A 144,179-nucleotide genomic window follows, 5' to 3' on the forward strand; every position below is an offset into this window, starting at 1 on the left:
CAAGTGCAAAGATAGTATAGTCTCTTAATTTTAAATTCTCATCTTGAGCATATAGGAGGACAACATCTTAGAACATTAGCCCAGTTTGATTTAATAAGGACTATAAGAGACAACTGTTAGAAACCTTGCCAACATCCCAGTTGGATTTATTTATTATCACTTAACAAACTGGAGAGTTCAGCTTGTGCTAAACTGACACTGCTGCATCTTTATGGATGAAGCCAAAAAAGAGCTATTTCCAGAACCTGGCTCTTGAACCCTATGCCAACTTGCCCCTCTTTTCTGATGTTATTGAAATCTGATCTGGACATCGTAAGAGGCACAACCAACAAGTGGTTAATGGATCATTTCTGAATTCCCAATACTTTATTTTCTTTCCAATGTCTTTCGCTTTCAGAGCCAGAGGTTTTAAGTCAACGGTCTTCACGTGGGATAGTGGAGGTGCAGGCCTCTGACGATCTGAATTCTAGCAACTCTCACTACCTGATCCTTCACCCAAACCCTTCACTGTGGGCCACTTCCGGGTCCACGCTGCCACTCTGCAAACTTTGGACAATGACATCCTGGCCCACAATGATTGCACCCAGCAGGCCCCACGGATTCAAAGAGCAGTCACCTGAGTACTGCTCACCAGCACTCTGAGATAGGCTCAGGCCACCACTAGCTCCGCGTAGATCCAGTAGCTCAAGATCACCAGAGTTTCATTTAGTGCCAATATAAGTGCCGCGCATTCCCCATTCCCTGGGGTTGCCAGCCTGTGGACCCGTGACCTAGCGCGCCATTAAGCCCCAGACGGCAGACTCCCTGCCGCCGTTCCCCCGTATTCCCACTAGCGTTTTCCCAACACTTCCCACTAGATGTTTACAAAGTGTTGACACCTACTCGGCCGCCGGCTTTCGCGCCCTCCCTAATTCCTCCGCACGCCGGAGGCTGCCGAACCAACATCTGGGCACCCCGCCCATCTGGAACTCCGCGGCCACCTCTCCCCGCGCACCCTTTGCTGCCCTGAGCCTGGCGTCCCGCCCACTCCTGCCGTCACGTGAGTCGCCCGCGCTTCACAGCGCCAACGCCCCGCCCCATGCCACGTGACCAGCGCCACCACGCCCATCGACACCAGCCACCACGCCCCCTTCCATCACGTGCAGCCTCCGCCCCGCCCCTCAGGGAACTCGCCACGCCCTCCATCATCACGTGATCCACTCTCCCCGCCCACACCGGAGACCGCCCCCGCCTCTTTCATCACGTGGCACGACGCCCCGCCCGCCCCTTAGCACCGCCCCGCCCCGCCCCCGCGCCGGCGCGCTCCGACGTGCCCTGGAACTTACCCTCCCTCGGAGACCAGCCTGCGGGGACGCCCGGCGGTGGCGGCCGCCGAGTGAGCGCTTCAGGCGGGCTCTCCGTCGCTCGGCCACGGCGCCGGCGGAGGAGGGAGCTGCCCGTCGCTAGGTCTCCGACCCTTGGTAAGAAGGCCGGGCGCGGGTTCCCGCGGAACGCACAAAGGCGCTCGGGGGCGCGGGCTATGCCTGCTGAGGGCTGCGCCGGGGAGGGCGGCGGCCGCCTGGCCCACGGGGCGAGCAGGTTTACATGACCCGGGTCTCAGCCTGGGCTCCCGGGCTTCCTGCCTGCGGGCAGCGGGCCCTCGGGAGGGCGGGAGAGCCGGCCCGCCCCCCGCGGGTACTGCCGGCGGACACACCTGCCACCTGGGCCGCGGCCGGGACCGTGGACGCGAACGGCGCGCTCTCCCCGGCCCGGAGGAGCGCGTCTGCTGCCCCCGGTTCTGCTCCGAGAAATCTCTCCCGAGCCCTCGATTCAGAGAGAAACAACAGACTTCGCTGCCAGCGCGCTGCCTGCCTCCCGTCCCGGGCGCTTGTTTTGTCTTTCCGGAAAGGCTGCCCTTGACACGTTGGTGTCTTAAGTTACTGCAGACCCTCGCAGACAGAATGGCCACAAGGTGGTCATTAGGGAGAAAGGCACGCCCTTCAGTTTCAGAGGCGGGTGATGTTTTCTTTCTTTCTTTCTTTTTTTTTTAATCTTTTTGCCTGCAGCAGCAATTTAAAATGCCTTGCAAAGGCAAAAGCCAAATGTTTCTAGTATACCATTTTTTAAAAGTTGGAATGCCATTCCAAGTGTAGAGCCACGGGTAAGGGTTTTTAACACTGGTTACAAGGTTGGCCGTGTATGGTTCATGTTGACACGCGGAAGTAGATTTTATTGACCATTTAGGCACACATTCCTAAAGGGAGGTACATTGGAGGAAGGAGTCACCCGGCTTCTGGTTCAGATTCTGCTGTCCGACTTTAAAGAGGTGAGACCTTCGAAGACTCCGAATGTTGCAGTGAGAAATCGTTCAAAGTGTCTAGCCTGTAGCCCTGCTTCTTTTGTACTTAAAGCTGAGAAATGGTGGCCTGGAGGTGTTTATTTGCTCACGTCCGGTTGTGCCTACCTGATCTCTAAGAGGGTGTAAGGTAGAATGGATCATCTTTCCGTTTCTCCACTGCTCTGAGTCTGGCTACAGGTGCACTGTTTTCTATTTGAAAATTGCGTTGTAAGCCTGTCAGAACAGTTTTTGGAACCTAAAACCAGACTAGTTCGTGAAGGTATGATTTAGCCATGCCATCGAAGAGTTAGGCCAGTAGGGTGCACATAACTTTCCACCTTTCTGAGGTGATTTTTGTCCAGGAAATAAAGTGTGTGTGTGTGTGTGTAGTTCTTAGTATTTATTGACAATCTCCTGTTCTTTATCAACCATGGGGTTGGAGATTGCATTGAGTCATGATATGACGCCACTTGTGTATATTAGTTGTGCTTATATAATTATCAGTCTTTTAGTTTTTGAATATTCTACTCCAGTTTTGAGACACAAATGAAATATGTAAATACCACAGAACAGCTTATTCATTGTATCATTTGACTTTTGTTTTGTTTTTTTTTTTTTTTTTTGAGACAGGGTTTCTCATCATTTGACTTTTTTAAATAGGAAAATGTCCAGTGCTTTTAAAAAATGGACTGATATGAAACATAAGCTTTGCTAATTTAGTCCTAAAAGTGCAAATGACATTATTGGGATTAAGGGCAATAATTTTATTATTTGTTTGTTTTGTTTTGAGATAGGGCCTCACTTTGTAGCCCTGGCTGGCTTAAAACTCATTTTGTAGACCAGGCTGGCCTTGAGTTGACAGAGATCTCCCTCCCCCAGGAACTGGGATTAAAGGTGTGCCCCCACCATGCCCATCTAAGAATAATAATTTTAAATTGGCTAAAGTGAGATAGTGATCTAGAAAGTCACTAGATAGTAGCAGTATTATTTATCTGAGAAAATGGACATTGTAGTTTTTAATAAACAATGAGAGAGAAAAGTGAAAATAAGCTTTTAACACACTTTGAATTTAACAGTTGTAATTTTACTTAGGGGTATGTGCTGCTGGAAATCAAACCCAGGGCTTTGGCATGTTAGGTGAGCGCTTTCTTATAAAACCAATAACCTAATAAATATGTTACAAATATGTTCTATTCTGTAGAAGAAGTCAGATGTGGAAATGAATCTTTGTAACACAGGAATTCATTGTACTTCAAGTCACCTTCAGTTGAAAACCCAAATACCTAGGTCCTCTGGCTACCATTTTTGTAATTTTACTTCTTTTTTGTTAGCTGGTCTACTTGTGCCAGAGCCATGTGATTGAGCCATTGCCTTGTTGCTTTCATAGACCCAGTGAAAGTCCTTTGGTTCCAGTTTGTAGGTGATTTGACCTGGGCCCCAAAATGCTGATGCTTCATCTTGGAGCTCCTCACCTCTGTTGACAACCTAGGGCCTCTCGTACCCTAAAGTACAGGGGAATCATTCTTCTAATAAGTCCCCAGGTCATATGTGTGCTGTTGTGTGTAGATAGAAATGCACTGCCAGCTACCCTGTGATTTTAACTTCTAGTGCTCATGTTACAAAAAAAACCAAGTGAGCAAACTACATAGCATAAATCTATTTAATCTAGTATATTAAAATATATAATTAATATGAAAATTATTCTCATTTTTTTATTAAAATTTTGATAGATTGTGTAGCTTATACTTAGAGCATACAGTTTTTCCTTCCTGTGTTTCAAATTTTCAGTAGTCACATATTAATAGTGGCTATCGTGTTATCCTATATATTGTTAGTTAGTCTGAAATCTTTATTTATTTTAAAATTTTATTTATTTTTATTTTACGCACATTGGTGTTTTGCCTGCATGTATGTCTGTGCAAAGCTGTTGGATCCACTGGAACTGGATGTGAACACCATGTGGGTGCCGGGAATTGAACCTAGGTCCTCTGGAGGAGCAGCCAGTGCTCAGAGCCATCTTTCCAGTCCCTAGTCTGAATCCTTGATATGCTGTTCTAAGTATGTTTGCAGATTATTGCAACAGCAGCCCTTGGCAGTGTGTTGATTTTGAAGTGTAGATTTTGGGGCATTAGTCTCACTCCAGGATCTGATTATGGAATGTCTGTTTAGATGGGATCCTAGATGAGAAAACTTGAATGAAGTATGGACATTGTTATGCATAAGGTGATTTTGATTTATAGACTAAGAAAAGTGTGCCAGGTGTAACATTTAATGAGACAAATTGGATCTCAGGCACATGGGAACCTTTCTGAACTATTTTTGTAGAATTCTTTTTTCCTTTTTGTTGAAATAAGGTCTTATGTAGCCCAGACTTACCTTGAACTTAATATGTAATTGAATGTGACCTTGAATTTAAAATACTCTTGCCTCGCCTCCTAATTGCTGGGTTTATAGGTATTTGCCACCACATACAGTTTAATGCTGTGCTGGGAGTGGAACTCAGGGTCTCTTGTATGCTGTGCAGCTACTCTATCTAAGCTGTATACTAGCCCTAAATATTATAAATCTTGGGTGTGGTTTTTTTTTTTTTTTTTTGAGACAGAGTTTCTCTATGTAACCCTAGCTGTCCTGGAACTCAATTTGTAGACCAGGCTTGTCTCAAACTCACAGAGATCTGCCTGCTTCTGCTTCCTAAGTGTTGGGGTTAAAGGCCTGTGTCACGGCAGCCACCATTACCCTGCTGCTGCTGCTGCTGCTGCTGCTTCTACTATAAATTTGTTGTTGGTGGTGGGTTTTTCCCCCCTTTTTCTAGACAGGGTTTCTCTGTAGCTTTGGAGCCTGTCCTGGAACTAGCTCCAGGCCAGCCTCGAACTCACGGAGATTTGCTTGCCACTACCTCTTGAGTGCTGGAATTAAAGGCGTACACCACCATCACCTGACTGAGTTCTATAAATCTTAAAATCTTCTAAAATAAGAAATACATTTTGTAACTGGAGATTACCACCCCTCAGCCCCCCACCAGTTCCTGAATTGTAACACACATTCAGATTGGTCTGATAACACGTAGAATCAGCTATCAGGGACCAAGCTGAAAGATCAGAGAAGCAAGCAGAGCAGCCAACCACTGGAGAGTTCTTACCGCTACCAATACTCATACTGAAGGCACAATCCTGTCTACAAATCCTCAGACTGCGTGCTCATACTGAATCTTCATACTGCATCTGAGCTCCTGTCTCCCCACACCTTATATTCCTCCTCTCTCTGCCTAGGCATATCACTCCTGTCTCCACCTCTTTAGTTTCCTTCTTTAGTGCTGGGATTAAAGGCGAGTGATTGGGATCACCTTTGTGTGAGCTCTGTTTCTCTTTGAGATAGATTCAATCTTGTGTAGCCCAGGGTGGCCTTGAACTCACAGAGATCTGCGTGCCTCTCGTCTCTCAAGTGCCTGAATTAAAGGTGTGTGCCACCATTGCCTGTCCTGGGTTTACTAGTGGCTTAGCTTTGAACTCTGATCTTCAGGCAAGCTTTCTTAGATTACAAACAAAATGTCATTACATTTCCCTTATTTTCTGTCTAAAGTTAAAAAGGCTATAACTAATATAAGAAAAATATACAATAAGTACAATAGCTATATACAGGCAATAAATGCATCAACAAGGTCTAGTCTATTTGCATTTGACGAATTCAGAGAAAATACTCCGTTATTCTATCTTGGTGAGTCCAAAGTCTTGTACCTAATTTACTTTCTATCATAACTTGCATTACTATCCAAAACTATCTCCTGATGTCTCTCAACCTTATACACTTTACACTTCTTTAGTGAGTTTCTTTTCTGAGTCTAGTAAACAAGGGAAGCTATTAACTATCTAGTCTTCAGCTCCCTCAGAGACCTGAGAAGGAAATAATATTAACTGAGTAATCAGGAAGTGCAAGCAAGCAACTTCCAAAAAAATGTGAGAAATGACTAACAGCGGGCTGCCTGGGCAGTCACCCAAGGTCCCTTTGCAACGTTGGGGCTTCTGTCTTTGGCTTACAGGCCTAGAATATTGGACAGACTTCTGTGAAGCAGGATTTTTGAAGGACGGTCCCGCCTTGTCTTGGCAATGTTTGTTAGTCACTTTCTTTTGTGTCCTGCTTGTCTAATTTGGACAGCATACCATCAGCAATCGAGGCAAGAGCACTTCCTTGCTCAGTGTTTCTTCAATGCCCATCATTGTCTCCGATGTAGATTTGTGCTGCCAAGAGCAAATATGTCTCAGTGTAATATATAAAAGGAACCTATGGCTGGGTGGTAGTGGCATTCACCTTTAATCCCAGCACTCGGGAAGCAGAGGCAGGCGGATCTCTGTGAGTTTGAGGCCAGTGTGGTCTACAAGAGCTAGTTCCATGACAGGTTCCAAAGCTACAGAGAAACCCTGTCTCGAAAAACCAAAATAAATAAATAAATGAACATATGTTACTAAAACATCTCAAATGCCATATTCTTCCAATCTCTGAAGTGTTTGACGTTGACCTGTCTATCTAAAGTATATCTGTTTGATTTTGAAAACATGCCTAATATGACTATAAGTTTAATTGTAATAGATGACTAATTACTAACCTGCATTTTTAATTATCCTAAACAATTGATAATAACTTTCAAGAACTAGAAACTTGCATTACATTGTTATATGAACTGTATATTGAACAAGATTTGAAACATATGTACAGTATGTTTTAACAAAATCTCAAACTTGTATCAGTATACAAAATTTGTATACAATATACAAAACTGCAATCCAATATAAAATATTTAAAACTAGTAGTTGCTTTATAAAAGTAGAATCAATGGTATACCTTTTTATCTTATCTCTATATCCCCCCTTTTTCTGTTCAGAACAAGAACCCTGAATATAATCTCCTTTTTTAGGTTTTTCCTGACCATTACCAATAACAGCTTGTAACCAGTCCCCAAACAATGACAAATACCCGTAATCCCTTGAATGATCCAAAGCTACCCACCCCACCTTTTGGGAATGTGGGCGTTGTATTCTGGCTCTGAATGTACAGAGATCTGTCTGCCTCTGCCTCCTGAATGCTGGGATTATGTTGAATTGTTTTCTCATTGTTTTTTACAAGTTAGTAAACTGTATTTTCTACAAGAAGAGTTCTTTGTTGAAGTATGTTTTCAGACATCTCTAGTTTGCCTATTCAATTTTTCAGTGGTATCTTTCTTTTTTTTTTAATGTCCAGTTGGAAATCTCTCCAGCCACTATAGTCAAACCAGCTGTTTCTTGGTGGAGGCATTTTGCCATTAGGAATTCTGACTTCTTAAGTTGGTAAAATAGAAGCCAAACACAGGTGAGTTTTAAGGTAAAATAAGGAGAGGGGAGTCTTCATTTCTGTTTTTGTGAAGTCTGGCTATGGGAGCAATAGTCAGTCCGTGGAGCATCCTGTAGCTTAGCAGCCTGATGCTACAAGGGATGACACGATAAGCCTAGTACTTCATATGAGACAATGGACATGGCTAGTTTTGAGGGCAGTTAGCATCCCTCCAACTCCTGCCTTTGTTGCCACATGCTGAGAAAACTTTAGAGGAGCTCTAGAAAAAGATTTTTAATTTTGATAAAATCTAGTTTGAATTTTTGCTCTTTTTTTTTTTTTTTTTTGGTGTCAAGCTGACTGTGATTGTGCATGACTATAATTCAGTAATTAAGAGGCCAAGGATGTTGAGTTTGAGGCCAGCTGGGCTATGTGGTGAGAACCAGTGTGAAAAAAATAAATAAACATTTGCCAAACCAATATTCACTTATGTCTTCCTAGTTATAAGCTTTTAAAAAATCTGTGATCCATTATGTTTTCCATGAAATATATGGTATATGAGAGCTATATGAATGTTGAAATTTATTGTTTGTTGAAAATGCCAAACTATGGATATATAGGTAAAAATCTAGGAGTTAGCAGGGCAGTGGTGACTCACTCCTTTAATCCCAGCACTCCGGGAGGCAGAGGCAGGTGGATCTCCAAATTTGAGGCCACCCTGGTCTACAAAGTAAGTTCTAGGACAGCCAAGGCTACACAGAGAAACCTTGTCTCTGAAAACGAAAACACCAACAAAATAATCAACAAAACAAAAACCTAGGGGCACAATTGCTACAACATGTGCTAAAAGTATATATGTTTAATTTTGAAAGAAACTCCAGTGTGTTTTCAGTAGTAGCTGTACCATTTCACATTCCCACCAACAATGAAGGAATACTTGGAACTCCATTCTGGCTGGTACTTGGTGTTGTCAATATTCTGGACATTGCCCTTCTAATAAGTATGCGGTAACATCTCATTATTATTTTAACGTGCATTTCCTTGATGCCATATGTATGGATATTTTGATGACCACCCCCCAAGGTTTCTTTCTGTAGTGCTTGCTGTCTTGGAACCCGCTCTGTAGACCAGGGTGGCCTTGAACTCGGAGATTGTCTGCTTTTGCCTCTCAAGTGCTGGGATAAAATATGTCACCAGGTCTCAACCACCAATCTCTTTTCTTATGTTTTTATGGTATCTTTATATCATCTTTGGTGAAGTACCTGTTAAGGTCTTTGTCTCTTTTTTTTTTAAAGATTAATTTTTAATTTTGTGTCTCTGTATGTGCACGCTGAGTGTAGGCACCTGTGGAGGCCTGTGCGTTGGGTTTAATTTTGTGGCGCTGAGTGTAGGCACTTGTGAAGGCCTGTGCATTGGATTTCGAGGAACTGAAGTGTTGTGAGCTGTCTGGCATGGGTGGTGGGTACTGAACTTGTGACCTCTTTCAGAGCAGTAAGTACTCTTAACTGCTGAACTATCTCCAGTCCTGGCTTATTTTTTAATTGAATTTTTAATTAAATAAATGGATTTTAAATTTTTAAATTATTTTATTAAATGTGTATGGGTGTTTGCTTGCTGGATACATTTGTGTGCCAAGTGAGGAGACCACGAGAAGGCTTTGGGATCCCCTAAAAATGGAGTTAAATTGTTAGCCACCAATTAAGTGCTGGGAGTTAGCTAAACCTGGGTTCTCTGAAAGAATAGCTGGTGCAGAGCTGTCAACTTCTTTCTCCAGCCCGAATTGATTGGTTTTTAAATGATTAACTTTGGACTTGATACATTATAGTTTGAAAATATTGTTGGAAGGTAAGCGTGATGGTGCATGCCTGAATCCCAGAACTTGGGAGTTGGAGTCAGGAAGATTAAGACTTGGGGTCAATAGGCATAGGCAGTTCACAGCTAGTTTGGGCTACATGAGATGGTGGAGGGTTAGAGGGATCCATTTTGTTACAATTGGATTAGCAATTTTTTTGTATTTATAATCTTAAATGATACTGGTTAGTAGCATTTTTTCCTCTGTCAGCATTTTGTTTATGTTGCTATAACTGTAATGCCAACTTTATAGAATGAGTTGGATTCTTTTCACATTGATCTTTTATGGAGGTTTTTGTAGAAATGTGAGTTTTCCCTTAATTTTGAGTAAAATTGACTAGCAGAACCATTTCAGCCAGGAGTTTTTTGGTTTTTTTTTTTTTTTTTTTTTTTGTTTTTTTTTTTTTTTTGAGGCCGGGTTTCTCTGCTTTTGGAGCCTGTCCTGGAACTAGCTCTTGTAGACCACGCTGGCCTCAAATTCACAAAGATCTGCCTACCTTTGCCACCCGAGTGCTGGGATTAAAGGCGTGCGCCACTACTGCCCGGCCCAGCCAGGAGTTCTTTTTGTGAATAATTTTTAATATTTACTTTGTATATGTTGTGTGTGTGCATGTGTATGTATGTATGTGGAGGCCAGAGATCCCACTTTTTTGTTTGTTTTGAGGCTAAATTCTCTGGACTGGAGCTCATAGATCAATAGGCTGACTGGTCTGCTGTCTCGGTTTCTACATAGGTTCTGGGAATTTAACTCAGGTCACATTGTATGCTTGTGGGGCAAGCACTTTACCAACTGAATCTTGACAGCCTGTGGCTAGTTTTTAAATAATTACTCAATTTGTTGCATAAACTATTTAAGTATCTCTTTTTGAGCAAATTCTGGTAATTTTTGTCTTTTAAAATTTTTGTTTTATTCATTTATCAAATTGGTAAATTTTCCTCTCTGTCTTAGGACCTGTAAATATTCCTAAAAAAATTTTTTTTGGCACTGTGTCTTCTGCTCTTGAAGAGTGTGATCACAAGATACCAGTTTATTGGTCTACAAGAACCAGATCTGGTTCTACTGATTTCTTCTAACATTTTCCTGTTTCCTATTAACTGAATTTTGCTCTGCTTTTTATCATATACTTCTGTTAATTTTGTATTTTATTAGATTTTTGTTAGTTTCTCAGAGCGCCATTTAGTAGAGATTTAAAAATTGTTTTCTTTGAAATAATAGTAAATACTGTAAATGTTGGTACTATTTCCCTTCCTGTATCCTTGAGTTCAGTTCAGGTTTCTGTCTGATTTCTTCCCTATCTGAGTTACTTCAAAGTGTATTATCTAAATAGCAACAATTTTACTTTTTCAGTGGTGTTGAGGATCTAACCAAGAGTCTGTTACTCATGTACTCTGCCTCCAAATTACATTCCAGCCCTCATTTAGGGTTCTTTGGTTTTGTAACTTTATAACTTTATTCTGAGCATGATTCTGTCGTTCATATTTTGGGACTTGCCTTATGACCCAGAGAGTGGGCTCTAGGAAGCATGCCTTCCCAGAAGCTGCTCTTCAGTTGTGTTTACTGCTCTTCCTTTGCCAGAGTGTTTTATTGTGAACATGTGGTGCTTGGTTTTGGTTGTTGCTGTTTGTTTTTCTTTTGTTTCCTTTTAAAAAATAATATTTTGGACAGTGGTGGCACTGACCTTTAATCCCAGCACTTGGAAGCCTACTCTACAGAGTGAGTTCCAGGACAGGCTTCAAAGCTACAGAGAAACCCTGACTCAAAAGAAAGAAAAGAAAAAAACTAAAAATAATCTCTTTAAAAAGTGTGGAATGCTTCACGAATGTTACCCTGGCTGGTTGGTATTGACCTGGTTCCAGTGTTGGATATCTGTGAACTAGAGGCCAGCCTGCTCTACAGAGTGAGTTCCAGGACAGGCTCCAAAGCTACAGAGAAACCCTGTCTCAAAAGAAAAGAAAAGAAAAGAAAAGAAAAGAAAAGAAAAGAAAAGACACTAAAAATAATCTCTTTAAAAAGTATGGAATGCTTCACGAATGTTACCCTGGCTGGTTGGTATTGACCTGGTTCCAGTGTGTACAGGCACTTTGCTGGTCACCCCTGTGCTTAGTTTTGTTTTGATAGCTTGATCTCTGATAGTTGGTGAATGGTGATACTTTTCTTTTAACTTTTTATTGATTCTTTGTGAATTTTATATGATGCATCCCCAATGCCTCTCATCTCCCCGTCCCTCTGTATTCAGCCTCTGCTCTTTCAGTCTCTCCTGAAAAGAAAACAAAAAACAAACACTAAAAATGAAAATAAAATAAAAAAAAAAAACAAAAAGAGTATCTTGCCATGGAAGTTGTGATGTGTCACCCTGTCTACCAAACTTTTGCCCAGTTTTACTTGCAGGTGCTCATTGCAGTGAATTATTGGTCTGGTTTGAGGCCTCAGGCTTCTACAGCATCAATTCTGAACTCAGGGGGCTCCTCTCAGACATCCTGCTGCTGTCCTCTGTCATGGGGACCCTGCAGCTTTGGGGTGGGCCAACTCAAAGCCCTGGATCTGGGATTGGGTGGTAACTAAATTGGTCAGCCTGCCTGTGCTCCTGCGACAGGGCCCTACTCTCCCACTTTGCCCAGGTGAAGGGCGGGGCCATCTCTCTGGTCTGTGATAGCTGTCAAGGGGCAGGACCGGCTCACCTGAGCTCATGCTGTCAGGACCAGCTCTCCCTCACTGCTATGGAGAGGGGCAGGGCCAGCTCTCTCTCACTGCTATGGAGAGGGGCAGGGCCAGCTCTCCCATGCTCATTCTACCAGAGCCCCCTCTCCTGAGTGCTGCAGCTGGTGAGGAGTGGGGCTGTAACACAAATTCTAATTGGTCTTAATAACAAAACCTGGAGTCCGATATAAAAGGTCAGAGAAGCAGAGCAGCTAGCCACTAGAGAGTTCTTACCTCCACCAGTGCTCAGACTGAAGGGGCAATCCTGTCTCTAAGAATCCTCAGAGTGAATGCTGTGGACAGAGACTGTGCTTTCCTTTCCCGGCTTCCCAGACCCCAATAATTACACAGAATATATATCAATAACAGCATTGTTTGGATGATGGCTCAGGCGTATTTCTAGCTAGCTCTTACATCTTAAATGTCTTTGTACTGCCACACGGCTGTTTCTCTTTTAGATGATTCAATCTTATGTAGCCCTGGGTGGCCTTGAACTCAGAGTTCCATTGCCTCTGTCTCCCTAATGCTGGAATTAGAGGTGTTCCAAGCAAAATATCAGTACATGGGGCCTGTTCTCTTGCACCACCAGCAAAGAGTGGGGCCATCTCTCCTGTCTTTACACCTCCAGGGCTAGCTGAATGGTGGTACCTTGTTTAGGTTTTAATGTACTTTTTAAAAAATTAAGTTTGAGTAAAAATTAAGATCTTTGGAGTAATTCTTTTTGTTTTTTTGTGAACATGTATGTTGCCCATACACGTGGAGGCAAGAGGTTGACTCAAATGTCTTCATAGTTCTTTACCTTACTTTTGTGACAAAGAGTTTGTGTGTGACTCCCAGGGATCCTTCTGCATGTACCTCCTCAGTGCTACAGGTTTGTGCCATTGTGTGTGGTTTTTTTTATATGGTTTCTGTAGGACCAACTCAGGTTCACATGCTAGCATGGAACAGCAGCTGAGCTATCTCTCCAGTCCAGGATTTTCTTAAAATTTTTTTTTAATTAAAATTTTAGGGGCTGGAGAAATGGCTCAGCAGTTAAGAGCACTGGCTGTTCTTCCAGAAGACCCAGGTTCAAATCCCAGCACCCACATGGCAGCTCACAACTGTCTGTAACTCCAGTTCCAAGGGATCTGATACCTTCATACCAATGCACATAAAATAAAGTTAAATAAATTATTTTTTTAAAAAAATTTTATTTGTGTGTGTGTTGTGCCTGCATGTGTTTATGTGTCTATAGAGGCCAAAAGGTGATTGTAACATGAGGGCTGGTTGTGGGGATTTCTGTCCTGCCCGGTTCCCACAGCCGGCAAATCCCAATGAAAATCACACAGAGATCTCCATAAGTTATAAAACTGATTGGTCCATTAGCTCAAGCTACTTATTAGCTCTTGTAACTTATATTAACCCATTGTTCTTATCTGTGTTAGCCACATGGCTCTGTACCTTTCTCAGCCGGTCAGCTCACATCTTGCTTGTTCGGTGGTTTGTGCAGGGAGAAATGGGCTTTCTCCTTCCCCAATTCTCCTGTTCTCATCGCCCTGACTCTACTTCCTGTCTGGTTGACCCGCCTATACTTCCTGCCTGGCCAATCAGCGTTTATTTAAAATATGATTGATAGAATACAGACAATTCTCCTGTACCAGGTGATGTCTGATTCCCTGGAACTGGAGTTGCAGCTGGTTGTGAGTCACAGTGTAGGTGCTGAGAATCAAACCCAGGTCCTCTGCAAGAGCAGCCAGTGCTCTTGCCAGCTGAGCCATCCCTCCAGCCCTGTATTTCCTCACTCTCTTTAAATTTTTTTTTTTTTTTTTTTGGTTTTTCGAGACAGGGTTTCTCTGTGGTTTTGGAGCCTGTCCTGGAGCTAGCTCTTGTAGACCAGGCTGGTCTCGAACTCACAGAGATCCACCTGCCTCTGCCTCCCAAGTGCTGGGATTAATAAATTTTATTTATGTTTTTCCCCCAGAGACAGTGTTTCTCTGTAGACCAGGCTGGCCTGGAACTCAGAGATCTGCCTGCTTCTGCCTCCTGAGTGCTGGGATTAGAGGGTGTGCCACCACCGCCTGGCTTGTGGTTCTTCTTTAGAGAGGTAGAGGACAGAAAGCCCTAGGATTTGGGGAACAATAGTTGATTGCTGGTGTGCTTCTGAAGTGCTGCTTTTCAGTGTTCTGAACGTTTGTATGCCTGCTTTTTAAATATTTTACTTTGAAAATAACTATGTGATTAGTACTTATATGCTGTTTGAGTAGGTGGGTGATTTAAATTGTACTCTGTAACCACCCTTATTTTCTATCACCAAGCTATATCTTAACTTTATAATCACTTTTCTTAAGTTAAAATATTGCTTAAAATTTCCCATTTCAATGTGTGTGTGTGTGCGTGTATGTGTTCCTGGAAACTGAACTGTGGACCTCATGCATGCTAGGCAGGCACTAAACTGCTGAACTACAGCTCCAACCCCTTTTAACCATGTTTAAGTATACCAGTCAGTGGCATTGAGTAAATTTGCATTGCTGTGCATTCATTACTATTATCTATTTCCAAATGTGTTCCTCATCCCAAATCGAAATTCCATACCTATTCAAAGTAATTCTTTATGGTCTCTCTGTCTCGATGACCGCCATTCTCCTTCCTGTTTCTATGCATTTGACTATTGAGGTACCTCATGTAAGTGTAATAATGCCACCTTTTGAGATTGGCTCTTCACTAGAAATGGCATTTTCAAAGTGCATTCTCATTGTATTTTGTCAAACTCTTTTTTTTAAAAATAAGACTGAGTACTCGGGCCTGGAGAGATGACTCCACTGTTAGGGGGACTGGCTGTTTCTCCAGAGGTCCTGAGTTCAGTTCCCAGCAACCATATGGTGACTCACAACCATCTATAATGAGATCTGGTGCCATCTTCTGGTGTGCAGGCATACATGCAGGCAGAGCATAATAAAGAAATAATTGTTAAAAAAAAGACTGAGAATTCATTGTGAGTGTATACTACGTCTTATTTTCTCCCGTGGTTGTGGGCATTTGGTTTATGTGCACTCTGGCTACTGTCAGTCATGCTGCTGTGAGCATGTGTATACAGGTGACCTGAGTCACTGCTTTCAGTTCTTTTGGACATATTTCCAGAGTGGGATTTTTGGAGGAGCTGTGACACCGTATGCCCCACTGTTCAGTTCACATTTTGCCCAACAGTGTACAGCACTACTGATCATACTGCTGATCATACTGCTTCACTACCCTACTGTTTATATATTAAAAACATTTATTGCTCTCTCTCTCTCTCGTTCTCTCTCTCTCGCTCTCTGTCTGTCTGTCTGTCTGTCTCTGTTTATATATTAAAAACATTTATTGCTATCTCTCTGTCTGTCTGTCTATCTGTCTCTGTTTATATATTAAAAACATTTATTGCTATCTCTCTGTCTGTCTGTCTGTCTCGTGTGTGTGGTGGTGGTGTGGGGACATATGCATGGAGTACATGTCAAAATCAGGTGGGTTTTTCTTTCACCATGTGCATTCTAGAACAGCAGTTCTCAACTTTTGGGTCTCAACTCCTTTGAGGGTTGCTTATAATCCTGCATATCAGATATTTACATTATGATTCATAACAATAGAAAAATTAGTTATGAAATAGAAACAAAATTTTATGGTTGGGGGTAACCACAACATGAAGAACAGTATTAAAGGGGTCATAGCATTAGGAACCTCTGGTCTAGAAGTTTTCCCTCTCCTGCTCTCTCCTGGCTTTCCCAAGCTCTGGTAGCTCTCATCTGTTTGTGAGATCACACTGGATTCAATTTCTGACTTATTTAACATATGTCCTGTGGGTTCTTTTCATGTGTCACAAATGATAGGGTTCCATCCTTTTTTATGGCCAGCTACTTTATTGTGTCTACACAACATTTTTGTCATTCGTTGGTGGAAACGGTTGATTCCATTTCCTGACTGTTGTAAATAGAGCTGTGATAAAAGTAGAACTGCAGCTGCTTCTTCGGCATGCTGATTTGAAGAAGTTTTTAATTTAGTAAAGTCCAGTTTTGTCTCCTACATGGATTACGAATTTGTTATATTAAAATTCATTGCCAAATCCAAACTTGTATTTCTGATTTCTGTTTTGTATTGAAGCACCCTACATCCCCATGTGTACACTAAACCTTGCACATACTGGGTACCACTGATTTTAACTCCAGCCTGTGAGCTACAATCATTCCCAGAGAAAGTCGTTGAGATGCCCATTTCTGTCATTTGCGGCATGTGGGTCTGCAGATACCCTGTGCAGATTTTCTTTTTAAAAAGAGACAGAGTCTTACTATACCCTGGCTAACCTGGAAATTTACTGTGTAGTTGTCCTTCAAACTCAGAGATACTCCTGCCTCTGCCTTTTGAGTGCTGGGATTAAAGCTTGGGTACAGATTTCCCTCATTAACATATGCTTGCTTCTCCACCTGCTGCTGCTGTCTCCTCATTTCTGTGTCAGACTTGAGCCTTGCTTTGCCTCCCTTCGCTGGTCTTCCCCGTCACCTCCTTCACTGCTTCTTTCCTGTGCTCTAGTTTTGCTGTTTCTTTTCTTTTTTTTCTAAATATTTATTTATTATTTATTATGTATACAATAGTCTTTCTGTGTGTATGCCTGCAGGCCAGAAGAGGGCACCAGACCTCATTACAGATGGTTGTGAGCCACCATGTGGTTGCTGGGAATTGAACTCAGGACCTTTGTAAGAGCAGGCAATGCTCTTAACCACTGAGCCATCTCTCCAGCCTGTTTTGCTGTTTCTTTACAGCCAAACTGATTGATGATATTTCCCTTTCCTTCTTTACATTACCTGTTTTAGTTCAGAGAAGTGTTTAATTTTGTGTATCTGTTCATTCTTAGAAAGCAGAGATTATTCATTAAGAAAAAACTTGAAGTACTTACTGCTGGCTAATGATTATAAATGTACAACTTAGAAAACTAGTTGGTCACTTCTGTTGGTACCTCTGGATTTTTGTTGTACTCATTAAATTTTATTTTATTTATTAGCTGCCTGTTCAGGAACTTTTGTTCTTATGTTTTTCCTCTTGTGGTTCTGGGGTACATACTAGGCAAGCAAGCATGCTACCAATTAAGCTGTATCTTCAGTCTTCAGTATTTTGCTTTTTTTTTTTTTTTAAATTTTGATTTACTCTTTGACAGCTTTGTACGTGCATATATATTCTATCACATGTATCTTCCATTTCTCATCCCTACCCTCCTCGGCTAACTCTCCATCTCCAGTTACTTCATTCTTCTTTTGTTTTCAGGCCTCACGCATGTTAGAGACTGCTCTACCACTGGGCTATGGCATATTTTTGTTTACTAATTTTAAGCAATATATTTTAAAAACTATGTGGAGAACATAGTGCCAAGAATTAGTGCTTTAGCTGTAATATTTTAGATTGCTTAATATTTACAAATTTGAGTCATATTTTCATTTTATTATTCGAAGTACTAGAGTATTAGAATTACTGCATGTGATGTGCATATCTGAATTAGTCTTCAGATATGTATTTGGATGTATTTACTTAAGTTTTTGTTTTTCTTTAATATATTATTTTCTTGTTTATTTTATTTTGTATGTATCTGGTAAGATGTGGTTGGTTAGAACAGATGTCCTGGGGGAGGAAGATAACATTTGCTGAACTGTATAATTTGTGGTAGGCTTCTTAGTAATTTACATGAGAAAGACAGTTTAAAAAATAACAGATGGGAAAAAGATTATCAGATGATAAAGTACCATGATAGAAAATTCTGAGTTTGAGTTGAGAATAGAGCAGTGGTAGATGTGACAGTGCTTCTCAGATGGCTCGGTTGGGAAAACCTGAGTTTGGTCCACAAAACTCACATAAAAAGCCAGGCATAGTGGTATGTGATTGTAATCCCACCCCTGGGGAGATGGAAACCCGGTGTATACTTGGGGTGTATCTTTGGGGCTTGCTGATCAGCCAGCCTGGGCTAAGTGGTGCATTCCAAACCAGTAAGAGACCCTGTCTCAAAAAAGAAAAAAGAACCCCAAGAAAGCAGAGCAAAATAAAGCCTGGTGGGGTGGCTCACATATTTAATCCTACACAGACGAAGGAAGATCTCCATGAGTTCGAGGCCAACCTGGTCTACATAGTGAGTTTCAAGACAGTCAGAGCTACTTAGTAAGATTCCTGTCTCAAAACAAGCAAAACTCAAATTAAAACAAAAAATAAAAAGTAGTAAGGTGCGTGGCACACACGCCCCTTCTCAATTCCCCGCTCCTGTCACACATACAAAAGATGTAAGTAGGTGTGTGTTAGCTGAGACAAAAGGGAAGATGTGATTGCAGCAAGGAAGGAAGAAGACTGGCAAGCGGCCTGAAAGTCTCGTGGACGTTTGAAAAATTGCTAAGAAAAGCAAGGGCGATGTTCAAAGCCATAGATATGCAAAAACTGAATGTTCTGGTGGTTGTGTGCTTAGCAATTTGTGTTTGGGATGAACACGGATGGAGGCATGTGGTGATAAATACAGAATAGATTTCATTTCAGGAAAGTTCTGCTGAGAGAGTTCTCTAGTTAAAAAGCAAAATCCCATCTAAAGTTATCAGAGTGAACAGCTTTTGTCTTAATCTAAGTAGAAGAGGAAGAACTAAATCCAAATCAGAAGTAAGCTTTTATTTTAATATAGCTTGTTCTTAAACAAAATGGAATCAATGATTCACATAATTGTATATGATTTTCACATAAGCCTATTTTTGTAGCTATCCCATGAATATCTTAATCTTTCAATTGTTTATAATAAGACTTTTCTTTCATTTTATTTGATTTTTTCCCCTAGGGTTGTGTGTAGTGCATAATCTGCTATGTAGCTTTTTAGATGTTTATGATGTTAACAATTAGAACTTTCCAGTTTTATTCTCTACCTCTTACCTCCCTCGTGAGACTACCTTTCTATATAGATTATAATTTGCCTTTTCTTCTCACATTTCAGTGCCTTTATCTAAAGCTATAGATTGGATGTCTGATGTTGAATTAGTGAAGTTGACTCCTTGTATAATCCTTCTCTTTCTCACTGTTCGTGCATACTTGTCTTTGTAGTCACCAGGGTGGGTGCAATCTATCGTAAGGCCTGGCAGTAAAGAGAGAACATGGACTGCTGTTCTTCAGCGCCACCACCTCTACTAGATGAAGTCAAACACCTTCTGACCAGTCTTGATGTTTCTAAGCTGCAGTAACCTTGTGAAAAGTAGCTGCATGTTTCCTTATTCATGTCTGTGTCTTCAAAGGTACTTTCTATTTTCTATTTCCCTGGAAAAAAAGAAAACCCAAGTCACCCCAGGATAAAGTACAGTATGTTTTCATTTAACAATAGAATTGTGAGAATCTGCATTGGCTGATTGCCTCATTGTTGGACCATCAGTGTGTTTACCAGATCTGGACTGTCACTGCTTTCTGCATGCAATGGATGATGTCAGCACATGATGTTTAATGTTCTGCCAGCATTATTGTTACAGGAACTTCTTCTCTCTCTTTTTTTTTTTTAATTTTTTATTGTTTTGGTTTTCAAGACAGGGTTACTCTGTAGCTTTGGAGCCTATCCTGAAACTAGCTCTAGTAGTTCGAGGCTGACCTTGAACTCACAGAGATCCACCTGCCTCTGCCTCCCAAGTGCTGGGATTAAAGGTGTGCACCACCACTGCCTGGCCAGGAACTTCTTAAAAAACATAAATTTATGTCTTAGGTGATAATTTCTAAAATATCAATGAAATGCAGTATAAAAACACAACTATACAGTCATTTATTATCATCAAGTACTATGCTCTGCATATAATTGTTTATATTATACCTTTTATACTGTTGCAACATGGTAGGTGTGTGTATGTCATTATTACCAAAAACATGACTAATGTGTCACATTAGGATGTTAGGATACCATTATAGCAATTTTCAGTTTTATTGACATCTTAGGGACCACCGTCGTATTTATTGTCTGCCTCCAGTTTTTGTATTACACATGACTATGATTCAATATGAGCTTTCTGGGCTTTTTATTTAGTTTTTTTTCCAGACAGAGTTTCTCTGGCTGTCCTGGAACTCACTCTGTAGACCATGCTCATAGAGATCTGCCTGCCTCTGCCTCCCAGGTATTGGTGTTAAAGGCGTGTGCTACCATTGCTCAGCTGTTTTTTTTTAAAAAATATTTGTTTATTTATTGTGTATACAATATTCTGTTTGTGTGTATGCCTGCAGGCCAGAAGAGGGCACCAGACCCCTTTACAGATGGTTGTGAGCTACCATGTGGTTGCTGGGAATTGAACTCAGGATATTTGTAAGAGCAGGCAATGCTCTTAACCTCTGAGCCATCTCTCCAGCCCCTTTTTTGGATTTTCGAGACAGGGTTTCTCCGTAGCTTTTGTTTCCTGTCCTGGAACTAGCTCTTGTAGACCAGGCTGGCCTCGAACTCACAGAAATCCACCTGCCTCTGCTTCCCGAGTGCTGGGATTAAAGGCGTGAGCCACCACTGCCTGGCTTCAGCTGTTTTTTTTAAAATGATTTTTGTGTGTGTATGTGTCTGTATCTTTATCAGTATCTGTGTCAGTGCGTGTTAACATCTGTGTGTGTGGTCATGGAAGAAGCCAGAAGAGGTCATTGGAACCCTTGGAGTTGGAGTACCATCTATCTGCGGCCACCAATATTGGTGCTAGGATCTGAACTCAGGAAGAGCAGCAGGTGTTCTTAATTATTGAGTCATCTCTGCTGCCCTTATAATGCACTTCTGCAAAGTTGTGAAAAACTGTGGAGGCACAGAGTGACTTCTGCATGAAATCAGAGACGAACAGTGCAAAGGTTGGAAATTCTCTTTCCTGTTATGTGCAGATGTGACAGGAGAGGGGTGTGGAGAGACAGGAAGTAGGTTTAGAATGTGGTAAATTCAGGACTTCTAACCAAACAGTTTTGCTTATAAAAATGTCTAATATTGAGGAATATTTCCCCCTTTTTGTAGTTTTCATGACATTGACTCTTTGAAGAGTTTAGTTCTGTTGTGTCATGTCTTGCCTTCTGGATTTGTGTGTAACAATTTCTTGAGGTGAAAAGTACTTTTGATAAGAACACAGTACAGGTGACAGTCTGCACTTCAGTGTGTCTTATTTAGGTATCCACTGTTGATTGGTAGGTTTGATCATTTGGTTTAGAACGCTTGGTAGAAAAGAAGCATTATGATGTCTGTTTCTATTTTTGTAAAGAGCTAAGTAATCTATGGTGAAAAAAATGTGTTATCTTTAAATACACTGAATACCATGAACTTGGAGAAACAATTAGCTTAGCAGTTTTACCAAATTTGCTTATCATAAATAAAAAAATTAAAAATTTGCTGTTTGTCAGAATAAAGGCAAGGAATGTTGAGGCAGTGATGGCAGCAAGCGAAGGCTGTGGCCACCGTGACCTCAGTATCCTTTGTGACTTTGTTGGAGTGGGCGCTGAGAAGTCATATAGCCCCTTGTATTCCTTATTGCTATCGTCAAAATAGCTTCAGAATTGTACACAACATTACGTGCTTAGCCTCCTTTAAGGAATCTTGGTTAGAGATAATAAAATTTTTTATTTAATTTTATAGGTTTAAATGAAACACCAGATGTTTACAGCCTTCTAAGGTAAGTTTAATCTTTTTGAAACGGTGTTACTGTATTTACCCACTCAATAATTGCAGTTGCTGAAATTTTGTTGATAATTAATTTACTTACCACCTCAGCTTACTGGCTCTATCTTAGAGATGATAGTCCTTAGGAGAATGATTGTTTATCTTAGAGATGATAGTCCTTAGGAGAATGATTGTTCCCACACACAGGGTACAGTAACACCTGCATCTGTGTTAAACTGTGACCATCACTTGGGAACAGGCACGAAATTTCCCACCTGTGCCATGTTAGTGTGCAAAAAGTTTCACACATTTTCAGTTTTGGGTCAGTGATACTGCGGGTGGTTTTTAACAGTGATGCTAATCTCTGCAGTCGGGGAGACTGAGACAGGTAGATCTTGATGAGGCCAGCCTGGGCTACACAATGAGAACCTTTATCCAAAAGTATCAAGTGTTAGTGTTGGCAGTGTGTTTGTCCTCTGTGGGCTTTAGAGAAAATCCTGCCTTACTTCATCATCGCTTCTTGTTGCTGGGAATCCTTGATGTTCTGCCCGTTTCTGCTTTTGTCTTTTGACGCTTCTGTTTTTGTTTCCCTCTTGGCTTTCTTTGCTTCTCTCTGTCTCTGTCTCTGTCTCTGTCTCTGTCTCTGTCTCTCTCTCTCTCTCTCTCTCTCTCTCTCTCTCCTTGAGACAGGTCTTCATAAATCCTGGCTAACCATTAAGTTGCTGTGTAGCCTAGGATGTGAAAGAAAATGAGGACATGACTACTCCTCGGTATTTTTGAGGAGAAGGATTTTATTGTAGATATGAGGGAGAGAGTTCGGCTAGAGACATCTGGAAGGGTCCAAACTGAACTGGGCCATGAGAGGAGAGAGGGGGGCAAGAGAGTGAGAGAGGAAGAGTAGAGAAGGCAAGCAGACCAAGAGAAAAGAACCAAGAGATCCAGTGGCCAAAATGGCAGATTTATATAGGAATGAGAAGCTGGAGGAAGGAAAATGAAGCCTAGTCCCTGGACTGGAAGGTTTAGGATTAGGGACAGGTTGAGAAGTGCTGAGAAGAGCCACAGGTACTGGGTGGAATCCAGGCCTTCATGCATGTTCTTCAATCACACTTCTAACTGACTTACCTCCTCCCTACCCTCCCTTCTCTGTTTCTGGATGTCTTCTTCCTTTTTAAAGACATGGGAGGGGGCACAGCTGGAGGATTGGGCTTATCTGGTAAAGTGCTTGCTATACAACCTGAGGACTAAAGTTCAGATCCTTAGCTCATAGGCGGTACTGGATGGGTGTGGCAGCCTGGCCATAATTCTGTCTCATGGGAGGTGTAGACAGAATCCTTAGAGCTAGCTGGCCAGCCAGACTAGCCAAACCTTTGGCTTTATTTAGCAAGGTACCCTGGAGAGTGATAGAGGGAAATACCTTGAGCCTGCACATGGACCTGCATCTACGTGTGCTCAAACACAAGCATACATATAGAAGACACACACACCATACAGTAATATAATGAAGAGATACAGATATGGGGACTTTAGGGTCACTCTAATCAAATATGACTATCTTAGAGTTTTTATTGCTGTGAAGAGACACTGTGGTCACAGCAACTCTTATAAAGGAAAGCGTTTTATTGGGACAGGCTAACAATTCAGGGGTTTATCACTATCATCATGGAGGGAAGCATGGTGGCACATAGGTAGACATGGTGCTGGAAAAGTGACCGAGAGTTCTACACCTGGATGGGCAGGCAGCAGGAAGACTGAGGAGTTGGGCCGGGCTTGAGCATCTGAAAAGTCAGTGACACAATTCCTCCATTAAGGCCACACCTAATCCAAAAGGCCGCACTTCCTAATCCTTTCAGATGATGCCACTCCCTGTTGCCTATAGAGGGACCATTTTCATTCAAACCACCACAATGACTTGTCTTAACTTTACCCCTGCAAAGACCTTTATTTCCAGATAAGATCAGCTTTTTAAGTCTTGAGGTGAGGACTTGACTGTACCATCTGTGGGACACAATTTATACCAGTATCGCAGTGTTTACTATTCCCTCTTGGATCATAAATAACATGAAGAGTTAGAATGAAAATATCTTAAATGTAGGATGATACGTGTGTTATTAGACATGTTTGCTTTATAGGACTTGAAGTGTAAATGGTGTTTATGTTTGTGAATATCAAATCTAGATTACGTTGATTTTTTTTTCTTCTCTTTCTCCATTTAAAGTGTTATATTAACACAGCAAAGCACAAGGCATAATGTGGCATACCGTCTGTCTTGAGAGTGAGTTTTACTGAGTAAAAATGGCTGAAAGAAGTGGGAAGATTGCTGCAGGACAAGTGTATATTGAAGTGGAATATGATTATGAGTATGAAGCAAAGGACAGGAAGATTGTCATTCGGCAAGGGGAGCGGTACATCTTAGTGAAGAAGACCAATGACGATTGGTGGCAAGTCAGACCAGATGAGAATTCCAAAGCTTTCTATGTGCCCGCACAGTATGTCAAGGAGGTCACCCGCAAAGCCCTGATGCCACCTGTGAAGCAGGCAGCTGGACTGCCCAATAATTCTGTGAAGACGATACAGAGTATGCATCTCCAGAGATCGACAGAGAATGTGAACAAAATGCCCGAGCTCTCAAGTTTTGGAAAGCCATCATCATCTGTTCAAGGAACAGGTCTTCTTCGTGATGCCAACCAGAATTTTGGATCCAGTTATAATTCAGGCCAAACTCTTAACCTAAGCCTGGACCTGACCCATAATAATGGAAAATTTAACAGTGACTCACATTCTCCCAAAGTTCCCACCCAGAATAGGACACGCTTATTTGGTCACTTTCCCGGGCCAGAGTTCTTGGACGTTGAGAAGACTAACTTCTCTCAGGAGCAGTCTTGTGACTCAGCTGGAGAAGGCTCCGAAAGAACACATCAGGATTCCGAGTCTGGGGATGAGCTTAGCAGCAGCTCCACTGAACAGATGAGGGTAAGAGAGAATAAAAGTGGCGTTTTAATTAAAGCCACAGTGTTATGAATTGGCTGTTGTGGTTTATATGTTCAGAAAACATGGATTCTGTCCTGATTTAAATAGAGAAAAAAAATGTGAAATAGCTCATGACACTCAGAGGACCCCTCCCTCTATGGTATTCTTAGTTCTTCTGTCTTTGGGGGCTGTTTTTCTCCCTGCTGATGTGCACTAGGCAGAAAACTTTCCTTTAGTGGTGTTGTATGTTCTGCTTTCTGGTGGTATTCACTTTGACTTGTTTCTAGCAGGTGGTCAGGTGTAATACATGGCTACATGTGTGAGGAAAGATGTCACTGGCATATTTGTGACTAACCTGCTTATTGAAACTTGATACCCTGGAACACCAAGCATTATTTCATGAATACTTCCAGTCATGCTTGTGCCTTAAGTGTTTCCCCTTGATTACAGCAGAGGCAGAGGATCTCTGTAAGTTCAAGGCCAGCCTGGTCTACAAGAGCTAGTTCCAGGCCAGGCTCTAAAACTACAGTGAAACCCTGTCTCGAAAAACCAAAAGAAAAAAAAAATGTGTTCCTGGTTTGATTTTTACTTTTTTCCCTACCTGACTGACTTTTCAGACTGTGTATGCTGGTTTATTATTCAAATGAAGTCATTTTAAAAGTTCATGTATGAAATTGAAATCTCACACATGTGGGAAATTCTGATTTTTTTTTAAAGATTTATTTATTATGTATACAGTGTTCTGTCTGAAGAGGGCACCAGATCTCACTACAGATGGCTGTGAGCCACCATGTGGTTGCTGGGAATTGAACTCAGGACCTCTGGAAGAGCAGTCAGTGCTCTTAACCTCTGAGCCATTTCTCCAGCCCCCGGAAATTCTGATTTTTAAGTACATTTTTTAAAATTTCCAGTTTAAAATAAATTTAAACATAATATTTTGGTTTGAACGTCTCTCTCCTTCCTTTTTGTTTTTTTTGTTTTTGGTGCTGGAAACTTTACTCTAGGTCTTGGGCTTAATAGGTCAGTACTCTGCTGTTGAACTACTCTCCTAGCCCTTGTAATAAAATCACTCAGGTTCAAGTTAGTTAGTAGTTAGGTTGCTCTTAGGTATGGTCTAGTTCTGTAAGTTATAACCGTTTATAGCATTTTTGATTGAATGTAAGAAACAGGAAGATTCTATGGAGAAACTTCCAGTGTTTGAGGTCAAGGCAGGAAGTAGCACGATCACTGTCTTCTATGGACTCTTGAGTTTTAGTGTGATACTCTGATATAGAATATGTGTGTTTGCTGGAGCTGAATGTGAAGGCGCACGCCTTTAATTCGTCAGGCAGAGGTATGCGGATCTCTGAGTTGATGGTCTATACAGCAAGCTCCATACCAGCCAGAGCTACATAGTGAGACCCTGTCTTTAGAATATGTGTATATGTTAACATATATACAGAGAGAGATTTCTGAAATTTTTGTATGTGTAGTTCTTTATGGAACCTGGAGGCCTTCGGAAAGATATTTTCTATTCAATCCAGTCATAATCACTGTTTCACAGCTAAGACTGTATTTTATATTTATGCTCACAAATAATCCTATGTTCTTTTGGTTATGATAGTCTTAAGTTCCTGCACTGGAAGTTGATGGCTCCTGATCTCTTTTGTGCTTTAGCACTGTTTGAAAGTCTTAGGAGGAGTTCTTTGGCAGGCTCTTAACTCTCCATGGCAATGGTCTCAAATCTTTTGCATTTCCTTTTTTTCGCTGAATCACTTATACTTTACTCTGCTCTTATTAGATCACTTTTCCGTATATTCACAGCAAAAAAATCCCCAAACAATGCACAAAAAAGCCATGGTATAGAAATAGGAGCATATTGCACAGTAGTCAGTAATGCTGGCTTTCATTTTCATATGATTTTAGCATTTGCCAGCTGTGTGATAATTGGGGGAAATTTACTCATTTTGTAATGCTCTTGGTGAGCCTTTGTGCATGCTATGCAAACACTACCACTGTGCTACACCCCAAATCTAAGGAGATTTCATTTATTTTATGTGTGAGTGTTTTTTCTGCATGGATCTGCACCGTGTGCATGCCTGGTGCCTGCAGAGTCAGAAGTAAAGGTGGCAGACTTCCTGGGACTGGAGAGGGTGATTGTGAGTCACACGTGTGGACTGGGAACCAGACCCTGGGTCCTCTGCAAGAGCTCACAACCCTGACGGGAAACTCCTTATTGTGTTAAGGAATAGTCACAGGGATGTTGAGGCACATAGTAAGGGTGTCTGTTACTGCTTAATTAACTACCGAGTTTATCAGCTTAAAACAGAGAACACATCCTTTCTCTATTTTTGTGGGTCAGTACATCAGTGGAAGCTTCAGGTCTCTTGAGGCTGTGATCTTCTTGACAAGCCAAGCTGAGATGGTATCTTCCTCACAATTTTGCTAGTTAAGCCTCCTCACAGCTGTTTGAATATAGCAAGTAGACGTTCCCAAAATGAGCAGTCAAGGAGTGAGAGCATAGTAGAAGTGGTGCTGTCTTCAGTTCCTGATCCTGGAGATCCCACTGTTGTGTCCTGCTGATGATGTAGCTCGTTCCTCTTTTCTGTTGGAGAATGAGCAGGAGTGTGAGTAACAGGTTTTGAGGATTAGTGAGGGGGTATCTTGGTGTTTGTCTGCTAACAGATACTCAGTAAAACACACTTGCCACTGTGGTTGTCATTTCTGTTATTCCCACCATCAATCTATAAGTACATCTGTGTTGGCAATTGCCTTTCTCCTGGTACAGTGCAAACATTTCTTGTTCTGTTAAAGTGTATTTTCTTCATAGTTGCTCTGTGTGATTTTCTCTGGGACTAAACGGCTGGGAGACCCGGCGGGACAGAAACCCTAACAAGCAGCAGGCCCTAATGTTACATGTGTGTGTTTGTGTGTGTGGTAATTTTAATGTGTGTATGTGGCACCCACATGCAAGTCAGAGGACAACCTCAGGTGCTTTGCCTTCCACCTTGCTTTTGAGGCATGGCCTCTTGTTTGCCACTGCACTGTGTATTCTAGACTAGCTGGCCTGTGAACTTCTTGTCTCTGCCTCCCATTTTGCTATAGGATTGTGCTGGACTAATAGATAATTGTTAGAGCATCCAGCTTTTTGTTTGTTTCTTCTTTTCTGGACAGGGTTTCTCTATCTAGCCCTGACTGTCCTGGAACTCACTCTGTAGACCAGGCTGGCCTCGAACTCAAGAGATTGGCTTGCCCCTACCTTCCGAATGCTGGGATTAAAAGCGTGTGCCACCACTGTGGTTGCATCCAGCTTTTTACATGTGCTCAGAGGAGTCCAACTTCTGTCATTAGGTACTCTGATAGTCAGCATTTTTACCTGCTGAGCCATCCGTAGAATTTAGATTGCTTGTATTTCCCCTGTTTAGTGAAGGTCTGTAACTCTGCTTGTATTTCCCCTGTTTTGTGAAGGTCTGTAACTCTGCTTGTCCTGTGTTGCATCATTTTTCCTTCCTTTACTGACTGAGCTATTGCCCCAGCCCCCTCAACACCTCCCATTTAAATGGGAATTTGAGAGTTCTTAATAATCTGGAATATTAGTCATCTGTCAATAATAGATGACTTGCAAATATTTTATTCCATTGTGTAGCTTTCTTTTTATCCTTTTGGTTGGGTCTTTCCCAGAGCCGGTGTTTCATTTTGATGAACTCCAGTTTATAGTTCTTTATGGGAATCATGCTTTGTTCCAAGCCTAGGAGCTTTGGCATAACAATTTTAGGTATACTTGAAGAAACAGAATCACCAGGGTGCATGTGTGGTGCATGTGTGTCTTCGTAAGTACACACATACACAAGGTGGAGGTGTATTTTAAGCACTTGGTTGCACAAGCATACAGGCTTGCATGTTCAGAATCTGGATTTCCTGGCAGGCTGGCACTCCAGGAAAACTGTTATTGCTGGTGCTTTTGTTGTATCCAAGAATCCATCGCCAAGTCTGAGGTCATGAAGATTTACTGTGTGCCTTCTCCTGACAGTTTTATAGTTTAGATTTTTAATTGTTTTCAGTTATTTTTTAAGTAAAGTGTGAAATAAGCACCCCCCTCACCTCCACCCCCAACAGGGTTTCTCTGTGTAGCCCTCTGGCTGTCCTGGAACTCATTTTTTAGACCATGCTAGGAAAACTGCCTGCCTCTGCCTCCTGAGAACTGGGGTTAAAGGTGTGCATCACCATGTTTGGCCTTCAGTTTTCTTTTATAAGTGACTGTCTAGTCCTTGCAGTGCAGTTTGTTTAAAGACATCTGCTTCATCAGGTGGCTTAGCACTCCTTCTAGAAAGATCAGTTAACCATAGACACAGTGCCTTGTTTCAGGACATTTAGTACCTGCCTGGTAATTTATACACTCCCTTACACCAGTAGGGATAATCTTGAGTGCTCTTATTTTATAGCATTTTAAAATTGTGAAGTGTTAGCCTTCTTCCTTTGTGTTTTTTTCTGAGAGTTGCATATTTTCTGGTTCCTTTAACTTCTGTGTCAGTATTAGAATTAACTTACCAATTCCTACAAATAAACTAACTGGGATCTTGGTAGGAAATGTCTGTAAGGCTGTGCAACAATTTGAGTGGTAGTATCCATTTATGCTCCTCTTACTCCCCTCAGGCTGAAATTTATTGGCTCAAGGAAAGGTTATAGCTGGAGGTCGGTTGAATAGGTAAAAATGCATATTGTTCTTGCAGAGGGTCTGAGTTCAGTTCCCAGGATATTAGGTGGCTCACCATCATTTGTAACTCCAGTTTCAGAGGATATGGCAACTCTGGCCTCCATGGGCACCTGTACACACACACACACCTACACATGGGTACATACATACATAATTAGGGTGAAATTTAAAGTGTGCTTCATGTTGACATATAATTGCTCTACGTACAGAAATCTGGATTTTTGTTTTATTGTTTTTCTTTCAAATTTCTCTCTCTTTTTTAAAGCATGGTTTCTGGGACAGAAGTGTGATTCTTGTCTTTGTTCCTCTATAATTTTTTTTTCTCTGCTGTCTTTCAAGATTTCCTTTCATTTTTGGTTTTTGTAGCTTGAATATGATACACATATGCGTAGATGTTTTGGTTCTTATCCTGTTTTCAGTTTGGAAAACTTGTATTGGCTTATCTTCAAGGAGCTTCTACTCAGCCATGTTCAGTCTGCTGTTCTTACCATCAAAGTCATCTTCTATCTATGTTACAATTTTTTTAACTTCTTGTTTGCATTTTGATTCTTTGGTAAGATTTTTAAAAATCTGTTTATATTACTCATTTGTCTTTGTGTATTTTCCATTTTTTCATAATAACATATTAATAATATCTTAAGTTCCCTGTCTGGTAAATCTAGGATCTGTACTGTATCCAAGTTTGATTGTGTTACTTGATTTTGTTATTGTGTTTTGTTACTTTTCAGCATGCCTTGCAATTTTTGGTTGAGATGTATCAGATAAGTATCAAGTAATAGTAACTGAATTAAATAGGCCTATAGTGTGAGGTGTTAGACTAATTTGACCAGAAATTGGTCTGTGTTTAATGTTTGTTCTAGTTGTACATACTAGACACTTGAAATTCAAGTATCTGTGGGTTTGGCTCAGTTTCTTTGTTTTTTGGGGGGGCGGGGTATCCCCCCCCCAGTGTAGCCTACACTGGCCTGAGACTTACAAGACTGACATTTAACTTCCTCCTACTTCCCTCTTCCAAGTGCTAGGGTCACAAGTGTGTGCACTGTGCCAAGCCTCTTCTGACAGCTCCCCTCCTTAGGTACTTGCTTCTTGAAGTTCTTCTTCTGTGGTCCACTGAAGGAAGCCCACAGTGGGTAGGTGTCATAGTATTCTGTAATCCTGTGATTCTCAGTTTTACACTGTGTGCTATTGGGCTGTGACTTTCCCATGTCTCTCAGTTTTGCCCTTTCCCTCAGGGAAGACCAGAGCCTCTTCTGAGGGCTTTGGAGTGTAGTGATCAGTTTCTCCAGGCTGGATAAACTCTGCTGAAGTTTTTTGTTTTTTGTTTTTTGTTTTTTTTCCTTAGACAGCTGGTCGTTATTAGCAGAACTGGCTGGACTTAGAGCACTGGGTTACCTTTTTTCCTCTTAGCAGCCATAGACATGTTTTTGTTGAAGCTTTACTGAAGGAACTTGGTGGACTTGGAAATAATCCCCACCAAAGTCCAGGTCTCTCACAGACAGTAGTCCCTGTAATGTGTCCATTAATTCATCATGATTCTATTAGGTGTTCCAACCAGTTTGTAACTCTAGTAGTTTCTGTTCTGCAACTCTGGATTTACCCTTCCAAATGTTGGGGCAGTAGTTTGACATGAAACCTTGGTTGTCTAATGGGTGCAAGAAATCATGAATTGTTTGATTTTTGGTTTTGTCTTGATGTTAAGAGAGTGATGATTTTGGCATTTTCTGCAAGTTAGAACTAAAATTGGAAGTCAATAAGATTGTGAGTAATATAAATTAAAATTAATGTTTGTTGAGTGTGAACTGTGCATATGGAAGTCAACTGGATTTCTCCTACCATTGTTCTAGGGATCAAATTCAGGTAGTCTCTTGTGACAAAAACTTACCCACTGAGCCATCTTGCATTTATCTGCTGTTTAGCTTATTAATATATAATATATTGATTACTTTTTGAACACTCAACATCCTTCCTAGCTGATAATATTTTTGGTCATGGTCACATGAATGGTCTTATTGGTCAATGATCCTATGTATTGCTGAAATCTATTAAATTTTCTTTTACATTTGTATTTAGAAGATGTTGGCTTGCTTTTTTTGTGCTTGACCTGTTGCTCATTAGTCAGGATATCAGTGAATGATTGGGGAAGTATTCCTCTTTTGTGCTTAGTGAGAGGATGCTTAGTTTTGATAGTGTTTTTCTACAAATCCTCTTGGTTATCATCTCATTTGCTTTCTTTAATAATGTTAGAAACAAAGAACACAGGAAAAAGTAAATGTACCTTGGCAAGGCTACATTTACAAGTCTTTGTAAAAAGAGTGCACCAGAACCCATTAGAGCTAGCAAGTGCACTTGCAAAGATAATTTCTATCTTTTTATCCTGATTTTAAGTGGTGACTGCAACTCATCCCATTGGTGGAACTTGACTTCACAACCTGATTCAACTGGCTAATCAGTGTGAAGGGGAAGTTTAAGAAATGTGAGCCCTTGTTGGGTTAGTTACTTTTCATAGTTAAAAAAAAAGGTTTCTTATAATAGTTATTGGGATATTAAAAATTATCAGTTTCATTTTGAGGAGATTAAGACCCTTTAAGGAATTGGTTGGTTTCATTGAAGTTTGTCCTGGCAGTGTTACTGCCATTTCCCTATGTATAGTGCCTTCACTGATACTTTGTATTTCATTCGCCATGTTGTATTTCTTTCCCCTCAGTTTTCTTTGTTAGTGTTGCAAGGGTTTGTCAGTTTTATCCATCTTTTCAAGTAGCACAGTACTTGTTTCATTGATTTTCTTTGTTTCCCTGTGATAAATCTCATCGATTTCTCTTCATTGTTTTGTTTTATTTTTGAGGCAGGGTTTCTTGAGGCCCAACTTAGCTTTGAATTGTGAAGTAAGATGACCCTGAACTCCCAATCTTTCTAGGAAAATTAAGACATTTCTCACCGTGCCTAGCTAGCTATGGTTGTTGTCATTGTCCCCCCTCCCCCCTTCTTTATGTTTTATTTTTTACTTTTTGAGACAGGGTTTCTCTGTTTAACAGCTTGAACTTGCTTTATAGATCAGCAGACTGGCCTCGAATTGACAGAAATCCAGTTAAAGGTGTGTGCCACCACGCCCAAGCACTAGCTCTGATTCTTTTTCATTGGTATATTCCTATTCCACCCCAGCTTTTTGAAGTGGAAGCTTAGCTAACTGGTTTGAAACTTCCCCGTTTCCTAATATGAGCATTTGTTGCTGTAAGTCCAGCACTGCTTTAGCTTTCCCCAGTAAATGTGCTGTATTTTGTCTTCATACTGTTGAATTCAGTGCATTTAAAAATTCTCAAGATATGCTTTTATGTTCTTGGGATGCTTGGGGAAGTATCTTGTTTAGAGATTTGGATTTTTTTTTCACTTTTGTATTACTGGTTTGTGGTTTGGTTCCTTAGTACTTGAGTGACAATCTGTGATTTAATTTTTTTTTAAAAAAGTATTGAGAGTTGTTAAATGTCCAGGATAGGATCTTGGAATATATTCTATAGATATTGAAATAGTGTATTATGTTGTTAGTCTATAATTTTGATGAGACCCTTTAGTTTCATGGTGTTGAGCCTTTTGTAGTCTTGCTGATTTTATACCTGCTTGCTGAAGGTTGGTAAGTGGGTCTGTCTTCTCAAGTCTTTCTACTTGGGTCCATATATTTCAGCATCATTTTCTGTGGCAACTTTGGCACATACACTTTTCCAGATTGTTATGCTTTCCTGTACATTTGATGCCTTTATAAATATTCATAATCAGTTTCTGGCAGCTTTCTTTGCGATCTACTTAATCTGCTCTTATAGAAACATATAGAGAGGCCTTTTAAATTCTTCCTCTTCAGTCTGTTCTGCCAATCTTTGTCTTTGAGGGGCCTCAGAATGTTGAATTTAAGTAATTATTGATTGCTAAACCTTAAGTCTTCCATTTTACATTTTGTTTTCTGTTTAAGAAGAAACAGACTAGTGTAAGAAGACACGAGCTTTCTTGTGGCAAAATTTAGAGTTCCTGACATTTGTGTAGGTGTTTTTTTGTTTGTTTGTTTTTTGTTGTTGTTGTTGCCTTTGAGACAGGGTTTCTCTGTGTAACAGCCCTAGCTGTCCTGGAACTAGTTCTTGTAGATTGGGCTGGCCTCGAACTCACAGAGATCCACCTGTCTCTGTCTCCCGAGTACTGGAATTAAAGGTGTGTGCCACCACCTCCCGGCTCTTGTGTAGTTTTCAGTGCTTGCTCCAGGCATTGTGTATACCGGCATGGCTTGTTGCTCCGCTAGTGCCGTATTGCCAGTCTGAGTAAGCCGTGAGTTCATCCTCCCTGGACTTTTCTATTCTGCCATTTCTAACTGACCTGTCCCAAGCACAAGAGACACCCTCACACTGTTGTTTTCATTGCAGCTGCCAAATGCAGTCTAGAAACTCTACAGAGGTGAATTCAGAATCTTCTCTTCTCCCTTTACAGTCCAGGTTTCTTTTCATCATTTCTGTTTTGCCTAGAGAACCAGCAGCCTTAATTACTCATTTAGGGCAAGTTCTTAGTTTTCTGTCATCTGAGGATATTTTGGTTTCTCGTTATTCTTAAAGCTTTTGATAACTACACAATTCTGGGCAGTTCTTCTTTTTTGCCAACTCTTCAAAAACACTCATACCTTCTGGCTTCTATGGTTTTTGAGAAGCCTTTTTTTTTTTTTTAAACTTTCTTTTTCAAGTCAGCCCTGTTTCTCTTGTAACTGCTTTCATATTTTTCTTGTCTTTAATTTGGCTGTGATGATTTTTAGAGTGGATCTTTGTGCATTTATCCTGTTTGTAGTTTGCTCTATACTCCCCCACTGCAAGTTTGATAAGTTTCTGACATTCTACAATTTTTTTTTCAGCCCTGTGTGTTCTCTTCACTCTTTCTCTCTACCCCCCTCTCTCTTTTTGGGACTTTGACAATTGAATGAATGCTAGATCATTTATTATGGTTTCATGGGTACCTAAGGCTCTGTTTATTTTTATCTTCTGCTTTCTTTTTGTTGATGGGATTGGCTAACTATTAATAGGATGATCTGGAATTTGAGCTTGGCCTGGGCTGCATAGCCAGGTTCTGTCAAAGATCAAGTACTTCAAGTGGAGTCTTCATCTTTTCATTGCTCCATTCTGATGCTGAGCATACTGTATAGTATCTTCTTAATTGCCCCATGATTAAAGTTCTAAAGTATGTGTTTCTATTTCTCTCCATACACATATTGCTCTGGTTAGCTTTTTATTCTATGATAAAACACCATGATCAAAAGTAACTTGGGAGGGAAAGGATTTATTTGGCCTATAAGTTACAGCCCATCACCAGAGGAAGCCAAGACAGGTGCTTAAGGCAGAAACCATGGAAGAGTGAGGTTTGCTCGCTTGTTTCCTGGCTTGTGTCTGCCTAAAGATGGCACTGCTCTTCCTTGTTTTGTTTTTCGAGACAAGGTTTCTCTCAAACAGTCCTGACTGTTCTGGATTTCACTCTGTAGACCAGGTTGGCTTCAGACTCACAGATATCTGCCTGCCTCAGCCTCTGCCTCCAGAGTGCTGGGATCACGGGTATTAAAGACGCGCTCCGTCACTGCCTGGCAATACTCCTCCAGAGTGCTGGGATCACGGGTATTAAAGACGCGCTCCGTCACTGCCTGGCAATACTCCTCCAGAGTGCTGGGATCACGGGTATTAAAGACGCGCTCCGTCACTGCCTGGCAATACTTTTACTTTCATACATGCAGGCATCATTAAAGGAAACTACACATATCTTCAGTTTCATATACTTTGATTCTTATTCTCAGTATTTTACCTTTTTAGTTATTTAAAGTTAATATTATGATTGGGGAGATGGCCCAGTGGGTAAGGGCACTTCCACCAAATCTCATGACCTGAGTTTGCTTCCGAGGACCCACATGGTTGAAGTTTCAGACCCTAAGTTAACCTGTAAGCCCCATCTGCCCAAGGACCAGGTAACTTCTTGGGATGCTGGGAGTTGGTAGCTCTTGGAAAATAGCAACAAAGCCTCATGGGAAAGTACAGTGACCTATGAGTTTTCTCCATATAAGCCCCACCAACCTATGTCTGGAGGCTACTTTTCCAGGTGATGATCCTGACCAAATTCCATCTTGGTCAATATTCTTTTTTTTTTTTTTTTTTTTTGGTTTTTCGAGACAGGGTTTCTCTGTGGTTTTGGAGTCTGTCCTGGAACTAGCTCTTGTAGACCAGGCTGGTCTCGAACTCGCAGAGATCCGCCTGCCTCTGCCTCCCGAGTGCTGGGATTAAAGGCGTGCGCCACCACCGCCCGGCCTCTTGGTCAATATTCAACACTTTAATGCTTGCTTTAATTTGGCCAAAATGGTGGAACTTTTTTTTTCTGGCAAATTTCAGGATTAACAGAAGGAGAGAACTAACTCCTGCAAGTTGTCTTCTAGCCCTCAGTATGTGCCATGGCACGTGGGTATGCTTCCCAGACTCATACACAAACAAATATGTTATTTTTTTTAATAAATAAAAGTAACGGGACAGTGGTGGCACAAGTCTTTAATCCCAACACTTGGGAGGCAGAAGCATGCGGATCTCTGAGAGTTTGAGGCCAGCCTGGTCTATAGAGCTAGTTCTAGGACAGCTAGGGCTGTTACACAGAGAAACCCTATCTTGAAAAACAGAACAAAATAAAACCCCAAACTAAATTTAAGGCCAGTTTTAGTTTCCAGCTTTTCTAGTTTTACTTTCTAAAAATACAAGTGACAAGCTAAACCATTCATGACTGTCTCAAATTAATTATTTCTACCTTTTAAAGAGCTAAGCACAGCTATAATTTAGTACACTCTAAGCAAGGGGGCAACAGTACAGCTCCCCAGCGAGCCACAGAAGATTATGCACAGCGTCAGCTAACTTGGACACTGCCAGCCAAACATCTCCTTTTTTTTTTTTTTTTTTTTTTTTGGTTTTTCGAGACAGGGTTTCTCTGTGGTTTTGGAGCCTGTCCTGGAACTAGCTCTGTAGACCAGGCTGGCCTCGAACTCCCAGAGATCCGCCTGCCTCTGCCTCCCGAGTGCTGGGATTAAAGGCGTGCGCCACCACCACCTGGCCAAACATCTCCTTTTTTGAGTGATTTTACCTCAGTTTCTCTACAAAAAGCACATCATACAACTGAATCTATCAATCATAATTAGGGGTGTAATGTGAAGCTCACTCTGACACTCAGGTTTTACCTCCTACTTCCTAAAACATTCTGAGTAATTCGGGAGTGTTCCCCCCCACCCAGTCCCTTAAAATGATAGAAAAACAGTGCAGTGGTGTAACATGAAGGCCGGCTTTTTGGGGTTTCTGTCCTGCCTGGTACCCCACAGCCGGCAAGTCCCAAAGAAAATCACACAGAGATCTCCATAAGTTGTTATAAAACTATAAAACTGATGGGCCCATTAGCTCAGGCTACTTATTAGCTCTTGTAGTTTATATTAACTCATTGTTCTTATCTATGTTAGCCACATGGCTTGGTACCTTTCTCAGCTGGGTAGATTACATCCTGCTTCTTTGGTGGTCTGCACAGTAGTGAGAGGAATGGTCTTCCTCCTTTCTAGCATTCTCCTGTTCTCATTGCCCCGCCTCTACTTCCTGTCTGGTTGACCTGCCTATACTTCCTGCCTGGCCAATCAGCATTTTATTAAAATACATGATTGACAGACTACAGATAATCCTCCTGCACTACAGTGGGAACTTTACACTCATCTGTGCTTGGTCATTGTGATCTCTGACACCACAATGCATGTACGTTGATAAGTAGTAAATACAACTAACATTATGCCACTTTTGCTCCTCCTGTGCCAGACTCAAAAGTAATTTTGTACACACACCAGATCCCATTTAAACCTAGCAACAAATGAAAAACTTGAGGCTCTGAGATTAAATGGCTTGTCCGAGGTCATACATCAAAGCAGTATGATAGTCAAAACCTACGTTTGTCCGAACTCAAATTCAAACATCATTCTGTCTTATATTTAAAAGAAAGAAAATTAAACAGCATTTACACTTGTGCTCAAGAGACAGTTGCAGTTTACAAACAGATTTCTTCCTAAGTATGACAATTAGAACTTAAACTCCATAAGATTCCAACAAGAACTACAGAAAATCACTTTATCTATGCCAGGTTTGGGTCTTAAGAAACTCATCAGAAAGGCAGAGATCTGCTCCAGGAGTACCAGAGAGTAGTACTCTAGTAGCCCTCTCCCCAAATGAAGACTCTTGACTTTGGACCCATTCCAAGCAATAAAGCTTCATAAAGTAGAAGACCAGGCAGGTGTCAAGGCACATCTCTCTAAGCTTTGGGAAGCTGAGAGCCTCCACTGACCTCACTCGCCTGGTGGGGAAGATCTAAGAAAAAAGTCAGCAGAGAACGAGGATTGGGATGTGTGGTGGTTTGAAAGAAAATGGCCTCCAAAAGGAGTGACATTATAAGGATCTAGATGTGGCCTTGTTGGAGGAAATGTGTCACGGTGGGGATGGGCTTTGAGGTCTCTCTTGCTCAAGCTTCCCTCAATGGGACTGTTCAGTCGATTTCCTGTTGCCTGCAGGGACTCTCAGCTATTTATGCAGCATTACATCTGCCTGCATGTGACCATGCTCCCTATCATGTTCAAATTGTGGAGTCTCTATATTCAATTACAACTTCTTTCAAGGGTGAATTACATTCTTCTTTAAAGGGTGTGTTCTGTCGGGTAGACAAGATGGCTTAGTGACTAAAGGTACTTGGACCAGACCTAACAACTGGGGTTCCATTCCTAGGATCCTAGGATCCACACTGTAGGAGTAAAAAACCAATTTCTACAAGTTGTCCTGTGATCTCCACATGTGTACTGTGGCACATACATACAATAAGTAACAAAAGGAAATAACAGTGTTTTTACAGGTAGTACTGTTTTCCAAGCAGAAGCAAGCAACATTCATCTAGGTCTCTTAACTCAATCTCTGAATTGATGACTGGACAGTGGTGGCACACGCCTTTAATCCCAGAGGTCAGGAGACAGAGGCAGGCCGATCTCTGTGAGTTCAAGGCCAGACTGAGTTCCTGGACAGCCAGGGCATTTACACAGAGAAACCCTGTCTTAAAAAAACAAAAACAAATTTATATTTTAAATAGCCAACCATTTTCAATTTCAGGAAGAATAAATGTACTTTTTCCTATTTCCCATTAAACACATCTATAAATTCTGAGATTAACAGATGATACAAACCCACAAATTCTGTGATAGGAAGAAGACAAACTAAACAGTGATGTGGGAAAAGTTGTTATTAGCTTGATCAGTTTTGGTTTATAAACCAACCTAAGTGAGATTAAGCAAACCACATTTAGACAAAACTGTGCCTTCCTTTCTAAATAACATCCTGGAGGTGCTGTTTTCTATTTTGGCTTCCTACTGTGGTCGTTCATCTGCTTTCAAATCTTGTTACTTAATTTTTATTTTAAAAAGCAGGAAAGAATAATAATTCTTATATTTTTATTTGGTTGTGTACTCAGAAAACCAGAAGACTTGAAACTTCATGGAAACTGTGAACTCCTTTTAGGAAATTCATATTTATATCACATTTTACTGTAGTTTCATAGTGTCCAAAGACCCAAATTAGAGTGATCTGGACCAAGTAATTACAGAGTAAAAAAACAGCAAAACTTCAAGAAATTTGAGCCGAAGATGAATAGGTGGAAGAAAGTTTGGGAGTGGAGTAAGATAGGCTTTAAATTACTTTTGTATCAACCTGGAAGAAGAAGCTGACTCAGTTGGGAGGACTGATCTTGTTACTTTGGCAACCCCCACCCCACAGGAGATAACAACTGGGGTCTTTCTCTAAGAACCTGCTGATACTAGAACACAAATACTTTAGCCAGCTCCCCTGGAGCAAAAAGCTTCCTTTATTTGGAGATAGCTCTGTTCCTAAGGCTCCTTCTTCACTTGGTAGTGACCTTTTTTAGCTTCTAGCACAAAGCTATGGATGGTCTTCTAAGAGAGAGTGCTTGTGTGTTCATACATACGGTTTTATTAGCTCACAGGCCACATGACAGCCCTCTGTGTCTCCTCACATCGTGTCAGTGGTCCCTGCTTGTATTTTTCCTCAACATTTCCCCTCCATCCCTTCTTTACCTTTTTTGGAGACAGGATTTCACAGAATAGTATTGCTTGGCCCTGAACCTGTGATCCTTCTGCCTTCATCTCCCAAATGCTGGGATTACAGGCTTGCACCATGCCCAGTTCATTATCTCTTTGCTGAGACAAACTGGTCTGTTTTATCTTCCTTCTAAATTGTACTTGCCCCTTTTTCTCCTTGGTTTTATTTTTATATTTGTTTGTTTCCCCACACCCTGCGTTCATATTTGTGTGTTAGTCAGAATGCTTACTAAGTACTAGAAACTTGGTCATGAGTAGTTTAGTTAAAAGTGCTTCCTGGTTTCTGAAAGTGAACTACAGAATGCGTGTTTTCACCTGGCATTAGGTTTGGAAGAGGGACCTTACCCTGTGAGGATTTTCTTAGCCGTGGTTGTCTGACCATGGTGTTGTTTCATCCCCATAAGTAGAGGCAAGTTACCAGCTTCTGCCAGGTATACTCCTAACTTTTTTTTCCATCCTTCCTTCCTTTCCTTTCTTCCTTTCTTTTTTTCTGAGACAGGGTTTCTTTTGGTGTAGACAAAGTGTAGCCTTGTTGGCTTTCCTGGAACTCACTCTGTAGACCAGGCTGGTCTTGAGCTCACAGAGATCTGCCTGCCTCTGCCTCCTGAGTGCTGGGATTAAAGGCGTGTGCCACCACCACCCGGCCTACTCTTAATTTTTCTGTTCAGCAATCTGTTTTTTCCCCCTTAGTTCTAATGGAGCAAATCTTGGAGGAGTCTAGCTTGACTTAAGGCAGTGCTTGTACTGTTTTTAGTGACCAAGGGTTGGACTTACATCCAGGGACATGATTGAAGCTGATCTAAAATGTATAGCTAGAATTTGAAAAAGAGTTCCCCCAAAGAAGCTGTAGACAGGCAGTTTGCAGAATACGGGAGAGTTACCAGGCAGACAAAGTATACTGCCTACATATCCTAGGTCTTTCCACATTATACTTTGTGCCAGAATGGCAGTTGACACCAGCTACTATAAAGGCAGGGAAGTGTATGCAAAAAGTAAAGTTGTGGGTCACATAGAAAATTTTGATGATAAAAGAGTTCTAAGTGATATAAAGAAAGAAGAATAAAATATCTTTGAATATGTTCATGTCTGACTCTCCATGTTATAAATTTCTTGATGCCAAAGATTTTGTCCTTTTGATAATCACTATTACAGAAAATTATACAGTGAAAACAATACTCAATTAAAAATAACAGCAACAACAAACAACCCATAGGGCTGAGGAAGGGGCCCAGTTGTGAAAACTTGTGTTGTAAGCAGAAGCACTTGAGTGTGATCCCCAGAACACATGAAAGAGAGCCAAGTGTGGTACTACGTTTGTAATCTTCTATTTGGGGAACTGAAGAGAGGTAGATTGCTGGGGCCAGTTGACCAGTACTGGGCTAATGAAAGACTGTTTCCAAGAAAACAAAACAAAAAATAAGAGTTGAATGGTGCCTGAGTAGTGACACCTGAATTGTTCCCTGTGTACACATACATACCTAACAAATACAAAACACCTTGGTATGGTTTGTGTACAGTTGACAGCAAATAAAGTTGTGATAGTTTTATGTGCTAACTCAGCTGGTCTACACCGCCCAGATATTTTGATTCATTATTATTCTAGATGTTTCTGTGAAGATGTCTCTTGTATGAGAGTAACCTGTAAGTTTAGATTTTGAGCAAAGCACATTAACTTCCATGTTTGGGCACCATCCACCTTGTGGAATGGTTGGATAGAACAAAGACTGATCTGAGCAAGAAAGAATTCTCTGAACTGTGACTGCCCTTAAACTTTCTGGATCTCATCCTGCTATCAATCCTGCAGATTTTCGATCTGCTAAGCTTTTGGTCATGTAAGTCAAATCTTTAAAAGAAATTCTCTTCCCGAATAACATTTATACACATACACACTCCCTGTTTGGTATGTTTCTCTGGAAACTCAACCTAATAAACAGTATAGCTGCTCCACGCCCTTAAGTTTTTTACCACTACAGTTAGGTGCTCAAGAAAGGACTGAAGTTCACATGAAGACTCTTGCAGAGACTTCCTATCCTGGTTGATTATGTGTTTTGTTACTCTGGTAGACTAGATGCGTACTTGGGAGAGTGTGAGATATGCAGGGCAGTTCATTAGCAGTGCCACCAGAACTGCATCTGTTTGGGGAGAGAGCAGATAACCAGAGGAAGGAGTATGGGAATGGTACCTGTGCAAAAATGCTATGTTCATTATAGCACAGCAGCGGGCCATGAGACCGTGCTGCAGGTCTCCAAAGTGGAGGCAGGCATCAGGTTCTGAGCAGCCAGTCCCATGAGGAGAAACAGACAGATGGGCACACCACGGGACCACGCTGCTGGTCCTGGGCAGGTAGGCGAGAAACAGAGACATGGATAGGCACGCCATGCAGAGTAAGGTTGGATATTTATTTAGTGGGTTATGGAGGGGAAAGGAGAGAAGAGGAAAAGAGCAGAGAGAGAGAAGGGGGAGAGACAGAAGCTGCCTCTTCAAGAGGGAGATGGAAAAGGGAAGAGACTCAGGTTGGAAGCTGAAGATCAACTTGCCTCAGCAGATGGGGGAGGGAGTAGGCGTGGCTTGTCTCTTAAAGGGACAGAGCATACCATTACACATGTAGAAATTATATGTCTGTGGAGTATATACTATGATGTTTTGTTTGATACATGTGTTAATTTTACGATGTTTGAATTAGGTACACCTACTAAAATATCTATCATTTTTTTGTGATGAAAGCATCATCAGTCCTTTGCTCTGGCACTCTTCCCCCAATTTATTTTTGTATGCATGGGTGTGCATTTGTGTGGAGGTCAGAGGATAACATTAGGAAGTCAGTCTTTTCTTTCCTTGCACCATGTGATCCAGAGATTGAACTCAGGTTGTCAGGTTTGGCAACGAGTGCTTTTACCTACTAGGTATAGCACCCACATCTTCCTTCCTCCTTCCTTGTTTGAAGTATACAATGTGTTGTTATGTACAGTTCCTCCACAGTGGGACACAAATTCTTTCTGATTTAATACTCAATGTAAACTTTCCTTCTTATTTCTGCTTGGCCCCAGCCTTTGGTAAACACTATTCCATTCTCAGCTTTTATCAAGTAAATTTTGTATTGCATTATTTATTTACTTTTTTACATGCCAGTACTTAACACATATGTATGTGTATTGTGTGTGCAGCGACATAGCTTGTGTGTGGAGGCTAAAGGACAACTTGCAGGAAAGAGTCAGTTTTCTCCTTCCAGCATGTATGGGGTTCCAGGGATTGAAGTCGGGTTGTCAGGCTTGACACCATGTCTCTTTACATGTTGATCCATCTTACTGGCCTGAAAAAAACTTCAAAAAACAAAAAACTGAGATATGAGTGAGATCAAGTAGTGTTTATTCTTCTGGGTGATTTATTTCACTGAATATAATGTCTTCCAGTCTCATGCATGTTGCTATACAGATGATGGGATTTCCTTTTTATGACTGAATAAAATTAATGCATATTCACATTTTTCATGGATGAATTGTATTTCATCACACATATTTATCTTACTTTCTTTATCCATTTTATCTGTTACTGGACACTGGTTAATTATATTGATTATTATGACTGATATTAAACATGAGAGTGAAGATGTTTCTTCTACTTTCTCATTTTTAATAAGTACCGAGGTGTGATGGCTGAATCATATGGTTAAGGAGTTTCCATGCAGGATTGCTACAGCATTCCTCCTGACAGTGTGTGAGCGTTGTTTCTTCCCTGTCCTCTCACCAGCGGTTCCTCCTGTTTGATGTGTCTCACTGTAGCTTTAATTTGCATTTGTCTTGTAATTAGTGTCATTTAGCATTCTTTGGTAAACCTATCCATTTTAAAAAAATTTAATTTTTATCCTTTGAGAATTTCATATAATGTATCTTGAACATATTTATCTCCAACTCCCAGATTTCCTTTTCATTCATGTTTGTTTTACTGTGCAGTTTTTTAGTTTTATGTAGTCCATACTGTAAGCCTACACATTCCCATATTTTGATATCCATGGTTGCCAGTACTTTTATTTGAAGGCTGTTCTTTTTTTCATTCTGTGTTCTTACTACTTCTGACAAAGACCTGTTTGCTGTGATGGCTAGTTTACTTCCGGGTCCTCTCTTGTCCTGTTTCAGGCTAATGCTATGCTGTTTGACTTCTGCTTTGAGACATGTTGTAGAGTCCTTTAGTGTAAAGCTTCCTGCCCGCCTCTCCCCAAATTCCTTTGGTTATTGGGGTCTGTTATATGATTCTTTATAGATTTTAAGAATTTTTTTTCTCCTGGTATTGAGAAAAAATGTTACTATTTTGCTAGAGAATCTGGTCACTTTGATAGTTTGGACTCTAACATACTGATTTAGTCTGCCAGCCTCTGCACATTGGAGTCTTTTTCTGTTTTCTGTGTCCTCAAGTACTGGGCAGTTCTTGCTTTAGAAGGGGCAAACATAACAGGTCTGTCAGTTTGGGGGGAGGGACAGAGCTTTTTGTGTAATTGAATTTCCTTTTAATTAAACAGGGATATTCAATATCTGATTTCTTTTTAAGTTTTTTGTTTTTTGAGACAGAGTCTCATGTACGCCAGGCTAGCTGTGGTCTTCTGATCCTCCTCTAACTCTCCAGTGCCAGGATTGCTGTGTATCCGCTTTCCTCAGCTCTCAATGACAGCATGTTAGGCTGTTTCCTAGCAGAACACAGTTCTGTAGTGCTAATCATCCTGCCGTTACTTTCCATAGCAAAGTCATCTGGAGAGTTAAACATGGTAGATAAAATTCTGTCTTGTCTAGAGTTTCTGCCCCAAAGAACTCAGAGTTTCATGAGTTTTAGTCCATTCTTTCCAACAGTAGCAAAAGTAATGTACATGGAAACTTATTTTTTTTCTTTTCTTTTTTTTTTTTTGGTTTTTCGAGACAGGGTTTCTCTGTAGCTTTGGTGCCTGTCCCAGAATTAGCTTTTGTAAACCAGGCTGGCCTCGAACTCCCAGAGATCCGCCTGCCTCTGCCTCCCGAGTGCTGGGATTAAAGGCGTGCGCCACCACCGCCCGGCATGGAAACTTATTTTTAAGAATTATTTATGTTATTTTTGTCTGCCTGCATTTATGTCTGTGTGCTGTATGCACACAGTGCCCTTGGAGTCCAGAGGGGCATTAGACCCCCTGACTGGAGTTAACAGTTGTGAACTGCCATGTGGGCGCTGGGAATTGCCAGTGCTCTTAACTTGAAGCATCTCTCTCTCTCTCCCTCCCACACAGAGAGAGAGACACACACACACAGGTATATATTAGTATATTTAGTTAGATTGTAATATGTTCACCACATATTTAATGTTACTTTGGAGAAAAACAATACACTATAAGAAGTATCACTTGCCTGATGGAGTCCTGACTTTTGGGTAGGTGGGCTCTGCCTGACATTTTGGGTGTAGGTGTAACTGCAGAGCTTAGTCTGGTCTTATTTCCAGGCTGTGGTCTTTGCACATTTTAGAAACTCTTAATCTCCAGACATGCTGCCAGGTACCTCCCCATCTTGCAGAATGATTGAGCTGCTGGTGCTGGAAGGGGTTCCTGTGTCCATCTGTGCGAGAGAGGGTCAGATTGCATGTTGTCAGAAATGTGTTTGAAGCTCATTTTAAAAAGAAATTGGTGAGTCTATCTTGGTAGTTAATTTTATAATTTCTCAGTGATTCTTTCCAGTGTTCTTTGTGATACTGAGGAACCATGAAAATTAATCTTGAGGATTATTTCTCTCCTTTTACTAAGAACTAATTAGTGCCTCAACTTTGTTGGATGACTCCATGTTAAGGTGCCAGCAGTCAAAGAGGACCCTAAGAAAAATATTCATGGATCTAAGCTACATGGGAAGTGGGAAAGGACAAGATCTCCTGAGTAAATTGGGAACATGGGGACCATGGAAAAGGGTAGAAGAGGAGGGGAGCGGTGAAAAATATATAGCTCAATAAAAACAAGAAAAAAGAGAAATACAGCCGGGCGGTGGTGGCGCACGCCTTTAATCCCAGCACTTGGGAGGCAGAGGCAGGCGGATCTCTGTGAGTTCGAGACCAGCCTGGTCTACAAGAGCTAGTTCCAGGACAGGCTCTAAAACCACAGAAAAACCCTGTCTCGAAAAACCAAAAAAAAAAAAAAAAAAAAAAAAGAGAGAAATACATCAAACTGAAAAAAAAAGGTGCCAGCAGAACACACTTGTGTAGTGATAATCTTTTAGTTTTGCTTACCAAAGCTAGCTAGAGACTAGAAACAAGTTGAATGGGAAGTCATGGCACTGACACAGGCATATCAGTCATATTTTCCAGACTAAAATAAAAGTGTATTTTGATGAATATGGGAAGTGAGAATGTGCTTCTGGTCACAGGAGAAAATATTTGAGATATGAACTGGCCTGTTTCATTGCCATGCTTAGGGAGAGATCATTGGTTAATTATTTAGTATATTTATCACCAAACTGTGTCAGACATGTTTAACAGAGAAAAATTAAAATATTCTCAAGTCTTTACTAAAGACAGACGTAGCTAATGTGAAACGATATGGTACTAAGGTTTCTGGAGTATCTCTCTGTGACCACAGGGAGAGAAAAGTACTGCGGTGACAACATATTCTTAGTACGGTGTTAGAAGTGACTTGTGATAGTTCTGTTTGGTGGGGCAGTGCAGGTTGTGACTAAGAGTCTGGACTTTGGAATGCTTCTGTAACTTCCTCATAAAGAGGAATACATGCCTGGATTTTTGAGCCAGTTGACAAAGTAAGTCAGATTAGCCTCAGAGTAAATGTTTGGTAACATTAACTGTTATTTATTGGTTTTGATTTATTGAAAGGAAAAATTCAAGACTTTATACATTTCTCTTTGAGATCTTCAAAAGAGACTACTAAGTAAAAACTTTTTTAAATGTGTAGTTTCTAAGTTAGAATTAATTCATTTTTATAGTTCCAAGAACATGTCAGACAAGTGTAGTTCCCAGAAGCTACGCCACTTGCTCTCCTTTTTATTTTGCTAAGTTGCCCAGGCTGTCCTAGAACTTGTGATAATCCTCCTGCTCCAGCTTTTTTTTTTTTTTTTTTGAGTAGCTTAGATTACAGGCATTTGCCTCTATGCCAGGCTCTGCTTGTTATTTTTTAACATATTATTGTCACATTGTGTTTGTCAGGCTTTATATTTTATAAGAATGGTAAACACATTTGGAAACTTACTATGTAAAGTATGGGAAGATCTCTGTTGTTTGCAAATTTTCTCAAGGGCAGACCTTGGGTCTGTTACTTCATTCTTAAATTCAAGCAATGAAGTAGTGGACATTTTTCAAATGAGAGAGTGAATGAATGAACGAACATTAAAAAAAAACCTAGTGGGGGCTGGAGAGATGGCTCAGTGGTTAAGATCACTACCTGTTCTTCCAAATGTCCTGAGTTCAATTCCCAGCAACCACATGGTGGCTCACAACCATCTGTAATGGGGTCTGGTGCCCTCTTCTGGCCTGCAGGCATACATGCAGACAGAATACTGAGAATACTGTATACATAATAAATAAATAAATTTAAAAAAATCTAGTAAATAAAATAATGCTGCTTGTTTTTCTTTTCTCAATAAGACATACTCTATCAGGATGGTTGTTTTATTTCTTAGCTGAAATATTTCTGCTTTTTATGTATAATCTATATGATTTTCTGAAGAATTTTTAATGTGATATTGTTTACTTCTTATAACTTATAACACTTAACTTTTTCTAATCACTGGTTGTTAATTTTTATATTAAATTCATAGCTTTATAAACTGTTCATCGTTCAGTAAGGTGTTACAGGTAGTATAGAGTGTGGAAGATGGGAGATACAGAATCTGAAGTCATGTGGCTGAAGTTTCAAGTCTGGATGGGTCATTTTCCAGTTTTCTGTCCTTGGGCAAGTAGCTGAACTTTTCTCAGCCACATTTTCCAATCTGTATAATGGGGTTAAATAGTGACATCCATACAGTGTCCTAGACACTTTCCTGTGATAAACACTGTGACCAAAAGGAATGTGTGGAGGGAAGGGTTATTTCATCTCACAGCTCCAGGGAACAGTCCATCATCACCGAGGGGGTCAGGGCAGGAGCTTGAGGCAGAGAATTTAAACAAAGGCCGCGGGCCATGGAGGAATACTGCTTACTGGCTTGGCTTGCTCCCCATGGCTTGCTGGCGCGCGCTCTCCCTCCCTCCCTCCCTCCCTCCCTTCCTCCCTCCCTCCCTCCCTCCCTCCCTCCCTTCTTTCTTTTCCTTTTTGTTTTTTTCCCCCATTTGTTTGTTTTGTTGTTTGTTTGTTTCTGGACAGGATTTCCTGGAATTCACTTTGTAGGCCAGGCTGGCCTTGAAATCACAGAGGTGGTTTGCCTGCTGCTGGGACTAAAGCCACCACATCTGGTTCATCCTGCTTTCTTATACACCCCAGAACTTCATGCCCTGGGGTGGTACCACACACACTGAGCTGGGCCCACCCACATCAATTATTAATTCAGAAAATGCCCTATAGACTTGCCTACAGGCCAGTCTGATAGAGGGCCGTTCTCAGTTCTTCTTCCCTGATGACTTTAGTTTGTATTCAGTTGACAAAAACTAACTAGCACATACAGTTTTGATGAACACTAAGTAATATCAACTTTTAAAATAATGGGCAATTGACAAAATATACTATGTAAAGGCTTTCTGTATTCTTGTTTTATATGTATATATACCTTTTTTTTTTTTTTTTTTGGTTTTCGAGACAGGGTTTCTCTGTGGTTTTGGAGCCTGTCCTGGAACTAGCTCTTGTAGACCAGGCTGGTCTCGAACTCACAGAGATCCGCCTTCCTCTGCTGGGATTAAAGGTGTGCGCCACCACCGCCCGGCTTTGTATATATACTTTTTGTAATGGAATCCAAGTCATGCAGACAGCACTAAGATATTTTTGTGATATTTTTTGTTTTATTTTTGACTTTTTTATTAAAAAAAGGAAAAATAGCTAAACTGTGTTTTAGTATTTACTGAGAATGTAAAATTAAAGCATGTTAGGCTTCAAACCCAGGTCAAAAGACTAACTGAGGTGCCAGCACCCCTTAGTCCTTACCTATTACAGAGTATAGCTGGCACACCTGCCCTACCCTAAACTTCTCCACCCCAGAGGCTGGGCCACCCTCACCCCAACTGTCCTTTCCTATATCATCTAGCTCTTTTGGTTACCTGGCGCTTGACCAGTCTCTTGGCCCAGGCTGCCCCTCTTCTCTCTCCTTTACCTTACCCCCTTTCCTCAAATGGCCTGCCTCAAGGTACTGTTCACTCTGGGATTCTTCCAGATGTCCCTGCCTCTGGCTATGCGCTCCCTTTTATCTACAGTAAACTTTCTCCTGCTTCTTCTCCTCTCCTCCCCTCCCCTCTCCTCCCCTCCCCTCCTCTCTTTTCTCCTTCCCTCCCCTTCCCTCCTCTCTCTCTCCTTCTCTCCCCTCCCCTCCCCCCTCTTTCTTTCAAAGTAAGCATATGAATGTAAAGGCTATAGGATGGTGGTTTGTATCTGATTGATGGTGCTAGCCTGTACATTGAGGATTTGGTGGTTTTACATTAAGAACTGTGAGGTTGTCTTAAGGATCTTTCTGGTGATGTATATAATGAGACAATGTTGAAATAGAATCTGAACTCTCTTCCTAGTATTTCAGAAAAGTTTGAGTCTATCATAGAAACAGTTTTTTGTTTGTTTTTGGAATTTACAATCTATTGAGTTCTGGGATTATCAGTATGCTCCACCATGCCTACCAGGAAGCAAAAGTTTAAACACATTATATGAACCAAAGGCTTTAAAAGAACTGTTAGATTTTTTTTTTCATGCATTTGTTAAATATTTTAATGATTTTTATATTTGGAAAGGAAGAGGAAAATAATCACCATAAGCTGGTTTCAGATTTATTTAATAATTCATTCATAAACTAATTACATAAATATTTGTTGAACACCAGCTGTGTATTTTGTGGGTTTTTGTATTATTTTTATCTTTTGTGAGACTAGGTTTTCACTGTGTAGCTCCAGATGGTCTCCTCCTAATTGTGATCTTCCTATCCCTACTTCCTAATGCTGGGCTTAGTTGTGGACCATCAAGCTTAGGAATAGTATTACATTTTGTTTAGATATGTTTTATTTTATGTGTATGGGTGTTTTACCTGCATGTGTGTATGACACATGCCTGCCTACAGATCTGTATGGGTGCCAGGAAACCAACCCAGGTCCTCTTCAAGGTTAGTAAATACTCTAACCACTGAGCTATATCTCTAGATCCAAGACTAGCATTTTTTTTTTAAGAGACACCGTGTTGTGAGTAAATGGTGTTCTTAGTAAAGCAGACAGCGGGTGCCTCATTGGTGCACAGTCAGCTGTTAGGAAATCCCATAGAAGCAAGTGTTGTGATGATTTTTTTTTTTTGGTTGGGGTGCCCTAATTTTAAATCTTAGAAAGTGTAAAACAAAATAAAATACTCCAAGAGCAGACCTGTCAAATTGCTGTCTCACAGATAGATAGCATCTTGATGTCTGCCCTAGAAGTCCTGCTGCTGTTGCCGATGTATTATGGGAGGAACTTTAGGGGCTTTGCTATGAAATTCTAAAAGGCAAACTGAAAGTCATCTGTTCTATGTAAAAGGTCACCTGAATCAACTGTGATTATTTTGTCATTTAAGATATCAACAGAAGTTACACTTGAGTGATGGATTTCTGCGTTTCTTGCCTTTAATCTTTTGTATTGTCTTGAGTTTATTTTTGCCCATTGTATTTGTATTTTATAATTTAAAAAGGGGAATGTTCTAGGTAGCTAATGTATCATTTTTCTAGTCATGCAATTGTGATTTTAAGTTTTGTTAATTATATTTATTTAGATATCGTCTTTAAGTATTCCAGATTTTCTTTCTTTCTTTCTTTCTTTTTTTTTTTTGGTTTTTCGAGACAGGGTTTCTCTGTGGCTTTGGAGCCTGTCCTGGAACTAGCTCTGTAGACCAGGCTGGTCTCGAACTCACAGAGATCTGCCTGCCTCTGCCTCTCGAGTGCTGGGATTAAAGGCGTGCGCCACCATCGCCCGGCTCTTTTTTTTTTTTAAATATTTATTTATTATGTATACAATATTCTGTCTGTACGTTTGCAGGCCAGAAGAGGGCACCAGACCTCATTACAGGTGGTTGTGAGCCACTATGTGGTTGCCGGGGATTGAACTCAGGATCTTTGGAAGAGCAGGCAATGCTCTTAACCAGTGAGCCATCTCTCCAGCCCCAGATTTTCTTTTATTTATTTTTAATACTAATGGGGCCGTGGAAACAGCTCAGTGGTTAAGAATGACTGTTCCTTTTCCAGAAGACTGGACTTTGATTCCTAGCATCCCCATGGGACAGCTCTCAACCATCTGTAACTTCAGCTCGAGAGGATGCTGTGCCCTCCTTTGTCCTCTGCAGGCACTTGCACACACACGAGCACACACACAGACACACAGATAAAGTAATTTATTTTGAATGCTTGTTTTCAGGACCTTGTTAGATGCCGGTGTCATGGCTGGTGTTGATGAGGATATACTCAGAATATGCAGAGTGTTCGGGAGGAAGACTGGTGCTTCATTTGTCGGCTAACTTTTCTTTTGTAAAGCTTTGTTAATAGATTTTTAACGAAAAATCTTTTAAGTAAGATGTGTTGACTTGCTAGCAATTTTAAGAATAAAATCAAACAGGAAGGAATATGATCTTGTTATAATTTTCTGTTGCTGTGAGTTTAAAGACAAAAGGGATTGGTAGATGTTGTTGTCAGCCTAGTGACTGGCAGTCACATGAGCCTGGTGCCTGCAGTATTCTGCTGTGCACATCATTTCCATGTTGGTGCCATCACTGCAAATGGAGAAGCAGACTGTGCTTTCCTGTGAGTGGTGTTTTTATGCCTTACATTATTCTTCATTCCAAAGGGCAATGGCAAACTAAAGGGAAATGCTGGGCAAGAAGTACATCTTAGCTGAATTTAAATCTCTGTGCAGCAGGCCATTCATTGTGTCTGTGTGTTCAAGTACCATGTGTGCATATGGACATGTACCTCGGGGGGCCTTGGAAAAGGATAATCTTTAATTTTTAGACTTATGAGATGGGAGGCAGAGACAGGCTGATCTTTGTGAGTTCAAGGCCAGCCTGGGCTACAAAGCAGATTCCAGGACAGCTAGGATTGTTACACAGAGAAACTCTGTCTTGAAAAACCACAAAACAAAACAAAAACAAGCAAACCTGAGTTGAGCCAATTTTTGATTGGAATCTTGCAATCACCTTAAAAAGTTAGTGAAGGTTTTGGAAATGAAGTTGCAGTTTTGACCAGACGTGACTTCTTATAGACTGGAGCATATTTTTTAAGTGTGTCTGTGTTTCCTACACTGTTTAATTTGATTAGAGTATGGTATGTGAAGAAGTAGAGAGAAACAAGTTACTATGTGTGTGTTGGCACGGGTGATGCGTATGTGGAGGTATGCTCATCCATATGTGTTAACCAGAAGTTAACACACCAGGTTTTTGCCTCTATTACTGTCCTTATGGTTTTTTTTTTTTTGAATGTTTTTAAGACAGCTCTAGGAAATCTCATTTTAAGACTAATAACTACACATTCAGTGTAGAATTAATAGATTATTTAAGCAGCTCTGGTCTAGAGTTCTCAAGCAAACTTGCTAATGAATTGTTACATGTGGTATTCTAGAAAGCTTGAAGTGACAGTTTATAAATCTTTTCCTTAAGCAGTATGAACTTGTTGTTGTTGTGTCAAAATATTCTCATAAAACAAAAGAGATACTCTGTGGACAGAAAAGAAAACAAATTATGGCAGGGAGGGCAGAGAGGGTGTTGGATCTCCTGGAGCAAGAGTTTACAGATTGTTGTGAGTCACCTGAAATGGGTTCTGGGAACCAGGCTCTAGAAGGAGCAGTAAGTATCTTAACCACTGAGCCATCCTCAACCCCCACTGTTAGCTTTTAATCTCTAGAAATGTTAGAACAAAGTATCTTTAGTTATTCTCTGAATGCTGATGATAGAGTTACCATTCAAGTCCCTTGGAAAGGAGATTTGTAATTGTGAATGGCAGGGGACCAGGTCATTGTCTGCTGCTTCATCAACATTAAATAGCAGCTAAGTCTGCTACCTCAGCACAATGTCCTGTTGGAGAATTGTGTGCTTTGCGGCCAACAAAGACAAACTTGTTTGGATGGCTGTTTTGTTTAGCATATCAATAAGAAATGTCATCAATATATATTTGCTTCTTATTGTCATCTCCTTTGTTTTTGTTTTGTTTTTAAATACTTCACGAATTTGGAAAACAGTAAAGGAGAAAATAAGATTCACTGAAGTCTGTTACTTATTTTCTGTATATGTCCAGATGATTGTGGGGTGTGCACATCACAGCACACATGTGGAAGTCAGAGGATAATCTCATTCAGCATGGATCTGAACTCAGGTGATCAGGCTCTCTCAGTGGGTGCTTTTACCAACTGAGCTATCTTTTGGCCCCCAACTTAAATTTTAAAATTTACTTAAGTTTATTTGTTGGAAAGTTAAGAATTGTGATTAAGTCAAGTATGCTGTATTTTCACCTGTAAGTTTATGAAGCATAAATATGTCATAATGAATTTTTAAGAACTAATTGAAATATGGTATAAGATGTACACTAAGTTTTAAAAACTTAAGTTTAAAACAAACTGGTTATATTTTGTGTTAAATATATAAGGAAATGATAATATTTTGGATATACTAGATAAAGTATATTATTAATATCTATTTCATTTTACCTTTTTAATATGGCTACTGAAAAATTAAAAATTTCATACCTGGCTGTAACATTAGGGCCTCCTTGTTGGGGTTTCTGTCCCGCCCGATACCCCACAGCCAGTAAGCCCCAAAGAAAACCACACGGAGATCTGCATAAGTTATAAAACTGATTGGCCCATTAGCTCAGTCTTCTTATTAGCTCTTGTAGCTTATATTAACCCATTATTCTTATCTATGTTAGCCACGTGGCTTGGTACCTTTCAGCTGGGCAGGTTACATCTTGCTTCTTGGTGGTCTGGGCTGGAATGGGAGCAGGAGCTTCCTGCTTCCCAGAATACTCCTGTTCTCTTTTTTCCACTTCTACTTCCTGTCTGGTTTTCCCACCTATACTTCCTTCCTGGCTAATCAGCGTTTTATTAAAATACATGATTGACAGAATACAGATAATTCTCCCACACCACCTGGCTCTTGGTATATTTCTATTTGTGCTGTGTGAATTCTGCTTCTGGAAACAGAGAGTGGCTCTGAGAATTGGAGCCATCTTTTTACATGATTGTATCCAACCCCAGGGATTTTACACTGCCATAGAAACCAAAGCACCTGACAGTTAATGTGAAAAGCCCCGGTGACAGGACACACTGCAGCTGTATCCAGTTAGGTGAACAGAGGTATCGGTCACATCCCTAGCTTTGTAGTTTTAAACATGGTTTGCTGAGAATGAGACCTCAGAGGTTAAGATTTCAAGATCTGGGAGAAAAGTAGCTTGGGCTTGCTAGTAGGATCGGGTAGCAAGGGGCAGAGAGCGAAGAACACAGAGCACAACAGTGAGCGGAGGCAGCAAGGGAGCACTTCAGAGCTTTAACTTCTGTTGTGGGATTCGGACTTAGAGTTAAGCGTGTGAGTAATAAGGAGTGTGTTTCTAGAGATTAGCTAGTGCTACTAAGGAGACTGGACAAGACAAAGAAATGGGGTCGGTGGACATCTCATTGCACTCAATGGTAGTCATTCCAGCAAAAGGAAGAGGCCTAGATTAGGTAGTTACTTGGGTAGGGCGGAAAGAATTGAAGTAGTATTACAGTGGGAAACCAGTAAAACTGTTAAAGAGTCACAAAATGACTTCAGATAGAAGAGGATACTGTCAGGTGAATTGGTGAGTGCAGGGAGGTGGTATTTGTGGGAACAGTGTTTGAGGTATATGTGGAGTGTCAGCGTGTCTTCAGTTAGTTGGTCAGGAAGACAGATGTGTGGGAGGGAAAGATAGTCTTGCTGAAGAAATGATAATAGGTAAGAAATTTCCCATGAAGACTGTAAAGATGAGAAGATGGAATTGATTTTAAACTCTGATTTCCACTGGGGCTTCCTGGTTTACAGGTCCTTAATTGTGTAAAAGTAGCTTTTACCTAGGAACTTGCTGAGTGCTTCTCTGCACAAATGCTAGGCTTTGAAGATGAGGGGATAAGGCAGGCAAATGCTTCTGCCTTAGAGGAAATTGAGTTCTGGAAGGAAAAGTACACTAAACTACAGAGCAGTGAAGCCAGAGGAAAGGGTGCTTGTGCGAGCGTAAGTAGGAGTGCCTGGTGTGGCCTTGATCCGAAGGGCAAGTTTTCTATCATTCCTTTCAGTTCAGTTAATCTGACTGGATGAGCTTCCCAAGTAGGAGCTAACATGACAGTGATGTGTTGTCCCTGACATCTAGGGCTTGTACAGCAGCTTCCAGTGATTTTAGTTTCTGTTGTTGACATGTTTACATGGCGTGTTGATAGTGTTACTAGTTTGCACCTGTTGCTGATGGTTAATAACACATGAATGGCTTCATTAGTGTGTTGTAGGATTTCTAGAAATGAGCATTTGTTGGGCTTCAGAATTTCTCATTGAGACCTGTTAGTGGTGTGTAAGTGTTAAATAAGTAGACCATCAAAAATAGCAGTGTGCTGTGCAGAGCTGGAGCCTCAGAGAGGCTGTACTTCAAGGTAGTGTTTGGATTTTTGTTTATATTTCAGAATTGTTAAGTGGGTACTATGCTGTTTTTTTCTAATAGTTGCCTGAGGTGAAAAACTTTGCTTTGAATTAAAGTTGATTGGTGATTTTTAGTTTTAAAACTAAAACAGATTTAGCTGGTTTTTACTGCTGACTACTTAGTACGTTTGCTTGTTTTGTTCCCTAGTGTCCTGTGAACTGGCCAGGTGTCACAGTAGGTGTTATAGCAAAACAAAAAACAAAACAAACAAAAACAAAGACAAAATACAAAACTTGTTTAAGTAAATAAATTATAAAAAACATACATACACACTTTTGTTTCCTTTGTTTTTGTTTCGATAGGGTCTCACTATATAATCCTTGCTAATTCTGAAGCTTGCTATGAGGATTACGCTGGCCTTGAGTTTGGGGTATTTCTCTTGTCCTTGTGCTGGGATTATAGGTCTGTGCTACCTTGCTTGGTTGGATGCATGTGCACACACAACACACACACATGTTCTTGTTGCATTAAGAGTTAAAAATAATGTAAATTCAGTTTTGGAACCTGGTCCTAGTCTTCCCCCATCCTAAATCAGTATGATGATTGGCTAGAGGAATTTATTCTACTCGGTGGTATACTTCTACATTTCTAAGGTAAAGATTTAAGGATTATGCTGAGTACCATACATTGTTTAATAAATGAGGTGTTTCTCCTTAGCTGACTTGGATTTTGCCATTCTTTGAAGTTTATTGTTCTTAACTTCTTAAATTGACGTCAAAGGTAAAAGACAAGTAGTACTTCCTGCATTGAGATAAAACTTCAGATGTGGTTTAAGTTTAAAGCTGCCCTTAGATGTACTTCCCAAAGTTTCTTCCTGGAGATCCTTTGAGGATAAAGTGGAATAGGCCAAGTCTTTTTTAAAGTATAAAATTGGGTCATAAGCAGAGGTACTAGTCCCAATTTGGTTGTTAATTAATGACAGATATAGCATGTACAATTAACTTTGGGGTTTTTTGTTGTTGTTGTTCTCCTTTTAAAGGTTGATTTTTTTCATTGCATGAAAAATTCACCTTTGTTTGTTAGCAGCAATATACAAACAAGGTTTTTTATATTAGAAAACTAATCTTACTTTGATTCATATATTCTAAGTGTCTGTTAATTTTTGCTTTGATTCTTGTATAGGAAAAGGCAGCCGGATTATAAACTGAAGATTTGTGCTTAATGAAGGGGACTAAGTCCTCTGATCAAATTTTATCAGTCTTCTGTACAGCATCATGTATGATAATTTATACATGTAGGCTCTTGATCCTCCCATTTATAATTAATTCTGTGATCCTGCCCAAGCATTTTAACATAAGTGACTGATACAGATACTGCATTGAAACTCTAGTTGTTACCAGGTTAATCCTGAACATGCAGGTGCTTGTGTCCCCAGACTCTGGTTCCTAAGCAAGCTCTAGGGGTAACCATCCTCGTGCTGATAAAGTTAGATGAAATATAGAGAAGGTCTGCCTGTTCTCATTCTGAGAAAACTGATGTTTTGTTTTTCTTTATGCTTTCCAACTTTTGGATGGGACTTACTGTTTAGTTTGTATTCTGTTTTTCTTATCCTCATAATTGTTTTTGCGGCTTCAAATCGATTACACATGACCTTTTCAAAGCTTATGTAATATTACTACACAGTACTAACCCTGCCTTTGTTCTTACACATTCAGTTTGATTCTGTTAAGTAACAGTACAGTGAACATTTTTGTTAGGAAAGTATTTTTCTGTAAGTAGAATTCTTATTTTTATTTTTGTAAAGAATTCTAAAAATATTTCTAGAAGTCTTCTTAAAGGAATTTTTTAAAAATTAAAAAAAAAATCAAGTACTAGAGAGATGACCCAGTGGTTTAGAGCACTGACTGCTTTTCTATAGGACCCAGGTTCGATTCCTGAGCTTACATGGCAGCTCCAGTTCTGGAGAATCTGATGCCCTCTTCTGGCCTTCGTGGGCACTGCACACATGTGACATAGATATACAAACATGCAAATCACTCATACATATAAAATAAATAATAATTTTAGCTGGCTGTGGTGGCACACAACTTTAATCCCTGCATTTAGGAGGCAGAAGCAGATGGATCTCTGAGTTCAAGGCAAGCCTGGTCTACAGAGCAAGTTTCAGGACAACCAGTACCACGTGGAGAAACCTGTTTTGAATTAACTACCACCCCCATCATTATTTTGTATGTGTCATCATTCACATGCTGTGTGGGCACCTGAGCCACTGTGCACACATGGAGGACAGAGCACAATTTTGTGCAATCAGTTCTTTCCTTCTACCTTTACATGCATTTCAAGAATTAAACCTAGGTTTTATTAGGTTTACAAGAAAATACTTCTACCCTCTGAGCCATCTCACCAGCTCTCTGGAAGTTCTTAAAGCCTGCTGCCCAACTGCTTCCAAAGTGTTTCTGTATCCATATGGTAATAGATGAGAACCAATTCCTGCAAGTTGTCCTCTGACCTCCACACTCCACCTCCACAGCACAAGCACACCTAAACACACAAATAAAATTAAATGTTTATGTGTGTATATGTATGTTCTCTAGACAAAACAGTATGTTATTAATCATTGTTGTAACTAATACTTGTTTTGTATTCATACAAGAATTAATTTGATATTTTATAGTGAGTATACCAAGAATTTATTTCTTTAGGAGTTTTCAAAATAGTTTGGATGGTTTAAAGGATGACAATTCCTTTAAACTTTCCCATTGATTTAGGAAGTGTATATTATATTTCTTTTATGTTTAAACTCAGAATTGCACAAATTCTGAGTTCTGTTCTTTTCCCCTACACTCTGAAGACTTAAACCTATTGTGGTGGCAATGCCTCTTATCTCAGTACTCTGGGAGACTGAGACAGGAGGATTTCTGGGAGTTCAAGACTGTCCTGGGCTACATAGTTCAGTTCAAGACTTTTGTGGATAGTCCAGCTGAGAATTGGAAAGAGGCTCAGCAGTTAAAGTGCTTGCTGTGGAATCACGAGCACCCAGGTTCTGATCTTAACATCTACACAAGCTGAATATGCATCTCAAACCCCAGTTTTGTGCATACACAACCCCAGTTCTGTGCATCTAAAACCCCAGTTCTGTGCATCCGTAACCCCGGTTCTGTGAACTCCAGGCTCAGGAAGAGATTGCCTGATTCAGTAAGAGACTGTCTCAAAGGACAAGACAAGTGAATCGTGAGGACACTCAGTACTCTCATATATCCTTTATACCTAAGTACAGATGTATGTATTCTTCTTCTACCCATGATGTGCATATAGGCTCACCTCCACAATAAATGAATAAATAAATAATCTTTCTTTAAAAAAGAGCAAAACATTGAAGATTTAAGTAGATTATGAATATTGAGTAAACTGATTAAACAGGGATAATTCTTCTCCTAGAAACTCGGTGTGAGGTGTGCATATGTGTTATATGCATGTGCATTGCCTATGTGGGTCCATGTGAAGACCAGAGGATGGAACTGGAATATCTCTGAATTATCTCTCCACCATATTTTGAGACAGGTTCGCATTTAACCCGGAAGCTCAATGCTTAGGCTAGGCTTACTGCTAGTGAACCCCAGATCCACCTGTCTCTGATCCCCAGTAATGAGATTAGACATGTCACATGGAGCTGGGGACTGGACCTAAACTGCTGGGATTACAGGCATACACCACTGCTCTTGATTTTGTGCTGTCCTGGGACTCAAATCCAGGGCTTTGTGTATTCTAGGCAAGTATTCTACCATTGAGATCCATCTGATAGTTGTAACTTTTAACATTACAGTAGTTTGGAATGTTCTTTCTGGCTTAAAGCCTTAGTAGCCAATGCCATATTGGATGGCATCTATGGTAGTTTTTTCTCTTCAGGAGTACTATGCTGAGAGTTGAACTCACAGATTTGTGCATGCTAAACAAAGTGCTTTTGAGTTACACCATTAACAATATCATTTGCTTTTAAACACGGCGCATAGGGTTGTCTTTGTTCTTATTCTCCTTGCCACTTCTGCCACACACTTTGTGGGTTAGTATGAGTCTGTGACAGGTGCCTTCACCCCTTTTCTGAGACAGGGTCTCACTCTGCACCTCTGGCTGTCCTGGAACTTACTGTGTAGACCAGGCTGCCCTCAAACTCACAGAGATCCCCCTGCCTCTTTCTCCTGAGTGCTGGGATTAACGTAAGTGCCACCATACCCAACTTCCTGCCATACTGTTTTCTTCACATGTGTTTCTGCTGCCTCCCAGCTAGCTCCCTTTTGGTTTTGCATCCCAAAGGACTACTCACCCATGATTAGAATGCTTCGTTTTGCTTCCATAAGTATCTGACCCCCGTGTAGTCTCAGCATTGTCTATTATTCATTAAAATAATTAGTTAATTTCACCTTTCTTTACTATATTCTGAGATCCTAGATGACAGAATTTTTATTTGTTTTGCACATGATGCTCAATTCATTTGGAAATGTTCATTCTCAAATAGGGGCACAACTAACCATCCTTTTCCTCAAATTAGTAATGGTTGCTCTGTCACTTCTAACCAGTTCCAGTTCCGTAGTTTTGTGTTTATTTGTGTTCAGTAAATTTTGTTATCTGCCGACTACTAATGTACTAACCATACTAAACCCTGAGATTGTGTATTAATTTGTAGAGAATTATATGTAATTGAGCTTTGAAATTAGGAACTGGGTTTGTGTCTGTTTACGTTTCTGTGGTACTGAGGAATAAGTTTGTGGTTTTGTGATTCTAAGCATACTCTGTATACCACTGACTCTGCCCTTGGAGGAGCATTTTCTAAGTATTCTCATTTGGCTTTAAGATTTATTTCTAAGTAGTTAACTCTTTGTTTTCCTACTGTGAATGGGCATTTCTTTTTCCAGTTACATTTTCTGATTATTTATTAAGTTGAGAGTGATTAGATTATCACATATCTGACTAAGACTATAAAAATATAATTTAAAAATTGTCTTGGAGCTGGAGAGGTGGCTGAGAGGTTGAAAACATTTGCTGGTCTTCCAGAGGACTTGTTTGTTCCCTACTACCTACACTGAGCAGCACACAACATCATAACTGGCTTCAGGAGTCCGACAGCACCCGCCTAGCATCCTGGCATGCATTCACGTAGACATGTACACAGACAGAAACTGGTTTTTTTAATTGCCTAAAACCTTAGAATTTTAAAGCCAAAGGAAACCTTAGTGACTTGTGCCCATCCTTTTATATATGGGTTAAATATTTTACTTTTGGATAGGTGAAGTGGTCTTACCCACTTCTATTCAGCAGATCTTGAATAGAACCTACAACTACCAGTTAACTGACTGTTGCTTTCAAACACTCTTTTGATTCTGTTTGAAGGTACTTACATTTTCAGTCTGGTTGTGACTATTAAATTATAGCATTTATGCCCATGCTTTTATCCGTTTTCATTTTTTCCTTTAAATTTTCTTGGTTGTTTTCATGTGTTGTTTTGAAATACTTACTTGCTCATTTACTTTGTAGTACTGACAATTAGACTGTGAGCATTCTGGGCGAAGGGTGTATCTCAGACATTTTACCCAAATTTTGAAATACATTAGTATAATTTAATTATTTATAAGTCTCTTTTAATGTCATTTCTGTTAGGAATATTTCTTAATAATAGCTCCCCGCCGACGCAAAAAATTCCCCATCAAGCCATATCAAAACAAGCCAAATTAAGAAATATCCAGGTTTAATGGGAGATCTGCACTCTCAGGTAGCACCGAGGGGGAACCAGGAAGCTGCAGGAACGCAGCTCCGGGGAGGAAGAAAAGGAGACCATGTGTTCTTCTTTGGGGGGGGATCTCTTAAGTACCCTGGGGAGTGGTCCTGACCCCTCCGGACCTGGCCTGCTGGGATTTGAAGTTCAGACCAGGCCTGGGGGCTGGGATAGATTCAAGGGACTGGGACCTATGCTCCCAACTTAACAATTTCAATTTGTAAATGTTATGCTGTTTTAAAAATGAAATTTAAATTTTATTTTACAGGCAACCACACCTCCTAATCAAGGAAGGCCAGATTCTCCAGTTTATGCTAACCTGCAAGAACTGAAAATATCACAGTCTGCTCTCCCTCCACTTCCTGGGAGCCCAGCAATTCAAGTTAGTGGAGAGTGGGAAACTCACAAAGACAGTTCAGGCCGTTGCTACTACTATAACCGTGCAACCCAGGAGCGAACCTGGAAACCACCCCGATGGGCTCGGGATGCTGGCACAAGCCGAGATTTCCAGAGTTCAGGGGAACAAGAGGTATGAGTAAATCAGAGCCAACCAAAGGCTCCCAGTTTTTCTTTCATTATTCAGAGATGAAAGAAAGGGCGTGGTATTTTGGTGTCAGTATGGTGGAGCATTTTTATCTCTAGATACCAAATGTTTCCCCAAGCTTCTTTCTAACCTCTAACTATTGTGCAGATGCTGGGTTTAAAGAGCATGCACTGGCTCCTGGGCTGGATTAGAGAGCCACCCTCTGCCGGGTCTTGATCTTTTTACTGTATTAGGAGGCAGCATGCAGATGTGGGCACTGGGGTTCCTAACACTTGGGGGATGAAGCCTAAAAATCAGTGTCGCAGCTGCCCTGGCTGCATAGCAGTTTTGAGACTGGCCCATCTCAATAGCACCCTCATTCCCAAAAGGATGCTTACAGCATAAATCAATAAGAAAAGAATGTACATGACTAGAGAAGTAAAAACCAAGTTACTTATCAGAACAGTTACTATTTATTTATTTATTTATTTATTTATTTATTTTTGGTTAGTCTTTTGTGGCCATCAAACTCCTGTTTATTTTTCTGTCAGAGGGATACAAAGTGACCTTTTAATTCCGCTTAAGGGAAGTGATGATAGTGCCCTTGCTGTGTTTGAGTTAGTCAAGTGTAAGGATAATTCCCTCACAACTCTTTTCCTAGGGGTAGCTGACTTTTCTCCTGCTTTCCTCTCCCCTCCTGGCAGGCTCTTAGAGAGACTTGACTAGCTACATTGTAGCAAAGTGCTTGGTTTTTTTGGAATTTAAATGTGTAGTAAAAGGTAGGTGGAGTTGGTGGGATGAAGTAAGTCCTGTCATTTTGCCCTGGGCTACACACAGGGACCAGGTCTCACAGGAAGCAGCTAACTGCTCAGTGAAGGAGCTGGGTCACCTGTCCTGCATTTAGCAGACTCTAATAGCTTTGTAGCTAGTCTTCCCTTTCTTGTCCTACTTTTCAATTGTCTATTCATAGTTCTCGTTGATGGTGACTTGCACTTTTAATGCTCACAAATGAGAATAAAAATAGAAAAACCATAGCAAAATTGTTCATCTGTATTGAGAAAGCTAGGAAACTTGTGTGTGGATTACATCTCTAGAAAGATTTGAAAATAAACCATTTTGTATATTAGTAGTGAAATCTTTATAATTATTAAAGAAAGTTTAATTCTAATAATTGAAAACATTTAGATATACACAGGAAACTTCTATGAGTTTCTTAGCCTTCTAATTATGTAAATGAAAGTGATTTGTCTACTAGGGTTTCAGCTTACACTTTTAGCACAGTAGTGTGACAGTAGGTATTTTCAGAGTTCCCAGAGCACACCTTTTATCACCTCCCTAGAAAGGGTGCACATGGAGGTAAAAATGAGACTGTGTGTGTCTGAAAATGTCTTGTCCTGGTTCTGTATTTAATCAATCAAAGGCTCAAGAATAGAATTATAGGTTGGAAGTGATTTTTTTCTCACAATTACAAGATGTTTTAAACTTCACTTGAATCAGATATCTGGGTCAGGTGCTTGTCTACCCTGTTGGGTCTTTCCGTGTGGACTGACTGGTCTCCACAGAAGCGGTCAGCTATTCTACCTACATTCTGGGGGCTTTCAGGGTGTCGGTGCCAGCATTCAGTCCTCAGATGCTTCCTTAGTCTCTATATCCATGTCTTGACTATGTTTTGCTTTGTACCTGAAGGTCTTATTGATTGCCCTCATGAGGGGATTAACTCCCATATTTCCGCTGGGGAGCATGCCTAGAGGACTGGCGTGGAGAAAGGGATTCTGGCACCTTTAGTACCTTCACCTTTAACACTCCTTCCCCTGTTGGTTTCTGAGTCAGTTTATTGTTCTCTGCTCCCACGGCCTGCTATCTTCTGCATAGCTAGTTAAGGTGTTTGATCTTAGGGGTTTGTATCTTTGTAGATATAATTCACTACAGTTATTTTTGTAGAATTTGAAAGGAAGTAAGTGATCACGCCTCTGTTTCACCTTAGAGCAGTGGCTCTCAACCTTCCAAATGCTGGCCCTTTAATACAGTTCTTTATGTGTGGTGACCCCCAACTGTAAGACTGTTTTCGTTGCTGTAATTTGCTACGGTTATGAATCATAATGTAAGTATACGATATGCAGGATATCTGATATGTGACTCCCAAAAGGGTCACAACCCATAGGTTGAGAACTGCTATCTTAGAAGCTTATCTAGTGGTTTTCTTAGAATAGTGGTTCTTACCTGGTGACAGTGCTTTGCCAAACAAATGTGCTTTCTAGGACTTTGGCAGTCTGGAAGTATGTGTTTGTAACTTTTTATTGGCATATATTTAACTGACACATTATTGAGGTATTTTTATTTTAAAGGACTTCTATAGTTTCAAATTGGTTCTTTTTGTTTGGTTTTGTTTGCTAATTCATTATTATGTTTTCTGGCTTCCACTGTTGATGCTGAAAACTCAGTTGTCAAGTTATCCTAGGAAGAGGAATCTGTCTTTTCTTGCTAATTTCTCAGAAGATTTACTTTTCTGTAATCTGATTTACTTTTCTGTAACCTCACTAGGATGTGAATGGTGAAGATGTCTTTGTTAATCACCTTTCTGTTGTTGATATCACACTGCAGAAAAACAAATCAAAGAAGAGAGGGTTTTCTTAGGTTCATAGTTTCAGTCTGGTTGGTTGGGTTCATTGTTTCTGGCTGTTTGTTGGGGAGAATATCATAGTAGGAAGACAGGCAAGACTGTTGCCAGGGAAGAGAGAGGCAAGGGATGGGAGACAGAGAGAGCAAGGAGCCAGGGATAAGCTACACCCTTCAAATACTTACTGCTTGTTCCCTGTTTGCTCACGCCAGTCCTGCCCTTTAATAGCTCATTCAGCCTTGGCTCTAGAATGGCTGTATCTAATCTGCATGACTATCATCCTTTCAGTGGCACCAAGAGCTGAGAACCAAGCCTGTCACACGCAAAAGCCTTTCAGGCTGTTCTGTGTCTAACTTGTAACTATTTCTTTCCTGTCAAGGCTTTTTTCAGAATTGCATTAATATGAGCAAATAATTAAACATTATTAATTTTACACAATGTACTAAAGACAATTTATTTTGAAAATTAGATATTTGAATATTAGTATATATATATATTCAAGATATGCTAGTATTTTTAGTCAAGTAAATTCATTCTTTTTAGATTCTCACTGCACTGCATATTTGTATTGAAAGAAGAAAAATCCTTGTGTTTCTGACTGTTTGTAGCCCTTTTCATCAGAAGAAAACTACCACAGCAGTTGTTACAACCAGTCAGATAGTCAGTGTGGTTCTCCTCCAAGGGGTTGGTCAGAAGAGTTGGATGAACGTGGGCATACCTTATATACCAGTGACTATACTAAGGAAAAGGTACTTTTCTTTTTCTTCTTTTTCTTATCTAGTATACCTGGGCATAATCCTCTCATTAGATAATTGTGTACTGAGCTTTTCAATAGCAATAAAATAAACTCATTAGCGGGTATGGAGGTACATGTTTATAATCTAGCACTTGGGAGGCAGAGGCAAGGTGGGGGTTGAGTTTGATGTTAGACTGGATTGATTGACAAGGCTCTTTCTCCAAAAAAAAAATCTTGTGGGAAGTATTCCTCATGGTAATTTGACAATGGAGTACTTAGTAATACTACTGGTTCATGGCTTTGTTAGTTTGTTTGTTATGGCTGGGGATGGAACATGGGACTTCACACGTGTTGTGCAAACAGTCTACCACAAAATTTCACTGTTATCCCTGCTTCCCAGTTTAAATGGGCTACGGTGATGGTAATTTTTGTGGTACTGATAACCCATTCAAATAGGCCTGCTGTCATTTGCTTGGGCTTCTTCAATAAAAATATTTCCTTGTATTTTTCTTTGGGGAGGTTGAGGGTGTTTTGTTTTGCTTTGTTTTTCCAATGATTTTTCTCAACCTGCTGTTACTGCACACTCTCACATTGCTTATATTCCTTTTTCCACTAGGACAAAATTTGTGTAAACAAAAACCATGAATCTAGTATTTTGTGATTAATTAGTTTATGAATATATCAAATTTTTATTCATTACCTGTGAAGTCATTTTAAATGGTAGCTAACTAGTTTGCTAGTTAAGGGTAGGGGTAGGCAAATAGCCCTCTTCCTTGCTTCAGTTATTTAGCTCCTGAATGCATAGGAGTAGTGTTTTTTTTTTCTTCTGTAGAAATAAAGATTATATATTCATGTCAGCAGTAGTCTTTTTCCCTTCCTGCCCTATATTATTTTGTGTGCAGTTCTCTTCTTGTTTTACTTAAAATGCATTGAATATAATGCATTGGCTGAAGGAAATAATAAGAATTTGTGTAAAATAAGTCTTTAAGTTATGAAATTTTATGTTGAAAATAGTTTTTTTAATGTTTTAAACTTCTTTTCAGGATGGGTTGTACCCTGTACTAGCACGTGTGTGTCTCTGTATCTTCATGTCATGTTTCTTATTATATTGTTAAGTGATACTTGAATTACCACCTGACCTTTGAGGAAAGAAATCGACACTGATATTGAGTATTATACTCACTGAACTTAGGTGCAGGTAGTTGATGTGATGAGCTTTTTGAGCTCATTTGTTTACTTGGTAGTTCATTACAAGTAGGACGAAATTTCTAAAAATAATATCTAATAACTCTTAGAGTAGCCAGTTAAAGTAGTCTTTATTTAAATTACATAAAAATCTGTTGTGTTTTTATAGTGGCTCAAGCATGTTGATGATCAAGGTAGGCAGTATTACTACAGTGCAGATGGATCTCGGTCAGAGTGGGAATTGCCAAAGGTAAGATTCTTAATGTTGACCTTGTGTTCATAGTGAATGTCTAAAGACAATTGCACTAGACTTGTTTCATTTATTTATTTAGAGACAGAGTCTTAGGCAGTAGGGCCGGCTTGTCTGAAGCTTTCTATGTAGACTAGGGTAGCTTTAAACTTTCTTTAGTTATCTGAGGTTCTTACGTGGAATTGGCCTTATATTTATTTTTTTAGGAAAGAGGATAGTAATGTTATTCAAGATCATTGTTAGTCAAGGTGTATATAATAAATCAGTAACTGACCTCTCTCTCTCTCTCTCTCTCTCTCTCTCTCTCTCTCTCTCTCACACACACACACACACACACACACACACACATACACGTTTGACCTTGCCAGGTATTGATGAACACACACACAAGTTCGCTGCAGTATTGTAAATTATTATTGATATTGTCAGACATGTCTTTGGTAGCACAAAGGGCAAGAGTATGCAGTATTATCATGTGTATAATACAGTATAACATAGGTAAAAACATTTAAGATGAATTTTTCAAAGAAGGTTTAAGTATGTTTATGCCTGCTTATCTGCATGGGCATCACAGTATGAGTGAGCATAGCCTGTGGAGGCCAGAAGAGGGTGCTGGATCCCGGAAATTATAGGCCATGGTAGGCTCCTCCATATGCGTACTGAGAACTGAACCTGGGCCCTCTACAAGTACCCTTAACCTCTGAGCCATCTCTCTAGCACTTTGAAGATAGATTTTTAAAATAGGAACATATAACTTAAAAAGAAAATAATTACATTATATAAAATATTAAAACTTAAATATATTGATGCTAAGATTTTATCAAAATATGATATGCATGTTAAATGATGAACACTGAGTTCATAGAGTATAGTTAAGGAGAGAAGGAAAGACATGGTGTCTGGAAGTTGTACTCAGAAAGCATCAAATATGTGTTCCTCTTACTGTGTTTCCTTACAAAAGTCACTAGAAACAAATATATTAAAGTGGTAAAACTCAGTGCTGTGTTTTTATATATATGCATTGTTGTTTACATGTATGTTTTTGTGAGGGAATCAGATCCCCAGAAACTATAGTAACAGACAGTTGTGAGCAGCCATGTGGGCGCTGGAAATTGAACCTGGATCCTCTGGAAGAGTATCCAGTTCTCTTAACTGCTGAGCCGTCTCTCCAGCCCATTGGGTTCTTAGTATAGTCTGTTTAAAATAAAGCACAATAAGATTTTAGTTTAGGTTTTTAAAAATTTTTATAGGAATTAAAAACATTAAAGTTTGGCCATCTTTTTAAACGAAGGGTGTTTAAGTTGTGGGGCTGCTCTTGTGTTTTTCTTTGATTATGTGTTCTTTACCATCACCTAACATTTTGTTGTGCTTTGTTTGCATCTGTGACTATTCTGCGCCCAGTAATATGTAAGCATATTTAAAATTATGATTATTGTCCATATTAATTTTACATTATTTTTTGTTGCTACATAGAAAAGCTTTCCTAAATTGTAGTAATTACAAGCTCAGAAGCTAGGCAAAGTCCCATGAAACTTTATATACAAGCTTACACACAACTACACAGTGATTGCTAGTGATGATTACATTTCAGAGAAGCCCCATGTAACAGTTGGGTCTCTTTACAGACGTTTGAAATATCTGGCACAGGATTTTGGTGGTCTTTCAACATCATCATTGTTTAGTCTAGAAATGATAATCAGAAGATCGTTGTTTGTCAGAAAATGCTGAATTGAAAACAAGTACCCATATGTGTTGACTACTTTGCCCATTTCAATGTGAAGAAAGAGTAACAGCTTTGTTAGATGGTTTGTTTGCATTCACTTTAAAGAGTTAAAAAAAATAACATATTGTACAGAGAAAACATAGTCCAAGTATAATTGTTGAAATTATAATCAAAGTCATTAAAGGCTAAGGATTGCTGGGAGTGATGCAGTGTTTCCTTCCGTTTCAGTAAAAGAATGCACCTGTTTAGACATTGATTGCTGTCGTTATTTTATTACAACTTAGATCATTTAAGTTGCCTGCATAAGGTAGCACAACTCTCAAAGCTTTGTAGTTTTCCATCTTTCTGAATGATCTACTTTACATTTCAGATTCCTCCATGGTATATACTGCACTAATACCACATAAATTTCACATGAAATTTTCTTTTGGCAGCGATTGCATGTCTTTTTCTTTCTACACAATTAGTATGTTCAGAAGTAGTGTTTAGAACTCTTATTACTTCAGAAAAACAGTAGTATGTCTAACTTTAAGTGAAACAAAGACAAAACTTACTTAAGCCTTATAATAATTATGGTAGTGTCTAGGAAGAACCTGATGTTTTTTACTTCATTTACTCTTAAAGCAACTCTGTGAGGTGACAGGTCTGCAGCAGTTTATGGAGATATTTTACAAAAGATAACACCGACTGGATATATCCAACTGTAAAATTTAGGATTCAGTCACAAGGTTGCTCAGTAAGAAAACCAGACAATTCTTAGGGTGTTCTCTTGAACATTGCCTAGTGATCAGTCATGTGTCATTAGGAGCCACTGTAGGTTCATGTTTGTATTGTAAACTTATGACGTGTATTTTGTTTTTTTTAGTATAATGCTTCATCCCAGCAGCAAAGAGAAATAATTAAAAGCAGGAGCTTGGACAGGAGGCTGCAAGAACCAATAGTGTTAACAAAGTGGAGACATAGCACCATAGTGTTGGACACCAATGATAAGGTAAGAGATTGGAAAAAATGTGTTGAGAATTTTGGCAAGTGTTTGGAGAATTATATTGTTAATAGTTTATTGTTTAGCAATTTGTCATACTATTTATGCAATATTTTGCTGTTGTTAAATACAATTCTTGGCTAAAATATTGACTCTCTTTGAGTATAAGTTAATGTTTTATTTTTCCACTATTTTATACATACATATATAATGCACTTTGTCTATATCACCCCCCCCACTAGCCTTTCTTTTTTTTTTTTTTTTTTTTTTGGTTTTTTGAGACAGGGTTTCTCTGTGGCTTTGGAGCCTGTCCTGGAACTAGCTCTGTAGACCAGGCTGGTCTCGAACTCACAGAGATCCGCCTGCCTCTGCCTCCCGAGTGCTGGGATTAAAGGCGTGCGCCACCATCGTCCGGCCCACTAGCCTTTCTTGTACTGTTCCCACTGAACCTCTTCTCAAAAAAATTTCCCTATTTTCAATTCTTTGCTTTTATAGCCTGTTTTCAAAATGGCTTGGGTGATACTTACTTGGGCAAGGGCAACTTACTTATAAGTGGCTATCTTAGGACAAAAATACCTCCCTATCTCCAGCCATTAACTTCCCATAGTCCCTCAGTGAGGGGTGAAACCTCATGAGTTCCTCACTATGTGTGTTGGAATGGTGAGAAGCCTAGTCTTGTCAAGTAAGGCCTTATGAAGGCATTCGCTGTTGCTTTGAGTTTATGGTTGCAGCAACCACTTCATATCCAGAAGTTTCTTAGCACCTCTTCCCATCCTCAGTCTATCTTTCTGTCCTCTCTCCCCAACGTTCCCTGAGCCTTGGAGGGTAGTATTGATATCCTGTTCAGGGAAGAGCACTCAATAGTCATTTAATTCTTGCATGCAAGTTCTTGTTTTTGTCTTCATGCACTGTGAAAATACTTTCTTCTTAACTAAATAACATGCGTTTGTATTTAGCATCAGTTTATTATGTACTAGTTTGGGTCTTACACTTTTCTCAAATTTTGTTTGGGACTTACTGGTGTCTAACTTGACATGTTTGAGCTAGTGTATATGTATGTATGTGTATATGAGTATATATACTCATACTGTAGTATATACATAATCATACATTGCACTATATGTACACATACACTCTTACTCGATTTTAAAGTCACTTTTTCTGTCTTTGATCTCCAGGAAGGTTCATATAATAAAGATTTCATTTTCCCTGTCCCAGGAAAGGCTGGGATTCCAGCCTTGTTACTTTATTTTCTCACACAGAATTGCTTTTATCAATCTGAGGAGTGATGTTCTTTGTTTCTAATAGGGGATGGATTTTGATTCAGATTTCAGAAACGGTGGTTCTTAAACTTCTTCAGTTTCATTCTAAACCATTCTAAAATGGTTTCCTTTCAGGGCATGGTGGACGTTTACTGTGCCTTTGCAGAACATTAGTCATACCCTGTTAGAAGATGATGGGGTGATAACGACATTGCCTTTAAAAGAACATTGTCATTCCTTCTCTTTAAAGCCATCGTCACTTTTCTCTTGTAGCATAATTAACAGGTTTTTCCCGCTTTTGCTCCTTTTGTTTCTTGTGAGATAGGATCTTTCTCTGTAGAGAAACTTATTTTAGTAACTTGGAACTTATTTTAGTAACTTCTGTATTGCTGTAAAGAGACACCATGATGGAGGTAATCTTATAAAAGAAAGTATTTAATTTAAGGACTCACAATTAAGAGAGCTATATTTCATGATCATCATGCTGGGGAACATGACAGTAAGCAGGCAGGCATGTTGCTGGAGCAGTAGCTGAGAATTATAACTGACCACAAGCACAAGGTGAGGAGTGGGGAGAGGGAGCGAGGAGGGACCTACAGGTAATAACATACTTCCTCCAGTGAGGCCACACCTCCTAATCTTTCCCAAACACTTCCACCTACTGGGGACCAAGCATTCAAATATACGAGCACATGATGGCCATTCTCATTCAAGCCACCAGAGCGACTCTTCTGTCTTCGTCTCCAGCGTGCACACCACTGTGTCTGGTTAAAATGAACTTCGTTGGTATGTTCCCTCATGTTTGGCTACTTTTAGTCTTAAATACTTTTTATAAACAATTGATTTTATTCAGTTCAAATAAGATGTTTTGTTAGTATAATTGAGTATAAATTAGTCTTTGTATATAAAACAAGGTAGATTTTTAAAGTGGTGTACACACTATGTTTATGATATTGACTTACAGAACAATAATGAAATTAGACCAATTTCTGGGTTTTGTTTTCAAGAATATTTTATAACTAAATTTAGAAGTCTAGAAGACACACTGAATGAATGACGTTTTAGAATCATGTTATTGAAGATATATTTGAAAATCTGTTAGCCTAGGCAAGTAAGATTTCTTAGAGGTGTTTAATGGTAAATACAATCAACTCCAGAAATTGGATTATATTTCTAGGTATAGAAAACTCTTTGGCAAAAGCCATTGCTGAACTACCTCCACTACCTCTTCAAGTGAAAATAAAAATACTTTGATGAGGTATACTTAGAATTTCTCTTTTCAAATATCCCGTTATATTCAAGAGCGAGTGTACACACATGCACACCCATTTCTGTGAAATTCAGTTTTAATCTGATCCTTGAAGTCACCTTCACCAAGTATCACTTCACGTCCTTTTTTCATCTAATTGCCCTCAGGCAGCAGCAATGTGACTGTCCTGAGAACAGACGTTTACTTATTTTTAGTAGAAATCTCTCTCTTTCAGTTTGCCCTTTGAAATAGATTCACAGCTAATTGCTTCATCAAGTAAATATTTCCATTTCGTTTTATCACCTAAATATGCCTTCTTAAAATAGGGCAGTCTTTGAGGTTATGAAAAAGTGACTGCACTGGAACAAGCGTATACATAGTGGGTATATATAACAAACTGCATAAAACCAGTGCTGTGTGTCGACATGGATTCTAGTTCAGAAGCCAGATAACCTTGAAGGAAGTTGTTGTGCGATGTGGGTATTACATCCAAGTGGATTTCCTTGTTTCTACTTAAGTATGGTTCTTATTAAAGCTGTTCATAAATGTGAAAGATGTGTGTACACATATGTATGTACAGAGGTACAGAAATGTGCACTGGCTTCTTTACTATTGTTAGAATTACATACTCATTACTAGTCTTATGTGGGATTTTATGTCTGGTGGACCTATATTGCTTTTGTTCAGTTGCTTTATAGTTTGCAGATCATTAAATTTTTACTTTTTCAGGCTGTTATAATACACAAAGAAGTCATATTACTGAAGTCAGAAAAATTACTCAAATGAGGTTGAACTGAAATTTGGATGGTCTAGTTTGTTTTTCTGGAGTTTGTGAATAGGATTTTAATATTTCGTCTAACAGTGGTATTAGCTTTGATTGTTTGGTTGTAAGATTGTCCTTTCTATGTTTCTGTAAATATAAATTGTACCAGTAGCAAACTGAAGGTGTTTTTCAAGTGAATTAGTGTTGAGATCAGGTTTGCATTGTTACTTGCATTCCTAGGCTTCTTGTCAGAGTCTTCTAGTTTCCTGAGTGTAGACATCGGGATGAACAGATGTGGAGATGAATATTTAAACGCATTGTATAGTTGAGTTGGAAATTAGTAAAAGGTCCTGATACTCACTTATTCAAATTATTCAAAGCATCTAGGAGAATGGAGAAATTTTAAATAGAAGTAAGTGTTGGTTACCCCCCCCCCCCCCAAAAAAAACCTTTTTAGTTTTAATCCTTCATAAGAAACACTATCTTTTAGTCTTGATCAGACAGGCTGTTTATAGGACCCCTTGCTCATTTGCTCTTAGGATATTCTTGTAAGCTTAAACATGAAAACATCCCCCAGGGCATCACTTACCTTTAAATGTTAGATTTCTATTTTTATCTTTATTTCTAATTATTGAATAGTAACTATAAATTCCTTGAAATACGGTTAACAATTAAATTTATTTTCTCATTTAGACTAAAAATTCTATTTTGTCAATTACCTATAATTCTTGTGAATGTTTCTAGCATAGCCCTCAGTAATCATATCTATCATACTAATAACATGTTATATGGTGACTAGTGTATAATTTTAAATAGGATTAATTAATTAACAGTGATGGACTATTTTAGTCAACATAGTTGCTATAAAAACATGCCATCCTACTTTTAGAGCTGAAATAGAGTAACAAGCAAACGATTTCCTTTGTTTGCCTTGCTAAGCTCTCCCACTGTGAACACGGGGAGAAACAGATACGTTTAAAATAACGCTTTTCATTACTTATTTCTTATAGGAGTCTCCAACTACCACAAAACCCTGCTTACCTGAAAATGAGTCTTCTCCTACCTCATCAAAGCATCAAGATCCAGTTAGTATATTAGAAAAATATAAAATAAATAGCCTAGTCTTTTCAATCACTTCAGTAAATTAACTTTTTAAAAATATAATGTTGAAGTCATTTTTGTGCCTTTATTAAAATTTATTGGCCTTTTAGAAAAAATACAATTAAAACAGTTTTAAGAGTCAAATTTTAAGTTGTTTTAAAGTCCCTTTTATGCAAAATATGGTATTAGTTTATATGTCATAATTCGAAGTGACAAATTTATACTTGGTTTTTAAAAATAAAAATTTCCAAGCCTGGCAATGGTGGCACATGCATTTAATCCTGGCTCTTGGAAGGCAGAGGCAGGTGGATCTCTGTGAGTTCAAGGCCAGCCTGGTCTACAGAATGAATTCCAGGAGAGCCAGGGCTACAAAGAGAAATTCTGTCTCAAAAAACAAACAGCAACAACAGAAATTTTCCAGAGAATATTACAATTACACTTCTTTCTTTCCCAGGCCAGGAGTCTAAAGGTAAGACGTCCACTCTTCCTTCCCAGCAGCTTGAGTGCCCTGCTGGTCTGTAATATGGAAGGCCTTGTTGGTGTGGCCAGGGAACGCTGGAGATGCTAAGTCTTCACACTCATCTGCTCTTGGCCTGCACTGCTGTCCCTTATTGGTGACATTTGACATTTTTAAGGACAGGATAGCAAGACTACACTCTTGGGCTTCTGCTGTGTCCCTAGCTCATGCTTCCTGTGCCCTCCTCTCCCATACTGCGTAACACTTTGGTTACTCTCTCAGCCCTTCCTCCCTCGCTGAGACTGCCCTGCACCCTGCCTCATAGCCTGTGCATATCCACTAGGATGAAGTCCAGACTTGACTTCCTCAGGGAATGTAGGCCAATCCCCGAGGCTGGGTGAGGTTTCCCTGTGATACTCTCATAGCATGCGTTCTGTTTACTGATTCGTAAAGCCAAGAGCCGCACTGGCACCCTCTGTGGTCAGCTGTCACTGACTGTCTTCCCCACCTAGGAGCGCTATTGGCAGAGCCAGGGGTACTCATTCTTACTGCACAGTCACACAGTTACTGCTCAGCAAATACTTAGTGAATTAATAAATGCAAGTTTGACAATTTAAAACGACAAACTTTTATTGTTACTATTTGATGAAATTATGTCAGACTTGTATTTACAGAGTTCAGATTCTGTGCAGGCCTGGGTTTCCACATGTACCTCACTTCTTCCTGGTCCTTCCTGACCTTTGTTTTCCCTTTTCCTCATTTATATGTTGTGGAAATACATGCATGTTTTTTAATTGTTGTTTTCTTATCTTTGTGGTTCCCATCATGTTGTATATACTTTCTCTTTTAAAAATTAGTACTAAGTAAGCTAAGAGATAATGATGAGCTGTAAAAACAGCATTCTCTTTAAACCTGTTTTTAAATATAGGCAGTAGACAGTTCACAGAAACCACCTCATAGACGATGCTTTAATAAAAAGGAATTTCTTAGTAGTTGTGGAAACATGAGCTTGTAAATCTGCATACAGTTTCAAAGCACTGGTCTACCAATATTTACCTGTCTTTTTGACATCCATTAAACTGTTCTGGTTGCAGGGTGCCCTCTGATGGCTTCCATAGGAACTGTCTCACCAGTGTGTCTTCTGTTTCAATGCTTTCCGTTAAGGCAGAACAGCTGTGTTGATTCTGCTAGGACCACTGTTTCGGCACAAACACGGTGTTGTGGGTGTGCTCCTTCCCTGTGTGCCTTTTCTGCTTTTTTGCCTCCCACTGAGACTGTTATCCCTTTGACCTCTCTTCCCGGTGTCTACTTTCAAGGCCTCTGCCTGCCCTACCATTCATATCTAGGAACTACAACGCTGTTTCCCCCCCCCCCATGTGAGTTAAAATCTTGTTGTAAAAGTTTAGTGGAAATGAAGGTACAGATTTAGAATGTTTTCTATCATTGAAACTGATTCTGGTGCCTACCTAGCTGTTTAAACTTGGTACTTTCCCTAGTATCCTCCATTTCCCCTGTGTGTCATCCTGTCCCCTCATTGTCCTGTGTGTGTCTTCTCGAGTTTAGCCTCTCTCTCGCTGTCTAGGTCAAGCTCAGACCTTTGGCTTTTCTTAGAGTATCAGTAGGTGGGTGTAGCTGATTCCAGCCATACCACCGACTCTTGGTGCCTCTCTTCTTCCCGTTTGTCTACTGGGATGTGCTGGGTTTTTTGTTGTTGTTGTTTTGTTTTGTTTTGTTTTTTTGTTTTTTACCCTCTGTTTCCATCCAGTTCAGGGGTCAGCTCCTTTAGGAAGCCATTGGTTTGGGGTACTTTCTAAACATTTGGATGTAGCAAGTTTTGTTCTTTTATATTCAAATGAGAGGGCTTACTACTTAAGAGCATCAGGACTTTGTCTTGCTCCCTGTGGAAATTGGGTGAAAGCTCTCACTCCTTTTAAACAGAGCCTGAATAAATGCAGCTTTTTGCTGGTTTGTTTGTTTCTAGTCAGGTTCATCCACCCGTTGACTCTGGTAAGAATCCCTGAGTTTTGTTTTTTATCATTCCTGCACGTACACTGTCTGTCTCTCCTGCTGTTCATCTACTTTTCCTCTTTGTTTTTATACCTGTGCCCCTGTCCTGCTGCTGCCCATGCTTTTTGAGCTATTCCAGCTGTGGCTTTAAAAAAATACCGCAGTGTCTCACTCCTGTAGGTCTACATTAAAGTGGCCCTTTCAGAGGGATTAATGTCATTCTCTTTCTTTGGAAAATTTCTTCCTGTATCTGATGAAAGAACAGTAAATGCATAAGGCTCTTATGTAATACCTTACACATGTTTAAAATTGCATTTATGCAATTTATCTTGTGCATACTTAAAATTGTGCCGTTGACATTTTTTGTTGAAAGGCAAGAGGATTCTTACCAAATTTGCATATCTGAGATCAAACAGAAATTCTTTTTTAAATGATTGCGGTAAAATTATGAATACATTATTTCCAAGTTTGCAATATACCAAAAATAGGAGTTAACAAATTTTCAGCTAGAGATGCAAGCAAAATTTCAAACATTATCTTGTAAACATTAAGAAGATACTCAATATTATGTTTATTTACCATACAAAACAGTTTTATTTATTTATTTTTTTATTCAAGTACCTGGAGAGAATTTTCCGAGGAATCAGTTGAATAGAAATAAATTTTGGGTCTGGAGAGATGGTTCAGTTGTTAGGATTGCTTGCTGCTCTTGCAGAGGATCTGAGTTTGGTTCCCAGCACTCATACCAGGCAGCTCACAGTGCCTGTGATTCCAGCACCAAGGGATCTGACACCTGCACTTGTGTGTGTACATACCCACAAACAGATACACATGCATATGCAGAATTAGAAATAAAACAACTATTTTTTTTAAAAAAATTAATTTCTTTGTATATGTGTTTCAGTTGAGTTATAATTGCTTATTGTGTCATGTGCATATTATTTGGAATATTGATAATTATAACAGCCACCAACTCCTTTAGATTAATCCCATTCATGTAGGAAACTAATATGATAAAGTATTACTTCATTTTTATCTGCAAGACTTTTAAGGTAACATCGATTAGTGATGGTTAGTGATAAACTTTGTGTCACTCTTTCTTTTTAAACATGAGTGTTTTCGGTGTCCAGACCACATGGTAATATGATATTGTTAATGAAGCACATATTGGCATTTCTTTGTATCACATTAAACTCTGTGTAGAACACTAGGTTCTTTTGAGTAATTTGCCAGTCACTTCATTTGTTCTGCCTAGTCACTATGATGCTCTAACAAAATTAGTACGTTATTTTTAATATGTTAATTTTGTACTATTTATCATCATAACATCACATCACATTGCATTCTTTGAACAGAAAGATGTAAGCTTTTTTTCTGTTGGTTATTTGTGAAACTCTTAATTGCTAACGAAGTATCTGATGGCTGCTGTGACTTAAGAGAGAAATGTGTTTAGCCAGATATGGTTGGGGTATCTATGAATGGTAGAGAAAGGAGGGCAGGTATTCAAGGCTAGGCTTGAGTTTATAACAAGTTCCAGGCCAGCATGGGCCGCAGGAGCCCTTTGTCAAAGTAAACAAATAAATAGTCCTTAATTATAAATTACTGAAAATAATGTGAGAAAAATGTAAAGATGATTAAAGCACTTTAATAAAAGGTGTGTTATAAAATGATGCTCTTCTAAGGTTGGAACTGCAAGACCATTTGGATTCCATTGATTATTACAATTTGAACATTATTGTCTATATGAATGCTACATTAAAAGTATCATTTTGTTCATAGGGTCAGGAGAAATATGGATTGTTAAATGTAACAAAAATTACTGAAAACGGGAAAAAGGTTCGGTAAGTATGATATCTTTAATATTCTTGGATGTTTATCTGATTGAAGTAAATGAAAACTTATTCCATTAGAACTGATAAAACGATTTAGAACAATTTTCAATCATGTATTTTCTGCTTTGTTTTCCATAAAATATTTTCTTTGTTAACATCTTTAAAAAATAATATTTAGAAACAAGAGTGTCCTGAAGAAACATTGGCTTTCTTTTCAGATATTTTTCTTTCAGCAAGCCATTAGTGGTGGTGGTACATAATAAAAAACGAAGATATGCTGACTACTGTAGGCAAAACCTACACCAGCTGTGTTCCCTCTCAGGTCTCCTGAGCAATAGAGCTTTCTTCCAGAGAGGATGTACATATGATGTTTGTATGCACATAGATGACTTTATTAAACATGCTCCGTTTTATATTTTTCTTGGAGATCGTTCTACTTCCTTGCACAGAGCTGGCATGTGCTGCTGCAGCGTAGTGAATCACTAGCAAGTTAATCATTGTTTGTTTTCAAGAATGTTAACCAGGCCTGTTGTTGGCAGGTATTTAGGGTGCTTACAATTTTTGCTACTGCACACAATATCACATTTAGTGTTTTTCATAGATAATTTTGAAAGTATATAAATGGTTCGGTGGGCAATAGTGCTTGCTTTGTAAATCTGGAGGCCCGAGTTCAAATACCCACCAACCATATAAAAAGGCTAGGTGGGACTGGGTAGTGGTGACGGTGGTGGCACATGCCTTTAATCCCAGCACTCAGGAGACAGAGGCTGGCGGATATCTGTGAGTTTGAGGCCAGCCTTGTCTACAGAGTGAGTTTCAGTACAGCCTGGACTATACAAAGAAACCCTGACTTTAAAAAAAGAAAACAAAAAAAAACCAGGTGGGGCTGTATGTGCCTAGCTCCTCCAGCATTACTGAGGGAGGAAATAGGCAGAGTCTAAGGTCTCGCTGATCAGCCAGCCAGCATGGCCATCATGTGTTCCTGTTTGCCTGTCTCAGGACAGTAAGACAGAGAGTAGGAAGAAGTCACTTGATGTCATGCTCTGGCTTCTGCGTACACTTGCATACAATACCATACACACACATACACACAGCATGTTCTCTCTCTTTCTCTCTCTCCCTCTGTCTCTGTCTCTTTTTTCCTTCCTCCTTTCCTCCCTCCTTCCCTCTTTCTTTCCTGTCCTACAACTTGCTCTATAGATCAGGCTGCCTTGAACTCAAGAGATCCACCTGCATCTGCCTCCCGAGTGCTGGGATTAAAGGTATGTGCCATCACTATTTTTTTAAAGAAAGGAAAACAATTCTCCCTTTTACAGCTAAAGCTGGGAAGGCAGAAAAGCATCTTTCATAGTAGAGAGAGAGGTTCTTCAAAGAAGAAGAAGCCCCAGTATGAAACAGGCTCTCAAATCAATGAAAGTCACCCTAAAAAGGGTTCCACACAAAATGAAATCAGAAGTAAATTTTAATAGACAGTGTTAGAATCTGCATTATGTCTAACATGCACATAGACTGTTTAGATTTGCTGAAACAGTGGGTACTGAGATTGAAACAGAGGACTGTGTTTAAAAACAGCCTAAAGTGATTTAGAACTATGATCAGGGATGTTAAAGTGTTTTTTTTTGTTTTTTTTTTAAGTAGGAATAGGAACCTAGTAAAAGGGGAAAAGCATTTGATGTATTACAAATATAGGTACTATAAAATGGCAAAGCAAGGAGATAGAAAGATGGCCCAGCGGGCCAGAGTGCTTCTTGTACAACCATGAGGACCTGATTTTGAATCCTAGCACCCCTGTTAGTCAAGTATAGTCTCATCGTACCTGTAACCTCCATGCGATGGGGCAGAGACAGGAGGATCACTAGGATTTGCTGGCTGCCAGCCTAACTCCAAACAAGAGCTCCAGGTTTAGGAAGAGACCTTGCCCCAGAGAAATAGAGCTGAGTGTGATAGGTGATATGATAGAGTGACGATGCTCTCCTAGTCCACGGGTGTGTGCAGCTGCATGCACTTACACATGCATATGTCTGTACTTACATATATGCACATGCATACCTGTGTGCATAAAATAACTTGTGAATCAGTTCATGGTTCATTGCTTCATGGGTAATAGCCACTGATGGGCTAGGGATGTAGCTTAGTTGCTGTAGTACTTATTGGACATACACAGAGACCTGGGTTTGATTCCCAGCATGCAGGTGGGAGTGGGATCAGAAAGAAGTTCAAGGTCATCCTTGACTATGTGTTGGGTTTATCCAGGCCTGGGACACATATGACCTGGACTTAATTACACTTTATGGGGGGGGGGGAGTTGTGCATAAGCTACAGGAAATAACTGGAAAAGTAAAAACTCAGTAGTGATTTTACTTCACTTTCCTTCATCATGAAGTTCAAGCATGTATAAAAAGTAATAAAATACATCTCATTAATAGGTAGTGAATTCTACATTCTGAAAAAGTAATCAAACATGAATTCTTCCAGAGTTCCCATAGAACTGACTGTGTGTAACTGAGAGGATGGCCATACTTCTTTATAGTACGTGGCGTCAACATTCTTTTTACCCCCTCAGGAACTGAATTTTCTTATATCTTTTATTTGCAAATACTAATCTGTGTTTGCTAAAAAGAAATTTTCTAGGCTTGAAATAGATAGAAAAAATCTCAAATAATGTAAGGCTCACTCCAATGGGAAAAACATGAAAGCAAAAACTCTTTAATGGAAAATTTAAGATAACAAAGCAGGGAAGTTGACTTAATTCTGACCAGAGTATAACACCAGTCACCTTTAAGGTTATTAGGAACATTGATAGTATTACTCATGTTTATTGTGAACTTAACATGTGTATCTGGAGATAGGATCGTGAATCAGTGGTTAGTTTCTTTTAAATATTTTATTTTATTTTATTTTATATGTAGGAGCATTTTGTCTGCATGTATATTTGTGCAGTGTGTGCATGCTGGTTTCCAGGGATGTCAGAAGACAATTCTGCGTCCTCTGAAACTGGTTTTACAGATGGTTATGAACCACCATGTTGCTGCTGCAGATTGAACCTAGGTCCTCTGCAAGAGCAAAAAAATGCTTTTAACCATAGAGCCATCTCTTCAGCTTCCAGTGGGCAGTGTGTTTAAAAGACCCATATACAGGGCTAGCTAGATGACTCAGCAGGTGAAGGTGCTTGCTTCCCAACCAAGCTTGTCAACTTGAGTTGGACTCCTAGGACCTGCATGAAGATGGAAGCAGAGAACCAATTCCAGAGATACCCTCTAACTTCCACATGCATGAGCACACACAGTAATATACATAACACTTAAAAAAGAAGACCTGTATACACAATGCAGCTCCTACCTGTTGCCTTTGGAATGTGGATTGGAAGAGAAATGGGAGCTTTTTCCTTTACACCAGTGTTTCTCAACTTCCCTAATGCTACAACCCCTAAATACAAGTCCTCATATCATGGTGACCCCCCCCCCCCCGCCCAGCCATAAAATTATTTTTGTTGCCACTTCATTAACAGAAATTTTGCTACTGTTAATTATTGTAATAGAAATATCTGTGTTTTCCTGTGGTCATAGGCAACCTTTGTGAGAGGGTTGTTGAAACACCAAAGGGTTGTGACCCATAGGTTGAGAACCACTGCTTTATACATTTTGACTGCACATGGAGGCTGGATAATTGTGGGGATTTTCTCTTTATAGAGAAAATATATGTGTGAGTCCAGGGGATTGAACTCAGGTCTTCAAGCTTAGCAGGTGTATTTACCTGATGAGCCTCTCACTAGGCTGTCCTTTATATACTTTTATACTCGTTGACTTTGTAATTTAATAATTTTTAAAAATCTCATATTAGTGAGGAATCAGTTAGTAATTATATACTTGTTTTGAGTATGTTGTATCCGTATGACTTTAAAATAATGTTCTTAACCACATTGTGCTAGATTAGTTCTGTGTGAAAACAATTGGGTATTCTGGCTATAGTTATTTTGATTATTTACATTTCTTACTAACCTCATTTGTTTGGGGGGACTGTAAGTCAGATTGAGGCACTAAAATGACTGTGGATGCCATTAGAATCATATATCTAGTATAAATAGTGTAAGTGCCGATCACTAAATTGTGGCCTTGGTTTCTAATGTTTAGTTGACAGTGTTGCTTTTCATCTGTATCATTTCAGAAAGAACTGGTTGTCTTCTTGGGCAGTGTTGCAGGGTTCATCTTTACTTTTTACCAAAACTCAAGGAAGTAGTACAAGCTGGGTAAGTATTTCTCCTCTGTGGACATGTTAAACACTTAAATTATGTGAGTGTTTAGGCTGAATGTCAAGGCTCTAAATTTCCAAAGTCCTTGAAGTAAATCACATGTGCATATAAAAATAAAAAACATTTTCCTGAAGATGCCTTCTGACTCACAGGAGACAGTTAGAAAAGTCTAGCTGTCTGTATTAAAATCAGCAGTTGGCTTTATCCTTTGAACCACCAGCTCTCAACTTCAGCATTGCAAAATATTGACTCCTCTTTAGGTTGTGTTTAAAATTATTACTTCAGGTATTTATTTAGAAAATGGGTAGTCTTATGCTGGGCCCAGCTTTGCTTGTCTGATCCTTTCTAACTAGGGTCGACTCAGATGTCCATGTCTGTGTAATGTCAGGCAGTTTTTAGGAGACAAAGAAGTGGGTTTTTTTCTTGTCTTTATTTTGGAGTTTATTGCTATTGTTACTAAGTTACATATAAGGCATAAATTGCTGATGTTGAATGCTGGCATGTGTCAGCTGTTCTAAATGCAAAGGCTGATGTGCATCTTACCCCACTATTCCACAACAGCCATTTCTTGTGCTCTTTTCCCCATCGAAGGTGAAAGATCAAGGTACCAACCATTCAAGTAACTTTAAGACTTTACAAATACTAAGTGACAAATCTGGGCTTTAGAACATTGAAATTGGCTTCAGTGTTCATACTCTGGGTATTTCTAGAACTCTCAGTAATTGCAATTAAAGTATTAGTATTCAAATAAAATTTAAAAATGAAATTACCCTAAATGTATCTGGTCTGTTTTTATCGGACACTAACCAGCATTTTCTTACAAATACTGATTTTTTTTTTTCAGATTAGTAGAGGCTCAGCTTTTTGTTTTATACCTTTGTGACACAGCCATTTAGACTGTGCTGAGCCTGCTAAGCTACAGGTGCCTGAGCACTCTGATAATGCGCTCTAAAAATCCAAATCAGCTTTGCATGAATGTGAGCATTCTAGAGAATTTCTTCTTTTTGTGCCTCACTAATCCTTGAATTTGTTCTCTGTTCAGCGGGTATAGTGGGAAATGACTTAGAAAACACATTCATATCCAAAGATGGAAATGTTGGTTTGACCTGTCTTTCCTGTAGTAGATTGGGAATTATGTCTTCCTCCTTTTCCCACTGAAGTAAAGTATGTGGTCTTTGTGTTGAGGCATTTCTGAAGAACTGTGTAATTACTTTTTGTTTGTACTTGGGGTTCAACTCTTATTAGAAACTGACTGAAGAAAATGAATGAACAAAAATGGAGAAGCAGTTAAAATTAATAACTAAAAACCCAGTACCTGAAACAAGCTGCCCAGCATTCATTGATTTGATAGCTAATGAGGCTTACCTATTGAAGGCTGTGGTAGATAAGATACAAGTAGACAGACCAGTGTGGTGATGTAGGTCATCTAGGTAGGTGTGGTTGTATTAAGATTAAAGTCTTTTTTTTGTTTTTTAATTTGAGGAGAGAGAGAGAGTGAGTGCGAGCACACATGTGGTTACCAGGCTTGTGCTGCAATCCTACTGAGCCATGTTATTAGCCCTGTATGTGATTTTTTTTAAAAAATGTAAACAGCTTTAGAAATTGCCAGATGTCAGGTGAGCACAACAGCACACAATCGTTCATGAGATACTTGTATTTTGTTTGAAGTTTTTGCCGCATAACACTTACACAATTCAGAATTCATTAATAATGTGTTGATACTGACAAATGCAGGTGTGGGGAGCCTTTCTGTCACCTGACTGACTACTGTGCTGTAGTTGTGATACAGCTCAGAATTCACTGGGCTAGCCAAGCTTGAAATTGTAGGGTAATTAATGAGATTTTCATTGGAGTGATTTATTTATCTTAAATGAAGTTTTACTAATGTATGCTCAGATAGTACAATTCACATACTAAGAGAATAAAAACAGAGTTAAGTGGTTCAGTCAATACAAATAATCATATTTAAATAAGAAGTATATGAGTCTGTATAATGTATTTTGCAGAAACTTCATAAATAGCAAGGTTTGGCAGGATATGGAAGACACCTCTTAGGGTTACTGGACATGATTTGAAAGAATTCTAGTTTTGTTTCCTCCACTCAGTCAGCAAGTAGAACAAACATGGGTAAAATGTGTCCCTATCTGCAGAGGAGTCTCCTGGGTAAAATGTGTCCCTATCTGCAGCGGAGTCTCCTGGGTAAAATGTGTCCCTATCTGCAGAGGAGTCCTTTCTACCTGAGATGAGATTCTGATACTAGAAAGGGCTAGAAAGACAGAGACAGATGTGCTAAAAAGAGCTTCTCTATGTCTTTGAGCCGGTGCTGTGCTGGAGCTGAACTCTGTCAGAGCCATCCTCATTCCCTGTGCTGTTTACAGTTGGGTTTGAGGAGTATGTAAAGGAGTTACATTGTAAGAGAAGTATAGGTCTTTAAAGGTTAGAAACACTCTAGAATCCCCAGAGGTCACTGGAAGAAACAGCAGGCTCTCAAGCCGTACATGCATCCAGACTCATGCTCACCCACATGCTTTACATTTCTTCCTTTTGAATCATCATTCTCTTACATTTTTTCAAAGAATAGTTAGTTGAGTAAATGAAATACATGCATTTCACCTGCAATTGAGAAATCTGCACACATACCCACAAATAATAGACCCCCACAGATATCTGTAGTTACTGAAGCATTATTTTAAAAATTATTTTTTATCTCTGTGTGGGGTGGGGAGTTGAGGGGAGGGAGGGAGGCTGTCAGTGTGGGTGCACATTGGAGGACAGAGGACTTTCAGAAGTTCTCCTTCAGCCCTGTCAGTTCTGGTTGTCAGGCCTATACAACAAGCACATTTGTTCACTGAGCCAAATCACTAGCCCATGAACCATTCTTTTGTACTTTTAAAATTCCCCAAAATAGATCCGTTTTAGGACATGTATTTCTGTCGTGAGTGACTGTCCTGTGAACTAAGGTGTTTAACAGATGACTGGCACCTCCACCTCTCGCTATTTAGGACTTAACATTGTCAGATGTCCTGCGCTGGACGAGGGTCACTTTTGTCCTGGTATTCTAGAGAAAGGGGACGGTAAGCTACATAAGACCACATGTAGGAGCTGACTTGGCAGGGGCCACAGGACTTTGGCAAGTAGTCCTCAGGAGGAAGGCCAGGAGTTTCTGAGCAGAGAGGCTGGGCAAGGTGGCCAAGAGCCAGCTGTGAGTACTTTCTCTTAGCCCTCAGACATATCTACTTATCATGAGATATGTAATCCATTCATCTTAAAAATAAATATTTCTGTAATTACAAAATACTCTAGGAGTTCTAGGTCTTTGGCAAACATATTTGGGAGTTTGCTATGCTAGTATGGCATTTGCTTGTAAGAATTATATTCTTGATTCTGCCTGGTTCCATTGTGCACTTTCTTGTGTGCCATTACACTGTTGTGTGTTGTTAAGAAATAATTTTCTTTCTTTGCCCTATCACAGGGTTCAGTCTATAAGTTCTTGCTTTCTTCTTGCAAAAGACCTGTCCATCATCAGTGTCTATATTCTGATCTTGTTTCATATATCACTCTGTTCTGGTTGCACCCCTTACACATGTTGGGGTTTTGTTGTTTATTTTGTTTTTGGTGCCCTAAATATATTGACAGGGAGGTGATTTCAGTAAAGTGGTAATTTGTTTTGAAAAATAATGAGAAAAATTTGTTGCCAAACATATAGATTTCATTTTTCTATCATTTTCACAAATCTCTTTATGTTTAACTAGTTGTTTATATGTGATCTTAAATCATCCTAAATCTATAAAACATACTAGCAACTAATTAATAACTGATTTTGTTTTACTAACTATATTCAAGCTCTACAGCATTTGGGGTTGCTCAGTTCTGTGTAGAATGTTGCTGTGTCATACATAAAACCTGTAGTTTTATGGTTGGTCACCACAAAGGTAGAAATTTATTTATTTATTTTTTATTTATTTATTTTTTTGGTTTTTCGAGACAGGGTTTCTCTGTGGTTTTGGAGCCTGTCCTGGAACCAGCTCTTGTAGACCAGGCTGGTCTCGAACTCACAGAGATCCGCCTGCCTCTGCCTCCCGAGTGCTGGGATTAAAGGCGTGCGCCACCACCGCCCGGCTAAAGGTAGAAATGTTAAAAATAAAAGTTAGCCTTATTTTTGTTTTCGTAATCTCAGTAATAGATTCCATTTAACCCTATTTCTTGTAATAACAAGTACATTATGTAAGTCCATATTACTTACTGAAAGGCAGAAGAAAAATGTAACAGTTGAAGTCTGGTCATTTCTTAAGTGGAAAACTGCTAAGAGTGGTACTGCTGTCACAGGAGGAGGCTACCGGCCACAGTGGAGGGGGTGATTCCAAAGCCAGTATAGACTGACATGGCAACATTTAACAAGTGAAGCTTCTTACATTCAGGATATATCTGTAAGCTTTATTACTTGTAGATGATAGTTCTTAAAGGTTTAGCATACTAAACCGTTGTGGTACCATAGGAATACTCCTTTTCTATTCTTACATAGTAGACTGCGTAGGAATTTTAAATTATCAGAGCCATGCCAACAGAATAAGTATGTACTTAGTGCGGTTTTCTTTTTGTTAATCCTTTTTTTTTATTAATCCCTTTCTTGTGTAGTTAACAAAACATAATTAATAGCTAAGTTTTTTCCCTTAACTACCCATGCTACCTATTTTCCTGTTCATTTCACAGCTCTCACCATGTTGCTAGAGGCTTTTTAGCATCTGATTTACAATTTCTAGTAAAGACTGAATAAATGGCTTGGCTTATGCTTTCGTATTTTTGAAAGTCATTAGTTATTGGCAACATAAGTAGTTGATAAAGAAGTGAGTCTTGAAAGCACAGAACAGGATCAGAGGCTGTTTCTTAGAAAATGTGCTTGGCATCTGCTTGTTAGTTACATGTTTGAGAGTCTGGCATTGCCTTTAGAACATAATCTTTTATATGGCTACCTATGGTCTAGCATAAATTTCAAGAAATAGAACTGTGAAGCTGCAGTATACCTGTCACTGCCTGTTTACAAATAATAGCTTTACCCAATTTCCTTCTCTAGGGGTTACCATGATCATAGATTGGAGCTGAGTGCCTATTAGTTTGAAGGCTCACCAGATTTAGATATACTTAAATTTTTAAAATCTGAAAAGAGAAGGATTTAAGGTTATCTGTTTAACCTTCAGTAATGTATCAGGATACAAGATTAACTTGAAAAAAAACCAGTAGCCCTCTTTTACACAGATGGCTCAGAAAGAAATCAGAGAAACATCACCTTTCACAATAGCAACAAATAACATAAACTATCTCAGGTAACTCTAACCAAACAAGTGGAAGACCTGTATGACAAGAACTTAAAGTCTTTGAAGAAAGAAATTAAAGAAGACACCAGAAAATGAGATTTTCCATGCTCTTGGGTAGGTAGAATTAACGTTGTGAAAATGGCAATCTTACCTAAAGCAATCTACAGACTCAATGCAGTGCTCATCAAAATCCTAGCAAAATTCTTCACAGACCTCCAAAGAATAATACTCAACTTTATATGGAAAAGGAAGAACCCAGGATAGCCAAAACAATCCTGTACAATAAAGGAACTTCAGGAGGCATCACAATCCCTGACTTCAAATTCTACTACAGAGAGAGCTACAGTGCTGAAAACAGACAGGAGGACCAGTAGAATCTAATCGAAGACCCAGACATCAATCCACATACCTACAAACCCTTTTTTTTTTTTTTTTTTTTTTTTTGGTTTTTCGAGACAGGGTTTCTCTGTGGCTTTGGAGCCTGTCCTGGAACTAGCTCTGTAGACCAGGCTGGTCTCGAACTCACAGAGATCCGCCTGCCTCTGCCTCCCGAGTGCTGGGATTAAAGGCGTGCGCCACCACCGCCCGGCCAAACCCCTGATTTTTGACAAAGAAGCAAAAAATATAAAATAGAAAACAGAAAGCATATTTAACAAATGGTGCTGACATAACTTGATATCAACATGTAGAAGAATGAAAATAAGTCCATATATGTCCCCATGCACAAAACTCAAGTTCAAATGGATCAAAGATTCCAACATAAAGCCAGCCACACTGAACCTCATAGAAGAGAAAGTGGGAAATACACTTGAAGTGGGAAGTACATTTGAAGGCATTGGCACAGGAGACCACTTCCTAAATATAACCCCAGTAGCACAGACACTGAGAGCAACAGTTAATAAATGAGACCTCCTGAAACTGAGAAACTTTTGTAAAGCAAAGGACACAGTCAACAAGACAAAATGGCAGGCTATGGAATGGGAAAAGATCTTCACCAACCCCACACTGGACAGAGGGCTGATCTCCAAAATATACAAAGAATTCAAGAAATTGGTCTTCAAAAGAACAAATATTCTAATAAAAAACTGGGGTACAGACCTAAACAGAGAACACTCAACAACAGATGAACCTAAAATGACTGAAAGACACTTAAGGAAATGCTCAACATCCTTAGCCATCAGAGAAATGCAAATCAAAACAACTCCAAGATTCCATCTTATACCCGTAAGAATGGCCAAGATCAAAAACACTGATGACAGCTTATGCTGGAGAGGATGTGGGGTAAAGGAAACACCCCTCCATTGCTGGTGGGAGTGCAAACTGGTACAGCCACTTTGGATATCATTATGGCGATTTCTCAGAAAATTAGGAAACAACCTACCTCAAAACCCAGCAATACCACTTTTGGGTATATACCCAAAGGATGCTCAATCATACCACAAGGACATGTGTTCAACTATGTTCACAGCAGCGTTGTTTGTCATAACCAGAACCTAGAAACAACCTAAATGCCCCTCAACCAAAGAATGAATAAGAAAAATGTTGCAAATTTACACAATGGAGTACTGCATATCAGAAAAAATAATGACATCTTGAAATTTGTGGGTAAATCTAGAAAAAATCATATTGAGTGAGGTAACCCAGACACCCAGAAAGACGAATATATGTATTCACTCATAAGTGATTTTTAGACATAAAGAAAACCCAGCCTATATTCCCAGAGAACCTAGAAGCAAAGAGGACTCTAAGACATATGTGGATCTAATCTACATGGGGTAGAAAAAGACAAGATCTCCTGAGTAATTTGGGAGCATGGGATCATGGGAGAGGGTAAAAGGGGAGAGGGGAGGGAGGGAAGTGGAGAAAAATATAACTCAATAAGACATAAAAAAAAGATAATCTGGATTATATACATTAGTCTTTTTGAATATACATGTATATCACATAGTCATTTTTCTTTTTTTCTAAAATAAAGTTTGGGAGTAATCAGTCCAAACCAGAATTCACAGTGGATCTAAAGGGGGCAACGATAGAGATGGCATCAAAGGACAAGTCCAGCAAGAAGAATGTATTTGAGGTAATACCTTGTTTACTAACTCATTCTTGGCTTTAGTATGGATATATTTTGTTTTAGTCTTTCGTTGTGACAATTGAGGCAAAGTTTGTGACTGAGTCATCTATACTATAATATTTTAAGGGCTGAGGAGGGATCAGCTTCATTTGCATGTTACAGAAAGTAAGGGTTACAGACCTTGTTTCCCAAATTTTGTCTTTACTAGCAGTAACAAAAGGATGTGATTTTTAATATTAGAAAATAATTTTAGGGAGCTATTTCTTGGAGAGACTGTGTGTGTGTGTGTGTGTGTGTGTGTGTGTGTGTGTGTGTGATCTCATGTCTTAGTGTTGCCGTAACCCTAGAACTATTCTACAGAAATGAAGTCTCTTCCCTGTTGCTCTAACCCTTCCACTGCACTTCATGGTCTTGAACAGTTGTTTGTCACCATGTAGCAGACAACTGTAAAGCTCAGCAGCTTTGCAAAAGAACCCCTCATGCTTGCTGCAGTTAGTCCGGCATGAGTCCCGGCTGTTCTGCTCTCACCTGGGAGCACTCATGAGGCTCAGAAGGAGTGGGTAGTTTAAGCTGATCTCATTTCTCCACATGACTTGTATTGGCTATAGCTAATGGAGGGGCTTCCTTCTCCCTAAGACCTCTCTTTTTCAAGAAGGCTAACACAGACTCCTCCACATGCAGTCAGGGTTCCAGCAGGGTGAGGTGACAAGGCTTCTTGAGGCCTAGACTTGGAAGTTGGCCTAGCTGCAGTGTACTGTTATAACAGGGCTCAGAAGTCTACCTAGTATGCAGGGCCCTGGGTAGTAAGAGTTTGCGTGGTACAGGGAGCAGTGGAGTTCCACTGTAGAAAGCTGGAGGAATTTGTGAGATGTGCCTGTAAGCTGTCTTGTAATTTCCTGTCCCTTAGGGCCTTGTATCTGAGGCCTTTCATTGTAGACTAGGCACTTTGGCTTCAGCAGTGTCTTCCAAGGAGAACCTACATGATATTTTGTCATGCGTTAAGTCATGGGTACCAACCCACACCTATCTCTGCTTCTCAAATGCTTTTATCTCCAAAACTCAAGACAAATGCTACAACAATGATGCTATTTTTAAAAAAATAAAACCTTGAATTTTTAATTTGTTGTGCTTTGCCTTTAATATCACTTATAAATTTTTCTAGATTAGATTAATCTTTATATTATTAAATTAGCTTTTTTTTTTTTTTTTTTTTTTGCTTTTAAGAAACTGTTTTAACTTTGATTTAGGAACCCCCTCCTCTATCTGTAGCACCATACATTCAGTGCACGGAGGTGGAGGGGTGGGAGGCTTTACCACCTGTCTAGAGATGCATGAAAGGATATCATTACTTCTGAATCGGTTTGCAGTTCCAGTAGCTGGTTTCTGAATGAGAAAAGGATCCATGGTCAAGTACATTTTGGAAATAGAGTGTATTTTTCCCTATTTTAGACAGTTTCAGTGTTCTCTAAATTGCCATGCTCCTGGGGACGCTTGAGGGAGAGCATCTTTGTTAGACTCCTTAAATCCAGCACTTCCCAACTTACTATTTCATCATTTTTAAATTTAATTTTTGAGAAATAGCTTTATTAAATATTACTTGAGAAATTATGGGGGAAATTATCCTCAGAACATTGTGTGGGAATTGTTTTGGGAAGCTTGCCAAATGTTTCTCTAGGAAAACAAAACATTCCTAGCTAGGGAATGTGAGGGAGCTTTCACAGTTTACAACTCTTTCATTAAAGTGTAAAAAACTTAGGCCAGAGAGATTTAAGTTGGTTTGGGTTTCATATAAAATAATGGATATCCATGCTTCAGTTCACGATTGAACAATTAGTAATATTTCTGCTCAGAAGGAGTGTGAGGTTGATGAGCTAGCTCAGCAGGTAAGGGCACTTGCTGCCAAGCCTGATAACTTGAGTTCAGTCCCTGGGACTGGTGTGGGGGGGAACAGACTGACTAGTGTTCTCTCATCTCCATACTCAGGCCATGGTACACATGTGAACATACACACACAATTAATTAAATCAACAGATAGATGTATAAATCCTTTTAAAGGGACCTCATATTGTCACTTTTGCCCTCATACTCAGTCATCATCATCATCCGTTAAGTAGGAAATACTGAAAACCTAACAGTTAAGTCTTTTTTCTATGATTATATTCATAACCAGACCATGAAAATTCTCAGGCTATGAAAAACTACTTAAGCTATATGAAATACCACAGACTTTTATTTCTTTACAAATGTTTCAGTTTTAATTGTAAATGCATTGCTTTGGTATTTGTATTTATTTTTAAATGACTTTACTACTTTGGGATTCTGAATTACTAGAGTTTTATTCAGAGTTTATTGCAAAAATCAAACTTATCCTCTTAAAATAATTAGCCTGGCATTCCCAGCTGCCTTGGTACCTCTATTGCTATCCGTGTGAACCTAGTGCACTGGAGACTGTGCAAGCTTTGAAGTACATGTTTTTTCATTTATTGTGTTGAAAGCGCTGACATGTTCTTTCCTCACCTTTTTTCTATAAAGCTGAGAACTCGCCAAGGAACAGAGCTGCTAATTCAGTCTGATAATGATGCTGTTATTAATGATTGGTTTAAAGTTCTTAGTAGTACTATCAGTAACCAGGTATGTATTTGATTTAAGTAAAATTTTTATTGCAAAGTCAGGTGTAGTAGCATGTGCTTTTAATCCTAGCATTTGAGAGACAAAGGCAAATGGATCTCTGAATTTGAGGCTAGTCTGATCTATATAGAGAGTTCCAGGATAGCCAGAGCTACATTGTGAGACTCTTTCTCAATTTCCTTTAATTGCAAGGCTGTTTTTCTAGTTTGCTAATTATGCAAATTTTAGTTTACAGATGGAAAGACTGCATGTGTGTATGCATGTGCTGACCCAGGTGGGAAAGGCAAAGGTCACTTTAGCAGTCCGTGTCTAGTGGCCAGTGGAAGCTTAGTGTAGAGTCCTTACTCAGCGTCAGAATGTGCTGGAAGGGATACTGTTTGATGGAAGGAGGCCAGAGGTCAAGTTTTGAAGTGTATGCAGCAGTAGCCTCCGTGTGTTTCTAGTGACACCTTGTTTACATTTCTGCTCCTTCTCTTCTAAAGTACACCATTTGGGCTGCCAAGAACTGTGTGTTCCCTGCATTCTTAACCTCTTACTTGACATTGAGGGTCATCTAGCTTTGAAGAATGAAAGATAACACTTACTAAGGGAGATGTGAGCCTTTCTAGCAAATAATTATGAATTATATATAATGTAATATTGTATAATGTATAATATTTTTACTTGTATCCCTTTCTGTTTATCTCTGATACCATGACTGACTTTTATTTTAATACTTAAATAAGAATAACCTTCTAAATAATTTTTTTTTTTTTTTTGGTTTTTCAAGACAGGGTCTCTTTGTAGCTTTGGTGCCTATCCCAGAACTAGCTCTTGTAGACCAGGCTGGCCTCGAACTCACAGAGATCCGCCTGCCTCTGCCTCCCGAGTGCTGGGATTAAAGGTGTGTGCCACCACCGCCCGGCTCTAAATAATTTTCCTAATTTGACATATTGATCTTTTTTTTTGTCTGTTTTTGGGTTTGCTGTACTTATTTTTGGTAGTGTGGATTAGCATAAGGCCTTCTGTATGCTGGGCAAGCACTCTTCCTCTGAGCTCACTCCTACAGTCTAATTGTTTTTGGTAGCCAGTGGTTCATTCTTAGAAATCTATTAAAATTAAAATCCAGCAACTTGAGTCCTGTCTCCCATCTATTTGGGTGGACATGTAGATTTTCAGCTGTAATCACAGTGCCTGTATTCTTGTATTTAATAAGTACATGCGTGCTTGTGTACTAGGCAGCAAGCAGTACTATAACACACCTTTCTCTGCTGTACATGTAGTGATATGTAACATGCATTAGTGATGAAGTGCAACACACTACAAAAACAGTAAGAAGGGCTAGTCTAGGGAAGGCACTGCAGGGCTGTGTTGGGTGTATATTTGTTTTGTAGTTGAGGTCTCCAGAAGCAGGGAATGAGGCAAGGAAAGAAGGAAGAGCATATTATTTAATGTGAAATGTGTAAGTACCTACTGTTGCACAGTACCAGAAAATAGAGAAGAGCCAAGTGCAGCTTGTTCTATAGTCCCAGCACTTGGAGTAAGGCAGGGAGACTGCTGAGAGTGCTCGCCCAGCTCTGGAGATGGCTGCTCTTAAGAAGAGACACCGAAGCCGGGTGGTGGTGGCGCACGCCTTTAATCCCAGCACTCGGGAGGCAGAGGCAGGCAGATCTCTGTGAGTTCGAGGCCAGCCTGGTGTACAAAGGGGAGTTCCAGGACAGGCTCCAAAGCTACAGAGAAACCCTGTCTCGAAAAACAAAAACAAAAACAAAAACAAAAAAAAAGAAGAGACACCAAGTCTAAAAGACTACATAATTTCTAGATTGGAGAATTTTTTTTTATTAATTAATTAATTTAATTATTAAAGATTTCTGCCTCTTCCCTGCCACCACCTCCCGTTCCCTCCCCCTCCCCCATAGATTGGAGAATTTTGATTCTCATTAAAATTCCACGTAGTTTTTCTGGTTGTATTTGAGAACTTTATTCTAAAATTCCTTTAGACATAAAAAGGGCTAAAAATCATAAAATTTTCTTGAAGAAGGTAGTAAAGACCTGCTGTGTTGCATATTAGAACTTCAAACCTATGAAGCTTCATATTTAAGTGGGGGTAGACATACAGATCGGTGGAACAGAGCAAAGTGCCAGATATAGCGTTGTGGGACAGTCAGGAGGAGTGTACTTTTTACCAGGCAGTATCCAAGAAGAAAAGGGAGCCCTTCCTTATGTCATAACCACATCCAGTGGAGTAGACCTCAGTGAGAAGGACCAAGCAAAGTCCTTCCTTGGGAATTGAGTCCTTGGTGAGGCTGCAGAAGAGTACTGGGTGCTTTTGAGTGACTAACATCTGTGAACATTAAGTCTGTCTTACAGTGTTGTTTCCATAATGTAGTGACGTACTCTTAAACTGTTGCCACAGCAACATGGATGTCATGTCCAGGAGTGTAAGTCTGACCCTTTTGTACAGAAAGTAGCTGCTTTGTCTTTTATCGGCTGACTTCTTAACTGCTCTTATGTCAAATGAAGCAGTTATTCCTAGCGTTCTGAGAGTTAACATGTATAGTTCTCCTTTAGAAGTGAACGTTAATGTCATTAAAGGAAACATACCTTTAAAGACTGATCAAATACCTAAACCATATATACTATATACTATTTCCTAAAAATCATTGGTAAGAGCTCATTATGGCTCATTCTGAAGATTGTTTTCAGCTGCAGCAATATTAGAAGTAACATGTTTGGAAACTCTCTCACCAACAGGCAGCAGAGGCTGATGAAACGGCTGAAGAGGAGGCACCAGATTCACCGGGGGTAGAAAAGCAGGATAAAGAAAAGGACCAAAAGGAGCTTAAAAAACTTCGCTGTAAGCTGTTCCCTTATTTGGTAGTGGTCTCTCCCAGGTTTTGAATACATGCCCGTAAATATGCAGTCTCTCCAGAGACTAGAAGAGTGACAGGGCTAAGTACTATCTTGTCAGCTCATTATTTTAACCACAGTGCATATCCATATGAAACTGTAATAGTAAGGTGGGATACTTCAAGAGAAAATACAGTACCCTTCTCTGAGGTCTTAGGAAGCTGGGCTTTGTGAAGTTGAAAATATATTTGTTTGCATAGAATCTTAGGCATTTGGAGGTCCAAAGTCAAGGAATAATTGTTCCACCACTACCTCAGAGGCACCAGGAGCCCACTGTCATGTGCTCAGATCTCCAGAGCACACAGACACACAGGAGCAGAGCTAAGCCAGAAATTTGAAGATGGATAGTTTTGAACGCAGAAGTATATTATTGATGTTGGCCATTAACTGTGACTCCACACCTTTTCCAGTTTATCTAAATCCACACGCTTAACTAAGGATTTTCTGGCCTCCTAATTGATTAGAAAGTTAATTGTACTTTTGTTTTCCAACAATATAATGAAGATTTTACACAAACACACACCAACACCATCACTCAGCAATGTTAACACAGATTTACAGTTTTTAAGGGGTTCTTTGTGGTTCAGGCTGTCCTTAAGCTCCCTGTGAAGCCAAGACTGACCTTGAGCTCTTAATCCTCCTGCCTCTGAGTCTCCGTAGTGGGAGTACAGGCATATGTCACCCAGCCATCCTTAAAGTTTTTAGTCTCGATTGGTGTATTCTTTGCTCTTAATGTTCTCCAAACATAATTATAACATGTTATTTAGAATTTCATGTTACTATATCTCATAAATATTGAAGGTAATATAAAACAGGCTCTATGTGCTCTGTTCTTCTGTCAGAGTACAGATTATCATAAAAGCATCAGACACAAATATGTGGACTTTTCAGACTCATAGCAGTTCACTAGGGTAGGAATTTTGGGTTACGTTGTGAATTTTGTGTGTGTGGTACAGGAAATGGTATTTGCCTTCTGACACTGATGGAAAAGTAAAATCATTTTTTAAGATATTGACTTATCCCAAAGAAAGTAGAGATGTAGTCCGCTTCTAGTGATTAAAAATAATAATTTTGCTTAAAGTTAGAATAACCGTTTCTGCTGTGATATTTATTTTATTTATTACTTATTTAACCATGGGTTGATATGTTTTGGGTCATCTGTGGAAAAACTTTTACTAGAAAAGTTTCCTGAAGTACCTAATATCTGTTTGCCTAAAGCCATGAAAGGATCCAGCATGGATTCTTCAGAGCAGAAGAAAACTAAGAAAAACTTAAAGAAGTTTCTTACCCGACGCCCCACATTGCAAGCTGTTCGTGAGAAAGGTTATATCAAAGGTGTGTGTACAAGAAGTGGTATTTACATAATGAATGTTAGCTGAATCAAGTGCAGTGTGTGAAGCTAAGACTGAGCACTTCCAACGTTTTCATTGTTATTCGTCTCCAACTATGCAGATGAAAGGCATTTGATAACTAACACTGATCTTTTAAAAATGCATGTGTAAAGTGTAGCTAAAACATGGAGCCAGGCATAAATCCCAAACTACATTGTTTTGAAGCCCATATCAGAAAAGGACAGATGAGATCCATGTCGGTCGTTGGTGTTCTTAGATATCATGACAAACTTTGGTTCTGCGCTGTAAAGATCAGAAGTTAGCAATGTGACAGACAGACAACCACTAACAGTATGAGAACAAACAACAGCTAATAGTTCCCGTTCCTGATTGTTTGCTTTTGGCTCTAATTTAAGGTAATTTTAAAGTTAACAAAAGATATTTATATTTCCCCGGTTGTATGTTTCTTAATTCATTTATGATCACCATAATGCACCATCAAGCACATGGTGGGACGTGGCGACACACAGGCAGACATGGTGCTAGGGAAGGAGCTGAGAGTTCTACATCTTGATCTACAGGCAGCAGAAGGAGAGACTGCCACACTGGATGTGACTTGAGTATATGAGACCTCAAAGCCTGCCTTGACAGTGACACACTTTCTCCAACAAGGCCACACCTCCTAATAGAGCTGTTCTTTTTGGGACGAGCATTTAAACACATGAGTCTATGGGGACCATACCTAGTCACACCACCATGCAATCTTAGGGGTTAGAGATAAGTACTGATAGATAAAACATGCAGGTTGGTTTGTTTAGAGCCTTCAAAAAAATGTCAGAGGAGGTCTCAGAAGCAACTGTTAATTTGTTCATTAAATTAACTTTTTCATTGAGAAATATTGAGTTGTTGCCTTGTTGCGTTATATCACTTTAGACATTTTATTATCCTGAATACTTAGCACATACATGCAGTGTCTAAACTGTTTGTTTAAAAGATTAATGGAACAGCTTTTAAAACATTTTGTGGAATCCTGTGTCAGCACAAGAAGAATACATAGCTCGTTTTGATAGTTTTTAAATTATTTGGGTATTTTCTAAGTGCTGTGCATGAGATAGGAGCCGTGAGCACCTGTTGCTGTTGAGAACAAGGTTCCAGCCCTCGGGATGTACTGGGTGGCAGGCAAACCTGATGAATACTGTGAGCCTTTCCCAGAAATCCAGTAGAAAATGATTGGGATTGTTTATCTTAGGAAAGGATAGTCAGTTTCTCTAAGGAGGTGATTTTTGCCTGAGGCCAGGGGTGAAGAAAGGGAACCATATTTAGGGACAGTGGTCTCTGCAGTAGGAATAAAAATACAAAACCTTTTTTGACAAGAGTGAGTTGTGTAGTCTTTGAGTTTATTTGGGAAGATTAATGTGAGGTTGAAGGAGGCACGTGTGTGCACGCTGAAGTACTTAGCTGTTTTCTGAACTGATGTTTAGCAAAGTGATTCATTTAAAAAATAAATCTCTTTCAGATCAGGTTTTTGGATCTAATCTTGCTAGTCTGTGTCAGAGAGAGAATGGAACGGTGCCAAAATTTGTGAAGCTGTGCATTGAGCATGTTGAAGAACATGGTAAGAGAATGCTGCCAAGTTTTGTTTTTCACATTAAGCAAAACAGCTCTTTGTTTCAGACCAAAATCCCTAGGGCTGGACCAGTAAAATGGCTCAGCTGGTAAAGTGCTAGCCACCAGGCCTGAGGACCCGAGAAAGAAAAAAAGAACCATTTTCTACACAGTGTCCTTTGACCTTCACACAAGTACTATAGTGCCCGTCTCACATGCTCTAAGTAAATAAGTGTAATAAAACTCTTATAAGATTGTATGATTTCTGAGTGAGGCAATCAGAAGTTCCTTATGATCCTGAAATGTATATAAAAAAATGAAGCATTTTGTGTGCTAAAATATTACCTAATTTTACCTGTTTCAACTTAAGGCCTTCAGGCCTCATTCAGTGTTTGATATGTCACTATGGTAGCAGTCCAAGTCATCTGGAGTTGCCAGTGCTTATATGAAAACGGGGTGACTGAAGCTGGCCAGGACTGATGTGCTGGTGTGAGCGCTCTAAGGATGGTGTTCGAGAGAGTGCTTGTGGTACTATAGAAAGGAGAGCTCAGCTACATCATGTAGGTCATTTCCTGAGAGTACAACAAACTCGTTTCTTATGTCTTACGACTGACCGTGCATTGACTATCGTCCCAGCATCTGTGTGTATCAGAAGCATCCGACACAGGTAGCAACTTGTGTTACTTCATTTGTAACTTCTGCCAGTTTCGGATCTTTTGCCCATTGACTCTGTCAGCATGACCGTCAAGACTTGACACTGTTTATTTGCTTTATTTGAGGCTAAATAATTAATAGAACATTAGAAATGTGCTTTGTTTGGTGTGTACAGCTTTGTTATTTAATGGATATTTAATATTTTTAGGTTTAATTATGTGAATTTCAAATGATTCTGACCATACCTGAAAAAATATTACCATGTGGTATGTTCTCTATAGAACCACTAGTTACTAGCTTTTGATAAGCTACCGTAAGCGATTGGTGTGACAGACACTGTTAAGAGAGCGCCAGTTTCTTCAGTATATGCATTTACATTTTAAAGTTGTGTGAAAAAAAATGAATGGGTTGATTTTATCTTTGCTTTAAAAACTATCCATTAATATCTTAATATTAAATGTTAATTATTAATATTAAATAATAATGTTAATAATAACATTAATATTAAATATCAGTTGTTCATATTTTGAGTTTTGTGAGTTTATGAGCAAAGCTACAGTGTACCTGATAAACAGTAGAATTTCTTTTGTTTATTAAACAATATTCAGAATAAAATTGCCGCCTCATTCCCATGCCAAGAATCGAAATAACCATGTAGAAAAAGAGAGTATTTGTCCAGTTGATTTTCAGCTAATGCTAAGAATAAGAATTCTGAAGCTGGGTACAATGTGTCTGTACCTGCAGCTGCTTGGGTAGATGAAGCAAAGGATCACTGCAGCCCAAGATTTTGAGGCAGTCTGGTCAGCATGGTAAAATCCCCAAATGGAGATGCTTATGCATCTTTAGAAGCAACAATGAGTTTCTTCCAAACATAAAGTATTATTTCCTTGTAGGTTTAGACGTTGATGGTATCTACAGAGTAAGTGGCAACCTTGCAGTGATTCAGAAGCTGAGATTTGCTGTCAATCATGGTAAGAGGGCACACCCTCCTGTTTATTTCCAGCAGCACTGCCCATAGCTTGAAGAACTCGTTCAAAGCAATCTTAAAAATGTCTTATTCCTACTGTTTTTCAGATGAGAAATTGGATTTGAATGACAGTAAATGGGAAGACATTCATGTAGTCACTGGAGCACTCAAAATGTTTTTTCGAGAATTACCAGAACCTCTTTTTACATTTAGCCATTTTAATGATTTTGTTAACGCAATTAGTAAGTATGCTGTTGTTCTACTCAGTTCCTCCCCACCCCCGGTACTGAAAATCATTTTTACAAATTAAGCTATTGGATGGTCTTTTTTAAACAAGTTTTTTCAATGGGTTGAAAAAACTCCAGATTTTAGGTGTGACCACCAGATGTCACTGTGTGTTACCAAACACCAGCTTCCAAACTCCATTGCCTTTCCTTCCATAAGAATTTGCTGCAAAGTGTCTGCTTATTACTTTTTTAGAACAAGATCCGAGGCAGCGTGTCACTGCCGTTAAGGACCTAATCAGACAGTTGCCAAAGCCAAATCAAGATACAATGCAGATTCTGTTTAGACACCTCAAAAGGTAAGAAGCTGTTTGGGTAGGAAGTGTGGTTTAGGACAGTGGAGAGCACATGGGACAGGGTCACCCAGGCCCCAGTTCGTCCATAGATGTGTCACTTGCCGTCCTTGTAAGGTTTTAAAAGCAGCTCAACTTGTAGCATTTATTCTTTAGTAGAAGGCTTCAGTGTGGGTGTTCTGACAAGACTGGACTTAGCAGGAAGATGAGAGCCTAGCTTAAGTGAGACATGTTACATTACTTTAAAACATAACTCATGGCTCTCGATTACTACTACATAGCTGCTTTAATAAATGAATTTGTTACATCTTTGAAACACTGAAGTAGTAAGGTAGGGCTGGCAAGATGGCTCAGCATATAAAGGCATGTGCCCATGACTCTGAGGACCTGTGTTCAGTCCCCAGGACCCACCTGAAAGAGATAACTGATTATCACGAGTTGTCCTTTTAACTTCCAGATGTGCACTGTGGTGCACACACACACACACACAAAGTACCTATCAGACAATCTTTTAAAATAATATTAAATTGAAAGTTGTGACTTTATTCCCTGATGAAATATCCTTCCCGTGTAGGTGGCGGACCACTGTTACCTGTGTGGTAGCTTATTTAGGTCTGTATCCTAACCTGAAGGCGAAGCCAAAATACCACAGTATATATAGTGCTCATCTTTTAGCTGTTAATTAAGAAACCGGCTCCATGTAGCAGCCCGACCGAAGTGACATGCTTAAATCCTGCCTGTATCACCCCAGCAAAGTCAGCGATCTCTTTCTAAATGCAAACTGTTAGGTTTGTAATACAATTTGACGTTTTCCTCTGTTTCTTAAACGTTTGTTTTCTCTCTCTAGGGTTATAGAAAATGGAGAAAAAAACCGAATGACCTATCAGAGCATAGCAATCGTTTTTGGTCCCACTCTGCTGAAGCCAGAAAGAGAGACTGGTAATATAGCGGTTCATACTGTGTACCAAAACCAGATTGTAGAATTGATTCTTCTGGAATTAAGCACTGTCTTTGGACGCTGACTCTCATGAAAAATAGCCTGTGGAAAAGAAGCTGGATTCAGAAATTTCAAATCTTAAAAATGGTGTGTTTCATTTTTGGACCAAGCCGTGACAATGACTCTAATTTTGCACTTTTTTGAGGGTCAGAGAGGAAGAAGAAAGTGAAGATACTAGCGGGGCCCTCATTTGCTGCTTTGTTGCAAGCAGACAGCAAGCTATGACTGTGTGTAATTTTGGATTCATTTTATCCTGGGATGCTTGCATTTCATATTTGAATAACAGTAAAAGATCAAAACTCAGAATTCTAACCAGTCTAACACTGGATAACTTGGTAAGGAAAACTGTGTGGGTCCCATGTGTCACTGCCCTTGCTGTCACCAAACTGGATAATGTAGATTTCTTCTCATGCTCTGTGAGCTCTTTACTTGGTACAACGTTCTTGGGCGTTTAAAACAAATGAAGTTGATCCATTTGAGGCCTGTGTACTACTTTTTTCAGGGAATCTGCATGAGTGGCAGTCTTTAGTGCTGAAGCTCATGACCCTGATAGGATCCCTGGTGAAGGTTGCTGTCTCATTTTACTGTCTCACAGCATCCTTGCTGGATACCTTGGTTGTTGGTTAGGACAGCACACTGACAGTACTTAAAACACTGTGATATACTGGAGTTCTATTAGTCTAAGTCAAATCAGGGTATTTGGTACGCGCTGTACTGAATTATAGCTAACAATCCTGATCATGTTTAGTGCCATATTGAGTTCTTGGTATGACCCTCTGGAAGTAGAAATTGTTTGATGTAAATATGTGCTAAGGACTTAATATAATTTAGGTTATGTATATACCTGTGTTGTGTAGGCTTAGAGTACATCTAACCCGGTGTTAATCATGGCATTGGTAACCGTTTCCATGGCTTCCTCCAGAAATAAGCCATTATTTGGGAAAATTAAACCATGCACTTTTAGGTTTTAATTACATTTACTGGCAGATTACTTCAATGAGAATGGTACTGGGAAATACTGAATAGACTTGCTAAATAGTGAACACACTACAAGAGGAGCTTTTTAGGTTATTTAATATGTACAGAAGACATTAGGAAAATCATAATAGAATTCTATCCTCCACCTGAATAGTGGAAACCTGTGTAAATCAGATGGATGTTGGATAGAAAATGACACTGCAAAATTGAGTATTTTCTTTTTACATTACTAATGTAGATTGATTTATATAATAAAACAGGGTTTGGAAGGTTTTGTTACAGGGAGGCATGGTCTGTTGAAGATTTCTAAATGTATTTTTCTAGATTAACTGCTGTATATGAAATGTCTAATCTAATAAAGGAACTATAATAAGCTTAGAGGGTTTTTTTTCCATTGGAGATATGCATTTTGGTTCTTAGTTTGTTGTTGATGTTTTGTTTTGTTTGTTTTCATTTACTGACATACTTTTATACCTCATTTTAGAAAATCAACCAAATCCATATTTCCTGTGGCAGATTGACTTTTCTCACTCCTGTGTTTTCTGTTCTTTCTGTACCAACAGCTCCTTAACACCACACACTTCTTTTTTTCATCAGGGTTTGAAAGGAAATTATTTGTGACCATGATTCTTTTTCCTAGGATTGCATTTGTAATTTCCAGATTGCCTTCCTTGATAACAATTTGTGTGTGTGTGTGTGTGTGTGTGTGTATGTGTGTGTATGATCTGTACAGAACCTTTTTCCTAAATCTTGTAACTAAGATACTCTCTGTGCTGTAATCTTCTTAAATACATAACATACTAAGCTTCTTGCCAGTGGATGCAGATTGCTTTGGTGTTGGGGGAGGCTGCTCGTTCATTCCTGGCTGCTCAGACTTGAAATAATTACACAAAACTGTATCAATTAAACAACTGTTTGGCCAATGACTAGCATATTCCTAGCAAGCTCTTGCATCTTAAATTAACCCATTCCTATTATTTTATGTTTTACAACGAGGCTCATGGCCTATCAGTGGCAAGGTTCCAGCTAGCAGCTCGTGTCTTTCTCCTCTGGCGGGTTACATGGCTTCTCTCTGATTCCGCCTGCTCTCTGTATCTCTTTTAGCCTGGCTTTACTCTGTTAAGCCATTGGCCGAAAGCAAATTCTTTATTAACCAGTGACAATAAAACATATTCACAGCATACATCTCCTCCCACATCACTTTAGATGGGGAGAAATTCCAAATCCGCATGTGTAGACCTGCAGATGCCGTTAATAATACAGTGTGCTTTAGGGTTCTTGTGTCTTGACTGTGTACCAGGAAACCAATTAGACTCAAGTCTGTGATCTGTGGTATTCTTTCTCTTGGAGGTCATGGACATGTCAAAGGGTTAAAATTGTCCTGTGTTTCTTGTTTCAAAGTACATGTGTGTATGCAAAGTCTTTGATGTTGTATTGTTCTACCACTAATATTGTATTGTAATGGTGTATGTACAATGAGGTCAGTGTCTTGTTTTTTCATCCTTTGTGAATTAAAAGTTATCAATTGTTTTTGTAATAACAAAACCAGTAATATTTTCCTGTCTTGACAACTTGATTTTTTAGCAGAAAATATATTAAAAGCTAAAAATAAATACTATTAGTGGAATTTTATTTACTAACAGGCCTTTTTTCAAAATATCACAAAAGAGACAATTGAAAGAAAAAGTTTATTCAAATCACTATTGCAATCTAGTTAGAAAAATACTTCCTTAAATGCTGTGTTAGGCATTCTGCCTTTTACTCTGAAGAAATTGATCAGCTCCGACAAGGTGTTGTTTTAGAGCGGGGTAATGGAGTTTTTCCTCTTTTGTGAAGACCACAAATGCAGTCATGAGTTCAGCCAGACTTCAAACTTAATGGCCAATAGGTTATGTTCATAAAATACATCCTCACATAAGTGTGTGCATTTCTGTCACCCATGGGCGTGAAAACAGTAGTGACTAAAAACAGTAGTGACTGACGCCTGGGGATCTGTGGCTGTTCTCATGCCAGCACTTGCAGCTTTGCCAGCTACAGTGTTGGAGCAGGAAAAGTTACTGTTTGTGCTCTCCAGCTAGTGAGAGAAGCTTTTAATGAAAGTAAACATGGAGTCTCCTAGTAGCACCAGCTCTCAGACAGTACAGGAGCATACAACAGTGTTCAGAAGACAGACTAGGACACCCTGCTCTCCGTTGTCCAGGAAAATTCACATGTATTAGAATACTGCTCTTGGACAGAAATTTGAAAGTACTTAGAAAATAGGATTTTGTGTAGTTGACATTGTGTTTTAACCCTAGCCTCAGCCCTGGTCCAATGGTCCTCATCTGGAAAATGCATTTCCAGTGTGTGACTAGAAAAGGTGTTTAATATGCCCACTGTTCAGTTTCTGTCACAATAGTGTTGGAAATGGGACACAGGTTTTGTTTTTTGTTTTAACATTTTCTAGTCCTCTTAAATGTGACTTTTATTTTTTTATTTTATTTATTATTTTATTTATTTATTTATTTATTGGGTTTTTTTTGTTTGTTTGTTTGTTTTTCGAGATAGGGTTTCTCTGTGGTTTTGGAGCCTGTCCTGGAACTAGCTCTTGTAGACCAGGCTGGTCTCGAACTCACAGAGATCCGCCTGCCTCTGCCTCCCAAGTGTTAAATGTGACTTTTAATTTGAAATAAAAGAAAAAAAAGTAAAGAGATGGGTACAGAAAACCAGCAGGCTCATAACAATGGTGTGATGAAGTCTCCTGGAAATCCTGTGATGTCCGGCCGAGCCAAACCAGACTGCTTATTGGAGGAGGGAGGAACAGGATGCCAGGGTGAGTCTCCTGAGGAATCCCAATGAGTCTTCTTCATGCAGTTCTGTAGAGCAGTCGTGGCGGTAAGGATGTCCAGCCTGATGGTACTTCTCACACGTTAGTCTGTGTGGGTCTGGCACTTGAATGAACACTTCTTCTTGGCTGCCCTTTGCCTGTGGCACCGTGTGAGCAGAGCACTTTGATAGTGCTCACACACAGCACTTGCAGAACAAGGTGACAACTGGACAAACCACTACAGTGCACACTTAGCAAAGTGTGGTTCTCCCTTTATTACACTTCTGCCAGTGCACGCAGATAAGCATGCTGTGGTAAAGATGCTTAATTACTAATGCTGCTACACTGTTGATGAACTTCATAGACATCAGCAGGACACGTGATGTCGAGCAGCTGTAGCAACAGGGCCTTTCCAGGTGAAGTCATGACTCAGTGACCTGGAGGTCCTGCATAACCCTCAAGGCCTTTTCTCCCTTTGGCACATTTTGAAAGTTTACATTCAGGCAAAAGCAATGGGAAACTCAGTCTTTTTAACTGATAAATGAAAGACTAGGTGGAGTGTTTATAGTTAGGGGGATGTGTCTGCTTGTTTTAACAGATGAATTAACAGGCATGGATTGCTTATGAATGCCCCAGGTTATAAGCATACTTATCAACTAAAGCCTGAGGCTAAAAGGAGCTAGTTCCCCCCTTGATAAAAGTCTATTAAATATATTCATAATTCTGGGCTGTTTGATCAAAGTTATTTCTATTAACATTTTATATAGTATATTTTGATCATGTTTTTCTGTTCCTCCCAGATTCTCCCTTCTTCCTTAACACCAAACTTCATTATCTCTCATAAAAGAACAAAACAAAAACTGAAAAACAACCAATAAGACAAAAAAAAAAAAAAAGACAAAGCCAAAATAAAGCCACAAAACAAATAGGCAAAAATACCACATGGAGTTCATTTTGTATGGCCAACTACTTCTATATATGGAACGTGCCCTGCGATCCATATTCTCCCTTTACTGGTATCGGTTGCCGATCGCTTCTCAGTAAGGGGCGGGAGCCTGTTCTACTCACCCTGCCCCGTCTCAGTGCTGGGACCCCTGACTTGAACATGCGCAGGTCTTATTTAGGCTGCTACAGTCTCTGAGTTAAAATGTGTATCGGCCCTGTTGTGACTTGAAGTCATCCACCACCTCTGGCTCTTAAACTCTTTTCCTGCTCTTCTGCCTAGATTCTGAGCCCTGTGGGGAGGGGGTTGGTGAAGAGATTTCCTTTAGGACTGAGTGCTCCAAGGTTTCTCACTGTTTCCCTTGCCCAGTTGTGGATCTCTTGATTCCCTTCTATTGGAAGAAGTAGCTTCTCTAATGAGGGTCAAGTTATGTACTGAGCTGTGGGTATAGCAGCAAGTCATTAGGAGACATCTAATTGTCGTGAGGAACTACTTTGATTAACTGTTAGTTTAACATGATCAGTTAAGTTGTGCCTTATTCATAAACGATCCACCTTGGAGGATACCTGAAGCCTTGGTCAGTACCAAACTATTATCCCTATCTATATTTATTCATCTGTCCATTTACGTACATTTATTTCTTCTTGTGTGTGGGTTCTGTATTTGTGGATTCAGTCAGCCATTAACCAAAAATATTCAGCATAGCAAATATTTATGTGTTGTAAGTGATCAATATGACTTAAATTATGTGGGAACATGCATAGCGCAGTACTGTAATACAGTAAATATTACAGCATTAAGGGGTTTGGGGTTCTATGAATTTTTAGAATCTGCTAGGGAAGGGTCTTAGATCTGAGAGATGGAGGCATTGGTTTTTCCAGTATAGCCTGCAACACTGCCACACACACCCAGCACCAATCTATTCCTTCATGTTTTGTTTTTATGACTCAGCATTTGCCTCGTGTTTGCTTTGCATCACTGCACTTGCACTCTGGGCCCATCGTTTAGTAAACCTGATTTTGAAATTTGAAGCTAACTTGAAAGCAAACACTGGTACCCTGCCGTGCACCTGGTAGCCCCAGATAACTACCAGGCGATACAAGTGGTGCACACAATGTGGCTCCGCCGGACAAAAAGATGGCTTGTGTCTCATGCGGGATAGAGATTTCATCTTTCTACTCAGAACAGTGAACAAACTAGGTTTTGGATTTTCCATTTAATAGTTTAGAACTACCACTATACAGCAACTGTAGCCTCGGGAAAAAAAGTGCAAGAAAGGAGGGATTATTGTAAGGCACATTCTAGATCAATACGTATATTTGGGGGGAGAGCATAACTCGTTTTAGTTTGTGGTCTTATTGTCAGGCTAAGATAATTTTATGTGACATTGAAATTGTATTCTTTTACACATTATGCTCATTGTGTGGGTGGCATGGGCTAAGGCCTGGTTTCTGCTATCTCTTCATTCTAGCTGCATAGAAAATGAACCAGAATCTATCTCCCCCTCACTCCCTCATCCCCTCTTCTCCCTCCCTTCCTTCCCCCTCTCTCTCTTCCCTAAGCAAAAAATGAAGCCTGAAGTATTTGTATCCATTGGTCATGAACAGACCATTGTGTTTTTATCTCTTTAGTGTGTGTTTCAGTTAGTTCCATATAACAAAGTTGTCCAAAGATTGTAGGTGCCAACCACCGTGAAAGTTCTTCGTGGTAAAACGCAGTTAAGATTTGCTCTTTTAAGCAGGTACCTGCATGGCTGAATATTCATAGTGTACAGCCAGAGCCTCTGCATCTTCACAGCTTTGCCTTGCTCCCCCTCAAGCTGGTGGCCCATACATTTCTGTTTTCTGTCTCTATAGTTATAACTAATTCATCTAAATGCAATCAAATGGTATTTGCCTTTTTATGACTGGCTTGTTCATTTCCTCATGTTTTTAAGATGCTTTCATTTTTAGCATATTATGGGGTTACCATCCTCTTACAGGCTGAATAACTTTTTTTTTTCCCCATTGCCTATTAGTAGGGAAAGTGGCCTCCACATCTTGGTCACTGTGGCTAATGCTGTTAGAAGACAGGATGGATAACTAGCTCTGTAAGACTTATCCCAGCACTTGGTGGAAGCAGAAGCAGGAGGAGCCCTGTGAGTTAGTGGTCAGGCTTTTTCTACAGAGTAAGAACCAGCCTTGTGAGGCCCTGGCCGACAACAGCGAAAAGGACTCTTGGCAGTGGTGTTGAATTTGACACCAAAGATGACAAGAAAATTGAGCTTCATGGTATCGTGTGTTTAAAAGAAAAGTACAAATACAAGTGCAAAGATACAAAACTAAAACTCAACAATTCAAAATAAGCAAAGGACTTGACTGTTTGCTCCAAAATACATGGATAGCCAATGGGCCTGTGAAATACATGGATAGCCGTTGGTCTGTGAAATACATGGATAGCTGTTGGCCTGTGAAATACATGGATAGCCATTGGCCTGTGAAATACATGGATAGCCAATGGGCCTGTGAAATACATGGGTAGCTGTTGGCCTGTGAAATACATGGATAGCCAATGGGCCTGTGAAATACATGGATAGCTGTTGGCCTGTGAAATACATGGATAGCCAATGGGCCTGTGAAATACATGGATAGCTGTTGGCCTGTGAAAACACATGGCCCTGTGAAAAGAAGCCCCAGTGTCTGCTCAAAGAAATCAGTTTGGAAAGAGATTTCAGCTTCACACACAGGATGACTGCCCACAGGAAAGACAGGTTAAGGGTGTGGAGAGAAGTGAATGCTTGCAGTGATTAGCAGTCCCTTGTTGAGGATGTAAAACCACTGTTCCTTAAGACCTGTTCTTCTCAACAACTCCTTAGTCATGGTGACCACATTTCAGATGCCCAGCAGTAACATCCTGTGGCCAGCATTATCTCATCCTAACAAGAGAACATTTCATAAGATTGATTGTGAAGAATAAGTATTTATAAAACAAATTTTTTGCCAACTTCTTGGATAGAAGAGCTAAGGGACAGATTGTTTGGTTGTTGCCTAAGACTTTAACATCAGGGAGGGAATACAGCTTAAATAGAGGGCTTCCCAGCCTAGAAACCCGTCACAGCATGGGCCTGTGGGTCAGAGTGGGCAGAATGTGGTGTGATTTCCAGTTACAGCTTCATCAAAATTGGGTTTTAAAAAGACACTTTGAAATTGTCTTAAAAGGAACCTCATTCTCTTTGGGTTGGGCGGGTGGCCTGCACTATGAGAATCTTCTCAGAACCGTGTCACAAACTGACATCCAAACCTTAGGAATTTACTGTGGGGTAATGCTCTCGTACATGGTAGAGATTCCTCACTCATATTGGTTTGATAGAGTGCTGATTGGTCAGTAGCCAGGCAGAAAGTATAAGTGGGATAACCAGACTAGGAGAATTCTGGGAAGAGGAAAGGCAGAAAAATCAGTCATCTGCAAGACACAGAGGAAGCAAGATGAGAATGCCTCTGAGAAAAGGTACCAAGCCACATGGCTAAACATAAGTAAAAATTATGGGTTAATTTAAATGGTAAGATGTAGTAGGAGCTGTGGGCCTCTTTCCACAGCCCGGCTCATGGCTGCCTAGCTAGCTTATGCCCCGAAATAACAACACATAAACTGTATTCTTTTAAACACTGCTTGACCCATTTCTATTCATGTGTGTAGCACCCCAAGGTGTGTTTACCGGGAAGATTCTAGCCTACATCCATCCTGGGTCAGAGCTTCATTGTGTCTGCTCTGGAGAGGAGAGCATGGCGTCTGTCTCTCAGAGGAGCTGCCCTGCATCTGAGCTCACTTCCTCTTCCTCCCAGCATTCTATTCTGTCTACTCCACCCACCTAAGGGATGGCCTATCAAATGAGCCAAGGCAGTTTGTTTATTGACAAATGACCTTCCTCCATCATTTCCCCTTTTTCTGTTTAAACAAAAAAAAAAGGAAAGCTTTAACTTTAACATAGCAAAATTACATATAACAAAACAGTTATCAAGCAAGAATTACAGTTACAATATTTATATCTATTTTATCTTTTATCATAACAATGGAAAACTATAACTATAACTATTTATCTATTCTTCAACTCCATCAAAGACTCCAGAAGAATACAATATTACCTAAGCAAACAAAAAGTAAGCAACTTCTAAACTCTAGAAATGACAGAGACATCTCGCTGCCTGGACAGTCACCCAAAGTTCCTCTGTACCGTTGGGGCATCCATCTTCGGCCTACAGGCCCATGGTATCCAGAAGACTTTTCCATGAAGCAGGAAATTTCAAAGGCAGTTCAGTCACTATCTGCTGTGTCCTGCAGAATGTCTCGCAGACTCCTTCATGAATCAGGAACCCCCAAAAGATCATCTCACCTTTAGGCAAGTTCAGCAGTCCCCTCTCTGCGGGTTCTTTGTGTCCAGTTTATAAAATAGTCCAGGCAAGAGCAGTTTCTTGCCCAAATGGCTATCAAACTCCATAAGGATCCTCTTCGATGCCCATCTTCTTCTTGAAGTAGATTGGTGCTGCCAGGAGCAGAGTGTCTCATTGTCATGAAGAATCCTAAGTTATTAAAACATTTAAAATGCCATATTCTATAATCTTTGAAAGATATGAAGAATGTCTATCTAAAATATATCTATGTACATCTAGAAAATCTAACATGACTACAAACTTGACTATTATAAATAACTATTCATTAACAACTTATATACATAACATTTTTACATGAGCTACATAATCACAATACCTTAATCAATATCAGAAATACGTATACATATAACAAAATTGACCTTAAAATCCATACCAATGTGAATTATTCATACCTATATCATATCCCCCCTTTAATGTAAAAGAACATTTATAAACAATATTTGGGAATATGGGCGCAGTTATTTCTCTCCAAACTGCTTCCTGCTGAATGGGGGCGCTGTTATTCGGGTCTTTCATGGTATAACCTGTGTGCTAGGTTCCTCTCAGTTGGCAGTTGAGCAAAGTAATTTTTTGAAGGTGTTCACAGCAACCCTTCAGGAGGGCGAGGTCTATCATACCATATTGAAATAGAAGCAATCCAAAGAGTCTCATCCTCTGTGAAAACAAAAAAAGAAACTCTTTTCCAAAATATATCCTTAGATCCAAATTCTGAAGTCAAGGTATTTTGAAAATATCTATCTTGGATTAGTTCAGCAGCATTTATAAACAAATATCTTTTAGCATCTGTTGCTCCTTCCTCAGCATTAAAACAATTCAAAGAGAGCATAATAGCATACAGTATCAAGATTCTCTGTGTATTTTCCATCTTTGTGCAGCTTTATTTTAACTCTATTTTGTTTACTTTTACTTTTATTTTATATTTTCTGTATATCTTCATCCTGGAATAACTCTTTAGACCAGGCTGTCCTTGAACTCACAGAGATCTGTCTGTCTCTGCCTCCCAGGCAGTGGGATTAAAGGCGTGTGCTACCACACCTTGAAGTCTCAGAGGTCAATCTCCCTCTGCCTCCCAAGTGTTGGGATTAAAGGTGTGTACTACCACACCCAACTACTTCCTTATTTTTGTTTTTTTTTTTACTTTTAAGAACTTTATCTTTCAGCCTGCATATATTTTTAAACACACTGTAAATCATTTAAAGTTTTCTTTGTCTTTGAATCTCTCTTTACTGTATATCTCTCTTTTTCTGACCACATGAGTCTTTAATTTACCAAGCAATATCAGTAGGATGAAAGCTGTGGCTTTGACGGCTGGATCCAGCCATTCCTTAGCTTTCCAGCCTCATGGCTGAGGTACCGGCTGTAGCCATGTTTATCACCACAACTCTGTGGCGTTTCAAGGTCCTTGCCAGCAAACAAGCTACAACACTCAAATGCTCTCTCTGTAGCTGATCTCCTGCCTCAAAGAGTCAGAGTTTGCCCTGGTAGGATGGCCCACAAAGCCAGCATTTTAAATAAAACAGCACAACTTTTTTCCTGCTACGGCCGAAAACAAACAAGCATTCAGTCAGCTTTTATCAATACCATTTAAGTGTTTTGTGGCAGGAACTCTTAATGAGCTGCAGGATTTTGCAGCTGAAGCTGAGTCAGGAAGCCTCTCTTAGATGAGAGCGCTTGCTTGCTTCTAGCAAGCAGAGCAGACCCAAGAAATTGCTGCTACCAAGAAAACATGCTTTACTCTATTCTTTCCCAAGCTTTCTCAGGCTTTCTGTAGATTCAGTGCCCCATGTCTGGGCGCCATCTGTAGTAGGAGCTGTGGGCCTCTTTCCACAGCCCGGCTCATGGCTGCCTAGCTAGCTTATGCCCCGAAATAACAACACATAAACTGTATTCTTTTAAACACTGCTTGACCCATTTCTATTCATGTGTGTAGCATCCCAAGGTGTGCTTACTGGGAAGATTCTAGCCTACGTCCATCCTGGGTCGGAGCTTCATTGTGTCTGCTCTGGAGAGGAGAGCATGGCGTCTGACTCTCAGAGGAGCTGCCCTGCATCTGAGCTCACTTCCTCTTCCTCCCAGCATTCTATTCTGTCTACTCCACCCACCTAAGGGATGGTCTATCAAATGAGCCAAGGCAGTTTGTTTATTGACAAATGACCTTCCTCCATCAGTAAGAGCTAGTTAGTAATAAACGTGAGCAATAGGCCAACCAGTATATACTTAAGCCTCTGTATACTTCTTTGGGACTGAATGGCTGTGGGACTGGAAAAGACAGAAACTTTCATCTATAGGAATTTCAACTTCGGTGGGAAAGATTTTCTAAATTCTATTTTAGGAACTCCGAAGAAGCAGTGAAAACCATGGGCTACTAGCTGCTTTACTCCGTCCTCTGCAGATCGCAGTGGTGGACTGGAGATAGCAAGGAGGTCTCTGGGTGCCTGACATTCAGGCATGAATAAGAGAACATTGTCAGTATTCTTAAGTCACTGGATCTGCACATGACTGCTGCTTGCTGAAGTGTGGATTACAACCTCACAGGAAGAGCCTCCAGAACAGGTGGAATTCGTTGGTTTTTTCCTCTCTCTCTCTCTCTTGATTTTTGTTTTTGTTTTTTGGTTTTTTTTTTCTTTCTTTTTTTCCTGTGTAGCTTTGGAGCCTGTTCTGGAACTTGCTCTGTAGGCCAATCTGGCCTTGAACTCACAGAGATCCACCTGCCTCAGACTCCTGAGTGCTGGGATTAAAGGCGTGTGCCACCACTTCCCGACAGTGTTTTTGTTTTTCATCAAATTACTATTTGATTTATTTTAAGAGTGTATGCCACGTCCCCACCACCAACACCACCAGTGGTAACACTCATGTATAGTTAACATACAGTGTTCTAGTTGAAGAAGCTGCTATGGATGTATTTTTAACCCTGTTCTAAAGGCTTTCTATGAATAGGATTCTTTAAGTTCTGGGAAGGGAGTAAGGTTCCCTTCAATCCATCTTACTGTGTTTCAGGTCAGACTGAGATCTCAGGAATGTGGCTTTGCCCCTGTTCTCGTCGAGAGCACAGGTATGGGAAGCTTCTTGTCGCCTTTTCCCTTCCTACCCTGTTCCGTTGTTTGTTTTTGACAGTTGCGTTGCTCCCCTGGAGCCTGTGGTAGGACTTCTTGAGGACTGTTCAGAGTGTCCAGTTTTTCCTGGACATGATGAACTCAAGTGACAAAGGCATAGGGGAGGGTGTCTAAAAAGCCAACCATGTTGAGAGGGAAACTAGATCATTTCTGTTGATCAAGAGTCCTAACATTCTTGGGTAATAGTTCTACATATTCTGTGGATCCTGCCCTTGGCTGAAGAACCAGATCTAAAGGAACATCCCTGATACACAGTTACTGACTTAGGAATGACAAGATAAAAGATTATTGAATCTACTTTAAAAAACAACTATTAATATCAAATATTTTGTATTTGGTATGGACTTTTGTGTACTGATACAAATTTAAGGTAATTTTTGTTACAACACACTGTATATATGTTTCTACTTTTGTTTAAAGAATTTTGTATATTATAAATTTAAGGTTATTTTTGTTATACCATATTGTACATATATTTCTATTCTTTTTTTTTTTTTTCTAGACAGGGTTTCTCTGTGGCTTTGGAGCCTGTCCTGGAACTAGTTCTTGTAGACCAGGCTGGTCTCGAACTCACAGAGATCTGCCTGCCTCTGCCTCCCGAGTGCTGGGATTAAAGGCGTGTGCCACCACCGCCCGGCTATTCTTGTTTAAGGTATTGTACCTATGTAATTTTTTTGAAATGTAAGGTAAAATTCTAGTTTTTGAAAGCTATTGTGAACTAATTAGGATAATCAAGAAACACAGTTTGTAGTCATGTATAACAATCAAAATTGATAGGTATGTTTTCAAGATTATATAGAGATATATTTTAGATAGATAAATGGTTTTCATCTGCTTCAAAGACCTACAGAATATGGTATTTAAAATGTTTTGTTAACCTCAGGTTTAACAGCCACACAGCCAGCCATGAAGTAAGAGGGAAAGTAAGATATATAGAAATAGAGAAAGGTAAAAGCCCAGAGACAAAAGGTAGATGGGATCTTTAAGTTAAGAAAAGCTGGCTAGAAATAAGCCAAGTGAAGGCCAGGTGTTTATAAGAAAGAATAAGACTCCATGTGTGATTTATTTGGGAGCTGGGTGGCGGGTCACTCAAAGAGCTAAAGAGAATAAGAAAAACAATCCTCTCCCCTACATTTTGGTGTGCCAACATGGGGCTAGAGTAAAAGAAAATATAACATTTTCCCATTTTCTTTCTTTCTTATCTCTGATGTATAAACTTGTCATCACTACAATGCAATACGGAGGCAACAAGCTTATGAGAAGTTTATTTGGGCTCAGCATTCTTGGAGTTCTAGTCTACCACCTGGGATTCCCTTTGGGACTTTGACAAGGGCTGCACCTCTTGCCAAGAGCACAGAGTACATAAGAGAGCAAATTTCACCCCCAAAGCCAAGCAGTAGAGATAAGACTTCACAATCCTCTTCAGGGTGTGCACTAGTCGTGCAAATATCTCTGCTAGGTCCCACCTACCCCAAAGCATCACCCTGGGGACCAGCCTTTATTCACTGTCTGTGGAGGGTACTCATCCAAATTGTAGCCCTTGAACATGAGATATTTAATTGCTCATAGGAATAAGAACTTGATGAGGGAGAAACTGTGCTATATACTGTCACAGAAATGAAAATTTTGTACTTTTTTTTTACAATGAATACACAATTTTTAAAATTGTTTTCAGCATCATATTGGTGTATTCTTTCTGGTGCATATATAATATGAAATTGAGCAAGTGTGTTCATGTGGGATATTTGGGTTTTACCCAGATTCTCAGAATGGAATAAAGGAGTTACAACAGTCTGGTTAAAACAAAAGTCTAGGCTCTTGAATTTCAATTGGCAGTCACGGTAGGATTCATAAGCCATCTTATGTATGGAAAAGAAGACACAGTAATTTATTAACTATGCCTACCAAAGAGACCTACAGAACATGATCAGCTAAGGAGATCCTAGCACCTGCACTCTGAAGTTCACTCTCATTCAGTGCTAGAACAGATTATGGATATAAAGCTGGTTCCAGGTGTGAAGCAAGAAGTATACAGATGATCCTGCAAGGTCTTATCACCGCAGAGAACCTGAGGAGTGTGACAAGGTTTTTGTCGAGAACATGACAGCACAAGAAACACCACTGAGCAAAAGCAGGACACTTTCAGCTTCAGTAATAACTGTGATGAACGGAAATCTCTTCCTATGCTCAAATGCACAACTCCATTTAAAACTAGATTGGTCACCTTGGGGTGGTGAGAGGGAATCTTGTCATCTCGTAAGTAATGGAGGAAAATCCAGTTTGTCCTATCCATGGTGGACGAGAGACCAATGGCAGATGAGGGGAAGCACCAACTAATGATGGACAAGGAAGTGAGAAAATACCAGGTATTCAGTTATAAACTGAGTTGATATGGTGCAAGGAATTGCTACTGTCATCATTCAGAGATAACTATTGTACTGTTTGGTTTTATCACACAGGAAGTAGACTTTGAGTCTGGGCCAGGGTCTGAATTCAGTTCTTAGAAAACTCAGAGGACCACATCATGCCCAGACTGTAGAAACTGTACGAAAAGAACATGGGGAAAAGAACATGACAAATTTGTGTATCTTTTTTTTTTCTCAGCTGAGAATTAGGCATGAGTTAGAAACAAAGTCAATGGCCAAAATCTAGGTATTTGACATTTTGTCAGTTCTCTTATTATCTGCACTCTTCTATTCTTTGTTTTTCTTTTTGTTTGTTTTTGAGACAGAAGTAATTTTGGCTGACCTGGAAAACTCTATGTAGACCAGGCTAACCTTAAACCCACAGTGATTCACTTGCCTTTGCCTCTCCAGTGCTGGGCTCAAATCTGACACCTTATCCAGCTTTTCTGCACTTTGAGGGCACTTTGTGGTGGACTCTTCCATGATGTGTACAGCTATATATACTTACACATGGTTCCTCTGATCAGTGTGTAATGACATCATGTAGCATTTAGACCAACTTGGATTCATGAATTGTTTGGTTGATTTGTCAAAGTAGCAGATGGAAGGAGTGTTGGTGCTGATGAGGATTGAAAAGATGCCTGTCTGATTCACACTGTGAGCGACACAAAAACTGACAAAATATTCTCCCAGTACTCAAAAGCGATGGCTTCATTCATAGAGAAAGACAGATTACCCACAACTGAAGTGCTGACACATGCCTTAATTGTCCTCTTTTGTTTTCTAGTTGATGCAAATGAAATATCTGCCAACATGCATGCCAGATTACACTCATTAATCAGTTGTAACCTTAGAATGGCTGCAGGTACAAGAATTTGGGGGGAAAGTCAATAAAAACACTGAGAATAAATTGTTCATGTGGAATTTGCCATAAAGAGGTTATAAATCAAATATGCATCACTAAATTCTTTTATGTGTGTGTGTTTTGTGCAGCTATTAAGCAGCACATTTCTGGAAATGTGAACATTAGTAATAAATGTTGCTTGCTTTGCTATTATCAAGGTAATAGAATTATTTCAGCTACAGAGTAGCAAGTTAACACAAAACATGGAGTTTTGCTACAATGAAGCATGTCACAAAGGGGACTGCTGGGGTCTGTTTACTTAGTATGGACTATAGAACATGTTCAGCAGCTATGATTCACAAAGTCAAGGGCTTTCATTCTGACAAAAAGTGGCAACTTCAAATCAAGTCCCATGCTGCTGCTGACCTTCAGAAGGGAGCAGATGTGTGGTTACTTTTAACAGTGTGAGTTTAGGTGTGGAAATGAGAGTAAACTCAGGAGCCAGGGTCCCTTTCTTCTGAAGTTCGTAGGAAACAGACTATGGTGCTAGGTTAGCCAGCGACGCAGAGTCTGATTTCAGCAAACTCAGAGGCCTGAGAGTTCCAAAAATGATCCCATGGGAACACATTTAGGAAGTGAGATTACAGATACACTTTAGTGAGAGCAGAGTGGGAGAGGAGTGACTACATAAGGAGCCTGTCTGCGGACAGACAGACACAGGCGACAGACAGAGCTTAAGCTGCCCAGAGAGAGCACGTCGCCAAAATGTCCGTGCAACAGTGCAGCTGTATGAGACTATTAGAAATTTGTCATGAAGGTTAAGAAAGGGCTGCAGAACCCCACCAAGCAGTGTTGGATAAAATAAGGCAGAGATGGATGGATGCCAGAGTCAAGGAAAGCCATGGAGAGAAGGCAGCAGCTCAGATGGGCTCATCTCCAGAATCAAACTGACGCTGGTGCTCTTCTGTCTCTTGAAGAGCCTGCTGACAGACACCCCAAATATGTCCGTGATGCTGTGTAAGAGTGGAGAGAGCATTCACAAGCATCAGTTCAGGAAGGAAAACACTTGAGCATGGGGTTGGGCACATGAATTCCAGGGCTAGGGAAGCTGAGGCAGGATGATTGTGAATTTGAGGCTAGGCTGGGCTGCAGAGTGAGACCCTGAAAGAAAAAAAACAGGGTTTGAAAAATATTGTAATCAACAAGGCCTTATATGAAATTGTTGTCTGGGTTTCTGTCCTGCCTGGTTTCCGTCCTCCCACCAGGTCCCACAGCCGTTTAGCCCCAAAGAAATCACACAGAGGTCTACATTAATCATAAACTGATTGGTCCATTAGCTCAGGCTTCTTATTAATGCTTATAACTACATTAGCCTATTATTCTTATCTATGTTAGCCACATGGCTCAGAACCTTTTTCAGCAGGGTAATCACATCTTCCTTCTTCTGTGGTTGGGACAGGACTAGGTCCTCTTCCCAGAATTCTCCTGTTCTCATTGACCTGCCTCTACTTCCTGTCTGGTTGTCCCACCTATACTTCCTGCCTGGCTACTGGCCAATCAGCATTTATTTAAAATAAAATTGACAGAATGCAGACCATTGTCTGACACCATGAAATTGCACCCAATGTCCTAGCCTCTGGTGCTGCTTGGTGTAATAGCTGCCACAAATACGAATGCCACAAATATGCCCTCATGGGAGCTGTGCTGATATTAATGAAGCTGACTGTTTTGCTGTGTTACACACAGGATGTGTAATACTGAAAAGATGAACACTCAGTGAGAACATCAGTGGAGACCAGTGTATGACGATAAAGGAACTGAAGATAGTTTTAAGATCTGTTTAAGTTGAAAGGTAGATTTTAATTTGAAAGTAAAGTATGGAAAATTTAACTTCTACTTGCCATGTTCTGGTGTGATATAAAGAATGCTGCCTACAATTATTGGGAAAAGTGGTTTAAACACTCTCTCTCTAGCTATGGGAAGTTAAAGTGCCCCCCACAATCAGAGCAACACATTAAATACTGAAATAGACACCACAACCCTTAGTTACTGTTGGTCCAAGTATTAATAAAATTTATGAAAGTAAATTTATACATGTATAAAATAGCTGTTGTTTTGAAAACATGCTTATTTTCATAAGAGTTGACATGAAATAGATTTAAAACTCTGTGCCTTTGTTTTTAATATGATCAACAGCAATTGATAAAAAAATCCAGATAAGCAATTTTCATTCTGAGCAGTCTCATTGTAACCCAGGTGACTTTGAGCTTGCAACATCACTGCCTTTGCCTCCTGGGAGCTGGGATCACAGGTGTGAACGTCATGGTCTAAGTACTTGTGGTTGTTTTTTTAACGGGATTCAGAAGGAGAAGCTCCCAGGGAGGACAGCCTCCAACTCTGGTATTTGCTCTGGCTCCCTGCATTCACTTGGCCAAAAGTTTAGCATGTTCTGCTGCTTCCTCCTTGTTTTTCTTTGTGTGTTGTAACAAGATGCTGAATGTTAGCCGCTTTGGTCCTGGGCTTCTTACCCTCTTTGTTTAAGGGTTTTCTGACCACATATTGGTGGACATCATCTGTAGAGAGAGTGGAAAACTTTCCAATTCTGCTTGTTCTTGTGGGCCCCAACTGCTGAGGCCCAGTGGCACCTGCCAGTCCAGGACTTTCTTTCTCTCCTTTTGTTTCCCCCACAATAACCAAATCGAGAGCACTCAGGTTGGCATCCACAGTACATCCCCTAACAGACTCACATTTCTCTCTTGCTCTCTTTGGTCTAGAACGAGAGTGCCCTATTCACCAGCTCTTTGCAGAGGGTCAAGACGCCTTGCTTTATGGAAAACCTTGTTTGGCATTTCCACCACTGATCTGTACCACATAACCTTCCACTCTTCACCCGGAGCGCCAGCAGCTACTGCTTCTCATGGGCAGTACGGCACCTGTGGGATTGTCCCCTTCAGGGAGTTCCGGCAGCTGGCGCTGGAAAGAAACATTCTTCTTCATCTTGATGCAGCTGATGCACCGGAGATCCCATGAAAAAGAACTGAATTTTATTTTATTTTTGGTCAATTGATTTTCTTAGCATATTTTATTCTATTTATCTTAATTTTTATGTAACTGATTTTAAAATTATTATTTTGTGTGTATGAAGTGCCATGCCTGTTGCCTCTGGAAGCAAAAATAAGGCATTGGATTCCCAGAAACTGGAGTTACAGTTGGTTGTGAACAGCCATGTGGATGCCAGGAACCAAATCCAAGTCCTCCAAATCCAAGTTAAGAGCAGAAAGTGCTCTTAACTGCTGAGCCATCTCTCCAGCCCCAAATAGGCTATGTTTTGAAGTGAGCATGATGCCACTGACTTGAGATGATATCTTTATCATATACTGAATTCTGTATATATTTTGCCTTTGGACATTTTCTTTGGGCCAGTGATCTATCAGTTCATATGTACCTGTTGAAATCTGTGGTATAGTTTTCTAACCCGCTTTCCCCTTTCCTGCTAGCTGTCCTTTCAACAATGCCCTTGGTTTACTTGCTCATATTTTCATGTGAATTGTGGATACCACACAGGTTTGCCTTGCATGGGGGAACGTGTGTCTCAGCCTGTGCTTTGCTGACAGCTTTGTCACCACCTGATGGAGGAGTTAATTTCATTGGTTAAATAAAGAAACTGCCTTAGCCCTTTAATAGGACAGAAAATTAGGTAGGCGGAGTAGACAGAACAGGATGCTGGGAGAAAGAAGCCGAGTCAGTGAGTCGCCATGATTTTCCCACTCCAGACAGACGCAGGTTAAGATCTTTCCTGGTAAGCCAGCTCGTTGTGCTACACAAAATATTAAAAATGGGCTAGATCAATATATAAGAGCTAGCCAAGAGGCTAAAACTAATGGGCCAGACAGTGTTTAAAAAAATACAGTTTCCGTGTAATTATTTGGGGGCATAAGCTAGTCATGTGAGCTGCCGGGTGCTGGGGACGCAACCCCGCAGCTCCCACTTCTACAACCACCTAAGATGGCTGTGATCAGGGATGCAAGAAGTTGTGGTTTGCAGAAGGAAATGCTCTGGCTCAGGCCAATGTGACTCACGATGTAGGAGCTGAGTCATCTGCTTTGGCTGTCATTCTGTATAAATTGCTTTGCTTATACTATGGTAGCAGCAGGCGAAATTAGAATACAGTATTTATTATTATTATCATTATTATTATTCTCGAGTTCAATGTAATTCAATGGAGAAATTCCATTCCAACCTAAATTCACAAGAAGCCTGCTTCTTGAGATGGTTCTGTGTTCTTTCACCAGTATCTATCCCGCCTAGCAGGAAGTTACTGTCTAGACCGAGAGATGGCTTTGCTCTGATAGCTCCGAGACAAGAGAGAGAGAGAGAGAGAGAGAGAGAGAGAGAGAGAGAGAGAGAGAGAGAGAGAGAGAGAGAGAGACTAAGTGGAATATTGTGTTATGTCCCAATAAACACACTGTAGCCTGACAATACCCAATACACCTAACCTGTTAAGCATTGCAGCACAGCCTTGCATGCCTTAAAAGAGCTCAGAATACATGAGCCTATGGCAGAGCAAAAGCATTGGGCACACGAAGTCTGTTGGACCATGACCTGCTGAATACCCTGTATTTGGTTGAAGACTACCCCAAAGGAGAAGCATGGATGGTTGTCCAGATACATGTTTGCTCCATCAGAAGGTGAAGAATGTTGACTTTCGGAGTTGAGGACCACCAGGAAAGGTGCAATTACAGAGTTATTTCAAGATTCAAGGGCGTAATTTCACCTAAACCACTTTTCTCATTTTGGATGAACTGTAAAATTAACTGTAGCTCAGTGGTCTGAGTACAGCACGGGCAGCTGAACAGTGCTTTCGATGAGCACTGACTATGGAGTGAAAAGAACAGATGAGGAGGCTCACAGCCCAGTCCATTGCACCAGTATCCCTGCTTCTGTTAGCCTTATTGTTTCTAATGCTACTGTCCCCATTGTTTTATACATTTAGAGTGTATGTGTGTGCGTGCGTGGTGTGTGTGTGGTGTGTATGTGTGCATGGTGTGTGTGGTGTGTGTATGTGTGTGTGGTGTGTGTGCGTGTGTGTGGTGTGTGTACGTATGTGTGTGTGGTGTGTATGCATGATGTGTGGTGAGTGTATATGTGCATGGTATGTGTGTGTGCATGCATGTGTGTGTGGTGTGTACGTACGTGTATGTTTATGTGTGTGTATGCATGATGTGTGGTGAGTGTATATGTGTGTGATATGTGTGTCTGTGTGGTGTGTATGTGTGTGTGGTGTGTATGCATGATGTGTGGTGTGTGTATGTCTGTGATATGTGTGTCTGTGGTGTGTGTGTGTGTTGTGTGTGCATGATGTGTGGTGTGTGTATGTGTGTGATATGTGTGTCTGTGTGGTGTGTATGTGTGTGGTATATGTGTCTGTGTGGTGTGTATGTGTGTGTGGTGTGCGTGATGTGTGTACACCACAATGTGCATGTAGAAATTGGAGAACAACTCACTGGAGTTATTTCTCTCCTTTCACCACATGGGTTCCAGGGATGAACCTCAGGTCCTCCAGATTTGTGGCCAGTGCCTTTCCTGATGAGCCATCTTACCAGCCCTGCTTCCATTATTATTACGCCATCGCTCTCACAGGTTCTTCTCTGAGGTAGGATGAGCCAGGATTAGCCTCCTCAGGCTTTAGGAAGTCATTGAACTTCACAGAGAAGGACATCTGAGAGACCCTCGCTGTTGACATCAGACCATGCGGACCCTCTCCCTATCCTCTAGTTTCTTCATAAAATAGTTTAATCAACACTTTTCAAAAAGTGCAATCAAAGTTTAGTGATCTAAACTGTGATAGCAGCTTTACTATTAGCCATGACTGAGAGAGAAAAGGTGACCTTGACTCACAATATTGAAGGGCACGCTTGGTGGTCAGCTGGCGAGGCAGACACTGCAGGGGATCAAAACTGCTCACCGCATGGCAGCCACCCAGAGAAAGAGCTGGAGGAAGAATTCAGAGCCCTAATACCCTTTCAGAAGATACCCAGAGTCCTATTCCCAATAGAACCACACTGGAACCAGTCTGTTAGTATGTGGGTGCCTGGGCAATAATTAGCCAGACCATGAATCTAGTTCCCTGATGGAACTACTCTAATTATTATTTTTTCATTTTTAGGAAAACACCATCTTGGAATACGGTGATTTTCTTGGTGACTGGTTAAAATGAAATACATTTGATGTCTAAGAAATCTAAAGTTTTTTCCTCCAAAAGTTGTATTTATTTATTCTTTCAGTATAGATATCGGAAATATCTATATTGGGGCCAGGGAAATGGCTCAGCTGGTAAAGTGCTGGCTAAATAAGAATAAGGACGAGTGTGGTCCCCAGCACCCATTGAAAAAGAAGCTCAGTTGCGTGTGGTGGCATTCAGTAGCTGAAGAGCCAGTGAGCCTAGTGAGACTCTCAACCATGGTGGATGGTTCCTGAAGAATAATGCCTATGTTCTGTGGCCTCTCGTGTGTGTGTACACAACTGTATGCCCACACTGCCCACCCCCACACGAAATAATTTCAAATTCTGAAGGCAAAGGGAAATATTAAAACCGTTCCCATCATCTTTGGGCAAGCTTACACCTGGGTCCAGAGCACTTGCGGCTTCTCTTGCTGACACAGGAGTTTCTCTTTCCTTTGATGTCTTTCTCTTTTTTCAGAGTTGCGGTTCCACCATGTAGCTCTGGCTGTCCTGGAACTCACTATGTAGACCACGCTGGCCAGAAGCTCCCTTGAGAGGCCTGGGATTAAAGTCATGAGCCACTCTGCCCAGCTAACATAGCATTTTCAGCGATGTGATCCTGTGTAGTTCTGGGTTGGCATAACCAGCACAGAGCTGTTAGTTCTGTTCAAATGTGTACATTTTGTTCAGCATTCAGAAGGAAAGAAGAGAGACATCTCTTCATGAATACACCCAGTATGCTGGCTTTTCTGCCTCCCCTAAACGCAGTGACACAGTGTTGCACCTGCCATAAGAGAACACATATTGCCTTAGGGTTTCCATTGCTGTGATAAAAAACACAGTGGCCAAAGGGAGAAAAGGGTCCATTTCGCTTCATTGTCATTAATGGAGGGAACTTGGGGCAGGAACTCAAGGCAGGGACCTGGAGGCAGGAACTGAAACCTGAAACCGTGACCACAGAGGAACACTTCTTACTGGCTTGCTCCTCATGGCTTGCTCAGCCTGCTTCCTTATAAACCCCAGGACCACCTACCCCAGGGTGGCACTGCCCACAGTGGGAGACTGTCTCATATTAATCATTAATTAAGAAAATTCCCCACAAGCTTCCCATGAGTCAGTCTTCTTGGAGGAGGCATCTTCTCGGTTGTGGTTCCCTCTTCCAGGTTCGTCTAGCAAGTGTCAAATCTACAGAAAGAAAAACCAGGACACATACTGGCTGCTCCAAGATGTCAAGCTTGCTTAAAACTTTAGTAATACTGTTTTCATTATTGGACTGCTTAAACTTTTTCTCTTAGATAACAGTGTATTTTGTTGAGAGTAATTGTGCTGTCAGGTAAAGGAAAACAATCATTAACCACTGATGCTATCTTCCTCTTGACAAGTCTAATTTCCCTGGTTCAGAACACACCCAGGCTCCACTGACGAAACCAAGCAGGAATGGTAAATTACCTGTCAGATTCATCTGTCTGCTCTGCTCATTGTCCTTGGTGCCACTACACTGAGATGACTGCATACGTGTGTCTGTTTCTGCATGCGTGCACATGTGTGTGTGTGCGCGTGTGTGTGTGCGCACGCGGTGCATCTGTTTTAATTTTTAGCAGTGTGGAAACATACCTGGAAATACCTCTTTGCAGAAGGAAACTTGGTATATGTAGCCCAAAGTTGGCTCTGCATAACTGAGTTTCACATTCAAAACTGACCAAATTCAGTTCTTTTAGCTTTGATGTTTTCTTCTATTGCCACTGTTTTTCTTTTCTTTTTTTTTTTCTTGTTGATTTTTTTTTTTTTTCGAGACAGGGTTTCTCTGTGTAACTTTGGCTGTCCTGGAACTCACTCTGTAGACCAGGCTGACCTTGAACTCAGAGAGATCTGCCTGCCTCTGCCTCTGCCTCTTGAGTGCACTCTTTTTCTTAAGGAATTCTACATATATGCATGAACACACTACTAAACCAGCTACCAAACACATGGTTTTCCCTGTTCTTTACATAGTTAAAATTGAAAACCACATTGTAAAATGTTCTCAAGGGCATCCTAAAGCCCGAAATAGAAACTGCAAATCAAATCCATAATAACTAATGTTCTTTTTGAAAACTTGGAGAACAGTGCCATTGGATGCAGAGATAATGACAAAAATTTTAAAACATTTTTGTTTTAAGGTTATTCAGCTTACAGTTATAGTCAGTTTTCAGTTAAGGTAATGCCGGATGTCATCAACTTATAAAATGAGATCCGGTTTATGTTTTCATCTGTGAGGTTTCTGTCAATGCTCAGGTAGAGTGGTGTTCTGGGGGCCTGTGTTGAAAGCATCTCCCATAGCAGGGAACCTGTGGTGGCACCCAGATCATCTCATGAAGCAGAGAAGGGGGAAGCTTGGAGTCACTGAATGTGAACCCCTCCCCCACATATAGCGTTGGGGCCACCTTCTGTTTTATTGATGTCTCTGTACTTTTAAGAAAGTGTAATTCATCACAAGAGCTTTTAGCATTTTTTTTAAATATTTATTTATTATGTGTACAATATTCTGTCTGTGTGTATGTCTGCAGGCCAGACCTCACTACAGATGGTTGTGAGCCACCATGTGGTTGCCGGGAATTGAACTCAGGACCTTTGGAAGAGCAGGCGGTGCTCTTAACCTCTGAGCCATCTCTCCAGCCCCCGAGCTTTTAGCATTTTGATGGCTCTGCAGATAAGAACACCACAGAGCACCTCCACAGAGGACCTGGGTTTGATTCCCACAAGGCCGGTCACAACCATCTGTAACTCCAGCTCCAGGGGATCCAACTCCTGCTTCTGGCTTCCATAGGCACCAGACATATCTCATATAAGTTGAATAAATCAAAAAAAGAAAGAAAGGAAGGAAGGAAGGGAGAGAGAGAGAGAGAGAGAGAGAGAGAGAGAGAGAGAGAGAGAGAGAGAGAGAGAGAGAAAGAAAAGAATTCTAAATACCAAGGAGGAAAGGAGGGACATCACAGCTGGTCTTATCTCCGAAGTGTCAGAAGAAGGGAGAAGGTGGAGGCTATGCTCAGGACTGGCAGGAAAATTATTTCCTCCTGCTAAGGTGTCACTATTTCAGAGACGTTTGCATTTATTTTTCTTTATTAACTAAGTTTTTTCGTTTATTTTATATCCTGACTGCAGCTTCCTTTCCCCCTCCTCCCATGCCATCCCGCACCTCCCCTCTGCCCACCTCAATCCAACCCTCCTCTGTCTCTGTTCAGAAAGGGGCAGGCCTCCCATGGGTGCCAACAAAGAATTCTATTACACAATTTCTGGTCGGGGGGATAGGGTTTGAGTTGTAACTCAGGCCCTGGGTAGAGACATGACATTCTAAACTGCTCGGAGGTTAAATTATAAAAGACAATGGCATTGTCCCCTCCCTGCCTGTCAGTCACCTGGATGGGAAGCTGTATCTTAAAGAAAGGTGGCATGCTAAAAAGGCTGGAAGATGGGAGGAGTAGCTGTCTCCTTGGCGGACTGTGTGTTTAGAGACCGCGGACGCCCTCCCTCAGTGCAGTTTCTTCCCTGCTCAGGCGCTCAGAAAGCATAACTGTTGCTTTCTCTCTTTCTGTCTTTCTTTACAACACTGGTCCAAATGCCAAGCCTGCTTGTCTGACACTGGGCACCTCTCTCTTTAGAGATGTCTCCTTACCAAGCAAGGCAGAACTCCGAGGGTGAACCCGCGCACTTCCTGTCTCTAGATGAGACCTCATGGCTCCTCCTACCCCTCTGCAGCTCGCCTTTCTCAGCAGCTTGCCTGCAATGCTGTTTTTAATTTCTCAGACTCCAATAAGATAGTCTGCATGTGTTTTAAAATTCTCCCTTCTGGGAGACTAAGCACGGTGACATACATAACGGCTCCACATTTCCTGGCCGGCCAGGCCCACCTCTTAAAGGGTCTTCCCTTCCCAGCATGCTCACTGAGGACCAGACTTCTCACACAGGGCCTTTGGGGCACACTTGAGATCCAAGCTATCTGAAGCTGAGATGATTTTTAAAACCTTTTTTTAGCATCAGTTTCTTCCTGCCCGACCTTTCCACATTGGAGGACTCTTGCCCTGAGTCCATTGTCGAAGGCAAGAGTGAAGCCATTGTGAAACAAAGCAGACCATAAGCGAGAAGCTCTGTGAGCTGACGGCCATGATGTACTGGAATTGGGCATCGTTTAACTTCATGTGACCCAGGGAACACTGTGGCTGAAGTCTTGATTTTGCAGATGTTGCTTTTGGGAAGTGTCAGAATGTTTGAGAATGAGGTCTTTGAGAGGTCCTTTAGTCCTTGAGGCTGCACTGACACAGGACTTGCCTTTCTCTCTGCCTCAGTTCAGGAAGGGCCTCGTGTCCTCATATACATTCTATGTATTCTTTCCTCTATGTGCCGCCCTCTGTCCTCACCACAGGCCCAACCAAGTGAGGCTGCCCAGGCTTGAACTTTGTACCTCCCAACAGTCCACATCCCTTTACTCCACATCCTCTCCAGCATGAGTAATCAGTGTTTTTGATTTTGGCCAGTGTAAGATGGAATCTCAGAGTTGTTTTGATTTGCATTTCTCTGATAACTAAGGATGTTGAGCATTTTCTTAAGTGAAAGACATCTTTCTTATAAAAGAATTTTATCTCAGTAATTCAAACTGACTAAGACAGTACACTGTAGACTGGCTTTCTCTACGAAATCCAGGTTCTTGCCAAATTACCCTCACAACTGTGCTCTGGTGAACTCTGATTTTCTTCTGGTTATTTTGGGAGGGCCACAGAAAGAAGAGGACCTCTGCTGCACAACCAAGTAGTCACTTCCAAACTGAATGCCCTGAGCACAAGGAAGTCCTGGGTGAAGTGAAGACCAGGGTGGGTGCAGCTGCAGGGTGTGTTGGTAGCCATGGGTGTACACCTGCAATCCCAGCACTTGAGAGGCTGAAACAGGAGGGTTGTGAGTTCAAGGCTAGCAGGGCTACATAGTAACATCCTGTCTGGATAAATAAATAAGAAAATGTGGGGTGTTGAAGCAGATCTATTATGTGCAGTGCCACAGTTTTTAATTACACTTGAAGCAAATTGCTTGCATTTTAAAAGGATTCAGTCAAATAAAATAAGAAACTAAACATCAAGAAAACAACCCAGTTTTAAAAAATGACCTTGAAATGAAGCAGAAAGTTCTTAAAAGAAGAAATACAAGTAGCTAATAAACATTTTTAAAAAAACATATTCAATATCTTTAGTCAGCAGGGAAATACAAATTAAATCACCTTTGAAATTCTGTTCTATCGAAGTCTGTAGGTGGAGTTTCTCTGTGTCCCAGCAGCCACTGCCAAATGACCACACTAAGACTTATTATTAATTATAAATGCTCAGCCAATAGCTTAGGCTTGTCTCCAGCCAGCTCTGATAAATTAACCCATTTCTATTAATCTACATACTGGCCTGAGGCTCCTTTACCCCTCCTGTGAATTTACCATGTTGCTTCTTCTGTGTCTGGCTTGAGACTCCTCAGAATCTGCCCTTCTTCTGAGCATTCTCTCTGCCCAGAAAATCCTGTCTAGCTATCAGCCAATCAGCTCTTATTAACGACGAGAGCAACACATTTCACAGAAGGATGATTCCATAGCTTTTCCCTTTTTTTCCTCTAATTAAAAAGGAAGGTTTTGACTTTAACATAGTAAAATTATATACAACAAAACAGTTATGAAGTAAGAATTGCAGTTACAATAGCCACTCTATTTGTATTTGGCAAAATTAGAGAAAATATTATTTATCTTATCTTTAGGAGTCTGAAGTTTTATGTCTAATTTACCTTTTTATCACAACTAAGGAAAACTTTAAGTCTAATCAAAATGCCTGTTATCAAGAAAATAAACACAAACTGCTGCTGAGGATTCCGGGAAAGGAGAACCTTTCTTTATGGGCGCATTGCGGGAGTGTGAACTGTGCAGCCCAAGGGCAGCCAGTGTGGAGGGTTCAAAAAGCTAAAAATAAAGCTACCATGCGAGCCAGCTATAACAATGCTGGGCAAACACCTAGAGGACTTTATGCTTCAGTAGAGAGACTTGCACATCCGTGTTCACTGCTCCTCTGTTCGCGGTAGGTAGGAAACAGAACAACCTAGATATCTGTCAGCTGAGGGATGGATGATGGAAGCACGACACCTGCGGACAATGAGGTTTGAGTCAACTCAGAACGAAATGATGAGTTTGATATCAAATGATGGACTAGGAAATAGAGAGACAAACACCATGCTCTCTCACGTATATGGATCCCAGCTGGGAATATCTAAACATTGATCCGTGTTTATTCGGGGCTTCTATAGAGGTCAGGAAACTAGAAAGGGCACACAAGAGGGGGAGGGCAAGAGGCCTTCTGGGGAAGGAGGTGTAGAAAAAAGGTGGCCTAAAAGTGGAAATCAAAGGTTGAAGTGGAAATAAGGGAATGGGGAGAGGGGAGAGGAAGAGGTGTGGAATGGGCTGGCTAAAATTGGGGAATGAAAAGCCATATTGAACCCCACTACTTTGTAATCTAATTTAAAAATGCAGTGCCCACAGGTACAATAGTGGCATGACCAACTACTTTCTCAGTGGGTTTGAAGCTTGCTCTACAGGAGGGAAGCTTTGCCTAGTAATGTAAACATGATTGAAAGTCCATGGCTGAGGAGACGTGTGTGTGTGTGTGTCTGTGAGCACGCGTGCATGCATGTTGCTTTACTAAAGGGACATGTCAAACTGTCTTATAAGTGTTTGCTTTTCTACCCATAGATTGTGGTGCTGTCAATCTTGTTTAATCCTCTTTGAGGCTGGAAGCAGTTATTGTGGAAACTCAGAGCCGGTCAAAGAGCTGAGAATAGTGGCTGTTACCTGCTCAGTTATTCCAAGGCTGTGGGATATCTCAGGAAGGGCGGCATGTAAGTACTAAATAATGGGAAGGAAGGGGCTAAACGCTGGTTTGGGATACAGCAAGGCCATACAGCACTCATGAATTCATGGCGCGTGTGTTGCCAGCGCAGCCTGCAAAAGTGAAGCCTGCCCAAGTTCTAGCCCTGGGCAGAGACTCGTGAGGGTCCATCCTAACTGAGGAGTTACGGGTGAGTGATTGCCCTGGGGCAAGGGGCCACTTTTCTTCAGGGTATGACGGCTGGCAGTTGTCCATGCTTGTGTGGGCAGCAGTAATTGAACTCAGTGTAAAAAGGACATGAAGGTAGGAGAATGATGTCTTGTGGGAGGAAGAGGGGAGAAGAGGAGAAGCTGAAAGTGGACATGATCAAGACACATCATAAACATGGATCTAATTGTAAAAGAATAAATAATTTTTTAATTCACTTATACTTATCCACCATAAAAGGGAAAAAGTTATAATGAAATTAAAACTAGAAGAAAAAAAGAATTTATATTTTTTCATGACTCATATGAATGAAAGTGTGGTTGATAACAAAATCCAAACCCTAAGTGAAGCTGCAGGCTTCTCACTGCACAGACGCTCGCTGAGATGCACAGAGTTTGGAGTAGCTTCCCTAAGGTAGCTGTGCCATGCTTTTATTTTTGAGTTAATAAAAACAAAGTAATTTTATTTATTTTAAAAATACAAAATTAAGAATTGAAAATGATCTATACACGTGTTTGTGCATCTGTGTGAATGTATGTGTGTACTCACACAGAGAGATCAGAAGAGGACATTGGATCTTGAAAGCACTCTTAAGTGGTGAGCCAACTCTCTTGCTACCAAATTTCTCAGACTTTTAGGACTTGTATTTCTTCATATGGAGGACATGGGTAGAAATACCTCTTCACAGTTCTCAGACTAAGGATAAGGAGGTACTAAATGTGAGGTACCTGCTTTAGAGTGAGTACCCAGCATGACCAAGCCATTTAGCAAAATTACTCCAGCTACAATCCTAAAACAAAATTCCATCCTTTGTGTGCAGGTGCCTATGATTGTGTGCAGTGCCTATGATGATTGTGTGCAGGTGCCTATGATTGTGCGCAGGCGCCTATGAGTGTGCACAGGTGCCTATGATGATTGTGCGCAGGTGCCTATGATTGTGCGCAGGCGCCTATGAGTGTGCACAGGTGCCTATGATGATTGTGCGCATGTGCCTATGATTGTGTGCAGGCGCCTATGAGTGTGTGCAGGTATGCAGCAGCCAGAGATCAATGTCCAGTGCCCTTCTAGATGACTTTCCACCTTAGTTTTTTGAGACAGCGTCTCTCCCTGAAGCTAGAGCTCATCAATTCAGTGAGAGTGACTGGCCAGTGACCTCCAGGGAGCCTCCCAGCTTTACCAATGGGTTCTGGGGACCCAAGCTCAGGTCCTCAGAGTTAACAGCAAGTACTCTAACAAGCGGCTCCATCTTTCCACTGAACAAATCCCATTCCTTTATAGCTTGGGTTTTATTTAATCCATCATCTGGGATATGTCTTTTGGTTTTGTTTTTCAAGACGTGTTTTCTGTAGCTTTGGGGCCTGTCCTAGAACTCACTCTGTAGACCAGGCTGGTCTTGAACTCACAGAGATCCGCCTGCCTCTGCCTCCCGAGTGCTGGGATTAAAGGCGTGCGCCACCATTGCCTGGCCCATGTTTAATCTTTCAGTGGCATTTTACATTCACATGGATGTACAGCTTCCTATGGTTTGGAAAATACCACCATTAATTGCCAAAACAGATTTTGCCTTTCTAAATACCAACTGATGTTTACCTTCAGGAGGCAGACTGCCCCAGAGCCTGTGAGTCCAGGAATGTGCTGTGTTACAGACAATGCAAACAGGGGGGAGGCAGATCCTGGAGGCGGATGCTCGGGCCACAGGGAGCCCCGCGTGGGCACGTCTCTCCCTCTACCCTCTTCTCTGAGACAACAGCATGGCCGGCGCACCTGCAGAGCCGAGCACTCTGCTAACAGTCCGAATTCATCCCACGTTTGTCTCGGGCCACAGGGAGCCCTGTGCTGGCGCCTCTCTCTCTACCCTCTTCTCCCACCCTTGTCTGCAGCAGACGATGCGTAGGTACAGAGCAAAGCTCAAGAGTCGGAGCTGGAAGCTTGTTTTGATATTTTTGACATTTTTTGATATTTTCCCCACTAAACATTGTTGTTTTAAGCTCTGAACTTGTGAAGTTGTGTTTAGTTGTCACTTCAGAGAGGGGAGGTCACAGCACACACTTGATCTGGGCCATGCTCTGCTTAGCATCAGGATGTCCGTCAAGGGATGTAGTTTCTGCTCTCAGCTTTGCCATGAACTAGAGGCCATGGTGATTTCTAGAAATTCAGCCTCCTGCAGGGCTTGGTTTAGGCTCAAGCCTTAAACCCCAACACTGAAGAGGGTAAGGTAGGAGGAGCTGGGGTATGGGCCTCCATGGGCTCATCAGACCCTGCCTCAAAATCAAAAATAAGAGCAAAGAAGAAAGAAAAGAGAAGAAAAATAGAAGAAAGACGAGGAATGGAGATGAGAGGAATAGAGATAAGGAGAGGAAGAGGGGTGGAAGGGGAAGGGAGGGTGAGGAGAGGAAGGGAGGGGAAGGGGAAGAAGGTGGGGGAGGGTAGAAGGAATCTAGTTAAGCAAGGCTGTCTCTAGGAAGTTAAGAAGTGTCTCAGCGTGGGAGCAGAGAACTGGATGGAAAGAGGCTCGCCCTGTGCCCCATGTTATAGGTGAGCCATCTCAGCTCTGAGCCAGGTGAGTTGACCTATTGCTATTTTGCCCTGAGGAAACCACCCCCATGTTTCTCCCCCAGCTGCAGGGGCAATGGGGCTGGGGATGCTACATCCCTTGGAGACCCAAGAAACAGTGAGACCAAGTAAGGTATCCCAGGGTATCTGGAAGGGAAGTGGTTTGATCCCTGGAGATCCTGCTTCACACCCAACCCTCCTGGGCTATCCTCAGGATAGCCAGACCCCTTTCTTTCTGCTTTTCCTTTATTCACGCCCTAGTGTGTGTCTCCATGGCTTGTAGGAGTCTTTCTGAAGACAGCTGCTGTTGATTTACAAGGCATGGCTCCTGTGCACATAACTTAACTGGATCTGTCACCTTCAGTGGCCCCACAGCTGCCACACAGCAGCAGCTGCCTCCCTGGCTTTGTTTGGTCTCAGCTTCCTCTTATCCTGCAGCCGTGGGTCCTGTCTACTCCCAGCACCTTGATTAGTGCTGGCTGTCTCTCGCCCACCCACGGCTTCGGATGGCCCACGCATATACAGCGGCTTACATACAGTTTAGATTAGCAACAGAGGGCCGTCCATCAGCAGCGACTTGCGGGTGGGTGGCAGCATTAGCTCTTAAACATCACAATCAACTCTCCAGGTGGCCTTTTAAGTTGGTGTGGGGCTTCCTGCTCATCCATAAAGCAGGCCCCAGCGCTGGCAAGAGCACAAAATGCATGTTTGGCCTTTAAGGGTCCCAAATTAGAGCACAGTTCTCCTCAAGCTGGTGGGAATCTGGCTCCACAAACACACAAACACTCACTCAAACTCTCTCTCACACTCCCCACATAAATGTGTACAAATACACATTTTCTCTCTCACATACACACATACTCACACGCACCACACACACACACACACCACATCACACACACCACACACACACCACACACACATCACACACACACACCCCACATATCACACACACCACACACACACATCACACACACATCACACACACTACACACACCACACAGTTACACACACACCACACAGTTACACACATACCACACACACACCACACACACTTACACACACACCACACACACACCACACACACATCACACACCACACACACCACACACATCACACGCACACCACACACACATCACACACACCACACACACATCACACACACACCACACAACACCACACACATACCACACACACATACATACACACACTACACACACCACACACACCACTTGCTCTTACCTACCTCTTCTCCTGTCAGCCACAGTCATTACAGGCTGCCCGGGGCTCTCAGACCTGCTTTCTGCCCCTCCACCTTGTAGATGTCAAGCATTTACAATTACTTGCAGGCCCAAATCCAATAGCATTCCCCAGAAGACAGTACAAGGGAGTCCTTCCCGTCCCAGTTTCCCCTCTTCCTGGTCACAAAACCTTGAGAAGGTGACCCCCCCCATTTGTGAGTATGGGTGTTCTGCCTGCATATACATAGATAATGTCTCTCTCTCTCTCTCTATATATATATATATATATGATTTCCTATATCATCACATGTCGCAGAAGAGGAAGAGGGAATCAGGTCCCTGGAACAGGGTTTACAGTGCATCAACATGTGAATACTTGGAACCAAACCCAGGTCTTTCCCAGGAGCAGCAAGTCTTCCTAGCCCACAGCTACTTCTCTGAGAACAACTTCCTAACTCCTGAATTCAGTTTCCTCACCTAGAAACATGAGATGGAAGAGCACACCCTAGTGGGAATGTCTGGATGACTGTGGGAAAGAACATGGGTGCTGAGGTAGAAAAACATTATTTTATTATGTCTTTGGCTCAAAGCTTCAGTCTAGGAAGGAGAGAATCTTGAAGCTCACACATATTGAGAGAGCCAGGGTTGTCCTCAGTGGCAGGACCACAGTCCCTCAGATTTCATTTGCAGGCCTTAAGGGGAAGTTTTCTGTAGCAGTTCCTCTGGGACAAAGCATTGCATCTTGGAGGGAGGTGCCGTAAGACCCAGGATGGTCTAAAGGTGGGTGGGATGTTTCATCTCCTGGGAAGCTCAGGAAGTAAGCCACGCAGAGCCTTCAGGAAGTCCCTGAAACTGAAGAGGTTCACTGGGCCTCTTCCCCCCTATTAATATCACAAATATAAATAGTAAGGCCTGCTGGGAGACACTCTACTCAAAGACGCTCAGACCAGACCAGTCACTGAAAGAGCAGAGAACAGCCCAGCAGCCTGGGAAAAGAGAAGTAGAGATACCTACGCATTCTACAGTGAACTCCAGCAGCTGGCTCATCTGGAGAACTCTCTGACTGAGTCCTGGCTCCAGGTTCCCCACCACCAAGGATTGATGCTCAGGAGTCCCCCCGCCCTTACCTCTCTGAGATCACATGTGGTCACAGCTTCTCTTGCTGTGAGAAAATACTCAAGGGAGTTAGTTTCAAAGGATGAAGGTTTTGGGGTTGCAGGTGAACTATGTGGGCTGAAGTCACAGTCTCTTGCTCCACCCCTTTGGAGCACAGCACAACTGGGGTGAGAGGAAGCTGCTCATATAAAGGTGGCCAGGAAACAGATCACATTCTGGTTTGATTCTGAAGCATTTCACAGGTTCATGTTTTGAACGCTTGTCCCCAGCTGGGGGCACTACACTGTGGTTTAGTTCACAGGAGAGGGTAACTAGGGAGGCTTCCTTAGCTTAGACTTCTTCCCTCTAAAACTGTGAGCTGAAGAAACTTATTTTCAGGACAGGCGGTGGTGGCACCCCCCTTTAATCCCAGCACTCGGGTGCAGAGGCAGGTGAATCTCTGTGAGTTCAAGGTCAGGCTGGTCTACAAGAGCTAGATCAGGACAGGCTCCAAAGCTACAGGGAAACCCTGTCTCAAAACAAAAACAAAACAAACAAAAACCACACACACACACACACACACACACACACACACACACACCCCAAAACAACTTATTTCCATTATAAAGTATTTATCTTCAAGTATTTTAAGTGCTTTACTATATCAAGGGAAAACTGACACAGGGTGGCAGGAATGAATTATTTTTAGGCAAATAATTTTCTTCTCTGTGTAGCTCTGGCTGTCCTGGAACTCACTCTGTAGACCAGGCTGGCCTCAAACTCAGAGATCCACCTGCCACCACCCCCAGTCCTAGGCAAACATTTTCACTTGCCTCCTTCCAGTTATGAGCTTGTGCCATTTTGTGAGGGTTACCAGCTTGGGGAATATTGTTCCTTTTATTCCAACTCTCAGACCCCTAGATCACATGGAAAAACACGGGAAGAACTTGAATACAGTGTTTTTGTGACAAAACATTGTGATGGTTATTCTTGGTTGTAAACTTGACTACACCTGGAGTGAACTAACCCCAAATGGAGGGCACACCCCTGAAGGAAACCCCAAATGGAGGGCACACCTGTGAAGGAAACCCCAAACAGAGGGCACACCTGTGAAGGAAACCCCAAACGGAGGGCACACCTGTGAAGGAAACCCCAAATGGAGGGCGCACCTGGGAAGGAAACTCCAAATGAAGGGCGCACCTGGGAAGGAAACCTCAAATGGAGGGCACACCTGTGAAGAAAACCCCAAATGGAGGGCACACCTGTGAAGGAAACCCCAAATGGAGGGCGCACCTGGGAAGGAAACCCCAAATGAAGGGCGCACCTGGGAAGGAAACCTCAAATGGAGGGCACACCTGTGAAGAAAACCCCAAATGGAGGGCACACCTGTGAAGAAAACCCCAAATGGAGGGCGCACCTGGGAATGAAACCCCAAATGGAGGGCGCACCTGTGAAGAAAACCCCAAATGGAGGGCGCACCTGGGAATGAAACCCCAAATGGAGGGCACACCTGTGAAGGAAACCCCAAATGGAGGGCACACCTGTGAAGGAAACCCCAAATGGAGGGCGCACCTGGGAATGAAACCCCAAATGGAGGGCGCACCTGTGAAGGATTTTGCTTAATTTGAAGTAGGAAGATTCACTTCTAATCCAGAACTCTGAGGTGGGAAGACCCACTTCTAATCTGTCCTCACCTTCTGCTTGAAGCCTGTATAAGAACATGGAAGAAGGAAGCTTCACTCTTTGCCTGCTTGCCCTCACTGTTCTAGCAAATCCATTCCTTTGCTGGCATTAGAATTACTTCTTCGGGATGTGGGCACATACTTAAAACCGGCTGAGACATCCAGCCTCGTGGACTGAGCAACTACTGGACTCTTCCATTCACTAATCATTGTTGGGTTAGCTAGACCACAGTCCGTAATTCATTCTAATAAATCCCATGTACATGTGTGTGCTTGTATATATAGATAAAAATATAAATATTCATTCTATAAGTTTTGTTATTCTAGAGAACCCTGACTAATACATTAATGATATGCACAAAAAGAAGTTGCTGACCAGGTGGTGGTAGCGCACGCCTTTAATCCTAGCACTTAGGAGGCAGAGTCAGGTGGACCTCAGTGAGTATGAGGCCAACTTGGTCTACAAAATGAGTTCCAGGACAGCCAGAACTGTTGTATAGAGAAACTCTGTCTCGAACAACCAAAAACCAAAACTAAAAAAGAAGTTGCTGAATATCTGAAGAAACAAATATTAGAATCCCAGGGTGAAGTAGGAGATCTTCACATAGTGTGATGAAAGAACATATTTCCAACAAGATGACATCGGGCATATATTATTTAAAATGAAACCTTTTTTTAAAAGATCAATCCATTTTTAAATTTTACGTGCATGAGTGCTTTGCCTGCATGCATGTCTGTGTACCACACATGTGTCTGGTGCTCAGGGAGGCCCAGGAGAGCCACTGGATCCCCAGAACTGGAGTTACAGACAGTTGCGAACTACTATGTGGGTGCTGAAAGAACAAGTGTTCTTGCCTACTAAGCCATCTCTCCAGCCCCAGGTTTGTGCTTGTAAGTCATTGTAAGAAAAATAACTGAAGATAATGACAGGTTCAGTAACGCAGAGTCGGGCTGGAGAGATGGCTCAGAGGTTAAGAGCAGTGACTGCTCTTCCAGAGGGCCTGAGTTCAAGTCCCAGCAACCACATGGTGGCTCACAACCATCTATGAGATCTGGTGCCCTCTTCTGACTTGCAGGTGTACATGCAGACAGAACACTGTATACATAATAAATAAAATCTTTTTTTTTTTTAAAAAAAAATAGTGCAGAGTCAATCTGTTTCTGCTACTCTAAGAAAATCCCTGAGAGAGTGAGCTTGTAAACAAGAGGTTTGTTTGGGTTCACAGTGCGGTCTCAGGGCCTGATCAGTGCACATTGGAGCTTGTGGTGGATCAGAACTGCGGAACTCTCAGCCAGGAGGAGAGTGGTGAGGGCCTGCCTGCGAATGACTCGGGGGCTCTTACAGGTCCTGCTTTTCAAAGGCCCCACACAAACAGCACCCCAGGAATCAAGCTTTAACAAGTTTATCCTTGATGGGCACTCAAGATTCAATTTAAGGAGGAAACACATTCACCATAGTCCCAGTCTGCCCCCCAAACTCAGGGAGGCAGCTAGGAGCTCACAAGCTCCAGGGGCGAATCTACTACTCTTCTTTTGCTAAATGATGTAGTTTTAAACTGTCTTCTAGATTCCTATTTCTCTACTTCTAGATTACTTCATGTCTCTGACCCCACCAGAGACGTTTCTTTGCTCAGTGGACAGTGGTTAACACAGAAACTTGGAACTACTCACAGTGCGGAGAATAAGTGTTTGTGTGATGCTTGGCCACCAGGAGACAGCTGCACCATTCCCCTCCCCACAAAGCTCAGGGAGTCAGGAAAGTTGAGGTGGAAAGATTGTAAGAGCCAGAGATTGGGGAGGACCCATGTGAAACAAACAGCATCTTCAGAGGGAGGACCAGTGTGAAACAGCATCTTCAGGGGGAGGACCCATGTGAAACAGCATCTTCAGGGGAAGGACCTGTGTGAAACAAACAGCATCTTCAGAGGGAGGACCCGTGTGAAACAAACAGCATCTTCAGGGGGAGGACCCATGTGAAACAGCATCTTCAGGGGAAGGACCCATGTGAAACAAACAGCATCTTCAGGGGGAGGACCAGTGTGAAACAGCATCTTCAGGGGGAGGACCCATGTGAAACAGCATCTTCAGGGGGAGGACCCATGTGAAACAGCATCTTCAGGGGAAGGACCCGTGTGAAACAAACAGCATCTTCAGGGGGAGGACCAGTGTGAAACAGCATCTTCAGGGGGAGATTGCAGGATCACTGTGCTCATGGGCTCACAGCAGCTGTGGCTGTCTGTCCACACAGAATCAAATCAGACAACATTCCAGCAAGGGTGAAGGAGGCACAAAGCCCCCCTCCCTTAGCCAAGGAGCTATGGCTAGTCCATGGTTTCTAAGGGAGGAAGAGTCTGTTTGCTTTAAGGGAGTGGCCTGTGATCAACCATACCCCAATGGATGGTGTCATACCCATTAGTGTATGGGAAGCATAGACTAGACTTGGTGAGCCACTTTAGAAAAGCGGCAGGGAAGCTGGAGCAATGGCTCAGAGGGTAAGAGCACTGACCTTACTGAGAACTCAGGTTTGGTTCCCAGCACCCATGTGACTGCTCACAGCTGTTCACAGCTCCAGTTCCAGGGGATCTGATGCCTCGTCTGACCTTTGGTGACAACAGGCACACATGTCGAGACATACATACATACATACATACAGGCAGACTAGTCACAAAATAAATAAAACATGAAGTTGGGGGTGGGGGGTAAGGGTAGATCTTGGAGAGTTTGGGATGAATATAGTGTATTTTACATTGTATGAAATTCTCAGAGAATTATCACAAATATTTAAATAATAATAATAATAAAATTACTATTATATATTTTACTGTAGACACGAATTCAACCAGAGTCCTGGTGTCAGCTGCAGTATCTAGAATCTTGACCATCATCACAGAGCTGACTGTATGAAATAAAACTTCACATAATGAAAATGTTGCAGTATTTTAAGGACATAGAAAATGAGCAAAATATCCTTTATTACAATGTACTAAAGTTGGGAGAGTATTTTGCATGTTTTGAATAGCAAACATAAAGATGAGTTAGTGACATGGAAAAGTGCCAGGGTCTTGTCATTAAGTAGCTGAGACTGGATTCAAACCTCTGACTTTTAGCTCCAGTTGCCAGAGTGTTGGGTTACAAGCCACATTCTTGGCACATTAGGGATTTTGTGAAGTTCCATCTTCTGTTGCTTAACTTTAAAAAAGTAAGAGGACTGTCTGTCTCCTGCCCCTTCGTGTCATTGTGTGTTTAACGTTAGTGGTAACACGACACTGCAGGGAGTGTTCTCATTCCAAAACGACGTGGTTTGTAGTGCTGGGAGAAGGACACTCACGTGTTAAAAACTCTTGTGTTTCACACTTTAAAATGTAGAGACAGAATTTTCTTGTCGAAAGGTCTGCCTGTGTGAATGTTAGTGTTTCAAGTAGAACCTATGATTGGCATCCTAGAGGTGGGCCCACTTAGCCTGATTTCAGGAGGAAGCGCACCCAAGAAAGTGAAGAGCCCAGTGGTGTGCTGGTGCTGTTCCTTTTCAGTTACAACTATCACAATGAAGTATTTGTAATAAGGAGGCCACTTGGTGATCCCAGCTGCTCACCCCGAAATAACCACACAGAAACTGTATTAATTAAATCACTGCTTGGCCCATTAGCTCTAGCTTCTTTTTGGCTAACTCTTACATATTAATTTAACCCATTTCTATTAATTTTTGTATGTTCATGTGGCTGGGGCTTACTGGCTAAAGTTCTGGTGTCTGTCTCAGGCAGGGCTATGTGGCTTTTCCCTGACTCCGCCTCTTTTCTCCCAGCATTCAGCTTAGTTTTCCCCGCCTAGCTCTGTTCCTCTATAGCCCAAAGCAGTTTCTTTACTTATCAATGGAATCACAGCATACAGAGAAAAATCCCACATCAAGTATTTGGACCACAAAGCATTGAACTACAACTTTAAGAAGTAATGAAATATGGGTATATTTTCCTGTCATCTCCACACTGAGGAGGATGAGGCAGGAGGATTAAGACTTTGGGGCTGCACATTTGTCTTACAAAAGAAAACACATAATTGTGCATATACAAAGTCACATTGTGCCCATAAGCCTAATTATTTTGTAGTATTAATGAATAAAATAAATTTAGAGCATTGCTTAAAATGTCCATATTTATGCATTTAATTTGTTTACAATATTGTAATCAACTTGTAGTCATATAGATTATGAAAAACATATGTATCTTTATTACCACAAAAACTAATTTTGATAAGGTTATGTCATGGAGAACTCAAAATACAAGAGAGGTCTGAGTCCCCTATTATTTTGTGGGTAAGTTAGTTCCAGGACTGTTACTTTTTAAATGATACAGTGAGCTTCATGAGGGCGTTTGCTGTTTGCCGCAGTGCTGTTTCTTTCCCAGGGGCTGACTCCTGGTGGGGACAGTGACTTAGAGAGTGCTGACTTCAAGGCATGGGTTGGGTTTGCCTCTATACCTTGAAGTTTTTCTACAGAGATGCCGATAATGAACATGCAGGTTGCTTTCCTGCTCCTGTGACGGCCACGAAGGCCAAGAGAGACAACTTACCTCACTGTTTCAGAGAGATTTCACTTCATCGTGGTGGGGAAGGCCTGGCAGCCACTTATTTAGCTGTAGGGGTGTGTGATATAGGCTCCTCACACTGCTGCAGAGCAGGAAGCCAAGCCAGAACTGGCCTGGTGCAGGTTTCTTCCTTTAACCAGAACCTGAGCCCACCTCCTAATGGTTGCCTAGCCTTCCCAAACTTCCAGCTGAGGACTGAGAGGACTCAAGACACAGCTTGTAGGGACCATTCCAGATTTCAGACCACAGCACGTGTCCACCAGCTGTAGCCGCCTCGACGGGTTACTCTGTCTAGGGTTTGTAACCCGCCTGGCTGGCCAGTTATTCCAGGGTCACGGAGAGGCACCACCTGAAAGACATAGGCTGATGAGAAGGAAGGAGGCTCTGCTTATGTTGTCAAAGCCTCCGTTTATTAGGGTCATGGTTACAGCTTATATAGCCCCTGGATGGGGAGCTTGGGGGGCTGGGGCATGGGGTCTTGCTACGTGGTCCACGCTCATCACTTAGTCCGAGAGGTTACGATGGGTCGGGTCACGATTCCTTGGTCCGGAAGTCACAAGGTGACACACCTAGTACTCTAGATAGTTTGGAATGTGAGGCAGGTTCCCTTAACAGAGGCTCTCTATTAACAGTTAATTTGGGTGTGAGATAGGCTTGGTCAATAAGACTATTCTCAATACAACTGAGAAGTGAAGCCCTCTGCAAAAACTCCTCACGGCGGTGCTTCCTGTAAATTTTGGGGGGACACGGCTCCTGACAACCAGCAGCAGAGATGGAGTATCCCCCAACCCTTGGTTTTCCCTACTGCTTTGTCTGACTGGGAGCAGTGGCCCCCAGGGGCTTTAAGAGGAAGCAGCTATGGGTGGTGGCCACAGGGGCAGCCTCTGACCCATCCTCTGTGAGATTAAGTTCCCTGAAGCCTCAGGTGGTGGTGGGCCCTCTGGTTGTGTGATGGTGGTCTTGCAGGGTAGGATGGGGAAGTGACCATCTGTTTAGAGGTGGGTAGGAGGACTGCACATCGGCTGTCTGTGGGCGGGGGATTGCTTATGAACTGCTCTCTGAGGATCAAAGTAGAGTGGGAAGATCCTTCTCCGCCATGTGGGAAGCATTTGTCGCCACGGGAAACCCTGCAGAAGAAAGAAAACAAGTCCTTGTGAAAGTCCTTCAGGTCCTGAACAATTCCATGGCTGCTTCTGTCAGCCTGTGCTGAGGGAAGCCAGACTTCATCGGCAGTTGGGGCTCCCAGCCCCTACTCTGGGCTCAGCTGTTTTGCTCCATTCCAGAAAGCGCATTGCTACTATTTATCCACTCAGCTTGTGTTTCTGTGCGTTGTTGCCCCTTTGAACTGCTGTTAGCACTCTTTCCGTTATTTTTTTCTTTGTTTCAGATAAAGACCTCCAGAGAAACTTATGGCAACCAGATCACCCCAAAGATGGTTTCTCTATACAGCCCTGGCTAGCCTTGATCCATTTTCTTCTGCCTCCCCAGTGTTAGGATTAAAGGCTTGTGCCACCACATCTGGTTCAGTCTTTTTAGGTAGCAGTTAAATTCTACCTCCAGGAGTTGATCCTTTCTGCCATCTGTTCTTGTTGAACTTGTGACGCATGCCCTAGAATTGAGCAAGCTCAGGAATGCACCTGAGAGGGCCTGGAAGCCAGACCAGAGCCATGACAGGTTTCTAACAGTCCCCGCCAGGGACAAGGCCTTAGTTTCAGTTTACTGGAGGTGGCTGGAGCTGAGCAAACAGTTCTCAGGGAAAACCACAACTCAGGGGCAACCAATCAACAGGTCCCTCCTTGTTCTTCTGCTGGCTCAGCAGAAGACCACAGTCTCCTGATAACTAAAGATAGCTTTTCCCTCCCTGCTGTTGGAAAGTCCTAAGCCACTTCCTCTACCAATCAGCCCCAGATTAATCCTTCCTCCCTGGAATTCCCTTAACTCCATTTAAAAGAAACTTGTGACCTTATTTGGGGGGGTAACCATTTGCCACCCCAATTTGTTGGAATTAATAAAGCGCTCTTGTTTATTGCATATGTGACTGTTTGGGAGATTCTCTTGGATCCTAACACACATTACACAGAGGATGGATCTGTCCTCTAAGAATGTGTCTGAGTTTCCCCAACAAAAACCCTTTGCTTAGGAAAGTGCCCTTTTGGGACATCTCTCCAGTCTCTCTTCACTGGTAGCAGGCCTAACCTCTCTTACTCATTACCTCTGGTGACATTTAGCAACACTGTACTTATCAACAAACCAACTTTTGCTCATTGTCTTTGGTATCCAAGCAGCATGCTGGTGGTCAAGGGACATGGTGGGGATATACAGACAATAATTTGGTCAGAAGGCCAAAAGTGCTGGTCTCTACCATACTGGCATACACAGTCCTACTTCTGTGCAGAGTGGAATGCTGGGGTCAGGAGGGATGGACGGATATCTGCCTCAACTCTAGGCTCTCACCCTACAGGAGCCCCTTGCCCCATGCCTCGATGGTTCCACTGCACCTTTCTCTTTGTTGAGCCTTCCAAAGACTGAAGGAGAATGGTGGGAAGGTGTGAAAGCCCAGGGAAGCATGAGGGATTCTGTCCTCCATCCGGGGGAAAGGGCTTGGGGAGACTGCAGATCCTTGTCTCAGGCCGTCATATAGGCTTATTCTTATTCTCTTCCTCTCCTCCAACAAACATGAAAATGGGTTAATGCAGATGGTAGCTGTGGGTCAGGGGAACTTGGAGAGGGTTCTGAGTTAAAGTTTTCTGGAACCTTATAGGTGGGCAGAACTTGGGTCAGAATCCAGTGCACCACTTTGCAGGTAGGAAGCCGATTTTATTCATTCATCCAATTTCATTCTAACAGGTCACAAGACACTGAAGGCCAATGATCAATTATGTCCCAGGATAGACTGGGGATACCTCCTGAGACACAAGCCTAATGCGGGCCTCTTCAACTCCTGCCCTAAGACCCTACCTAGGTCATACTCATGATAACTAACATTATTTTTAACAGTTTTAAAATAATCATGCTTCATTTGACAGAAGGCTGATCTCTAAAATATACAGAGAACTCAAGAAACTAGACATCCAAATACCAAATAATCCAATTAAAAATGGAGTACTTATCTAAACAGAGAATTCTCAGTAGAAGAAACTCAAATGACTGAAAGATATTTAA

The 144,179-nt window shown here is 40.8% G+C and overlaps 1 protein-coding gene across 4 annotated transcripts; it reads left to right on the top strand.

Annotated features, from left to right (window-relative positions):
* The first annotated feature begins 1,307 nt into the window (after nucleotides 1-1,307).
* On the top strand, nucleotides 1,308-103,601 carry Arhgap12 (Rho GTPase activating protein 12). 4 transcript variants are annotated; one of them, XM_057787411.1, is made up of 20 exons: nucleotides 1,308-1,460; nucleotides 19,233-19,420; nucleotides 21,751-21,787; nucleotides 23,990-24,744; nucleotides 61,348-61,608; nucleotides 64,828-64,968; nucleotides 66,310-66,390; nucleotides 68,979-69,104; nucleotides 73,380-73,454; nucleotides 77,714-77,775; nucleotides 81,931-82,012; nucleotides 89,303-89,404; nucleotides 91,931-92,029; nucleotides 94,760-94,862; nucleotides 96,134-96,250; nucleotides 97,763-97,861; nucleotides 99,399-99,476; nucleotides 99,580-99,714; nucleotides 99,953-100,055; nucleotides 100,897-103,601. In XM_057787411.1, exons 4-20 carry the CDS (start codon nucleotides 24,067-24,069, stop codon nucleotides 101,069-101,071), a joined length of 2,517 nt encoding a protein of 838 aa, XP_057643394.1. In that variant the 5' UTR covers nucleotides 1,308-1,460; nucleotides 19,233-19,420; nucleotides 21,751-21,787; nucleotides 23,990-24,066; the 3' UTR covers nucleotides 101,072-103,601. The 4 variants fall into 4 exon arrangements, with proteins under 4 accessions (XP_057643394.1, XP_057643393.1, XP_057643395.1 ...); XM_057787410.1 differs by lacking the exon at nucleotides 19,233-19,420; XM_057787412.1 differs by lacking the exons at nucleotides 19,233-19,420; nucleotides 73,380-73,454.
* Nucleotides 103,602-144,179: the final 40,578 nt, after the last annotated feature.

This window comes from Chionomys nivalis, chromosome 13 (genome assembly GCF_950005125.1).
Source record: "Chionomys nivalis chromosome 13, mChiNiv1.1, whole genome shotgun sequence".
Lineage (NCBI taxonomy): Eukaryota > Metazoa > Chordata > Mammalia > Rodentia > Cricetidae > Chionomys > Chionomys nivalis.

Excerpts from the sequence above, each read along its gene's own strand:
- Arhgap12 (XM_057787411.1), top strand. The coding sequence starts at position 24,067 with ATGGCTGAAAGAAGTGGGAAGATTGCTGCAGGACAAGTGTATATTGAA. Across the intron at positions 94,863-96,133 it reads GGAGCTTAAAAAACTTCGCT|CCATGAAAGGATCCAGCATG; the intron begins GTAAGCTGTTCC and ends GTTTGCCTAAAG. Across the intron at positions 99,715-99,952 it reads TGATTTTGTTAACGCAATTA|AACAAGATCCGAGGCAGCGT; the intron begins GTAAGTATGCTG and ends TTACTTTTTTAG.